The sequence below is a fragment of the Chrysemys picta genome, chromosome 8 (assembly GCF_011386835.1).
Source record: "Chrysemys picta bellii isolate R12L10 chromosome 8, ASM1138683v2, whole genome shotgun sequence".
NCBI classification, from domain to species: Eukaryota; Metazoa; Chordata; order Testudines; family Emydidae; genus Chrysemys; species Chrysemys picta.
The window spans coordinates 25,712,751-25,856,929 of NC_088798.1; the positions used below are offsets into that span (position 1 = coordinate 25,712,751).

Below are 144,179 nucleotides of genomic sequence, written 5' to 3' on the forward strand. Positions count from 1 at the left end.
AATTCAGGAGAAAGCGAGGGAGGAATAATATGAGCATGTGCACATACACACTTTCTGCCCACTGCTGTGTGAGCAGGCAGATCTAGGAAGGACTGAAGGACTGTTTTTTTTTTTAATAGAGGCTTCCAACTGCTTTAAGATGGGCTTCTTACAAAAATCAGCCAACAACTCTTTGCTAAGTGGCAAGGGACTGTAGCCAGGTGTCCTAGCCACAAAGAAAATTATCTCTCATTGATCTTCTGCCACCTATATTGAGACCTGCTTTCAGATCAGCACACCTTGTTTGTTAGCTGGAGCATGAATTTTGCTGATTGGAATTTGGATTTAAAATTCTGAGAAGGCTGTTTGCCACTAGTTGTGGGAACCTAGTGTTAGCTAGGCGAAATCCCGTGGGTAGGCATTTAAATAAATGACGTGATTCGTATCGGTAGGTGCTCAGTTCCCTTCACTCTCTGGTGACTCCTTTCAGTGCCTAAGTATAGATCTAGGTGACTCACGAGCTTGAGAATTTTGGCCTAGGTACATGGTATTGTCATAAACAGCCACTCAGCCTTAGAGGTGGCTGGCGGAGAGAAGCTTGCTGTGCTGCTGTTGCTCATTCTCTCCTTGCCCGATGGATAAACAGAGCCCTTTAGTTTCCTGCTTTGTCAGTGTATCACTTTCAGTTGAAGGGAAAAGGGAAATGTACAGTGCCTTTCAGGAATAGTGCATCTCTTTCTTGTGTGGCAGCAAAACAAATAGAAGTTGAAAGTAAACGCTTTCTACTGGCAGACCTGTCCCTCTTTCTGTGGCTGGAGTTACATTTCCCTTTAGCCAGCAGCAAGGAAAAAAGTTCTGCCAGTGAAATGAGTTATTTAAAAGCGTTCACACTTTAACTCTTTATTTGCTTTGTCCCACTACACACAAAATGCAATAGTGTGTTAAATGGTCCTGTTTTCTTCTGACTGACTTGAGTGCTGGGTTAACAGAAAATAGATTTCCCTCTTTATCCACACAACAGATTCAGTAATGACAGCAGCAGTGCATGCTTCCCCATACGGTCCTCCCAGTGTGTGCCTTGGCCCTGATCGGGAAGGGCCACCGCCAGAGGCAGCACTACACCGTTCACTTAGGACACATACTGCCATGCATATCTAGTGGAGAACACATCTGGGAATCTCAGCTCATACAGCTGGGATAAATTAGTGTAGCTCCTCTGCAGCCAAAGAAAGGAGCTACATTATTTGACTCCAGATGAGAATCAGGCTCTCAGTATGTAGATGTCAGGTTCTAAGTGCTGCAAATATTGAACAATATTGTTCAATACATTGAGCAAATTTTGTTTGACTAATTATCTGTTTCTTTTGCAGAGTCATAAGGCTAGATTCTGCTTTCATGGACACTGGAGTAACTCAAGAGTAACTCCATCAGTCCACTGACAGTGAAGCCCAAATCAAGCTAATTGAAACTGACATGTTGGAGATGTTAAAAACTTGGATTGAAAAAAGGGACAACTTTGTTTGTGAAAAGTCTTGTGAAAAACGTTTCCATTTTTCAACCGGCTTTAACATTTCCATTTGGAATGCAGACTCCTACTCTTCTTGATCAGCAGTTCACAAAGGCTTTTGATATGTTGTTATTTATATAGTACATAAAATGTGCAAGGCACGTAACAAAACCTGCTTGAAGACTGGGCCCCGGCCTGAAGACCTTACAATGAGTAGATGGGGGAAAGGATGTAACATACACTTCAAAGGGCATGTCCACACTTCGAGCTGGAGCTGCAATTCCCAGCTTGAGGAGACAAACTTGCACCAGCTCTCGTTGAGCCAGCACTCCAAAATAGAATGCAGGAGGGACTGGTCACCCATCTGAGACCCTAGGCTCGTATTTGGGGTGGCTAGCCCCGCCTGCCTCTCGTGCCTCTCGACTACACTCTAATTTTAGCGCACTACCTCCATGAGAGCTAGAGTGAGCGCGGCTCTTTGAATTGCATCCCTAGCTCGAAGTGTAAATATATCCAAAATGACCTAAGGGAAGTTAAGCACCAATCTGGTTGGTTCTGCATTGGTTTGTTTTTAAAATGAATCCATGCTCTGCAGCTCTGTCCTCTCCCCATCGGCCCCAGTGCCCTGAGCTTGTTCCTCCCCATTTCGAATGAACTCTCCCTCTTCCTTTCCTTTCTGACCAGCGTTCCCCACTGCTGGCTGTAACTTGGTGATAAAGATGCTTATATCCTCAGCCAGCTGGAACTAAGATCAGAAGACACTGGGGGCGATGTTAGAGAATTAACTGATTGGTGTAAAACAAAAAAAAAAATGTTGTCAGGAAGCTAAGAACTTTTGAACCCATTTAAACAAATAAGTGGCAAAGGAGCAGGTTTGTCACAAGAATACATTTTGCGAGATGCAAGCCAAAACATGTAGGATAGAGAACAATCAGACGGAGCCTTCTGAAACCAATGTCTGTTGGAAGACTGCATCTGTGTAAGGAATAACAGTTCCTGTCTTTCAAAGAGTAAGATAAAATAGGCCAAATTCTGCTGTTGGGTCCCCCTTTGCAAATTCACGCCAAAATCTTTAGCTTGCTCAATTTGAAACACATTCAAGGACACAAGAAGGCATCCCTGCATATTCTCTTTTTGGTCTTACCTTTACAAGTATAAATCTGGTTAAAAAAATTATATAAAAATAATTATGCATTTACTGGTTTCTATGCAGTACCTCATTTTATTTAGTAACAACTGCCTGGAATTTCCACTTTTCCATCAGCAGTAATAGAGTTAATATGTTCCTCTTGCACTAGCCTCCAGAGACTATACTCACTGTGGTTCCAGACGGATTTCAGAATTCTCTAAAGTTTTGCTGCCCTGATAAATGACAGATGTGGGAGCTATAATTTGGTGTTTAGGCCCACTACAGTAAAGTGACAGGCTTACACACAGTTAATGGGTCTGATTCTGCTCTCCCACTGATGGCTGGGTACTGCAAGATGCTGAGTATCTCCAAGTCATTGGGAGTGCAGGTCACTCAACAATTCATAGGAGATGCTCAGTATCTTGCAGAATTGGGCCCTTATATGAGTTTTACATCAGTGTAAATCCTTTTATTTCAGTGGAATTGTCCCTGATTTACTGTATACTAATGTAAGTAAAATCAGAATCAGACTCAGTGTTCTTGACCTTAACTACTCCCTCTCACTGGTCTGGAAGTTGCAGTTTCAGTTAAGAGAGTGGACTGATTTTCTCTCTCTCTCTCTGATACAACAAATTCTGGAAGCAGAGTCAAAGTGTGTTTCAGATTTACAGTCCCTTTAGCTCTTCTTTCTATGGGAAGGTGGAAATCTCAAATGTGACCAGTGTCATGGAAAGGATGTTTACTTTGGCCACCATCCAGTAGTACTGTAGTAACTGACAGGTAAAGCATCAGAGGTCAGCTTGCTGGAGTGGCACTACAAGGGCTGGAGAAGACACTGTTATGAGCTGGGTTAAACCTTGTTATGGGTTGAGTTAAAACCTCATTGAAAATGTCGTGTGAGCATACCCTTCACTTAAGATAGTTGTGAGAAAGTTAAAGGGCCACACCTAAAAGAATAGAACCGGCCGAGGAGTTCTGGATTATGTGGGCAGAAGGGCTTTTTGCTGAGTATTATTTTGTGCATGTGTGTGTAAGGGAAGGAAACTGAGGACAGACACGAACAGTAAGAAAGGCATAGGCAACAAAGCAAGAAAGCCAAGCAAGTAGCCTGCGAGCATGATTTATGACCTTGGAAAAAAAGCTAGAGAGACAGCTGTTTGGGTTCGGTATTGGCTAAAGAGGTTTGAGTTTGTAAGCTAAGAAACTGCTCCTTTTGGTCTTGGTTCTTCCTGCATTTCTTTTAAATAAACAAGACTGAATAAAAAAAAAATACCAGACTCCATCAATTTCAGTTTCCACATGGAACATCTCTAGAGCCCTGAATTCTGACTAGCAGCTTGGGTCAAAAAAGGAAACAATACTATTGCTTTGTTGTCACTGTATAAAACCCTTCGCCAGGTGCTGTTTACCTGTCATGTCAGTACAAAAAACATAGAACAACTGTCACTTGTAATACTTCCCATAAGTATTGCTTGAACTACTGGGGAGGGGGAGAAAGGAGTCTAAAATTTGCAATATGCACTCGTTCCCAAATGGCTTAGAATGTGACTTAATTACAGGCATCACTTTGCAGTGGCTCATGTATACAGTTTACAGAATCTAGATCATTGGCCTTCCAGAGATCTTACTAATTCAGAGACCACTGGCCTCTTGAAAGGCCAATTCACTTTTTAAAAGTCTTTAGGTTGCTTTTGACAGATTTTCACATTATTCATAGAGAGAAAGTACAGAGTGTGCTTCGGTTCATCCTTCTCATTGCACATTATACCATATTGAGGTCACCTCTGACTGATACATTCGGAGGGCGGTGCAGATCCAGAAGGAAGGCAAATACCCAAGCCATATGTCTCTGGTTCAGTACATACTTAATATATATAATTTATTTTAAAAGAAAGCAATATGTTTGAAAGAAAAAAGGGTGAAACCTAAGTGATAGTTCAGACCACATAGTACCATAAGCAAATGTCATAGGTGGTGCTGCTTGGGTGGTTTCATAGAAACCTAGCTGGACCCTAAGATCTTTTACTCTTCCGTTGTTATGGTAAACTTTTTCCTGCGGTGTCTGCAGAATTATTATGTCGGACTCAGTAGCCTGTAATACTGTCATCCTGCTTGGAAGCGTTGCATACAAATAATTCATTAAAAAGGCAGAATATAGGATGTCATTGAAAGCTGATTTAAGATTTGGTGGATGTCTTTTCAATTTTGTTTAGCTCCAGAGGAGACATCCTTTTCAAACTGCGATAATTTCATGTGTCTCTCATTTTCTCAATAATCCATACATTTGTTTTTTTCCCTTCTTAAACACAACCACCGCCTCATCATTTCCCTTTTCTCTTGTCATGTTCAATTTGCAGGTAAGGAACCAAGTGGTTCTTCAAGAGATGGTTTTACAGTATATCCGCTTCATCCAAGAATTGTTTATTTTACCTTTGGAAACTTTAAATTGTGGGTTTAGCAAGATTGTTTTCACAACGCACTCTGCATCACATTAGAAATGAAGAGGTTACTCACCCTGTGCATTAACAGTAGTTCTTTAAAATGCGTGTCCCTATGAGAAGATTTGGAGGACTGTGAGGATTTCTCCTTCCTAGAGAATGTTGCACCAAGGTGGAAGGGCCATTAGAAACACCCGGATACCAATGTCCAGGGGGGTACTAAACTGGTTCTGAAGCAGGGCGAAGGGAACTCTCCATCATAAGCAGTCAAAGTTTGACTTCTTGGTTCTTCCAAGCCTAGATTTCATGGCTAGAGAGAAGTTGCCCTTCTGTGAAATGTGCAGCTAATCTAAGCAGCAAATGCACTTTGGGTGTCTGTCACTGACTGGGATGGCCTCTTTACATGAGAGGCAGCATTTAAACCACAGCAAATCAGGTACGCCCCTCACAGGGAGGATTTCCCCGGAGGGAACAGAACAAGTTTCGATAATCAAAAATGTGATTTAAAAAAATGTTTTTTAAAAAATATTAAATGAAATACTACTAACAAACTAATGAACTAACTACTTAATTAAACAGAACCTCTAATTTCTGTGGTAGACAAGAAGTGGACACGCTAGCTCTGTCTTGGGCCAAAGCAGTTGAGAAGGAGCTGCCTGGGTGGTTTGCCTGGGCAGCCTGATATAGCCTTGGTGCCGGGCACGAGCATACGAATGGCGCACACACAAGCTGAACGGACACTGCTCATGAAAATCTCCAATTGTGGGCACACACGCACCAAGAGTGGAGCACCCATAGGCACTCTACTTGAAGAATAACGTTTTCTCTACAAGTGACCCAGCCATCCCCCATTTCCATCTCTTCCCATGAAGCAACATCCATACTCTCCAGCAACCAAAATGAAATGTTGGTTCCTCAAACTACGAGCCTAGGGATGCCACTCTTTGGGTTGCAGAATTTGATTGGAGCCTGGAAAGAAACTGTGAATCCTAGGTGAGAAAAGGTTGTACCAATGTTTAGTGTTATGAAAACTGCTTTGGAGCCCTCCTTTGGAATTTCAGGGATGAGCAAAATGAGTAGGGTTTTCTTGTTCTTCTGAACACTATGGGCCAAATCCTGAAGCCAATAGGAGTTATCCTGCAGAACTTTGGGAATTCAGTCTGTGAGAGAGCACAACAGAATGTGAGAAGGAAGGCTGTGCTCTGTAACAGCATGCACCATAACTTCAGTGAAGGGCAGAGCATGGTGCAGTAACCTTAGCTTTCCACTGCCTCCATAGCACTAAGAGCTAGAAAGCAGATGTATATAACCTGCCTTTACTTTACTACCATGCATGCCACATGTGCTGCAGATGCTGCTAATTTCTTTTAGCTCCTAACTCCTGGGTGACAGGAACCCTGACTTGTGAAAGAGTCACAGTGGCTGCATGATTTCTAGATCATTCTTGGGCATGATATTTTGGGGGATTTTGCAGATTATGTGTTGTAACTTGATCTTTCACCAGTAACATAAATGAGCTGATGCTAAACTACAGGGATTAAGATGAACATTTATAAGTGTGTCAAGGGGAAAAGTAGTATTAGAGGGAAAGTATGTGCATTAATTAACAAATGAAGGAAGGGATGAAATTAATGATGGCTCAAAAGTAGCTGAGATACCAAACTTTAAAAAAAAATCTCTTAAAAAAACCCCAACTGTATATAATCAGTAAATGAGGAATAACTAATGAAAAATCACTACTGATAATGAGCAGATAAGGGAATACTGTACTTGGAGATCATGAATATGTGCAGATCCATTAGTACAGATAATAGGCATCCTAAGACCCCGATCATGCAAACACTTACACACGTGCTTAACTTTATGCACATGAGTAGCTCCATTTAAGTTAATGGAACTACTCATGCATAAAGCTGAGCAAATGCATAAGTGTATGCAGGACTGGGATTTAGGTGCTAAAGGAGAGTAAACAAATTGTATCACTGATAATTATTTCTGAAACTCATGGGGAACCAAGGAGGGACCGGAAATCTGGACACTGTAGAAGCAATATTCCAAAAAAGGGAGAGAAGTGATTCAGGCAACTACTGCCTTTAAGTCAAACTTCTAGTCCCAGAAAAATAATGGAACACATATGGGGGGAGCGGATCACTATCTAGAGTATAATTAAATTATGGATATTAGCAACATGGATCTATAATGAACAAATTTTGGCAGACAAGTCTTACTCACAAATTGTTCAGATTGGCCTGGGTTTATGTGCACTGAAGGGTTTATGCAAATACTTACGATACATACAAAGGATTAAGTCAGAAGGAGATTTCTAGGGTGTTGCTGTAAGAATTAATGAGAGTAAACATCACCTCAATGAAATTCACAGACGGTACTTGAGTTTGTGAGTCTCCACCATACCCTCCAAAATATTAAGGAGTAAGTACAATAGGAGATAAGAATACTTACCTACTGGAGGAGAAGGAGATACAGGAGACAGTTGCAAAATGGCTGCTTTAGGGCAGCAGTTGCTTGTATCTGTCACATTTAAAGGGCCAGCAGCTCCTCAAAAGGTATTCTGGGAAAAAGGTCCTAGAAAAGTGCAATCACACACTGGGAGATTTGGTGGTAATCTCCAGGCATTCAGAGATGAATCAGTGTCTGTGTAATAGCCTACGGACCTGACCCAAAGCCCATTGTAGGCAATGGAAAGACTCCCACAGGCATCAGAGGCTTTTGGATGAGACTCTGTGTCACCATTCCTACTGTCTGCTAAAATTGTGTCGGACTGTAAGTCTCACAAAACATTTACAGCTATTAAAAACTACTAACAGTAGCAACCAAGGAACAGCTTGCTTGTATCGCTTTAAAGAGATAGGATTGTGTTTCACAAGGAACTAATGTGTAAAGCTTTACAATGGAGAAGTTGTCTGTACAGGGCAGATTTAAGTGCTTCCATCTCCATTGAAGTTGGAGAGTGGGTGCTAAATAAGGTCAGCACAGTTTGTATCCTTTACACATGGGGAGGTGTAGAGAGCTGCATGTATTGTGGAATGCTTTAGCAAGTTTGACATTTTTCTTTACGTGAAATAGAGTGTCAGTACACTGAAGAGGGTACGGTTTTAATCCTATATCTACCCTAACGACGTCATTTGATGTAAAAATAGCTTTTCCAGTCTGGTTTGGTGGGGTGGCATCTTCACTTGTGTGCACCAGAGCTGCCGAGTGGCACAGTGAGGGAATTATGTGTGTCTGAATACAAACCGAAAAGGAGGAGCTCAGCCAGTGACAAGACGCTGCCACCCCCCCCCACCTTCCCTGGATGGAGGAAAATTTCAGTATTTTTATGGGCTACATTTTGGCTTTTAGATCCCACTTGTAAGATTTCCCAGGAAGGGACCGGGTCTTCCTATGTTTTCATACAGCACCTAGCAGGAGGGGGACACTGCTCCTGAGTAGAGTCTTTGAGGGCTGCCACAGTACAAATAATAAACAGTATTTGATGCTAGAGTGGTACTGAAGCTGTGGCACCTGGGAAGAGGTGCCTGAAACATTCTGCTTATATAGGGGCAGCACTCATTCTGCCAGCTGCCACCAGATGCAGCAGTGCTCCTAACAGCTGGTCCAAAAACAGCACTATGTGCTACCCACATAATCTGACCTGGCCACACCACCTTGAGGCAGAGGACCACTGTTGGGCTATTCAAGCCTCTCACCTCTTCTTTAATAGACCACTAGGTTATCCATCCTGCTTTCCTTGCAGCCACACCAGAAAAGACTGAATTCAACCCCCTATGCAGTTAGCAATTTATCCTATGTACAAATGAGAAAATGGCCTATGTGAGAAGAGAAAAATTCCTTGTATGGGCAGACCCCCATACTTATGAAGAGTAGTTTGTAGCCACATGGCCCATGTAGGGAATATCTACGTGTAAAAAAGTACACAATCACTCAGAACTGAGACATTGGAGGGCTGAATATGGTAGATGTAAATACTTACTTTGCCCACCTAAGTAACATTATGTCCTATAAATAGTCATAATAATCACTATACATTAATGTTGTGCTGTAAATGCCCATGATTGCCAAGTGGGACTAAATAGCGGAATAAATGGCCACACTGGGATACTGCCGTTCATGAAAAAAATTAGAGAGTTGAAAAAAAATTGGGAAAGTTTTAAGTGTAATTTGAACAATATTTGCGGTGGTGGTGGCACATGCTTGTTTCTTCACAGCAGGCAAAGATTACAGGTGGTCTATTCTGCAGCGCTTCTCTTGCAGTCTGAAACTTCCAAAGCTGGGCTGGCTGTGAGGATAATTATCTCCTAAATGCTGCAGCTTCTTTGAAATTCACTTTCAATTCAGTGAGGAATGGAGGGGAAGTAATTATTTACAGAATGAACAGGTCTTTCTTAACCTAGATCTTATTTATAAAGTTCTGTAGCACATCTCCAACTATAACAGTGAACATAAGCTTTCATTGGTTTAGTAGAAACACTCCCTCTCTTCCAGCCAGCACAATTTCAGAGTTGAATCTTAACATTTTATTTTTATCTATCTCGTTCACTGAATTTCCCTCCCCCCCACTGAACCCACTTTGATGTGCCACACTTTCAAAAGCTCTTAATCTGTAGATCTCAAAAGAGTTTAAATCAGTCAACTGGTGATCAGCTGGCCTGACAAATAGGTCATGCAGCTTTCTCATTGGCACTGCAGTTTGTTCATGTTATACAACTCGCTGGAGTATGAGCTTTCTTAGCAAAGCCACAGATAATGTGTAGGTGGCGTTTTCCATTTGGATATTTCTGTTGGTTACATTCTATGCTTTGGTTTTGGTGGAAGCACACAGAAATGAATTTTATTGTAATTACTCTGAACCCAGAATAACATTTCTTAAATTGCATTTGAAGAGGCGGAAAGGTACATCAACAAAACACACAGACTCTGAAATATGATTTGACATGCAGAATATGTGGTACACAATTTATTGATTACACCCTGCCATATTACAGAACCGTTGCTAGTTTCATTATTATTTCATTATTGATTAAAAATGTGTTTTTTTATCATGATTTTATTTTGCTATTTAGTACACATCAAAGAATAAAGCAACATAGTTTGACTGTGTGGTTTTATACCTACTGTAGTATACAGTATTCTTCATTTGCTAAAGGTCCAGTTCTACAAAGACTTATGTATGTTCTTAAGGTTGCAGGATTGGGATCTCCATGAGAAATACAAGATCTTTATCCAGTATGGAAAAGTCTTCCAAATAGCTCAATAAAAATCAAGTCACTCTGTCAGTGACAAACTCATTGGTTACCTGAATACTCAACACTAATTACACTGCATGCCGAAACTACTCAAATGAAACACATGAATCTAAACATAATTAAACAAATTAAGCCATAGGAAAATGGTCAGTACTCAGGTAGCTTAACCTAGGGAATAGCTAATTTCCAAGAGATTTGGGGAGCAACTAGAAAGTGCTATGCCAGTATCCCATGGGAACTGAATCAGGTTCAGGACTCCTGTCTGCTCACAGTTCCACCAAGCCAGGAACCATCTCCTCTCTTCCCTACCCTGTTGGCTCATTCAATGACAGCCATCTACCACCTGTTGCTGAGTCCTTTCTCCCACTCTCAGCCCAAGAAGCAACAGTATGTACTTGCCACAGAGCCTGGTATAGACCACAGAGCAGCTGAAGAACAGACTGGCCACCAAAGCTGGTCAGGAAGTGAGAAACTGGCTGCCTCAATTTGTGGCTGAGGGCCAATTTCAAATGTTCACAGTGGTAGATGGCTAAAGGTGAGGGAAAGGCTTATTCTGGAAATAGTAGTGGAAATGAGAAACCTGTGTGGCATGGGGCATGTGTTGATGAGGTGATTGATGTGTCCAGTACAATGACATTTATCCTCAATATTTAGTGAGGACAAATATATTAAGCTCCTAAGATTTAAGAACTCTAAGAACCACATGATAGATCTTCTCTTTCAAGCATGGATCTGTGAGGAAAGTAAAGTATCAGAGTAAAGATGTGACCCATGGATCGGACAGGAGAGTTTTGCTCTAAAATATGTTCTTTAATTATAAAGTCCATTGTAATGTAAACACTTTGTGGGATATTTTCTTTCAAAGGTACTTTTTCAATCTCCCTGAGCATACTGAAGTCATTATGCAGTTAGTAGAGGTGTTTCTTTGCCCAGACAACCTTAGCACAGGTTACACATTTCTATATGAGATAACAGATGATGCGTTAATAGGTATTCCTGTGAAAACACATATGTAAGTGATATGCATCTGTATATCCCCACAGCTTAAGGAGAATATACAGCTAGCAAAACAGATGCAGCAAAACGTTCAGGCCAAGAAATATGTTAGCTATAAAACTTGTTTCTTTATTTCTTTAAACGAACTAAAGGAAACATGTTGAAAGAATCAAACAAAACAGTTCAGTTTATTAACATATTTTACATACAGGTGACCGACAGTAATTACTTCTCTCTGAAAAAAAAATGAAAAGAAGATTGCCACTTGAATTTTCCAAACATGATTTTGACAGAAACATACAATATGTTCAATGAGAAATGTACTGTAAGTAAAGACTTGTATGTAAGGAAAATAGATAAAAACCAAGCAAATTTGACCATTGCTAAAAAGCCTTCTTGGTTATAAATAAAATTATTGAGAGGTGTTCTTTATTTCCACAGAAAAAAGACAGTAGTAGAATTTTATAAACAGCTACATATTTACACAGCCCTCTACCAGTAATGGGACTGGGCCTGATTCTTTAAGGTGTGGGGCACTTCCTGAGAAGGCAGTGGGAACTGAGGGGTCTCTGCACCTCACAGGATCAGGCACTTAAAAGGATGACATGACAGCAGACCTTATAAGAGGACAACATTGGAAATGCTGAAGTAACATGTTTAGGCTGCAATCGTGCAAAATGTACATGAGTAGGCCCGTTGACATCAACAGAATTATCACACGCTTAAAGTTAAACACATGTGTAAGTGTTTGCAGTATCTGGGGCCTGGATGGAAGACTATTGCATGTAACAAAGGAAGCAAAGGAATCTGCTATATTTACAATATATTTTACACTGAAACTAAGGCACATACCCTTGCATTTACACTTGCATTGATTTGCCCATGTAACTTATGCTCCTGCATTTTAATTTGACAAATAAGGTCAAGATCCTCAAAATGAGTACCAGATGACAAACTCATAAAAACATTTCTTTTCCAAAACCTTCTCAAGTCACAATGCTGGACGTAGTAGATATCAATCTTTCAATAGTTAAATAAAATCAGCACCAAATTCTTGTGAAGATATTCACAAAAGAAATTGGACTTACAAAATGTCTAATCCAAGTTATTTTATTAGACCAGACCTCAGAGGAATTCCTTACAAGTTAAAAAAAGATTAAGATACAACTATATATTTGGGAGGGAGGAGAGAATTATATGAAACCACAAAACATTTTAAAAATCTACTTTAAATTGAACAAAAGCTTGGGCTGAAGCAGACCTATATCTATGAACACTTTAATGGAACCCGTTCCCTGTAGATGGTAATATACAACTTTATGTGAAGAATCTCATTACCACAAAAAAGGCAACAGGCATGTTTCCACTAGCAAAGTGATTAATAAAATCTGCTGTGCCAGTTGGGTTTTTTTCTCTTTCTCTTTCTCTCTCATGAACTGCAGATATTTCTAATATTAGAAATAAATCCTAAACTATGAAAAGTCTCTAGCATCTTTAGGAATTCTACTCCTTTTCTCTTCTTGTTTATGATATTTGTTTTACAATAATCCAGCTTCTCTTGTGTATGTATACCAATTGTACACAGTGTAGTATAAATACCGTGCATGAGTGCACATTTAAGTACAGTGCCTATACTGGAGAGACAGTTATTGAGTTAAGAGAGAGAACTGTTCACTAGGTCATTTCATATTTTCACAATGCTACATTTTCTGAAATAACAATAATAATGGCTGGGTTCCTCCCTTATTCCATTGTACTGCTCATACATATTTTTCTTCCATTTACCTTAAGCAGCTGAAACAGCAAGGAACATTTTTGAATAACCTATAATATTCTTCCTGGATCTGAAATGAAAAGATGGGATTAAAACATGACAAATTTATTAACAGATTAATAAAGCCAGTGTTCCATTTTACTTGGTTTTAAAGGTGTTCAGTATTGAGGTACTGATTTTAGCATTAGGACTGATTTTAGCAAAGGACACCAAATCTCAGAACTGGAAGGTGAACAGTAAGCCCCAGTTCAGATCCTAATTGAAAAGAATGAAGACCAGATTTATTCAACCTTTTAAATTATTTCATAGAGTAGTTGCATTGTAATAATTTTTGACATTGAAGTGCATTGTTTTTAAAACCCTAAACCTGGGAGAAATATCTGAGAAGATAAGAATTTGGGGTGAAATTCTGGCCCCACTGAAGTTAATGGCAAAAGACCCATGGCCTTCAGTGGGGTCAGGATTACACCACTTATGCCAGAGGGCATGATCCTGTAAACACTTATACACATGCGTAACTTCGTATATGTGAATGCCCCCCATTGACCTCAAAGAGCTAATTCAGATGCATAAAAAGTTACTCATGTGCGTAAATATTTGCAGGAATAGGTTCCTGATTATGTAGCTATATATGAATATTCACATGAAGCATTTCCCACAGGAAAGATGGTACTTACTTTTCTAGATAAAACACAAAGAAATATGAAGATGAACATCCCCTGAAACGCATTGAAAATTGTAAAAAGATACGCAGTGGCCACTGATCCCTGGACCACATGGAGCACCCCAAAGATCCAGGTAGCCCCAAGAAGGAACAGGAGAGCAAGAGCACCCCGAGCACAGGACCTAGGAAAAATAACAACATTGCAATCAACGTGGTGACTTATGTCATTTTCTTCCTCTAATCTCTCCTTTGAAAAATGAATGCTTCACAAAGGTCTGAGAACATTTAGCTTTTTGCAGTTACATGGTGTGTACTTTAGGTTGTGCTGCAGTACCATTGTAAGAATATGCTCACAGTCATTGTATAATAGGAAAAGAATAAAACTGGATGGATTTAAAACACTGGCTTTCTTAATCTTCATATAAGTTTCCTCTGGTGTACTGCAGTGCTGTATGATTTGATTTTAAATCTACTGTGAGTGTAATTCCCCAAGGTAAAACATATGTCTGTTATGAAGTATTCTCTCCCCAAAACCAGGAAAAATGTACAGTATGCTCTTAGGTCAGCACATATGCATGGCATCAAAGGGATCTTATGGCTCCCTCATCAGAAAATGGGGCCGGCAGTAAAACAATGCACTCTCTTTAAAAAAAAAAAGATTTTGCTTTTACAACACAAATAGCTTCACATAGTTCCAGGTCAGAATATTGCTGCCTTAATATTCTATACATTGATTGGCTGTGATTTATTTTTGCTAACATATTGTATAGCTCCCTCGCTCCAGCAAATTACAGTATGTTGTCTTGGAAATGAAACCACTCATTACTTCCATATTCATTCTTAGCCCAATCATTGCAGGACTTCCTTAGAGCAGAAGACATTTTTAGCATTGTTCCTCTGAAAATGAATAATTTTCAACTTCATTAAAACCAACTCACTACATGAAGCTATGAAGGATGAGGGATAAGAGAAAGTAATCAATCAAACAATTTCTAAATCCTAACTATAAATCTTGGGCAATGCATTGAAACTGCAGGAGTGTTTCTAAGCAACACAAACAGTAAGTTGTTTTCAATGTTCCCTGTAGTACACTTCAGCTTTTCCTGCACAAACGGTTTTCAAGGTCTCTATAAATCAGTTTTAAAGAGAGAGAGTTGATGGAAAAATCATAGCAGCATGCAAAGTAAAAATCCTGGGGAAGGAAAAAGAAAAGAAAGAAACACTGAGCCTCATTGTACAATTTCTTCACAGATAAAGTGACTCACTGAGAACTTGGTTTCTTTATATATTTATTATATGTCTCTTTACCCAGGGAGAAATCTTTCAGTTCTGATTCAGGTACAATTCCTGAAATCAGTTTTTGCCTGAGTAGGGGCTGCAGGATCTAGTGCTTCAAAAGGAATGGAAAATTAGTTGTTTACCCCTCACCACCAGTCTTTAACCTCTTCTTTATAAAGGGCTAGATTCTCATACTCATCTTGTTTACTCTGCAGGCTGCCCCATTCTTGTCAGTGGGGCAATTTGAAGAATAAGGCATTGCTCTGTGTGAGCAAAAGATGGCAGAATCTAACCCAAAATGAATTTAATGTGATAACAGAGAATTAGTTTTCTTTCTACAAACCATTAAAAAAATTCTCGAGTAGGCAAATTCATTATTTTTGGAATGATCACTTTAATCTCAGATTGTATTTAAAGTGATGGACAGTAGAATTTGTGTTAAAAGGGAAACTTACCTTATATTTTCGTAACAGCTAACTTCTGGCTTTAACATTGCAGTGTGTCGAAATACTTTGTAAATAATCACCCCAAAAGCCAGCAAATTAACCTGAGGGAAAAAATGCTTTTGTTTTTAGTTCAGACTAACATGCAATATCAGTTGTGTTTAAAATAAGTCAGATAAAGATTTCTGTGTACATGGAATCTAAAGAATCTGTTGTTGGGGGCAAAAAACCCTCTCTCTGATCCACTTATATTAAAAACAAAATTATGAGCCCTGTAATAAACAATGATCAAACAGGTCTGTAACTCTATCTCACCTAAACAGTATCACTGACAGTAGCCTGCAAATGTGTTTATTGATTTCATTGGGAAGTCTCTTAGCTTTCCTGCTCAAATTTTTTTCCTCTGTGGGTGTGTATACATATAAAAATAAAATCCTACAGATTTATCATTATACTCAATATTGATAAAACTTGCTTTTTGTTGCCAAATAATATTAATGGCATCATATAATCTGAGGTCTTTAGTGTGTGTAAACTTTCAAGCGGAGTAAAAAACAGAGGTTTACAGAAAGAATTTCAAAAATAACTTTGGTTGAAGGGTTTCTTGCTGGGTATTATGTGTTATATTTATGTTTGTTTGACTGAGGAATAATGTTTTAGTGATTTTTTGGACCCACTTTATGATTATGGTGCTTTATTTGTTGTTGAAACAGAAAAAAGAACTAAAAAAGAGGTTTTGCAAATGATGCTCAATTTGCTTGCTTGGCTAGGCTTCGCTGAGCTTTCATGTTTAAGTTTCTACTACATTCCTCTTACAAGATGTATGGATTTGCGGTCTTCCTTTTTTAAATTTCTTATTTTGGTTTGCAGCATTTAACATCAGCATCTATTAAAAATGTTAATAAATTAAGCAAGTTTCAGCTGGATGTCTTCCAGATTCTATTTGTAGATGCTTGTGGGATTACAGCTGTAGACTGAATAGAATTAATACCTCCCTCACTTGTTTCTCCAGAATGATTGTGTATTATTTCCCCCCTTCTCTTCCTTTAAAAAAAACATTATAAAAGTGCAGCATCACTATTAAAGTATCGGTTTAATTTTCTAACATTTGCTATGTATGGTCTCAGAACATTGTTGATTATGTTGGGGGGGTATTAGGTATGTTGTTAAATGCAGGTTCTGCTTTAATTAGCCTGCTTTAATACAGTAATAATGTATTTACAATTTGATAAGACAGGAGAGAGAGCTGATTAGTAGTTTAGGGAATTAATTCTTCATTGAATACCTTGCACTTGCATAGATCATGAGAGATTTTCTGAAGCTACTTACATTTAAAATTGTAATCTATAATATCTCCTAAACCAGCAATGTTTCAAAGTTAATTATAAGTAAGTCAGTAGTTGTGATAATTATATGCAGAGTTACTTTTTATCATATATTTGCTGGTGAATAATAGATCAAGTAACTTCGTATATACAGTGTAGTTTGCATAGCCAATCTAATGTATTTCTTAAAATACTGTCTAGAAAGTAAGGTAAAATGTGATCAAAATACTGTACACAGAGAGAATTCTCACTATAATTTCTCTATAAAGTGGCATAAGATTGGAAACCTTTGAGTCATGATACAAAGCATGTGGCCTAGTTTCCATTCTATGGGCCTGTTCCAAAACCCACCAATACCAAAGGAGAGCCTTTTCCATTGACTTCAGTGGGCTTTGTAGCAGGGCCTATGGGACAAATCCTATTATTCTTTGCCCATGGACAAAAATGTCCTGAAAGGTGAGGAATGGGGCAGCCCACAGGGAGTAACTGGGAAAGGGGTGTACCGGTGAGGGAAGATTCCATTTCTCTGGATCCCAATGGGATTCCCCTACACAGACCATTTACTCTGTCTATTGAGCAAGGTACTAGGATTTGGCTCTCTGCATTAATGTAATAACCATTAATTCTAATAATTTGATTCATCAATTAATTCTAACAGGAATAATCTGTATGTATCAAGGGGATGGGTGAGGTTAACGTTGGCTTCACTGGAGTCTGCTGTCAGAACATAGTTATTGTCTCAAGTAGCCTCATAGGAGGTTGTGTTACAGGTAATGACCGTGAACTTTACTGAAATACAGGGTATTTTGCAAGAGTTATTAAAATCCTAAGTAGGTTTTTACCCCATGTTCTAACATTTCCAAGCACTCCGTACATAAAAAATAATGAGCCAAATACATTTGCAGTGTGTATAATAAAGTGAGAATGCTCAAAACAGTGACTTGTATGCAAATTTTTCAAACCCTAGCAGGAAACTTCTTGGACTGCAGCTTTGCCTGTTAGATGACCCAACAGTAGGTGATAACAAAATATTTGCAATTGCCCCCAAGGAGCCACACTTTTCCCAAGTAAGGAAGGAAGGAATTTACAGTATGTCTTGTTATAAAGTTTGTTTTCAATATAACAAAGGCTGAACGGCTTGAGAAATCGTTGCATGTCCTGACGGGGGTTCTGTGAAGTATGTATTTGTTTTTGGTCTGCTGTGCTAACACCATATGATCTAATGGGGGAAAGGGGAACTGTAATGTCCCCAAGAGATATATCAGGTCTGGAAACTGCATTCTCCAGCAAAAAACAGGGGAAACTGCCATGTACACTCATAAAAACCAGGTGCTGCTGGGCAAGTGGCAAACTGAATTCTTATTATTCCACTTTCCTCCCTTAACATCAGGCACACAAATTAAAAGCTTCTGACGTAGAGCCCAAGCCTGCAAGGCGCTGAGCAGCCCCTCCCAATGAATTTAATGTGCACTCAGCAACTTGGAGGATTGGGTGCTTTGCAAGTACAGTTTTTGAAATTACTCTGACTTTTCAGTAGTGTCCTATGAAGTTCAATGACATAAGTGGTTGGCCAAAGAAGATAGAGGAACCGCCCCTACCATATCATCTGCAGCACATTACCTGCTTCTAAATGCATTTACAAAAGCATATTTAGCCATATTTAACCTTCTAGTAGCATTTATGTACACTGGTATATTTGTGATTCTACAGCTTTGTATGTGAACAACAAAAAAAGTGAAGGCACGTGTAAATGAAAAGCCTTCCAAAAGGAAAATTAGCTATAATGTATGTTATAGAGGGAGACAACTATATATATATGAACCAATGTAATCCCAGATTCCTCCAGCAAGAGTCAGAAATCCAAATGACATCCTGGAATGCTGGCTTTTATGTTAGGATCCATGATGGATCTGAAAATATCAGACAGCTCCTTATTGGGTACACAGCTAAGGAAACTCAAGGAACATAAGTTATTTCATCTTTTGTTGGCACCTTCCAGGCATTAGACAGCTGGCTTTGAATGCATTTTGTTGTCATACAGTAATAGAAGTGCTATATTTTGATTTGTCCAAACACACCCTTCTTTGTAGGATCCTCCATATACAGGACAGGAGGATTCAGAAATCTGAGATAAAATTCTGCCCCTAGTGAAGTCCATGGAAAAACTCCCATTGACTTTAGTGGTGCCAGGATTTTACCTAAGTGTTTTCTGGAGGAATGGTGGAGTATCAAAAGATTTGCAGGTAAGAAAGACACTACTCTGAGCCCCATCAGATGCATAACTCAGTCTACAGTTTAAATATGGCCCTCATACATGTATGTAATGGTCTGGATGATGCCCTGCTGGAGAAAAACTCATAGGATTAAAAAATATGCAAATTCCAAGAAACCCACAGAGGTCTCAACTAATCAGCCTGTCATGAGATGGGATTTGTTTGCTAATGGAATCAGCAAAGGTATGCCCCTCAAGCCACAGTTATTCCATGATCATGGAGAAATCGTCACCTCTACCCCGATATAACGCTGTCCTCGGGAGCCAAAAAATGTTAGCATGTTATAGGTGAAATCGTGTTATATCGAACTTGCTTCGATCCGCCGGAGCGCGCAGCCCCCCCCCCCCCCCGGAGCACTGCTTCACCGCGTTCTATCTGAATTCGTGTTATATCAGGTTGCGTTATATCGGGGTAGAGGTGTATTTGAAGTGGTTTCACTCTCCTTGCTTGTCTACCCCAGCCCTGTATTAGGATGGCTCCCTCAGAAGCCTGGGTGTCATTGCTTCCCTGCCTCTGCTCTCCTACTCTTCCATTGACAACATGAAGTTTTCTGGGAACTGGTGATATAGGGAAACAGTCCAACAACAGTGGTGTGTGGTGCTCCTGGGTCTGCAAGGACTCAGAAAAGTACTGAAAAATAACACTATGTTATTGTCTAAACAAATTACAAACTTCCTTGTTGATCTCTAACTGTATTTTGCAAATTGTGTAATCATATAAAGATGATAACATAGGTTTTAAAATGCTAAATGCTCCAAGCTGTTGGAGTCCTGCTAACAGCATATTGCTTAGCAACTACTAAGTTTAAAAATGATATTTAATTCCACTGTTACAATGTTAAAAATGGAGTATTTTATAATGGCAGAATAACAATGTTACATCCTGGAGTAAATATTATGTTTCTGCTTCGCATTATATGAAACACTTCTCTATTTAGCATCAAATACTAATTATTTTTTGTTGAGTGCTGAATATTACAATGTATAAAATGTATTAAAGCATGCAAAATAACTGCCTGATTCTGCTATCCATACTTATGTTGAGTAGCAGCTTACTCCATAAGTAGCCCTTACTAAATCACTCTGACTACTTGAGGAGAAAGGGTACTACTCAATGTGAGTAAGGGTGACAGAACACAGAGCTTTCTGAGCAAGGAGATTTGCCATCATTTTGCTCCATCAGTTTGTGTTACAGTTTTCAGATTTTGCAACGAAGAGAATACTTATTTTTTTGTAATGTACAGAATGTGTGGCGCAAGAGCAACTGATTGCACAAATATATACAGTAGGTTTCTGCCAGATGCTTTGTTATAAGCAAGAGCATCAGAATAACTGTTAAAATGAAATTGCCCAGGACTATCTAACCTTAACCCTTTATAAACAAACAGAGCAGTAATAGTTTAATCTGAAGCTAAGCTTTTTGAAGCTATTTCAAGTACAAATGTATTTACCGAAGAGAGAGGAATGTGTACTTTCATAAATGCTATTCTGGTTTAAGAACACTGAAGACACAGTTTAGCTTTTCACAAGATATTAAAGTCCTTTTAGTTCCAGACTCTAAAGCTCTCCATCATTACAAAGCAGAGCTAGTACAATAAAGAAGGAGCTAATTCTAAAGATTCAGACGTACTAGTTCTGATTCAGTCTGAGCACTCCACATTCAAACTTCAAAAATGAAGCCCCAAAATCATTCTTTTTTCCTTTCTCAGTCTCGGTCTCAATAATTGATGAAACCATCTATATGCTGATGTCAGATCTCACAAAAAAGAATGAGAAAATTTCTCCTGCTGCTCTCTTAGGCATATACTTGAATTTTTTACATACATCAGATTGAATTTGGCTCCTTCAAACAATGTCTGATGTTCAGCACAGTTGTATCTTATCATTTCCTTCAATGACCCTTATTATCAGTGGTGGAATTAACGAGTCTGTGATGGTCTGAATTCTGCCATGAAGAGAGAGAGAGAGAGAGAGAGAGAGAGAGAGATCTGTCTGGCTACCTGACTAATGGATGGGTAAAACGACAACAGTTAGTGGGACATTATTTCTGAAAGGGTAGAATAGAGTTAAGCTGCTAACAATATAACAGTTCAAGCTTCAAATTGAAAATGTATGCCATATTAATTGCATAAAATTGCACACAAGCTGGCAGTCAAACAGTCTGGGTTTTGTTTCCTGTCTGATTTCTCTCATTATCATCTCCCAAATGAATACAACTTCTTAAATGCTTTACTTAGACAATAGTAACCTTACGCAGCAGTGGAAAATGTAGGGAAAAAATTAAGAATTTGTTTAGAATAAAGGAAAGGTCTGCAGTGGTTCATGCTAGATTTTGTGACTCTAATTGTTTAAGTAACTTCACTTATTTAAAAGTGTGAATGTGTGCTGGTTGAGTTCATTTCAGACCCTGTCTCAATAATTATGACATCTTCTCATAAAGTTATGTAGCTATGAATATTTCATAATCTTTTTTAAACACCTCAAGCTGTGGATTTAGCAATTTGATAAGTGAATAGTTGTCAACATTTCTGAGAACACTTTTAGGGAGGCCTCAATAAATAAATAAGTAATTTTTTGCATTTCTCGGGGGACTGCCTAGCTTCTGTTCTCTGAATCATTCTAGATTCAATGCAGTTTGTCAATGGATTGCAGGGGGCTAGATCCACAAAAAGGACCTTCAGTATTGCCCTGTCTAATGCTTAGGGGCCCTGCTGCCTAGTGGAATCCGCAGCGCTGAGTTAGGCATCCAGGCTCCCTATATGATGCATGGGAAGAGTTAGGCACCTAAGAATGGGATCCACAAAAGCCAGTAAGCTGAGCAGGGAACCACCTAAGCTAGCTAATAGGAAATGCTGAGGAGGGGAGTGTGGCCTAACACCTGTCCTTCAAAGGGAGTGAGGCACGTCTTTCCACACAGGATTCACAGCTATGAACCCACTCCTGGAGTTAAGTGCCGATGCCAGGTCAGTCCTTCCACAAGGGAAATGAGAATATTGACGTGGTGGTGCTGAAGTCGCTGCTCCAAGTCAGGCAGCATGGAGATTTGAACCTGAGTCTCCCATGCAGGTGCCCTGACCACTAGACTACCACCACCTTCTCCCCTTCTGCTTTGAGTAAGGTCCATTCCAGCAGGCTCTGAAAGCACCTACTGGATGTGGTCCCACGGGTGACATAGGCAGGGAACACCCAGTCTGAGAATCCCACTGGAGCTTAGATTCTCAGCTGTGTGGAGTGCACCAGGATTTAGGCAGCTTTGCACACGCCACTGGCAGAAATTTAGACAGATTGGGAATTTTGGTACCTAAAGGGTTTGATGGCAGGTGTGGCGTTTTGAGGATCTAAATTTTGGATATAGGTGCCTAATGAGGCAGTTAGGCTCCTAAATTTCTCTGCAGCTCTAGCCCTGATTTACTAGTTAATTCTGAAATAGCTTTCTTTAATCTCGATCCTGCAGCCAAGGGCGGACTTCTGTGCCAATGCAGAGATCCATGGGACTCCATTTGGGCATAAAGGTGTCCTGCTTTTATTCTGTTGTAGGACTGTGGCCTATACTGGTCAGTATATGAGAGAAACTAATAGTTCTGATAGGTCTATATCAATAAACTATTTACTAGATTGAATCTGCCCCTTTTTCTGCAAAGACTCTGTACCCTTTGGGCCAAGTCTTAGGCTCCTCTTAAGTCCCCACACACCTTCAAAGAGGTGCAAAGAGGATTTAAATCTGCCTTAAAGCAGTGCCTGAAGATTTCCCTTGCATAAGGGCATCCTTAACTGGTGTAGCGCTGGCTACACAGGGTTTGGCCCTGCTCCAGGACCCCAGGCGGTGGGCATTTGGGGTGTGCAGGCAGCTGGGAGGTGTGGGGCAGAGTGATCAGCAGCATGACACCTGGGGATACTCGAGTCCATTGGGAGCCTACAAATACAGGGTGTGTGTGTGAATATATAGCAGACAGTCCCCTCCATCCCACAGGTGCACAGAGTGCTGCTGTGATGCACAGGGAAACTGGCTTTTTTTTAAAACCGGATTCATTCATTATTTGATGTATTATTTATCAAACACATTTTGACGTATGGATTGCTCACAAACTATTTGCTATGACCTGTCCCCTGAATATTCACTATTTCAGCTGTGTGACTGGTCACTTAAATCACATGGTATTGTTTCCGATCCCAGGTTGGGTGACTCAAATCCAAAGAGCTTTCAGGGGATGGCCATGTGACACTGCCAAGGAGAATACTCCTATGACTCTGTGGTCATGGGAGTATTTGTAACATTTTTTCTGCAATCATTTTTGTGAATAAAAATTCCCTCCTGTGAATGTTTGTGAAAGATGAATCGAAGTAGTAGAGTGGAAGCAAATTCCCATTTGAATAAAAACTTATGCTCATGAATATTTTTTATTTTTACATAGTATTCATCCATTGATGGTGGTGTCATAGAGATAATCATAGCTCATCATTAGGAAAAGTATAGAGGACATCACTCTTCTCTGTAGATTGTCTAAAGCAAACCCACGCATTCCTTTTAATGAGCACTTTAAAGAGAGACAAAATAAAGTAGCTCCAATAGCATTTTAAGGGATAGAAAAGTAAGAAGAGAAGTCGTCCAAATGTCAGTGGCTTCGGTGAAAAGCAGCATGAAGGTAGAACATACATGTGGATATGGTTTCTGTAGCTAGAAAAGAAATGGGTGCTGAGTGAAAATGTGGGGGATTGGGCTGGCTGTGGGATGTAGGGTTGCCAACTTTCTAATTGCACAAAACTGAACACCCTAGCCCTGCCCTTTCCCCAAGCCCCCGCCTCTTCCCTGAGGCCCCACCCCCACTCACTACATTCCCCCTTCCTCGGTGGCTCGCTCTCCCCCTCCCACTTCCACTGGGCTGGGGTAGGGGATTTGGGTGTGTGGGGGGGTGAGGGCTCTAACTGGGGGTGTGGGTTTTGGGATGCAGGAGGGGGCTCTAGACTGGGGGGGTGGGGCCGAGGGATTTGGAATGTGGGAGGGGGCTGTGGGTTGAGGCAGTGGGTTGGGGTGCAGGAGGGGGTATGGTCTCTGGGCTGGGGCAATGGATGACGGGTTTGGGGTGCAGGAGGGGGCTCCAGGTTTGGGGGGGCTCAGGGATGGGGCATGGTCTTACCTCAGGTGGCTCCTGGTCAGTGGCACAGTGGGGCTAAGGCAGGCTCCCTGCCTGTCCTGGCACCATGCTGCATCCCGGAAGTAGCCAGCAGGTCTGACTCTTAGGCGGGGCAGGGGTGGGGGGCAGGAGGCTCCGTGCACTGTTCTCGCCCACAGGCACCGCCCCTCCAGTCCCCATTGGCCAGCGTTCCCAGCCAATGGGGGTGCAGAGTCAGTGTTTGGGGCAGTGGCAGTGTGTGGAGACCCATGGCCCCTGCCAACTAGCTGGACCTGCTGGATGTTTCCAGGGCGCAGTGCGGTGCCAGGACAGGTAGGGACTAACCTGTCTTAGACCTGCTGCACCACCAACCAGACTTTTAATGGCCCGGTTGGCAGTGCTGATCGGAACCACCAGGGTCCCTTTTCAACCGGGCATTCCAGTAGAAAACCAGACACCTGGCAACCCTAGTGGGATGGTGTCACGTAGTCGGCAAGGGTAGCTTGCACCTGGCCTGTATTCCTCTCCTTCTTTCTTTCCTTGGTTGTTTTTCCATGATGGAGGAAATTTTAGTTTGGTCATTGGAATGTTCCTCCAGTTACCATGAGTGAGCACAGGCCTGGAGAAGGTAGCAGTGGGCCCTCCACATACTGGCAGAAACTAAAAAGGGGCTGCCAGTGGGAGTTGGGGCCTTTCTTATACCACTGCTAACAACCTGAAAGTGCTCTGCACCCATGCTAGAAAGAGCTGAGAAAGAACTTTTTAACTCTGATAAGTGAAGTTGAAGATTGGGCTTTGTGTGGCAATTGAATCATAGAATCATAGAATCATAGAATATCAGAGTTGGAAGGGACCTCAAGAGGTCATCTAGTCCAACCCCCTGCTCAAAGCAGGACCAATTCCCAGCTAAATCATCCCAGCCAGGGCTTTGTCAAGCCGGGCCTTAAAAACCTCCAAGGAAGGAGACTCCACCACCTCCCTAGGTAACGCATTCCAGTGTTTCACCACCCTCCTAGTGAAATAGTGTTTCCTAATATCCAACCTGGACCTCCCCCACTGCAACTTGAGACCATTGCTCCTTGTTCTGTCATCTGCCACCACTGAGAACAGCCGAGCTCCATCCTCTTTGGAACCCCCCTTCAGGTAGTTGAAGGCTGCTATCAAATCCCCCCTCATTCTTCTCTTCTGGAGACTAAACAATCCCAGTTCTCTCAGCCTCTCCTCATAAGTCATGTGCTCCAGACCCCTAATCATTTTTGTTGCCCTCCGCTGGACTCTTTCCAATTTTTCCACATCCTTCTTGTAGTGTGGGGACCAAAACTGGACACAGTATTCCAGATGAGGCCTCACCAATGTCGAATAAAGGGGAACGATCACGTTCCTCGATCTGCTGGCAATGCCCCTACTTATACAGCCCAAAATGCCGTTAGCCTTCTTGGCAACAAGAGCACACTGTTGACTCATATCCAGCTTCTCGTCCACTGTGACCCCTAGGTCCTTTTCAGCAGAACTGCTACCTAGCCATTCGGTCCCTAGTCTGTAGCAGTGCATGGGATTCTTCCGTCCTAAGTGCAGGACTCTGCACTTGTCCTTGTTGAACCTCATCAGGTTTTTTTCTGCCCAATCCTCTAATTTGTCTAGGTCCCTCTGTATCCGATCCCTACCCTCTAGTGTATCTACCACGCCTCCTAGTTTAGTGTCATCTGCAAACTTGCTGAGAGTGCAGTCCACACCATCCTCCAGATCATTAATAAAGATATTAAACAAAACCGGCCCCAGGACCGACCCTTGGGGCACTCCACTTGAAACCGGCTGCCAACTAGACATGGAGCCATTGATCACTACCCGTTGAGCCCGACGATCTAGCCAGCTTTCTATCCACCTTACAGTCCATTCATCCAGCCCATACTTCTTTAACTTGGTGGCAAGAATACTGTGGGAGACAGTATCAAAAGCTTTGCTAAAGTCAAGAAATAACACATCCACTGCTTTCCCCTCATCCACAGAGCCAGTTATCTCATCATAGAAGGCAATTAGGTTAGTCAGGCACGACTTCCCCTTCGTGAATCCATGCTGACTGTTCCTGATCACTTTCCTTTCCTCTAAATGTTTCATAATTGATTCCTTGAGGACCTGCTCCATAATTTTTCCAGGGACTGAGGTGAGGCTGACTGGCCTGTAGTTCCCCGGATCCTCCTTCTTCCCTTTTTTAAAGATGGGCACTACATTAGCCTTTTTCCAGTCATCTGGGACCTCCCCCGATCGCCATGAGTTTTCAAAAATAATGGCTAATGGCTCTGCAATCTCACCCGCCAACTCCTTTAGCACCCTCGGATGCAGCGCATCCGGCCCCATGGACTTGTGCACGTCCAGTTTTTCTAAATAGTCCCGAACCACTTCTTTCTCCACAGAGGGTTGGTCACCTTCTCCCCATGCTGTACTGCCCAGTGCAGCAATCTGGGAGCTGACCTTGTGCGTGAAGACAGAGGCAAAAAAATCATTGAGTACATTAGCTTTTTCCACATCCTCGGTCACTAGGTTGCCTCCCTCATTCAGTAAGGGGCCCACACTTTCCTTGATTTTCTTCTTGTTGCTAACATACCTGAAGAAACCCTTCTTGTTACTCTTAACATCTCTTGCTAACTGCAACTCCAAGTGTGATTTGGCCTTCCTGATTTCACTCCTGCATGCCTGAGCAATATTTTTATACTCCTCCCTGGTCATTTGTCCAATCTTCCACTTCTTATAAGCCTCTTTTTTGCGTTTAAGATCAGCAAGGATTTCACTGTTTAGCCAAGCTGGTCGCCTGCCATATTTACTATTCTTTCTACACATCGGGAGGGTTTGTTCCTGCAACCTCAATAAGGATTCTTTAAAATACAGCCAGCTCTCCTGGACCCCTTTGCCCTTCATGTTTTTCTCCCAGGGGATCCTGCCCATCTGTTCCCTGAGGGAGTCAAAGTCTGCTTTTCTGAAGTCCAGGGTCCATATTCTGCTGCTCTCCTTTCTTCCTTGTGTCAGGATCCTGAACTCGACCATCTCATGGTCACTGCCTCCCAGGTTCCCATCCACTTTTGCTTCCCCTACTAGTTCTTCCCTGTTTGTGAGCAGCAGGTCAAGAAAAGCTTTGCCCCTAGTTGGTTCCTCCAGCACTTGCACCAGGAAATTGTCCCCTACGCTTTCCAAAAATTTCCTGGATTGCCTGTGCACCGCTGTATTGCTCTCCCAGCAGATATCAGGGTGATTAAAGTCTCCCATGAGAACCAGGGCCTGCGATCTAGCAACTTCTGCTAGTTGCCAGAAGAAAGCCTCGTCCACCTCATCCCCCTGGTCTGGTGGTCTATAGCAGACTCCAACCACGACATCACCCTTGTTGCTCCCACTTCTCAACTTTATCCAGAGACTCTCAGGTTTTTCTGCAGTATCATACCGGAGCTCTGAGCAGTCATACTCCTCTCTTACATACAACGCAACTCCCCCACCTTTTCTGCCCTGCCTGTCCTTCCTGAACAGTTTATATCCATCCATGACAGTACTCCAGTCATGTGAGTTATCCCACCAAGTCTCTGTTATTCCAATCACATCATAGTTCCCTGACTGTGCCAGGACTTCCAGTTCTCCCTGCTTGTTTCCCAGGCTTCTTGCATTTGTGTATAGGCACTTAAGATAACTCAATGATCGTCCCTCTTTCTCAGCATGAGACAGGAGTCCTCCCCTCTTGCGCTCTCCTGCTTGCGCTTCCTCCCAGGATCCCATTTCCCCACTTACCTCAGGGCTTTGGTCTCCTTCCCCCGGTGAACCTAGTTTAAAGCCCTCCTCACTAGGTTAGCCAGCCTGCTGGCGAAGATGCTCTTCCCTCTCTTCGTTAGGTGGAGCCCGTCTCTGCCTAGCACTCCTTCTTCTTGGAACACCATCCCATGGTCGAAGAATCCAAAGCCTTCTCTCCGACACCACCTGCGTAGCCATTCGTTGACTTCCACGATTCGGCGGTCTCTACCCCGGCCTTTTCCTTGCACAGGGAGGATGGACGAGAACACCACTTGCGCCTCAAACTCCTTTATCCTTCTTCTAATTGCTTCTAAGGCCGAGCTCATTTGGATTGATTGTCCCTCACATGCTCCATCCAGGGTGAAGCTGGTCACCATATTTGGGGTTGGTAAATATATATATATATTTTTATCTGTGGCACCACCTTCCCCTTCCCTTGGAGCATCTAGCTATCAGCGTTTGATGTCTGTTCTCAATGTAACAACTTAATAGGAGGGCATTCCGTTCTGGTGGAAATTGGTGGCATGGCCTCTTTCTCCAAATTATTTGCAGGTGCTTGGGAACAGGTGTATTAAGGATGATATGGGGGAAGACATGGGTGCAAGGTTGGGTCTTCTTCTCATGCACAAGTACCAGGACCTCCATGAGAAAACAGTTACCCCTCCAATACTGGTAAGATTGGGAACTATAGTCTGGAGGCTGCATCTGATTGGTGTCCATGGCACAAGGTAGGTGTCCTCAGGTTTTGTGATTATTTAATACAGCAGGGTCTATGGATTGGTGAATAACACTGCAGTCTGAACTACTGTATTTCAATCAGGATTGCAGCCTTGAGCTTTAAATCAACTACCATTGTGTTCAGGGCCGGCTCCAGGCACCAGCTTGTCAAGCAGGTGCTTGGGGCAGCCACTCCGGAGAGGGGCGGCACGTCCAGCTATTCGACAGTAATTCAGCGGATGGTCCCTCACTCTGGCTCGGAGCGAAGGACCTCCCACCGAATTGCCACCACAGATCGTGATCGCGGCTTTTTTTTTTGGCTGCTTGGGGCGGCCAAAACCCTGGAGCCGGCCCTGATTGTGTTACAATTTTTTTCCACTTTATCCAAAGAAATGGAGTGAAAGGTGAAAAGGTGACTATTAGCACTTACTTTTGTGAAGAATAATAAAGTCCTTGAAAGAAATTAATTTCCACTAAAAGGCAGACTTAATAACAAGAGTTGATATAAAACAAGTGGTTAAAATGGCTTATGGAAGATGCACTCTAAACACTAAAGACCAAACAATGCACATCTGTGTAAAAAATGTAAATAGGTATCTACCACAATGTATTAACCTCCAGGAAAGCTAAAACTCTAAGGAGCATAAACACTAGTTGAAAAGCGTGAGCTGGTGGTAAAGTTTGTTATGGCAGATGCTGGAGGTCAAGGAACCTTTTAAATAATATATTGTAGGCTATCAAGAATACTGGCCATGAACTTCACAGTTAGAACAGAAATAATAATATAAGCATCCATATCAAAATCTGAAGAGACAATGGGCCTGATTCACCATTCCATTAGTCCAGTTGTTGTTGTTGCTTTTTAAACCAGTGGAATGCCACTGATTTCAGAGGTGTTACATGGTAAAACTGAAGTGGCAGAGTGGTAAATCTGCCTGATATCTGAGGACTGAGAAATATTTTTTCTGCTGAGCCTATTTTCAACATGAAAGATGTGATCAATCAGAACAATCCAGATTAAAGCATTAAGTGTGGGAAAGTTGTTAGTACCATGGGAACCAGTGCAGTAATAGTTTTGTCTAGAACTTCTTTTGCATTGATTACAGCAATATTACTAATCCTGAATCAGCCTCAAATGCACAGAACTAGTACGAGAACTGTTGAATACTATTTGATGAATGCACCATTCAGTTCATTTGACCATTTTTGTTGAATAAATAATTTGACAAATAACGGCAAAATTCATCAAATAAAAAAAAATATGCATCAGATAATTTAAGTAATTGACCAGTTCTAATGAATATGCAGGCAGTCCCTTAATGAAAAGCATTAATCTACTGGTAGCCTGCTTTCATCATTCACGTGTCACTCTTCTGAATTGTGCAACTGCAATCTGTATATTTTATTCATTTACCCATTAATTTATACACGTGACATTCAAAATCCTATGGTTAATCAATCATTGCAATTATTAGAATATTTCTATTGTACAATGTATGATTCACACATACTATGGTATGTAACCTATTGCTTTTCAGCCTCAGTACCAGATAACTGGCTGATAGCTAATGTAATGCTGATTTTTGAAAAAAAGACCCCAGAGGCAATCCTGGCAATTACAGATCAGTAAACCTAATTTCAGTACCAGGCAAATTGGTTGAAGGTATAGTAAAGAACAGAATTATAAGACACAAACAAACATGATAAGTTGGGAAAGAGTTCACCACAACTTTTGTAAAGGGAAATCGTGCCTCACCAATCCATTAGAAATCTTTGCGGGAGGTCAACAAACATGTGGACAATAGTGATCACGTAGACATAGTGTACTTGCACTATCAGACACCCTTTGACGTGGTCCCTCACCAAAGGAAAGTAAGGAATCATGGGATAAGAGGGAAGGTCCTCTCATGGATTGGTAACTGGTTAAAAGATAGGAAACCAAGTGTAGGAATAAATTGTCAATTGTCAAAGGGAATGAGGTAAACAGGGATGGGGAGGGTCCCCCCAAGGATCTGTATTGGGACCTATCCTGTTCAATGTATTCATAAATGATTTGGGAAAAGGGGGCAAATGGTGCAAAAATCTGCAGATGATACAAAATCACCCAAGATAGTCCAAAGCTGACTGCAGAGAGTTACAAAGGGCTGGGTGACAAAATGGCAGATGACATTCAATATTGATAAGTGCAAAATAATGCACATTGGGAAACATAATGCCAAGTATACATACAAAATAAAGGGGTCTAAATTAGCTGTTACTACTCAAAAAGGATATGGTGGCATCATTGTGGATAGTTTTCTGAAAACATCTGCTCAATGTGCAGCAGCAGTCAAAAAAGCGAACAGAATGTCATGAACCATTAGGAAAGGGATAGATAACAAGACAGAAAATATCATAATGCCTCTATATAAGTCCATTGTACACCCACACCTTGAATACTGTATGCAGTTCTGGTGGACCTATGTTATATATTGGAATTGGAAAAAAAGTACAGAGAAGGGCAACAAAAGTTATTAGGAGTATGGAAAAGCTTCCACACAATGAGAGATTAAAAAGACTGGGACTGTTCAGTTTAGAGAAGAGATCATTAAGGCGGGACAGGATAGAGGTCTATAAAATTATGAATGGTGTGAAGAAAGTGAATAAGAAAGCGTTATATTTACCCCATCACATAAACACAAGATCCAGGAGTCATCCAATGAAATTAATAGTCAGCAAGTTTAAAACAAACATAAGGAAGCACCTCTTCACACAACACACAGTCTACCAGTGGAACTAGTTGCCAGGGGATGAAGGGAAGGGCAAAAGCATAACTAGGTTCAAAAAAGAATTAGATAAGTTCCATAATGGGCAGGACCATCAATGGTTGTTAGCCAAGGTGGTCAGGGATGCAACCGCACGCTCTGAGCGTCCCTAAGCCTCTGACTACCAGAATCTGGGACTGCACGACAGGCAGGGGCGGCTCCAGGCACCAGCGCAGCAAGCGTGTGCCTGGGGCGGTAAGCTGTGGGGGGCGGCCTGCTGGTCGATGTGAGGGCAGCAGTCAGGCTGCCTTCGGCGGCATGCCTGCGGGAGGTCCACCGGTCCCACGGTTTTGGCGGCAAGTCGGCGGAGGGTACGCCGAAGCCGCAGGACTGGAAGATCACCCGCAGAAATGTCACCGAATCCGCGTGACCGCGGACTGCCCGCAGGCATGCCGCCACCAGCCCCCTGATGGCCATGCTTGGGGCGGCAAAAAACATAGAGCCGCCCCTGACGACAGGACATGGATCATCAGATAATAGCCTTGTTCTGTTAATTCCCTCTGAAGCATCTGGCATCAGCAACTGACAGAAGACAGGATACTGGGATAAATGGACCATTGGTATGACCCAGTTGGACCATTCCTATGTTCTTACAGTTGGCATTCTATTCCTGAATAGGAGCACCTGAAAAGGAACTCTGCATTTATGAGATACCTTTCCCAGGAAGTAATTTCAGCCTGTACTTTCCAGGCCCAGTTTACAAGAACAATCTAGAAATTGCAGGGATCATTTTATAAGCCATTTCTGTAGTTGCAACCACCACAATTACCAATTGTTTCAAGAAATTAGAGCCTGAATCTGATCCAAATCCCTTCAGTGTCCCTGAAAACACAGGAGGAGTAAAAATGGAAGAACACAGTAATGATGTCCTCCTTACAACACAGCACTGCAATATCTGGATGAAATGTCAGAGAGATCATTTTATAGTGTCCAGTTTTGGATATCTTCTAGTCTCCAGGCCCCATTGTCAGGGATCATGTATGTATTTTGTGATCACAGAGGATGGTCTTATAAATAGTAATGACTGCACTGATAGATACCATTGTTAAACTGAAATGCATACCTAATATGTTAATACTATTGCTTATAATACTTTCAGAACCCAGTTCTCTGCTCTGGTATGCCAGGTTCATATCAATGGAGTTACATAGGTGTAACGGGACAGTTGAGACCTTTGTATCTCTGCATGTCTTGTCGGGGTGCAAGTACTGTTACTAGGGGACATTTTGATTGAATTAATTCATTATGGCTGAAATTCAACCCTTGCTGCACCAAGCCCAGCTAAACAGGCTTTGTGTGGGAAAGATGACAGGGATGGGTGAGTAGGATATTGAAAGGGGCCCTCTGATGGCTGCTCATCCAAAAGCAATTGATTCGTCTTTGTATCATCTACTCAGTGGCTTCCAGATGCTGGATCTGCATAAGCATAGCTCTCATGGCTCCGTTCCTGGCCCATCCCTGGAAACCCCTCCTCAGCAACTTACTGGGGAGCTACTGCAGAACTCTTCTCTGCAGTGTGTGGGAGTAGAGGGCTTCATCCTGCCCCACTGAAATCAGGGGGGGCTTTGTCAGGGGCCTTTCTCCCTCTTACACAGTACTTAATGGGCAGCTTCAAATGTGTGGGAGGCTCTGCATGAGATCTCCATACAGAGGTAGACTTCATCTTATGCTAACATTATGTATTAACACTACACTGTGTGCAAAGCATGTTTTCATTTTACATTCTCTCTATTGCATAGAGATTAAAGCTATAAGAGTGCATTAAAAACACTAGAACATTTTCTCTCATTTGTATACCTTTTATCGCTGGAGCTTACTTTTGTATTTGCCTCATTCAAGCATACAGTTGTGGGTGGGTGTATATATTTTCTTCCCTTAAAGTCTGTAGTAAATTCATTTTTATATTAAAAAGTTTAAATTGTTCTTACAAAATAATTTCTTCAAGCTTGTAAGCTTTGATCTAATCTGTGGCACAGTTTTAGTTAAAATGGTTGTGGTTCTAAAAGATTACAAGTATTAGGAAGAAGAAATAAGAAGATGTGAAGTTGTGGATATTATCTTCAACTTTCAGCTTGCTTTACAAAGGTTTAAAATGCCCTTTCTTCCATAACCCAATCTAGCAAACTTCTGACCCACTCCTTTTCATGTACAGTCATCAATCTAATAAATAATAAATAATAAATAATAAATAATAATAATTAATTCTTAGATAGGATCAATAATGCCACTGGTTATACTTCAGAATTCTAATGGAAACTTAATATTAATAAGCAAATACCTTAGGCAATAGTGTTACTATTTAAGCAAACAGAGAGGAACATAGCTTGTACTCTTAATGATAAAGACCTGAGCTTCTTGCGTTTAACTATTATTACAGTAGATTTAAAGACCAAAGATCTGTTTGAAACAATGCACCCAGAGGTAGATTATCCATCGGCAAAGAACCAGTTCTGTTCTTAATCATTTACATGTTGTCTCAAAAGCATATTACATTATAATCCCAAACCACAAATCTCCTAGGGCTCCATTCATAAAAGCAGAAAGCACCATTTACAGTACATGGGTTTTCCTGTTGACTAAGAATGTAATGTTTCTGAGTAAGAATTAGAGCTACGGTGAGCTGTTCATTAGAGATTTGAACTCTGGTGTACAAATCCCTTTAGGCTTGCTTGGAAAAGCCTGTGAACTCCCTGCCATCAGTTAGTTAGGCTCAGGATTAAAGGCAAGTTTGAAAGCTGCCGGTATACATAGTTCTATATCTGAAGATTCTGTTGCTCTATCTGTTTATCTCAGAACAAAAGTAGCATTTCCTTTTCAAAGAACTTAATTGTTTTGTGTTTTTTCTCAGAGATTTCTCTACTGATTTTAAATTAATTAATCTTTCTCTGGAATAACGATCTTGGAAAGCCTTATAGTAAGAAACAGGGCTTACAAATTAAAAAGGTATTTCCAAGTACTCATTGCCTTGGAAAGAGCATATATTTGTTACATTCCCTGCACCTAGCACACTATTTGGGAAGGAGGAACAACAAGAATGGAAATAATGCCATCAGTATCTATTCCACAGAACTTAGTACTGACTTCATCTCCTAAATCAAGCATTTCATAAGATATTTTCTATTTTCTCCTTGGAGAGTTACATGGGTTGAGGTTTTCGAAGTAGAGCAGGCAAATTAGCTAATCCCCTGAAGTACTTTGAAAACATTCCTGTGTATTTCACTTCTTAATTTCCGTTACTACCCAATCAAAACTATCAAAAAGTCACACAGCAGCAACAGAGTCCACTGTGAATGGAATACATTCCCTCATGGATTTAGTAGTGTGTGCACACATGGTTATTAACAGATAATAAGCAATGTGTAAGAATATTGTTAAAATAAAGTGTCAGAAAGAAGCACTTTCATTGCACAGGCAACCACAACAAAACAATTGTTGATCTGATTTCCTGACCTGCTACAGCCATGTTGTGCTGCTCCACGGATGGAAAGGGCTTGGAAACTAGTCAGAGTGGTCTCTTCCTGGAGAGGGGAAATTACTTGGTGGTGTAGAACTGACATAGTGGGTCTAACTCAAATGTGGGCAAACTACGGGCCGCGGGCCACATCTGGCCCGTGGGCCTGTCCTGCCCGGCCCCTGAGCTCCTGGCCGGGGAGCCTAGTCCCCAGCCTCCCCCCCCCTGTGGGGAGCGCAGCTGGCTCTGGCAGGGTGTCATGGCTGCGAGCTCCTGCAGCTGGTAAGGGGGCGGGGAGCGGAGGGTCCTGAGGGGCAGTCAGGGAGGAGGGGGCGGTTGGATGGGGTGGAGGTTCTGGACGGGAGGTCAGGGGATGGGGAACAGGGAGGGTTGGGAGTGAGAGTCCCGGGGCGCCTGTCGGGGGGGCCTGTAAGGGGGCGGGAATGTGGATAGGGGTTGGAAGGGCAGACAGGGGACAGGGAGCGCGGAGGTTGGATAAGGGGGTGGGATCCTGGGGGGCAGTTAGGGGCGGGGGGTCCCGGGAAGGGGTGGTCAGGGAACGAGGAGCAGAGGGCAGTTGGATAGGAGGTGGGAGTTCCTAGGGGGCTGTCAGGGGACAGGGAGCGGGGGGGGGTTGGATGGGTTGGGGATTCTGAGGGGGGCAGTCAGGGGGTGCGAAGTGGGAGGGGGCGGATAGGGGGTGGGGGCTAGGCTGTTTGGGGAGGCACAGCCTTCCCTACCCGGCCCTCCATACAGTTGTACAACCCCGATGTTGCCCTCAGACCAAAAAGTTTGCCCACCCCTGGTCTAACCCATTCCAATCTGTGCCCCATGATCTTCTTGGTGTAGGGGGCATGGTAATCAGGTTATCATTATATATCACGTATTCTACCTACTCCTGGATGATTGGTCTGCTTCTGGGGTCACAGGTGACTAGACATAAATGAGAGTAGTTCTGATGTTACTCTAACTTACGACAAAGGCTGAGCGGGCTCCATAACTGAGGAGCCACAAAAATGGGGTCAAGCTATCTTTGCATCTTTTCTCTTAGGCCCTGCACCAAGCACAGCTCAGTTGGACCTGAGAATTGAAACTCGTATGTATATACTGTGACGATTTTTATATTTGGATCCCATAGTTTTATAGACTGGAGTTCTGGATACTAACAGTGAATTAATCTAACGCATAGCAATGACAAGAAATTAATGATAAAAGGAAAAACTGATACCCTCCCCTGGAGATATGAGGCATGGGAATGGAAAGAACAAAGAAATGTGGACCTTGTAAGTTATGCTCTCAGAAGAAGTGGATAGAGTCCATAAAGGAAGCAGGGCAAATGGCATCCTAAGCCTGTGAAGCCCTACGATCTAGAAGACAGGAGAAAACTGAGTCTTAGTGAGGAGTTGTCTCTCCTCACTGCTCTTCTTGCCCCCTTTCAGCCCTGACAACCTGCCTCCTGCAAAATCTACTTTTGCACTACTCTGATCCTGGAGTTACTCTCCACTCGTCTGCTTCCCATGGAGAAGTTAGAATGACTTGAAATTTGCCTATGGTTTCTGTGCTAGGCTTGGAAGGGATGGGTGAGTGGGGGCTATATTGTCCTGAGGGCGATTGTCCTGTATCTGGTAGAGTTGTCAGAACGATGCACAGCTAGCATGACAGAGCTCAAGATTTGGTCCCCTAACTTCAGTGGGAATTTTGGGTACACACATAATGCAAGTAGAATTGGCCCAAAATATATCTGGTATGTTATTCAGCATTAAAGAGGTTAATATTTTCATGTACGTAGTCATTGCTTAAACTCTTTTGCTTTCACTCTATTCATGTTGAGCACTGTCACTTGCTCCTTTTAAAAATCCACAAAATTTATCACCAAACACATAAAAAAATTAGCTAAGGATTGTAACTGAACTGACCATAGAGGCCACAAGGCCTCCACTATACCTTCTCCTTCTTAGAGCTCCTGCTATTGTCTGATCACTGTCAATCTTCTCACATATAGTGATGCCCGATTACAGATGGAATGGTTTGTTAAACTTCAAAAGCATTTCTAAGTGCTGTAAAGTACCAAAAGATGTCTTATTTAGAATGGAACATATAATACCTGCCAAATTTGCAGGTTTGAAACCACTTCCAATAAGAATTAAAAAGGCCCTCTTTCCATCTGAAATAGGGCTATCAATACTTGACTTGTCTGCCCACGTGAAATAGAAGGTTCTTGTCTTTGACATCGCAATTTAGTTTAAAATAGCTTTGATGATGACAGGGTACATAGGAAAGATAAAACCATAAAGATGACAGTCTAATCTTCTAAGATGACCGATCACTGATAAAAGATTAAGTAACGCAACATTTCAAATACTAGATTATCTGTCTGTTGGCATAGTGTCTGTATACACCTCCTGCTGAGCCTTGCTGAGATACCACTGACATGTGAAGATGTTGCTTCTTACAGACTAAAAATGCTGCACAGAATTCCTCAAACTATCAGGTTAAAAGGAAAAAAAAGAAGAAACAGCCCTGATCTGCCATGGAGTTTTATTAGTCAAACATTTGTTTTCCAAGCTAGCAAAGCATTTAGATGTACAGCATAGAAATAATTTAGAGACACTATAAAAATAGTTTTAAACAGTCAATCCTGCCCTATAGTTAGCACTCGCAGATAGACTGCCAATAGTTTAGTGATTATTAAACACCTTTTATTATCAGTTTTACAAACTATAATAAAAAAGGGAAATTATACTTACAAGAATTATTAGACATGCTGGTCCTATAAAACTCCATATAAAGTTATTCTTTGTGCTGAGCCAACATCTGAAAAGTAAACAGCACAGAATGTCTTGAAATGTGCCCAACTCCTACATATACTTCCTCTGCATTCTTACAGCATGTTACTAACTGAAACAGACACGTAAAACAGCAACTTACACTTCGGTAGTGCCGTAATATTTATATCCTAGCGCTGCTGAAATTCCAACCACCACTGCTGGACTCACGTAACCAAAGATATAGAAGTTCTTGTGCAAGAATCCCTTGTTGTAGATGACTCCCACAACTATAAGGTACAGGTGTATGCCTTCGATGCACATCCATGCAAAGGCAGCTAAAAGGAAATAATGGAGTAATCCAGCAGTGATTGAACAGAAGAGCTAGAAAGTCAACCAGAGAAAGCAAAGTCATAAATAGTAATTAATGTAGTACTATTACAATACATGACCGGGGGCTCTGTTTATTAATAATTATGCCAAAAGGGTATTATCACAGTCTAAATTTAACCATGACTTAGAGATACTTGGCCTAAACACAAAACTAAACCTCTTCATTATTATTTTTCTGTAGCAATCTGTAAAGCAAAGAAAATATATTTAACCTTTAAAATCAAGCTGTGGATATGTCTGTGTCCCCCTACCCAAATCCCTCTAAATGGACACTCTTGACCCCACAACTGGAGCTGACTAGTCTATATATTGTGCTGAATTAATTAAGATGCATTTTTCCTTTAGATACCAAAATTAAATTGCCTGGCAAATCATTATTTAAAGTTTTATTTTAAAGCATATGGACATGCTTTTAGTAAACAATGCTCGTAAAATTACACTCCTCAGTCAATCAATACTGGAGAGCTGTCTCAGGAATTTCAAATGATATTTTTCAATCAATTTAAATTTACTGTTCTGCAATACATGAGAAAAGAGAAGATGCTTTTTTAGTAACTGTCCATTATTAAAATGATGTCAAGCTAATTCAAAAATCATAATTATTAATATCTGACATGTACATAGCAACTTTCACCTGAGAATGTCAAGGTGCTAAAGAAGTCTTTTTACATCATTGAGGTGGATTACACAGGGATTACTTCACAACCCCCACCTCCACTGAGACTCAGACACCTCTGGTGTGTGGTACACAGCAATGCTAACCAGCAGTTTAAGGCAGGATTTGAAGAATACCATATTCACTTGAAACTACAGGATAATTTAGGTAGGCAGAATATAGCTAGGTGAACTATAATCTTCCCAGGAAGCAGGGCTCAACAGCCTTACGCCACTGAAGAGTGTCATGAGGTCTTAAGTGACAGTGAATGGTCAAGAGGGGGAAGGATAGCTCAGTGGTTTGAGCATTGGCCTCCTAAACCCAGGGTTGTGAGTTCAATACTTGAGAGGGCCATTGAGGGATCTGCGGAAGAGAAAAAAACATAACTAACTGTCAGGGAGAGTACTTGGTCCTGCTAGTGAAAGCAGGGGACTGGACTTGATGACCTTTCAAGGTCCCTTCCAGCTCTATGAGATAGGTATATCTCTATATATTCTAATCACTTTTAGATTTTCTCTGGTAGATGGCACTTCTAGCAGCATAGTGTCTTTAACACAAGGCTGAGGCTTTGGTTCAGGACTGACTCTGAGGGAAAAGTGCCATACATTGATTCACCAGCATTGCTTTGTACAGAACCTAAATGCTTAGTTGGTGGAACTGTTAAAGGTCAAAACATTAGGGTTGTGAAATAGTTGAAATACCAACCACACCGAGGCCAAGTTTTCAGATAGCGTAAACTGGCAAAGCACTATTGAATTCAATGGAGCTACATCAATTAATGTGGCTCTATTTCTTGAACTAAAGCCTGCACAATAAAAACACTTTGTATTCACCATAAGTACTGTGGAGACTAGGTTGTCAATAGCACCAGAACGTTCATATTAACATCAGAAAATATTGCATGCTATATGGAAAATGGTACTTTATACTGTATATTTACTTTGCAAATGTAAAAATCAAGGAATGACAAAGGCCACGCACCTTATTATTGTTCATATTAATTCCAACAAGAAAGATAAGTTCTGCCAGGAAAAGACTGCAGCAGAGATTTTTGTGAATTGTCGTTCTAGTGCTTTGAATTTCACTGAAGAACCAGAAGGTAAAAATGCACATGGAGAGGCAAATCAACGAAATAATTATTCCTAGCTGAGTGATTCTTGTAAGAATGTTATAATTTGTAACACCCTGGGGGAAAATTATATTATAATAGTTAAGAGAATAACTGTGTACCTTGTCAAAAAAGCATCATTCTATAATATACTCCCTTTTACCTTTTTGCAAAACATACATCAAAACTGTTTGTAGGGTTGCAGTGCAAATGCACACTTTTGATAAGCTCAAAAGTATATTTTTTTGAGGCAGATATAATGCTCAGTAAAACCAACAATAAAATATATATTTCAATGTTCTTAACACCAGTGATGTGTTATTTCCTTGCATAATATCATTTTAGTATTGATATCTGGTAATATGACTTTAAAAAAATCTAATCTATTACTAAATGACAAACATATTGGCAACAGAAAATGTATTAATACCTGACATTAAAATATGACCCCATCAGTGACTCATTCATATTTTCCTACATAGAATAAGGGCATCACTTTTCTTCAATGTAAACACGAGCAATAAAGGACTTGGAAATCACAATTGCTTAAATCAAATGCTAGTTCAAGATACATAGTATGGAAATGGTCTAAAATATTATGGGCTATTTTTAATGATTATGTGCACGTATTTTCTGTGCAGAAGGAGGACAGTTACAGTGGCTACTTGGTATTCAGCAAAAAGAACCTCTGAAATACGTGACTGCATAAGGGCAGGCTGTGGCTGGCCATAAAGTATATCTAAGTATGAATTCTAAATACAGGGGCCCAGAGATTATCCTCTTTTTAAAATAAACTATATAAGGACCCCTCAAAAGTCTTAAATTTGAACAGAAGACTTAAGATGCCATTTAGCAACTAAGAAGCACCCTCTATCAGTATGAAGTGCACAGTGTGGAAGAATTGTCTCAGCACAACGTATTCATGCTACTGCTCTTCTTATCACCAATTCTGATGCCTAAAAAAGCTGCCTCCTGAGACTAAACCTAGGCTCCTATCTCTCTCTCTCTCTCTCTCTCTATATATATATATATATCTTGTATGGATTCCAAAAACCTTAGGAGCCTTTTAATGTAAATGGGGCACAAAGTGCGGGAGCATTTTAACAATTCTGTGATGTTTGTGAGGATCCCTGTTTTAATGTTCATGAACTCAGTCCTGCCTTGCTATTCCTATGCAATTTTCTGACAATGCTATTGCAACTCAGGGGATACATTTAAAGGAGACATTCCAGATTTTTAGATACTAAGACAAATATATGACAAAAAAGCATTGTGAGCAAAATCCCAGGCCATATGGTTGCTGACCACTTCAGATACCAGTTAAATCTGAATTAGCCTTGAAGTGGGTTTTGAACTAAAGAACAACAGACTAAAGGTTTGGAACAAGATTCTTTGCTGCATCACTGTCCTGTCATACTGCAAAATGGACACAAAGAAATTCAGACAGAAATGGGAGGAATTGTGTTTGCACTGTTCACAATAAATTGTGTGTTTGCTGAATAAGGAAAAAGAGATGGAGCCAAAAAGGGAGGGGGGGGGAGATGGCAATAAATTATATTAGTGGCAATGAAAAAAACCACATTCAATGAGATCTAAGTATTTGGTAAAACACTAAGTGAAAAATAGCACTTACAACAGAGCCGCCTGAAGACATCAAAACAGCAAAATGAGTCAGATGATTACATTTGCATGAGGTATGAGTAGTGTTGGAATGTGTCAGCTCACAGCCTTCGGTAGACCAGTGGCCATTCATTGTGTCTGCTGAGTAGTTCCAAAATGCACATTTAATATCTTTATCTGCAGTCTGCAAGAGAGATAAGATGTTTTACTGATGGTGAAAGGCAGACATTTTCCATCAAGAGACTCTTCAGAACAATTCATTAAAAACTGTATTTTACTGAAGGAAGGTTCAGGAAAAAAAACAAACCAAAACAAGACTCAACCCGCCCCCCACTCCAAACCAACCTTCAGAACATAAAACAAACAAACAAACCTATCCCAAGCAATTAAAAATAGCACAACATTGAAATACCTGATTCACCTCGTTAACAGCGGACTAAACAAGCTGGACTGATCCAATTACCCAACCTTCCTGGCATTTACAAAGGTGTCAGAATCTTATATCTGGTACACAGCTATATATACATACATGCACCTATTGAATGGAACAACTTGCAACATTACAGCCACATTGCTGCCTCTATCCTACCCAATAGAACAGCTTGGTTCCATTCTTTCCTTCTCATTTCCTGCCCCAAGGCAGCATGGGTCTTTCTGTTCTGTCACACTGAATACCTTGGGCACTTGTAAAGCAACTTGGGGTGCCTCCATCTACAAGTAATGTGAACTAGAAGAGGACTTTAGGCTTAGCTCACTGCTCATAAATGATCTTGTGTTGCAATAGTCACAGCACAGGGAGAAAACAGATTTGTCCTATACATTTTATAAGTCCAGCCAGAGGGTCAGGTGGGCGGGGAGAGGAGGAGGGAGCCAGGGGTACTTAAGGCCATTTCTGGCTCAACATCAACACACTGACATCAAATGTGATACTGGCAACTGCCAAGACCCCATTATTATTATTTGTATTGTGGTAGGACCTCGGAGTGCCAGTCATGACATGCCATGGGCCAGGGCCCTGATGTGCTACACGTGCTAATGTGCACAGAACAAAAAGCTTCTGCAGTCACTTATCCTGTGCAAATCCGCTTCAATCTGATTTGAAGTGTTTCCCTTTTATGGATATAGCTCTAATCATCTGACAAACTGTTGGTGAGATTATCCTAAATACAGAAAGGTCAGAAGCCGGAAGATTCTCTGATCACACTCATAAATTTTGCTCACAATTACAGTCCAGTGACTCTGTAGTTATTACTGTTGACATACTCTAGAAACATTTTCCCATGGTAGCCAACATATCCTGTAGGTACAGTTATATCACATCAAATAATTACAGTACTGTTTTCCTTTCTTCAGATGTTGATTAAAAAAAAATCTTACCTTGATGTACTTTAAAGTAAATGTTATTTTCTCAAGCTCATAGAGTGTAGGTGGATTTGAATTAATTGCAACAGCAATAACTGATGAGCTTACTGTCTCTCTCTGCTCTGAACTATCTTTCGATGAGGAGTTTTTAGATGATGAAAGCAAAGAACCAATATTGCTATACCTCAGAAACACAACTGCAACAGTGCCTATCAATCAAACAGACTGTGTTTAGTAGTTTGTGGGTTTTTTTTTATAGTAGAACAAAATTGAAGACATTAAGGAAACAATAAACAATAGACATGATTACTGCTATTGCATAAAATATGCAAAACAGATGGAATCTTTGTGGAATACTTATAAAAATGTTTTAGAGACAATGAAATATAGCCTTATTTAAAACAACGTAATGTCCACTGGAATTAAAAATGTGTGTTTATATTGGATATTCTAATAGGATAGATGCACATTTTTTTCTGGAATAATGTATACTTGCAGCAATACTACCTCTGGCTGCAGGTCAGGTGTCAGATCTTGTAAGATAACAATGTTAATTATAGGGGATAAAATCCTGGCCCCAGTTTTAAGTTAATGGGAGTTTGGACATTGATTTTACTGCACCCAGGATTTCGTGCCTGGTCAGTAACTGAACAGGAGACATGCAAGGCACAGAAACCCACAGTAATACATAGGATGCTTCCTCCTGAGTCAGTATTGATACCAAGACCTTCTGTGGTGTTTGGGATTGAGGTTTTGATTGGCTGAAAACCCAGGTAAAGACGGAGAAAGAGCTCAAGGTTGGTTTTGCCAGATTTGGGGCACTAGTTCTGGTATTCTGGCAAAATTCTAATTTCTTATTATTATCCATATTTCAGTGATAGCATAAGGCCCCAGCTAAGATCAGGGCCCCAATATCCTAAGTGCTATCCAAACACATAGTAAGAGAGTCCCTGCCCCAATAAGCTTACAAACTAAATAGACAAGATACACAGAGCTACCGAGAGTTGTGAAGTGACTTGCCTAAGGTCACCCAGCAGATCTATGGTTGAGCCAGAGATAGAGCCCAGATCTTCTAAATCCCAGAAGCCAGTGCCCTGTGCATTACACTACACCAGTGTTTCTCAAACTTCCTTACACTGTGACCCCCTTCTGACAACAAAAATTACTACACAATTAAGGGCGGGTGGGGGTGGGGCTGTAACCTGGGCTCCACCTCCTAGGGCTTAAGCTGAAGCCTGAGCCCCACCACCCAGGGCTGAAGCCCTTGGGCTTTGGCTTCAAACCCGGGCCTCAGGGAGTCTAACCCCAGCCCTGGCAACCACATTAAAATGGGGTCGCAACCTACTTTGGGGTCCCAACCCACAGCTTGAGAAGTGCAGTACTACACTATCTCTCGCAGATCATTTAGGTACATTATGCCTGCCAAAATTCTCCACCTTGTTTCAGCTAGACATTTTTTCTTCACTGTCTGTCCTAAAGTGTTATACAGTGGTGCTATGTGCTATTACACAGCTGTTGTGTTTCAATTTAGGGGGATAGTATGAGGGGATTTCACAATAAATGGTATATTATCCCTCTAGGTTCTCAATATAGCCACCATCACTTTTGTACATCTCTGAGTGGTACTCCCGCCACTGCAATCAGGGTAACAGCTTCTTGGTTTCAAAGGACAGTTGACTGGGTATTTTTCAGGAGGGGTAACTGAGTCTGCAGGTCATTCCTTCCACTTAATCCAACTCTGACAGGTTGTAAGACTTGTCTACTGTCTTGGCTTTCTCTTTGCTGAGGAGTGGGTTGAGATGCATGGGGTAGTTGGCAATGGGAAGTTTTATTGTGCTGCTGATCAATTCATTCCTTGGGAGTTGGGGTCAGTCTGTATGGGCTAGTTATACTTGGATCTTACTTTACATATTTTTAATATATGTACACGCATCTCGGGCCTTAAGATAGCTACAGAAATATGCTTCCCTGTAAAGTGCTTTAGATGTGCCAGTATGATCATTAGTATTTTAATACATTTAAAACATATTGTAATAAAACATACAAAAATGGAGGGCGGTTTCCATATAAAAACTGGCAAAAATAAGAGGCATAATATTCCTGTGGTGCATTACACCAGTGGAAGCTGTAGATAGGACCCAGGGCTAGCCAACAAGGTGTTACAAATGCCTTTCTCTACTGCTATCAACGTCACAACTGCACAGTTAGTGAATTGTGCATCTGATTTTTGCCAGCAAGTAGGTACCAGGAGTGCTGCTTAAACCATTGTTTAATGGCTTTTTCTTACCATTAGAATTAGGTGATTCCTTTTTCTTTGGAGATATCTTTATATAATCTCCTCCCATGTGTGCATGAGGGTGAATGTGTTTCATGTGGTGCGAATCAAAAGCAAAAACCCTGAGAGCTGTAAAAAGAAAAATACTATGCAAATCACTTCCATTACAGTCTAATATAATTTACAGTTAGGTTAATAAATGTGACATCAGATTGCATAATTATTGTGAATTTTAAAAATACATCATTGTGCCAAATATTTCAAGGAGAAATGCTATTAATAGGTACATGTTTGCTTTAAACCTCTAGACTTTGTTATTCTAATGCATAGATTTTTCTCTCATACCTTTTATTCTTTCCATGAAAAATATGGTCTTTTATTTACTTTGCATTAAATTAGGCACTGGAAAGAATAATGTAGGTTACTTTAGGAAGAGCTATTGCTTTATTAAAAATTCATTTCTGAAAGGGACCACAAATCACAATTATAAAAAGCAAAGGATAAAATCCTCCATTGAATAGTAACATTCCGAAAAGCCAAGTTTTGAAAAGTGAATATCTCACAGTGATCATTCCCTGGTACGAAATGCACCATGATATAATGATGTGTGCTGTCAACAAACAAAACAAAAACAAACAAACAATCTTCACCCCTCAGGACAAAAACTACATTAGAGGACACTGAGCTCTTTACTCAGTTCAATATAGTGCAGAGTTTCAATCACCCTCAGTGGGGAAAAAAAAGTCAATCAGGCCTTAAAGAAAAAAAAAAATCTAAAACTTGACTGATGGGCTAGAATCACTAAACTAAACCATCTGCATTGCTTATAGCACAGCACACAAAAACAATATGAGCTCTTCAATAGACCAGCTGTCAGAAAATGTTTGTCAGGATGTAAGAAATAGTTCTTCGCGGCTGAAGATTTGGATAGTCTGTAGTTCAAGAAGCTGCACCATGAAATGCAATGGGGAATGAGACATTCTTGTGGGCCTGGTCTCAAAAATAAGTGTGTGGGAAACACATAGGCATTGTGGGTAAGATATTCACAGTGCTGAGTAGTAATGGGAAAACTTCAAAAGATTTAGAGTTTGGGTTCAGTTTGGATAAGCACCTATAAATTCAGATTCTCAAACAAAACTTTTCCAGAAAATGACTGAAATTTTCAAAGCTCTCCATTAGGTCTCTGTATTAGCATTTGCTCTCTTTAGGGTGTGGCCTAGTAAATTACTCCCACAGTTGGCCATACAACTGGGTCCATCTGTGCTACAAATTTCAAATGCAACAGGCACCCTGGAGCTTATGAGACAGTGGTTCATTCTGTGTTGTCTCCCTCATTTCATCTGACAACAGCAAATCTCACTAAAGTGAAAGAAGGAAAAGGATCTGTTCTTCCTTAGAAATGGAGGCAGGTTTTTTTCTCAGTATCATGGTGCATTTTGGGAAGTGATCTGTAAATGGCAAGATTGATGTGACCAGGGGAGGGAATACTGGATTTTACTACACCAGATCAGGAAACTGGGTCAATCAGAGGATATATGAGTTACTCTGGAAGAAGGAAAGCAGAATGGCTGGTCACACCAAAAAGGGGAAAGAGTATAGTCTTAGGATAGAGTCTCAAAAAGGGTACAGCACGAGCCTTACTCTGCTCCCACTGAAGCCTATAGTAACACTGTTATGTTCACTGCATGACTGCCTTCAGTGAGAGGAGATAGGCCAAAGCTGAGCACTTTTGAAAATGCTACTCTTAGTGTCTTCCTAAGACCGTAACACAGAAGACGAGCAACTTATACATGGAGGGAGATAGTGGGAAGTCAAGTTGAAATCTTCCCCAATATCCTTATCTGAACTTTCTTGAAATTCAAAACACAGCTGTGCCATCACCAACACAGGGCTGGGCCTTCAAGGCACAGACTAGTTCAATGTTTGTTTACATTGCTTTTACTGAATCAAAAATAAAACAAAATGGGGCTTGTAGAGTTCTGCTAGCAACTCTAATTTTCATTCTGTTGGCATTTTTAATGCCTCTGTTCAAGATGTACAGTGATTTGCTAAAAACAGTGTAATGACTGCCACTTTGGTCATGAGTGAAGTTTGAATTGGAAAACATTCAGAGCGGAAAGCATGACCCTCTACATCATCCCTCTAAGAACCAAGCTAGATCCTCAGCTGGTGCACCCGGTCTTACCTTCATTGAAGTCAATATAGTTAGCTGATTTACATTAGCCGAGGATCTGGCCCAAAATCTGTAGGTGTTTTTTGGTTGCTCATTCAAACTCTTAAAACCCAAAATCTGTGGGTTTTACATAACACTACTTTAATCTCAACAATTTATACTGAAAAAAATTCACAGTGTAATTCACATCTAAAGTATCACTTACATTCATTTTCTTTTTCTTACCCATTTCAGTTGCATTAATATCTAGCTGTGTTGTCTTTTTGAAGTTCTGTGACATGAGCAGCATTGCCTGTTCCGCAGCATGCATCAGCTTAGTGAGACTTGTTCTCCTGTTATCTGTAGGGAGTGCTTCCCAAACTGTAATTTTATCCTTTTGAACAAAATTGTTCACGGTGTTAACAAAAACCTGTCAGTATAAAAATATTTTTAAGCACAAAAGCCTTATGCTATTTATAAAAGAAAAAAAAATACAACAGTAATGCTCAAGCACTTACATTAATAGTCACATTAGTAAGTGCTTCCTTGTCAGAAATTGTGTTATTCATGGTACTTAGTGATGGGTAAGATACAGATAATGCTTCCACATATGAAATCATATCTACAGGTGAAAGTTGTCCCACAGTGTTCCTATTGAATTCTTGCAGGAAAGCCAAGGGTTCTTTTATAGTCCTAATCTGAAAGAAACAGGAAATCAGTATACTTAGGAGATTCCACTGGCAATTCAACCAGCAAAGCAACCACTGATGACTTTTTAGGAATATAAAAGAGTTGCACAAATGATGGGGAAATAAATTAATGATTTCTGTGAATTAGTGAATAAGGGCCGGTTTCTACACATAAACAAGGGCACAGCCAGGGGTGGCTCTATGTTTTTTGCCATCCCAAGCACGGCAGGCAGGCGGCTTTCGGCGGTGTGCCGTCACGCGGATTCGGTGGCATGCCTGTGGGAGGTCCGCCAGTGCCGCGCCCTGCCGCCGAATTGCCACCGAAGCCGCGGGACCGGCGGACCTCCCGCAGGCATGCCACCGAAAGACGCCTGCCTGCCACCCTCACAGCAACTGGCAGGCCGCCCCCCGTGGCTTGCCGCCCCAGGCACGCGCTTGCTGCGCTGTTGCCTGGAGCCACCCCTGGGCACAGCAGGTCAGTGGGTCTACTTATGGAGCTACTCCAATTGAGTAGGCAAGCCAGAATTTGACCAGGCAAATAGACATCATAAAAGTATAATACATATCCAGCATACTGTTTTAATTTATTTTGACCAGTACAACTCAGTTTTATTTAGCATAATGCTCCATTATGTTCTAGTAAACATTTTGTTGCATATTTTGTAAAAATAATTAAATCTTAGTAGTATGGCAACTTACCTACAGCCTCTTCTGTTAAATCTTTGCTGAGAGGTGGAAACAGATGGCCAGTTTTTTAAAAAATGAGGACTATAAAGCACACAGATTACCAAAATTCTATTGCAATCTTAATCTTCACTGCTAAGAGTTGAAAACTATTAAATAACTTCCCTACTGAAAATATTAATATAAAGTAATTAGATGGAAATGTTTGTACAAAAATGTTTATATTAATAATGGGCTGAGAAGATTGAGATCTGGATCTGTATTAGGTTTAGGCTAGGGTTCAGAATTCAGTGTCATGGCTGAATCAGAGAAGGGTTTCAGATTTTCTGGCATTGAAATCCAATGAGATTTCATCCCTATATAGTAGAAACATAATGAGATCATCCAATTTGGTGAGATTCCTGTGATCTCAAAGGTGAATATCCCATGAGATAGTGCTCTCATGAGATCCGGACTTTATCTTTGGTTGCATTCTAATGGAACTGGAAAATAGGCCTCTTTCTGTTTTTGATCTAACTCAGGCCTGGTCTACACTAGGCGTTTATGTCGAAGTTAGCGCCGTTACATCGAATTAACCCTGCACCCGTCCACACTGCGATGCTATTTAGTTCGACATAGAGGTCTCTTTAATTCGACTTCTGTACTCCTCCCCGACGAGGGGAGTAGCGCCAAATTCGACATGGCCATGTCGAATTAGGCTAGGTGTGGATGGAAATCGACGCTAATAGCTCCGGGAGCTATCCCACAGTGCACCACTCTGTTGACGCTCTGGACAGCAGTGCGAGCTCGTATGCTCTGACCAGCCACACAGGAAAAGCCCCGGGAAAATTTGAATTGGAATTCCTTTTCCTGTCTGGCCAGTTTGAATCTCATTTCCTGTCTGGACATCGTGGCGAGCACAGCAGCACTGGCAACGATGCAGAGCTCTCCAGCAGTGATGGCCGTGCAGTCTGTGAATAGAAAGAGGGCCCCAGCATGGACTGATCGGGAAGTCTTGGATCTCATCGCTGTGTGGGGCGATGAGTCCGTGCTTTCCGAGCTGCGATCCAAAAGACGGAATGCAAAGATCTACGAGAAGATCTCTAAAGACATGGCAGAGAGAGGATACAGCCGGGATGCAACGCAGTGCCGCGTGAAAATCAAGGAGCTGAGACAAGGCTACCAGAAGACCAAAGAGGCAAACGGACGCTCCGGATCCCATCCCCAGACATCCCGTTTCTATGAGGCACTGCATTCCATCCTCGGTGCGGCCGCCACCACTACCCCACCAGTGACCGTGGACTCTGAGGATGGGGTAGTGTCCACGGCCGGTTCCTCGGACATGTTAGGGGACGTGGAAGATGAGGAAGGAGATGAGGAGGGCGAGGCAGTCGGCAGCGCTCACAACGCTGATTTCCCCGACAGCCAGGATCTCTTCATCACCCTTACAGAGATCCCCTACGAAGCGTCCCCAGCCGTTACCCCGGACACAGAATCTGGTGAAGGATCAGCCAGTAAGTGTTGTAAACATCTAAACATTTATTTTTAACAAAACAGGAATATTAACAATTTAAAGAATGGGTTGTTCATGATTAGTGTGCCCTATGCGCTTAACGGTTTAGTCATGGGCAGTGCAAGTTTTGAAAAAAAATCTAGCAATGTCCGGTTTTCAGTGATTGTCCTGCACAAGCCGCTCTACTGTTTATTCCCTGCTACTGCAGCTACAGTAAAATGCGGTCTATATGTCCGGGGATAGAGCAGTAGTCCTCCTGGGATATCTCCACGAAGCTCTCCTGGAGGTAACTTGAAAGCCGTTCCATGAGGTTCCTGGGGAGAGCGGCCTTATTGGGTCCTCCGAAGTACGAGACGTTGCCGCGCCACGAGACTATCACGTACTCGGGAATCATTGCTCTGCATAGCAGGGCGGCATACGGCCCTGGTCTTTGGAGGCTTTCCCGGAGCATTCTCTGTCTGTCGCTCTCAGAGATCCTCATCAGGGTGATGTCGCCCATGGTGACCTGCTTTTAATTAGGTAGGGGAATGTTAGTGTTGGGACTGCTTTCCCGTTCCTTGACAGAACTGTAACCGCTGGTTTTTAGCCACGCGGTGGAGGCGGGAGAGGGGCAGCCGAAAGGGATCGTTCCCGGGGACAGCCGCGAGGGGGTGGGACAGGGGCAGAGTTCCCGCTTGCCGGATTGCTGGCTGCAGGAACTGACATAGCTTTAAATGTGAAATGAGGCCAGTGGTAATCTAAAAGTTTTAAACTGCCACAAGTGTACGGCTTACCATGTCTGCCTGCAACAGAAATTCCGTTGTGCTGCCCCGCTTCTCAAATGTGCTGTGCAAGACCCCAGGCACTGAATGCGAAGGCCGAAAATTCGACCTTGTGCTGAGTGCGCATGTGATAGGTGCTGTGCATGGTCTTGTTCACAGAGAAAGACTATGTTCTTTGTTCACAACTACATTTTTCTTTCTGAGGAATTCACTCCCTTTTTCCCATTTCCACAGCCCCATCTGCGACTGTCTCACAACCTAGCCTGGAATCACACTCCCAGAGGCTAGCGCGGATTAGGCGTAGGAAGAGGAGGACACGGGAGGACATGTTCTCTGAGCTTATGGCCTGTTCCCAAGCCCAGGCAGCACAGCAGACCCAGTGGCGGGAGAACTTGACCCGAATGCACCAAGCCAACATGGATCGGGAGGAGAGGTGGCGGCAGGAAGACCAGCAGGCGACTCAAACGCTGCTTGGACTACTGAGGGAGCAAACGGACACGCTCCGGCGCCTTGTGGATGTTCTGCAGGAACGGAGGCAGGAGGACAGAGCCCCGCTGCAGTCCATCTATAACCGCCCTCCCCTGCCACCAAGTCCCATACCCACCTCACCCAAAGTGCAAAGAAGGAGAGGCGGCAGAGTCCCTGCTAACTCTCACTCCACCCCTGCAGAGAGCTCTAGTAGCAGAAGGCTCTCATTTCCCAAAATTTGAACAGTTCTTTCCTTCCCGCCTGACACAAGCCCCCGTCCAAGTTTCACCTCCCAATGCCATGTGTAGTTGATAATAAAAAATATGTTTCTGTAAACTACTGTTTCAATCATGTTCTTTTGGAGGAGGATGGGAAAGGGGGTTGGTAATTGGACAGGACAGTCACCTTTGGCAGGGTACATAGTCGGGGGCAGGCACAGCAGCAGGGCACATACACAGTGCAGTGATGCAGTGACTAGTTACCCTGGTTAGTCTGGGAGGTTGTTTTCATGTTATGTGGTGGGGGGGTGGGTTGCTCTGTGACTTTGTGGCAGGGGAGGGCAGTTACAGATCTTAAGCGGCGGTCCTTAGGCAGGATCACAGAGCCACACAGCAGGGGATCTGTAACCGTCCTCCCCCTGCCACAAAGTCACATAGACCCCCCCATACACACAGTCCCGATCAGGAGGGGTGACAGGCTCCGTTGAAACAACCATCCCACCGCAGCGGAGCCTGTCAATCCTTGAGTTTAGAAGCTGCATTCGCGTCACTACACTACACCCGCTCCGCACCACAGTCTGCGTCCCAGTTTTAAAAAATTCCCGCGAAAACAGTATTAAAGAAAACGGTGTGCTTTAACAAAGTTGAACTATTTTTATTTCGCAACGTGTGTTGGAAGGGGGGTGAAGGGGGTATGTAACTGGATAGGATAGTCAACATTACCTGGGTAAAGAAACGGGGGCAGGTTTAGCTTCTCAGTACACAAACTTTAAAGTCACAGGTTACCCTGCTCACTGAGGAACTTTGCTTTCAAAGCCTCCCGGATGCACAGCGCTTCCCGCTGGTCTCTTCTAATCGCCCGGCTGTCTGGCTGTGAGTAATCAGCAGCCAGGCTATTTTCCTCAACCTCCCACCCCGCCATAAAGGTCTCCCCCTTGCTCTCACAGAGATTGTGGAGCACACAGCAAGCTGCTATAACAATGGGGATATTGGTTTCGCTGAGATCACAGCGAGTCAGTAAGCTTCTCCATCTCCCCTTGAGACGGCCAAAAGCACACTCCACCACCATTCTGCACTTGCTCAGACGGTAGTTGAAGAGTTCTTTTTCACTGTCCAGGGCGCCAGTATAGGGCTTCATGAGCCAGGGCATTAGCGGGTAGGCTGGGTCCCCGAGGATGACTATAGGCATCTCCACATCCCCAACAGTTATTTTGTGGTCCGGGAAGTAAATACCTTGTTGCAGCCGTCTAAACAGACCAGAGTTCCTGAAAACACGAGCGTCATGAACCTTGCCCGGCCATCCCACGTAGATGTTGGTAAAACGTCCCCTGTGGTCCACCAGTGCTTGCAGCACCATGGAAAAGTAGCCCTTTCGGTTAATGTACTGGGTGGCCTGGTGGTCTGGTGCCAGGATAGGGATGTGAGTTCCATCTATGGCCCCACCGCAGTTTGGGAATCCCATCGCTGCGAAGCCATCTATGATCGCCTCCACGTTTCCCAGGGTCACTACCTTTGGCAGCAGTACATCAACGATTGCCTTGGCTACTTGCATCACAACAACCCCCACGGTAGATTTGCCCACCCCAAACTGGTTCGCGACTGACCGGTAGCTGTCTGGCGTTGCAAGCTTCCAGAGGACTATGGCCACTCGCTTCTGTACACTCAGTGCAGCTCGCAACCGGGTGTCACTGCGCTTCAGGGCAGGGGACAGCAACTCACAAAGTTCAAGGAAAGTTCCCTTCCGCATGCGAAAGTTTCGCAGCCACTGGGATTCATCCCAGACCTGCAGCACTATGCGGTCCCACCACTCAGTGCTTGTTTCCCGTGCCCAGAATCGCCGTTCCACGGCATCAACATGACCCATTGCCACCGCGATGTCCTCGGCGCTGGGTCCCCTGCTTTCTGACAGGTCCGTGCTACTCTCAGACTTCAGGACATCACCGCGGTGCCGTAGCCTCCTCGCCTGACTTTTCTGCATCTGCCTCAGGGAAACCTGTATGATAAGCTGCGAGGCGCTGAGAGCGGCCACAACTGCAGCGATGGTCGCAGCGTGCTCCATGCTCGCAGTGCTGTGGCGTCCGCGCTGTCAATGACTGGAAAAGTGCGCGAAATGATTTCCCGCCGGCGCTTTCAGGGAGGGAGGGCAGGAGTGATGGACGGATGACGACAGTTACCCAAAAGCACCCTCGACACATTTTGTTACCCAGAAGGCATTGCCGGCTACACCCAGAATTCCAATGGGCAGAGGGGACTGCGGGAACTGTGGGATAGCTGACCACAGTGCACCGCTTCGAATGTCGACGCTTTCACCATTAGTGTGGACGCACAAAGTCGAATTACTGTCCTTAGTGTGGACACACACGTTCGAATTTGCAATATCGATTACAAAAATTCGATGCAAGTAAAATCGAACTACTCTCGTAGTGTAGACAAGGCCTCAGAATCAAAACTACACGGGTAGGTTCAGATCCAAGGGCTCAAATTTAAAGCATTCATTTTTCTTCCAAATTTAGATTCAAGGTTTTGACCCAACCCTAGTTTAAATACAGGTTTAAAAACAGACAGTCATTCGGTTTTAAGTTCAGATGTTGTACTTATCCTGTCTTCTCTACTTAATTTACAGTAAGCATGTTAATATAATGTATACCTTAAAATTGAAAAAATCAAACCTCTTATGTTAAAAGACTGGGTTCTTTTAAATCTGATCATTGAGGCAAACTGCTTGAGATAAAAAGCAAACCCACACAGTGGTGATTCACTTAGTCAAATCAGAAACCGATAGTCTTGTGGACTCACCAGTTTATTTAATTTGCTGTTTGAAATTTATGCTTCTGGGGAAAAAATCTGGTTCCCCAATTCTTTCACATGCAGCCTAACACACGATGTTTTGAAGGAGAGAAAAATATTGGTACCCAAGTGTATTATTGCTCTATTTTATATTTTGTCACTTGCCTTCACTGCCTCTATAAATTATCTTTCTAGGTTTCCTTCAGAACAAACAAATAGCTGCACATAATTAAATGTAGAAAGGTGTAATTTCAAGAACTTGCCATTCAGAAACTGTTGAGTGATTACCACACTTCTGAATTCTATGCACAACATGATTTAGTTCACTGGAGACACAAACAAAACAAAGCTTGCAGGCAAATTAACACTGCTATTCAAATACATAACCATTTCAAATAAGCTGGAAGTATTAAAAAGACTTCTATATATATGCTTACATTCAACTATATCTTCAGCCATTTGTTAAAAGTGCCTCAATAGATATTATAATCGAAATAACAGTTTTAAAAGAGAAACAATAAAAGAATTTGCAAATTAATCTATAAACCATTGCTACTTACTTCAGCTAAGGTTTGAGTAATATTTTCAGTTATACAGTCATTATGTAACTTGCACTTTGCCTTTGGATTTTCTGTAGAAATTAAAAAGAAGACTAATCAATTACAGTAACAGTTCTTGCATAAGAAAACCCAAACCTCTACAGTATTTGAAACTTGTGCCTACATATGGATCATTCACAAGCATAAACTATTAAGACTTGATTCTGACCTCACTTACTGGGTTTACACTGGTATAAAGGCACCAAACCACATTCTCTGCTGGCTTAAATGGGAACAGCTCCATTTACTTCAGTGGAGTTTTGCTACTTTACACCAGCAGAAAATTTGACCCATTGACTCACTGGGCTGGTCTACACTGGGGGGGGAGGGAGATCAATCCAAGATACGCAACTTCAGCTACGCAAATAGCGTAGCTGAAGTCGAAGTATCTTGGATCGAATTACCTGGGGTCCACATGGCACGGGATCGACGGCTGTGGCTCCCCCGTCGACTGCGCTACCGCCACTCGCTCTGGTGGAGTTCCGGAGTCGACGATGAGCGCATTCGGGGATTGATATATCACGTCTTAACGAGACGCGATATATCGATCCTGGATAAATCGATTGCTACCCGCCGATACGGCGGGTAGTGAAGACGTACCCACTGTTTACACTGGTATGAGTGAGAGAAGAAATCGGGCTTATACAGCTTAGAATACACCGCAGCACAATGTCAGGTTGGGTCTTCAGATTTCATCACATTGTTCAGTACAAATACATTTCTAAGAGCACATCTCAATGATATTCTTAGAAAATATAGGTGTGAGTGCCTTGCCTCTTTTTCATGTCTGGCTGATTAATCTAACTGAAGATAAAGAGACACTGGTGGGTTTCTCAGAAGATGTAGTTCTATAATAACACATAAACCTTTATAATATCATTTACCTTGGCAGGAAGTGCCATCATTTGGCTTAAACTGTAATTTTCCTGTGGATGGTTGATAACCTTCCTTACAGGAGCAGTTATATCCTCCATACACATTTTCACATTTCGCATGATCTCCACAGGCAATGGTTACTGCTTCACTGCACTCATCTATATCTGCAAATATCGTGAGAAATTGAATTTTTTATTAAGTATTTAAAGACTAACACCTTGCTGCCTTGTTGATAAGTTATGCATAAAGCAATTTCACATCAACATTTCACAAAATACTATTTAAAGAAAAAAATAGCAAAAAGCTAACAAAGCCAAATTTAATGGCAAACACATCTGCTAATTATATCACTTAGGGTTTGGAACAATAAAGCACAATTAAGCATCTTTTTAATATTAAAAATATTCTTCAATGAGAGACTGCTGATTTTTTGCACAGCTATAACAACTCTATGTTCATTGAAAAAGCCTACTATTTGTACATATATTTTTCATGTTTTAAAAGTGAGTTTAAACGTTAATTCAACAATATCAAAATACTAGACTATGTATGATGAAAATAATCTGAAACCTAATTTTTCTACATATTATACTAAAATAGATTGTACTACCTTAGAGGAAACTGGTATACACAGCCTTTTAATTTAAAATCAATGCTTTATTATTTTAGTATTTAAAGGATCAATTTGCCTGTCTGGTTAATCTGATATTTAAGTCAAAGGCTCTTCAAAGTGCTTGACTTGTCTATTTTATCCACATTTAAACTTAATTTCCCTAAAATTGATGATGCCTTCCTAATTAATTTGGGTAGGTAAGTTCAGTAATTCAATTGACTGAGTGAGAGTGGGTCTGAGAATTAAACTGATGAATTGTGGGAAGGAAATCTGTGAACTGATGGATTTGGAAAGGCAGGGCAAAAACTGATTTGATGGATGGAAAAGGGGGTCTTGCATTATATCGACTGACTGGGGATAGCGACCAAATAATTCAGCTGATACACTGAGTCTTGAAACTATACTGAGTAATTGTGAGCAGTGGGGTAGGGGTCTGAGAAATTATGTACTGGGGGAGGAGGGAAGAACTGAACAGGCTGGAAAGAGGAAGGACCGAAAAAAGAATTGATTAATTTGTAGAGAGAAGCCAATACATGTATAGATTTAGAAGAGGAGGGGCTGAGAATTGAACTGAAGGATTGTGGAGGTGGAAAACAGAACTGATGATCTGGGAAAGAGGCCAAAATTAAATTGGTGAATTGGGGATTACTGAATACATTGGGTAGAGGTTGGGGGAAAAACAACTGGAGATCTGCTTGCGGGAGGGTGCAAACACTTATGAATCGATGGAGGGGCTCATGCTGATAAGAGGGGCTCAGGAGAGAACAAGTTGAGAATGGATTCGGGGACTACAAAATAGTCTTTTAGTTTTGAGGAACTGATAATTGGTTTTCAGTGCTGGCACTGTTTATATTAGAGAGTGGATTTCTGGTGACAATGATTCTGTGAGGCAGAGAATGTGTGAGGCAAAAATGTGTAAGAAAAAGAAGAATGAATAGATTTGGCACAGAAAGGGGAGAGTACGGATTAGGAGGAGCGGGAATACATCTGTTGAAAGTAGATGTTAGAACATAATTTGCCAATGGCAAGCATGTCTGGTTAAAAAAAGTCAGATAAATGCTTTAAAAAAATCTTATGTGCACGGAATTGTACATGGCATTTGAACATTTAATGGAGGAGTCTAAGAACCATCTCACCCCACTTTTTTTTTATTGCTTTGTCTGCAGTCCCCCACAACCTCCGATCATCTACTGGTTTAGACTGAGGCCTTCCTAGACAATTACAGCTTGCCATAATCACACTGGAAGGCACTAAGAGGTATCTTGAAAGATCAAGGGTGAGGCTAAGTTGCTGACATCTGTATTATGTTGATAATTCGTTTTGATACTTAATTAACAAATATTGAGTCATTTGATTTCAGCATATGGGCTTTTGCGTTATTTATATCTGAATGGTTTTTATGACCTGCCTGCTGAGGTGGCAACTATGTCAAATCTCAGTGGATTGATAAAAGTGAGGAAAACAAAAAGAGAAGTACCATGTGAGATATTGCTACACAAAGGGTAAATCATAATTAAATGCTGTCATTTGAAGGCATGGGGCCAAAGACACTAGTCCTGGCATTTAAATAATCCATTCACATCAATTAATTGTATGGCTCTTTTCTGGAGCATGTAAATGTCACTCAGTGTCCCGCTATGTGACTCAGTGTAACATAGATGCACTTGGATTAAATTGAAGTGCCAAGGGTGAGAAAACAATGACACCAGTCTGCATAAGGGCTCCACAGATGAGCCTCATCTCCAGGGATTTTCTTGGCCTTCTCAGCTATGTAGAGAAGGATGTGTAAGTCCTAACAAAATCTCCAGCATGCAGCTCATTGTGAAATATCAATAAATGACAAACTTCACAACAACCCGAAATGCCTGATTTGAATCTATTAATAGTTTGATTTATAACAACACTTATAAAGTTGGTATTAAAATCAATAGATGACTAATAGCAACCTTCCTTTCCTAAAAATTATACCTCCTAGAGACGTGCATAAATAATTGAATATATTCCAGATCATCATTGCTAAGTATCAGGTTGCTAAGTCACTTACCATTACAAAAGTCTTTCCAGGTTATTATACTTGTCTTGGAACATATGCTAATTTGTTTTTCATAAAACCAAACAATTTATTTGTCATTATCAGGTATTTATACAAATTACCTTTCTTTTCATACTGTTGTCACATATTAATTGTAATGGAGACCTTAATGAGGAGGCAGGATTATCAAAACAGAAGTGGAAGTTCATGGACATGACAGGCAACAAAAATGCTAAGGACATACAAACCGACTGAGGAGTATATACAAATAGTTTATCTGCAGCTGAGTTGTCTATACAGAATTGATTTATATGAATCCTAGCTAATTCAGTGTTTGCTGGAGAAAATATTTACTGGAGTAGATAATTAAAAGGTACTGATCATCTTCCCGTTCTTTTTAAACAAATATGATTTGCAGGTGCCGTCAACAATTTTACAACCACTTCAAGGTAGATTGCATGTTACTTTTAAATAGTTTAACAGTGTCAGTTTACATTTTCTTCTGTACTTTTTGCAGGGTTTTGGGGGTCATTCTATTTTAGATGAATATGCAACTTTAGACCACACAGGAAACAACAGCTTGTCAATGCTTTTAGAAAGTGATCCATTTCCACCTGAGGTTTGTAGCTAGGAGCCCATTCAGTCTCCCATTACCTACAATAGGAGCAAGTTTGGGCCCCAAAAGCCCAGTCTTACGACTCTAACTCACATGAGTAGTCTTTAGTGAGAAGATTCATGAGTGATGGTTGAAGGACTGGGCCCTTTAATGAGAAGGCCAATTGCCACGGCTCAGCAAGGAACCCTGCCTTTCAGAAAATATTCAAAATAAACCCTGGAAGTGAGCTTTGAAGCCTTTATAATAGCTCTGATCAGAAAGAAATATTAAAGCAAAACCCCCCAAAATAACACCACCAACCCCATTTAACTAGTATGAAAAGAGATGTATAACTTTTTATTATATTTCTGCTTTTTTGTCACTGCTCATTTACTACAGCAGGCAAGATAATTCCAATTAATATAAAGGTAGTGAGAATGGTTATGTTCAGTCTTGCCAATTATGGGATCATAGCTATATTTCTTTGATTCTTCATCAGCCAGTCAAGACAGCTTGATGTCTACATTATAAATGATGCATATTAGTAGCTTGCAAGGTATTGAAACGTCCACTGCTAAAGGACCAGATGTTCCTTTTGGTTTTGCACTGTGGAGAGAAGCAATGTACACAAAGTGGATTCCAAATTGTCCTAAGAAGGGCATATGCAAAGAGATAACAGCTATGTGGCATAATAACATATCCCCACACAAACGGCACTCCAAAGTGCTATGAGGGAGAAAGGGTTAATGGCCAATCAGCTGGGGGAAAAGTCAGGACCCGAATGCAGTAGCGTATGTTTGGAAGAATGGTGCAGCTTCTTCCAGAAATTGTGATGCAGAGATGTCAAATTCATTCTGGACAGAAACAAATTCTATTTTTGACCCCTTGGGCTGGGGTTACAATTTAGGGCTCCATTCCCCTTTGACCCACAGCAGAACTAATATACAAAGATCAAGGGTGGAAAATGGCTTTTATGTAGTAAATAAGCTTCTAATTATTATTTAACTTATATTGAGCATCAGAAGCAGGAAAATATCCTCACCTGCAGGACCACCACTATTTCTACTTTGTGTTTTTTTTCATTCCCTATTCTCCTTTCTCAATTTCACTGTCCCCTGTCCTTGTGACTCTCCTCCTTTCTTCCCTGTGTTTTTCCTTCTCTACAGCAACCTCCAGTTTTTCTTCTCCCTGTGGGTGTAATCATCACCCCATTCCCTAATCTATCTGATATAATGATCAGCCATGAAAAACTTATCACTTACATGTAAAGTGTCATCATCAGATATGAGAGTTAACAGCCCAATTAGATTAATGTGGGGGAACTGCCATCTCCCAGAACCAGTGTTTTAGGCTGTCTTTAGACCCAGGAAGACAACATTGCATCGGTTATGCTTGCTTCACATTTGAAAGGTTAACATGACATCTCAGAGGGACAGAAACTTTGTGTTTGTTTGTTTAAAGAAAGCTTAGATTGTGCAAATTCAGAATGTGTCTTGGGGCCACATAAATCATCAAGTGGGCTGACAGCACTGTCCTAGTGCAAATTAAGCAGCTCTGAGTTGTACAGCATAGCCAACACTCCTATTATAATACTGATGCCCCCTCCAGACATATGGCACTGCCTGCCACCTAGGTACTCCACTAGGGTGCTATTGTCTGTGTGTAGAAGACATGTCTGAGACCTCTCCCACATGTAGATGATCCATGGGTTACAACGTAATCCTCTATGGCTTCCTTGATAAACTGCAAAACTGACTTTATTTATTTTGTACCTGTATTTAATGAGATAATATGCCACGAGGTTATTTTTTGTTTTGGAACATGTCAGCTCCATCCACACTGATTTGCACAAAAGAAGAGGAAAGCGGACAATGAAGGACCACTAGAGGATGACAGTAGAATGTCTGCACTCTGAACAGCAGGGAAAAAAGTTTATTATTAATTTATAATACCTTAGGCATGGAACAGGACCCCATTGTGTTAGATGGTATACAATCACAGAACAAAGAGATAGTCCTTGCCCCATCTAGATACTTACAATCTAGGATACGTCTGCTTTGAAATCAGGGACTTCAGCACGTGTAGGCATATCCAAGCTAGCTTGGGATCTAGCTAGCTCGAATAATAACAGTGAAGCTGCAGCAGCACAGGTGGCAGCACGGATTAGCCTCTTGAGTACATAGCTAGCTAGACCAATGCTAGCTCAGGTAGGTCTACACGTGCTTCAGTCACACCTATGGCTGCAGTGTAGACATAATCTTAGTACAAGAAAATAGACAAGGAATGGATATAGACAGACAAATGTAATAATAAAAGTAATCTCTCTCAATTGGCAAAAAAGTAAAGCAAAACTAGGAACATTCAAGTGAAACAACTTTGAAGACAAGACTTCTGAAGCTTATAGTAAAAATCAAGACATCTTCTAGAAATAGGTAATTTTTATAGCTAATTGTGCTCACAACATGAATCCCAGATTACTAAATTGCTGTGAATCTGTTCTCAAATTAAATGGAAACATGGTATCAGGATGTGAGGAACATCAATGAAAGTTTGACTAGATCACTCTCTAGCCTCATATGCCACTATTTTGCTTATATTTGGAATGGTAAGAAAAGACAGAGATTGTCAGGACTGCCCAGCTTTGGAGAGAGATATCTGGAAATAGATATAATCAGTCCAAAGATGATATACCTGTGTAAAGAGGCAACAGATTTATTGCTTGTTTTCCCATTCCCCAAAGAGTATCACAGCACACAAAGAAAATTACCAAAGGATTGAAAAAAGAGAAATAGTTACAATTCTTCCAATGAAGGGCAATCCTTAAGGACTGCACAATTGTTCAGAAATAATATTTTCACAGAGAATATTTCTGTCTTGTAATCCTAAACGTGATCCATCAAACTGCTACACAGGCAGAAACTGAAGGACTGCACAGAGGGTAGGTAGCTACTCATTCTACTCATTACCTTAAACCAGAACTGAAAAGAAGAATTAGTGAGGGATGAAGGGAATTTTGGAATATTGGCCAGAATCTGGTGCTGAGGTGTAAGCAAACTGAATGTGGCCGGGACAAACCCTAAAGGCCATTCTGCTGGTCCAGGATTAGTGGATTGCCTTGAATTCTGACCAAATCCCATCTGACCCCTGCCAGGCCCATTGTGTTGGCAGAGCCAGGAGAAGGTGGTATAAGATGGAAAGAATGTGGGCCACCATTTGGCCTTAGATCTGTATTCCTATATAAAGCTACTGCATTCGGGTTAAATCCTGAAGTTCTGTTGAGGTCAATGGAACTTTTGTTGAGTAAAGATTATAGGAAGCAGAATTTTGTTATTGAGACATAGGGGCTTGAACTGGAATACCAGGTCTGTGAATTGTGGGAAGCTCTCATCCAAATTGCACAGATCAGGGCACCTGAATTTCTTTTACTGGATTTCTCTAATTAACAGGACGTGTAAGAAATAAGTGACAAATTAAAGCTACCTGGATGACATTATAGTAACTTACCCACACAACAGGTTCCATCATTAGTTACAAACTTCTCTTGACCACTGCTCGATCTGAAACCAGTTGCACACATGCAATAATAACTCCCCACAGTATTGGTACAGTTGGCGTTCTCTCCACAAGGTTGTGTAGCATTTTCACATTCGTTATCATCTGTCAAGAGACAAATTACATAAAAATAATTTTCATTTGCCAGTTTAACAAAATAATGGTTTAATCTGGACTCCAGTATTTTTTATTTATAGATGTTGAGATTAACATGCTGATTATTTGTTTAACACTGGCCTCACCAATGCCAAGGACTTAATCATGCTCAAAGCCACATAGGTATCCAAAGTAAAACTTTCCACTACATGCATCTGACAAAGTGGGTATTTACCCACGAAAGCTTATGCTCCAATATGTCTGTTAGTCTATAAGGTGCCACAGGACTCTGTCGCTTTTTACAAAGGAAAACCAGCTCTGTATTAGAAGAGAACAGAAATGCATGTACTAAACTGATGTTCTACCAGGAATCCCCACTTCCAAATCACATATCAGGTCAGATACGCTCATGTTTGTCTGATTACCAAATAGAGACCTGGTGTGATGTCATGGGTCTCAAACCCAGGCCTGAGAGTGCCCAGACAACTGTCGCATTTTCATCTCCACCCAAAGTCTGCTGAAGCCTGGTGGGTTGAGGAGCTAATATAACTACAGCCTCAGCCGAGGCACCACCCACAGGAGCCTGGATTGGAGGGTCGCCAAACTCCACGTAAGCCAGAAGGAGGCATAGGAAGTTGTCTGAGCAACTAGGTAATTCCCTGTTGCTGCTGCGTTGGATCCTGCTTGTGCCTGCTTCCTTCATTCTGCACCCAACCCTGTTCCTGATTCCTTCTTTGCTCCTGGCTTCTCCCTGCCTTTGTTCCTGCTCACCGCTGTGCTCCTGCTCTGTGCCTGATCCCTGCCTCTCTTCCAGTTCCTGTCATTTTGCCTCACTTCAGTTACCAGTCCCAGCGCTGACCCTGGGCTCTGGCAATTGGCAGTTGGCTCTGGTGCTGACCCTTGACTTTATCTGCTGACCTGGACACCTGCTGTACCCACTAGACCTGACTTCTGCTCTGACCTTCAGACAATTGTCCCAGTCCTTAACATGTGGATGGTGTCCTGAGATCCACACGTGGAGGATGGGCCATGGGCAGGTGCACAGATATACAGTATATTGTTCTCCACTTCCATCCTTCTAGAGATTTTTTGGAAAAGAATGCATTATTTTTGCTATGGAGCCTCCTCTCCTTAGGGTCCCTGGGACAGCTAATGCCAAAGAGAAGAGGGCTTCTGCCAAGGGCAAGAAAACGGACCTAGATAACCTTAATCTCCCACAAATTTTGGGGGATTCACCAACTATAAAGGCAGGCCCAGTGGTATATTTCAGAAGGGGGCCAACCCATGCTCTCATTGGAACAACAGGAACATAACTTCATAAGGGTATCTTTCTGAAGATTACCTCTCTAGACACCTTTCCTGTGGGTTTTATCATGGGGGAGAGGGAGGAGAAGAGGAATGATCCAAGTGATTTGGCAAAACATACTAAGAAGCCATAGACTAGCACATTAGTCAAGTGAATCTATACACACAATACAACTATTTCTTCTATTTTCTTCCATGCACATTGCATTCTGAGTGCTCTATCCAATTAAATAATTGTCTGACCAACTTTAGGGAACACTGCAAAACCTTCATCTTCAGTAAAGTCTATTCATTATAGCAAGAATGACACAACACTGATACCTCCATCCACTCAAATGTTCTCCCCCAAAAAATCCTGAAGCAAAAGAAATAAATTAACCTACCAAGAGCTCCCAGGAATCAAAAAATACCCCAAGCAGAGTTTTTAATCCTAAGAGAGGGAGGCTCTGGCTATTCCCATGAAGTCCACTAGGGACTTTGCTCTTACTTTTATATGGAAGATGCTCAGTGATGGGGAGCAGTATAAAACCCTAAGATATAACTATTAATTGCAGAAGGATATTTATATTAAGAGGCATGGTAGCAGGGGAGAAAAAATGATGGCAAGTGTCGCAAATAAGGTGTTTTCAGACACAGGAGCAAGCCTGTGCGAGCAGATAAAGATAATACCAGTGTGCCAAATTTGTTGAGAGAATGGCAACATTTGTAAAGATATAGCAGGAACAAATTTCTGCCTTGTAACTTATTCTGGACCCGTGGAATAGCCCAGGCACAGGGACCTTTTCAGATGTAAAGTTAATAGGAAGCCCTTTCACTACATGTGATTTAACACACCTTTCAGTTAATTCCCAGTGCAAATGCCAACTCGGGAACATCAAATGGATTTACAACATTCTCCAGAGGACTTTGGGTCAATGCTAATGAATGGATTACACTCATTATAATTAATATTGTAATTTAATTTAATAAGGAATCCAAGTGTAAAAGCAATTTGCTAATGTACGTTAACAATATTTATTTTATGGCTTTAGCAGCTGCACTTCTTAGAAAACAATAGAGAAGGGTGTGTGATTTGGCTCTCACTTACAGAACACTGGTGTACCCCCGCATTAACTTCGGTGAAGTAATGGAATTGCATCAGGGAAAAAGTGGTGTAAATGAAATCAGAATCAGAGCCAGGAACTAACAGTTTAAGATATGAATACTTCATGATCAGTGTCCTGCGTCTCACTCCAATGACAAGCATGCTAGAGTACATGCCATAGAAAACTTTAACCTTCAAGCTGTTTTCCTTTAGAACTCACCCTCTTGGGGACAGGGAGTGTGATGATGGAATTGCATGGTGTGCGTGTGTGTTTGGTGATCTTGCTCAGAATGACCCATTATTGTGATGCATACTATCCATTAGAACCCTAGCCTTTCAGCCGAAAAAATCAGTGTGGCTATGAGTGTGCCATACAAGTTCTACTATTAAGATAGAAAAAATTGGTGTTGGGGCAGGCAATGCCATGATTTCTAGAAAATAAGACACACTGGTTTTGGAAAATGTGGGGTGGAAGCCTTAGAAGAACAGAAGTGGGTAAGAAAACTGACTATATGGAGATTTATTCAAGGCCAGGGGGAAATAAAGCTGACTAGACAGAGGTCATAGAATTTTGTGAGTGGAAAAAACAAACTCCTGCCTGTATTTTCTAGTGTCTCGGACATAAGAGCTGCAGTCCTGAAAGCCTGGCTGTATTATAGCTCTCAAGTGGCCCAAAGAACACTCTCAAGCAGTATAAACTGACTCATACAGTGGACACCATTAAAATCTTTACAGTTTTGCCTAATTAACTTTCCCGTGGTATTGGCGGCATTCCATATATTTAGGGAGCTCATAAATATTTTAATGGTAATCATTGTATATTAGAAGGATCTCCTGTTCTGGGAACCTTTTCAGATAAGCGCTCCTGCTGCCCCCCACTTTCCTCAGAGGAAACAAGTCTCTTTTTTAATCACCCTACAAGCCTGGCTTGTTTTCATTCATCTGGCCTGATTAGCTAATGAGCACAGAATTTTAGGCTGCTTACACAAAGGCATCACAGGAACTCCTTACAAGGAAGATTATGAAAGCTAACTTCCCAGATCACTTAACGTCATGTTTACATGGATGCAACTCCATATACATCAATGGTTCTAATCCTGATTTGCTCCCGTGTCACAGACAGCAGAATCAGGCCTGATCTATGTATAATTTGGTTCCACAATGTCTAGGAGGGTCCTAATAACTGTGTACAAACATTTGAAGTATCTCAGTACCAAGGAAAGAGAGAAACTATTTAGTATTGAACCTACAAGTGCTGACGTGATGCACAGCAGGAAGCAAATGGCTATCTGTAAATGCAGGCTATAACTATGTACAAGTGTGCACAGAAGTAAGTCTCAAGTCTCTTGTATGGTTCCTCTTTTACTCTGCAGTAACGGTGCAGGTAAAATAAAGAGTAGGACATAGCAAGACAGAAAATGTGTGTGTCTAATGACATATAGGAGTAAGTGTGAGCCGTAGCATCCTTGAAGACAATGGACTATGCACATACTGTTAAGTGGTTTACTGGACTGGAGCCAGAGTCCTGAGCTCCTTGCAGGATAGAGCTCCTAGACCAGAGGAACTTGGTGGTCACACTGCATTGTTTTCATTAATGCCTGATAAAATTCACCAATTGTTCCCGGTCATGATCATTACCTTTCCCTCATGCTTGCACTGTGCAAGATAAACTTTTCTGATGTGGGACAAGGTATTAGAAATAGGAGTAATAGGAAAAACTATGAGATCTGTTTTGACTGAGGAATAGCCTTTGAAGAGAAATGGTGGATATTCCATCACCTGAGACAATTAAAATAATTGGACAATGCACTAGAAAATGCACATTGCTGATGCAGGCTCTTCTCTAGAGAGGTGGAGAGATGCCCTGCAGTTGGGGTGGTCATTTAGACTTGTGCAGAGTGGGTGCAAAATGCTACCAAACTCAGAATGGCAGCATTTTACACCATTTTGCATAGCTGTCAACAGTGACACAGGGAGTGCAATAGAGAATTAGGCCAAACGTGACCTTGCCATCTCTAACGTGACCACCAACTCTGCTTTCAGAAACAACAAGGCTTGTCATAATCTAGATTGGAATGCAAGAAACCTCAAAGTCATCTGAGATGAAACCTAGCAATTTACATGTCAAACACAAGCAAAGTGAGCATCTGAAGTGCTAATATGATATCAATGAAGACTTGACAGTAAACTTTCATTTAGCTTTCCCTACATGCTCAGATTTCATATATATATATGACATTTTGAGTAGACCGTGCCAGGGATCTAATTTAGTGGACCAGGTCCTACTCCCATTGAAATTAATGGCAAAAGTATCATTGACATCTGTGGGACAAAGGGGATGCTCACTATGGAAAAAAATTACTGAGTTCCCGCAAGGGACAGAAAGGGGATGTGTTTTCATGAAAAAAGAAATTTCACATAAATGGAAAGTTTGCAGTACTGTCCAGATGGAATTTCTGCTATGCCGTTGATGGAAGGTTGCATCCCATATATCAATGAACAGCAGCAAGGGTGGCCGTTGTCGTATTTAAGTATTCTGCTTGACTTCATAAAAAATATTTAAAAACCATTAACAAAACATATTTTTCAATTCTTTTTATAGTCAAGATATTGAGCTACTGTATAAAAAAATCCAGTGTGAAGCCTATGAGTTTAAAGATGTTTTTCCAATTTTTACATAATTTATAATGCTATCAGATTTGTGGTTTACAGGGAATCAGACAAAATCAGGATTTATAGATTAGAAAATCTCTAACCCCTTCTTAAACAAACTTGTTTAGCAATATGGACAGAAAGGAGGATACCCTAAATGACGAACAGGCATATGAGCCATTTGCTTTGTTGCTGTATAATCTAATTATGACGTGCATGCACAGTAAAGCAACTGCTGGCAAAAGAAACTCATTAAGCATTGCAGGCAATATTTCAGGAATGCAAACTGAAAATCAAGGGAAAGAAATGACACAAGTGAAACAGGTATTTTTTAAAGATTTTTTTTTAAATAACTGATGAAAAATATGAATGACTTTTAGAAACAAGTGTGGTCAAATGACAAGGGTAATTCTTGTGCCTAAATGGAAATGTGGCATTCCAATCTATTTGATGTACAAGAGGTTCACAGAATGGCTGATCAGTCTTGAATTCATTTTTTTTAAGCACAGAGTTTTATAATATTTGGAATGCACTCAAATTGTTATAATTAAATATCACAATGGGCGGAAACCATGAATAATTTGTGACTTAGTTACAGGAAATTAGTTTTAAGTAGCCCAAAGACCAAAAAGGACTGTACGTGGGGGTGTGTACGAGTAGGGTGTTTTTTTGTTATAAGTGTAAAATAAAAGTGATTATTCATGCTGGTCTCAAAAATATAAGGATAATGGACTTCTGTTTTCAGAGAACACTTTAAACTTTTTGATGCATGGACATATTTATAGTCAAACAAAAATCAAGTCAGTTATTGGCCAAACTCAATTTCTCTGCTAGTTTCCAGGCTACATATAAAGTTGTTCTAAAAGAATAAGTCTGAGAGACTGATGTGCTTTTACTTGCCCACTGTATTCTGAATTGGGGTGATGTTATTTCTGTATAAACAGTGCATGACATTAGTTCATGAATTACTTATAGGGGCTAATCCAAAAACCACTGATGCCAAATGTATGTCTTTCCATTGACTTCAGCAGGCTGTTTATTGGACCTCCCCACCCCCAACCTTGTAGCTTGTACAGCTACTGGTAAAGAAAATCTATAACTATTTCTTTCAATGTAGTTACAAGAAAGTTTTACATATGGAACATTTCTTATGCATGAACTCTAAATTGTGGGTGAAATACAACTTTTGGCTTAAAATATTCATTTGTGTCTTGATGCCGCCATGTTACTGAAAAATGCATCATTGTGCTATTCAGCACGACTTTAACAATCTCCATCCCCATCCCACTCAACATTTCAGTTTCTCTGGCAATTACCCAATTTTAATGCATGATGGAAATAGGGTGACCAGATGTCCCAATTTTATAGGGACAGTTCCGATTTTGGGGTCTTTTTCTTATGTAGGCTTCTATTACTGCCTACCCCCTGTCCCGATTTTTCACATTTGCTGTCTGGTCACCCTAGATGGAAACTAAATTACAATCTCCAATATAGATGTGTTGGAACTATTACAGTTACAAAACGATATCACTGGTCCCTGAAGTGCCAACGGTAGTTTAAACGTATGGTTTGATCTGAAATAGCTTTTTCATTTTTTTCTTGAGAGAAAGCACAAACTTTCCTGGCAGTTAGCTGAGCAAAACAACTGCCTTAAAGGATTTCCATTACAAATTAGTGAATCTCCACGATAAACTTTGTTTCAGTGAGAACAATTTGTTAGCCAAGTAGTCTCAGGTTCAGACCTGCCATACTAGATCTTAGCCAGGTAGCAATAGCATTATTTTTCTTATTAGAAATTTTGAAATCAACCACTTTCATTTAAAAAGAGAGAGAGAGAGTTTAACACTTTTGTTCTCCCCCAACTACAAAATATTTCTACAACAAATTCAGCCCTCTTGGACCCACACATAGCAAGCGGCTTGCTAAAATGATGCACTGAGTTTTAAAAAGCAACAACTGAACAAGCACAGTAGCTACTTTCCATAAAGGTAGTTACACATTTGATATTATTATGGTTAATAAGATACTCAGCTCATACTGATGCTAATGTTTGTTCACAGCTTTATTGTCAGATTTTCCTCCCTCCCCATATCACCCTAAAAGAAGCAATTAAAACAAAGAATCAGATTGAGCCCCGATTCAGGCCAGCATAAACCAGGTCCCTGGTGGTAAAAAATCTGTCAGGGTGGTTGTGACAGCACAAGCCTGGGGACTAGCGTGAAAACCATCACAGTCTGAAAAATGGACAGCACTGGCTGGGAAGGGAATGTAGCCAAGGTGGCTGGGGAATACACTGATTCATTGCATTCTGCTGTTCTCCTTTGACAGCAGCCTCTACTGCTAGAGCTCCTGAAAAGCCTCTGGGGGAAACTTAAAGCTGACCTTCCCCAACATAACCCCCAAGAGAGAGCAGTGGTTGAAGTGCCTCACTTAACCCCTCAAAAGCAAGGAAATGAAGGCTTCCTGTAAAACAAATTCCAGTGCTACTCACCCTGCTGTGCTTAGCCTGTCTAGAGGTCTCAGAACAGTGGGCGATCTTACATACATTACTCATGTGCTGCAGTACAGTATCTCTACAGTTATAAGAGACTGACCTGAGAATAGCAATGCCATTAACAATCTGGCTTTCCTTTCTGCAATATGTTACCATTAATGTTAATTTAGCACAATTTATTTATGATTCTTAAAATATTCAGCATTTAGGTTTGGTCCAAATCAGCAGGAAAGAGCAGATGCCTAGATGAACCATTTGAGACTGCAAAACTGGGCTGGAAATCTCATTAGGATTAATTATTTTCATAATGGGACTGATTCATCCTTGACCTCCGGTGCCTTTGTGCCAGCTATGCTGGCATGAAGGGAATACACAGCAGCCACACAGCTGCATGGGAAATACCCAGGCCTCTTTCCCGCTGTGCTTTCATGGCTGTACACCTCCTTGCAAGAATTTGTGGCACTGGAGATGCCCCGGCATTCTAATAGCATGCTGAGGTCTTGTAGGCATGTGGGTATAATGGTTCCACACCAGTTCCAAACTAACTCTGGGAACCCCTGGAATCAGTGAGGCACAAGTCTGCCTTCTCAGTCCCTGCAACAAGCTCTGCATTGATGCATGGGCAAATTGAGGCCAGTATTTCTTGTGCTTCTAGCTGAACAATGGGACTGCATAGTCCATGTAAACAGACTCTGAGGTCCCCGTTTGAACCCTGAAGTGCAAAGCAGCCCCACAAAATGAAAGACAGTGGGGAGGAAAAGGGTTACACTTTTTTGAAACCAAAAAAGCATTCAGCATTGGGTTTATTCAGAGCTTGGGCAAACTTTGGAGAGGTTCTTATGTTACCCAAAAAGCTTTCCTCATTATTGTTTGTAAAATCAGACATTACAAATTAAATGTGAAATGCATTTATTGTTGGGATAAATGCTAGTGATGAGAAGTGTCATTTGCTTAGCTGCACAGAACAATGCACTTCTCCAATGCTTGTGGAGTATCATGAAAAGAAAATCTATAATTTGTGATCATTCATATGTGGAGAACAGAATAAAAGAAAAAACATCATTAAAATGCTACTCCTTGACTGGAAAGAAAACATTTACCCTGCAAAGCATCAGCTGGGACTCAAGAAGAAGCAGCAGGTGCTCAGATTAGGCAGGTTAGAGAAGGGAAAGTGAGCATGGGTGTGGGGGGCAGGGAATTCAATCATTTAGGATCCGTGTGAAGTCTGGAACAACTGCGTACAATCTCACTGTTCCCATACAGAGAGGGATGTGTTTATTTAGTAGCGTCCTTGGCACTGTCACTCCTCTTCCCTCAGAAAGTCCCGTGAATGTGTGTGTGGGGAGGAGACGTGTCGCACCCTCCCCACCTTGGTAAGATTCACCAAAAATGTGCATAGGTCTGCAGCACTGCACTGTTGAGGGCGGGGGTATCTCAGGAGCAGCAGTGGACAGGAGAAGACTCGGTAGCCCATCTTCTTTACAGCTGTGCTGCTTGGAAGCTTATGGGTGGTTCCAGAATTCATGTGAAGAAACAGAGTCAATTGCTTGTTTCACTTAGGTAACTCCTACCCCTCTCCTTGTTTAGAACAATTTGAGGAAAACTTCACAAGCTGATGTCACAGAGACTTCCTCCCTCCGCAGTGAATTTTCCCATAGGAGGTGGCACTCCCCACACCCGTCAGGAACCCAATAGCACTGGCTGTTCTATGAATTCATCACAAAGCAAGTAGAAATTTGACTTCAATGGCATTATGTCAATTTACACCAGCAGAGATCTGGTCTGGTGAGATTGTTAAGGCACAGACTGAAAGAAGAAAAGTGAGTGACCTGTTTGTAATAGCCTAGTTATAACAGAAAATGATGAGTCACAAACAAAATTGAAATGTTGGCAGTCCAGGTTAGGAGTGAGTTGTCTGACTTCTCAGTCTGTGACTGTGAGGAATGGATTAGTTCTCTGGAAAATGGGCTGATGGAGACTTGACAAGAGGAGATAAACAATTATCCAATTTCTATTGAGAAGTCACATGCAGCATCTATTCCTGAGTAATTACAAATACAGCGAACTTATTGGAGAGGATGTGAGCGAGACACCGTCATGCGTGTCTAAACATTTTGGTCCCACACCAAAGATTACAGAAAAGAACACATCAGCAAGCAGTTTGATTAAAAAAAAGAAGAAGAAGAAAAGTTTATGTTCTGGGCAACACTCTCCCAAATTTCCAGACAACAGACCCTGATCACCACCAGCCAGGAAATGCATCACAACAGTCTGGCTTACAAACCCTGTCATTGCAGTGTGGATAAACAAGACTACAGCTTGAATTAGGCAGACACACCTAGGGCTTTATCTAACGAGCTACTCATAACATAAAACAGACAACAAAGGGCTTGGATAAACAACACTACATTAGACTAAGGTATATGCCCACATTTTGTTTATATAGGGTCAAATCCTGGAGTCCTCAGCCTGTCGACTTTAGGCCCAAATGGCAGCAGAAACTGCCCATTTCCAATTTGCAGGTGGGTGCTGGGGTGAGAAGCACTGAGGAGAATTTTCACAACTCCTTGCCTGCTAGGAAGCCTTCCTCAGGAGCACGGAGGGGAGTTTTGAGCGGGGCTGGAGTTAGGCTGAGACTTAACTATACTCTGACCATGCGGTATGTGCTCACTGGCTATAATGATCTATATGGGACTACTCACATGCACAAAGTTAGGCACATGCTTACATACACTGCTGAACTGGGGTCTACTGGATGCAAGGGAAAACCACATTCTGTTCTGGTTTGGTCCATTATAGAGTTAGGGGCCAGACATGAAATTTCGATCCAGATTCAGGTGGGGATTCTGAACTCCCTCAAAGGATGAGGATGGCAGATGAGTGTTTGGATTTAGGGTTTGGCTCAGGCTCATCTCCACTGAACTCTGATAAAAGAGCATTTTCTTTCATGAACTGCACTATCATTCCCCCCTAGTGATATGATGTGAAATGGCAGTACAGCCTCCACATTGACCTGGAGCAAGTGGACCCACAATTTATTCATATATAATTATATTTTAAGTGTGGGAAGAGTCTGGTACCGAAGTGGGGCCAGATCTATAACTCACTGAAATTAATGGAAAGACTCCCATTGACTTCAGTTATTTTTTGTCAGGCTGGTGGAGACAAAAATGGCACAGAAACAGAAGGAAGAATGAAAAACATATGGCCCATATTCTTCTCACCATAAATGGATCAAGTTTCCAAGTTCCTTCCTCAGGGAAATACAATCTGGCATGCACCCTGTGTCAAACATCCCACTTGGGTATCGGACACAACGTGCTTGAGACATTATGGCAAGAGAAACCACCACTGGATGCCTGGATTTCCTCCATTGAAAAAACTGAATTAAAACAAGGTGATGTATTCTTGAATTGGAGTATATCAGATGTGGCTTGCCAGCCATATACAGGTGTGAATGTTTTTCTGAACACTACCAATAAGGGTTTTGGAAATTTTCATGCTTATTACATTAAGTCATTCTCAATTTGTGTTATGTTTTTTTGTTGCTAACCGACCTATTTTCATTAAATCACATCTTCTAACCAAGAAGTAAAGAAGCATATGTACATTAAGAAAATTTTTTCTTTTAAAAGGAAAGTGAGAAGTGAAGCAGTGTCACGAATTGAGAAAGATTCTTTGGTTGATAACAATGCCCAGTGCAGCATTAAATATGCAGTCCAAATGAATGCTTCATTTCAGCAGGTTAACTAGAACAGTATTTGTTTTTAAAACTAAAAACAGACAACAACATCTCCACTGTAATTTCTTGTGGATGTCCCATTGTATTTTCAATTTGCCATCGTGCAGATATTACGCCAGCATTACAGAATTAGAAGGACCAGAACCTGTAATGCTCAATTCTAAGTGCACAATCTCAAATTAACTCTTTTTCAGCATTTGGGAATACAATAGTTTCTCCTAAGAAATGAATACCAGAATCCACTCTACAAAAGCATTCAGGCAAGTCAGAGCTAAGGCTACCATTCAGCCCTTAATTCACTCTGCTGTAGCTATTGCACAAGATAGATCACCCAGGGCCGGCTCCAGGCACCAGCCCTCCAAGCAAGTGCATGGGGCAGCACCTGGAGGGGGGCGGCGCTCACCCAGGGAGAGCAGGGCCCCGGCTGGGCTCGCCGCCCTGCCCCCGATGCTCCAGCCGCCAGGGAGAGCGGAACCGCGGCGGGCTCGCCACTCCCCCCCCGGCACTCGGCCAGCCAGGGAGAACGGGGCCGCAGCGGGCTCAGTGCCCTCCCCTGCCGCGCTCCCCGCCACGGGGCGCGGGGCGGCGGGAGGCTTTTTTGCCTGGGGCGGCAAAAAAGCCAGAGCCGGCCCTGAGATCACCCATTTCTGAATCTTCCAGATGCAGAACCAGAACGATTTATATGATCTTCTGAAATACATAAGCTCAGTAGAGATGGAACATCAGCCTACATCTGAATTTACTTTCTTTTGCATGTTTAAAGCAGAATCTTTAAAATGGTTTCACATCTAACTACTAAGTGCCATTTTATGTATAGCACAAGTTGTGTGCATCTTTCTGCAAAGGTAATATCGTTGTCTCTCTCTGTGTGTGTGTGTGTTCGTGTACCCTCAGCATAGGTTAGTGGATCTCTCAGGCTGTTTTAACTCATGTCAATTGCTAGCAGCTACAAAGGGCCTGCAAATGCAGTCAGAGGCCAGAAAGGCACACATAAGTATTGACCACAGCCCCTTTTCTCGAGCAATGCCCCATCTACTGGCAGCATGAATGGGGAGGGGTAAAAGAGTCCTATGCAGGCTTCAGGGTGTCATCTGTAACCCAAGGTGATACTCCAAGATTGCCTATGCCAGTGCTACACAGCTTAACTAATTAACAATATTTTGAGGAGGAAAAAAAAATTCCATCTCTGCTGAAAACTTATTTGCCAAGTCATGATATCAGATGAATTTAAAAGTCATTATAGGAAATCTCAGCTCCAAGAAACAATGGCATATATAATATGAGCCATTTAGTACCATCAGTGTGGAAACAGAACTCCTGTTTTACTTCACTGGGTCTTCCACGTAAAACCTGGTGCCACATTATGGCACTATGTATGATATATATGTAATAGTGTGTTACCTTTCCCTTCAGAAATGCCAAGCTTTTTAAAAAAGAATTTGCTTTAAAGTATCTAAAATAAAGTATTTATTAATTTTCTTGCTTGCTTTTAGATTGAGGTCTGTTATAATAATGCCCTGAACTGTGACAGAGGGTAACTCCACCTGTATTCCACCCTCTATGGTCTACCAAGGGTACCCACCTTCAGGCTTCCTCCTCCTAGCTGTTGCTGTCTTGGGTGGAGATTCACATCTCACTCCCTCCTGTCCAGGTGTATTTACAGGTAGCACATTGCCTGCCTACATTGTGAAGCCCCTAGCAAGTCAGACCTACTTTTCTTTTCTCCTCAAAGGCTATAAACAGCGCAATTTCCCTCAGTTATAAGTTACCACCCATCTTTCCCTATGCAAGCACATTAATTCTTATGATGAAATCATTACAGAGAAAACATATCAAAACAATGGAAGAACGGACACACATACTAATAAACTTACCAGAGATCACCCCAACTCCCACAAGGGCTCTGGTCGGAAGTCAATCCTTCAAACCCCACTAAGGGGTTTTCGGATACAAGTTCATAAATGCTTTGGCTCAAAACAAGCACACCATGAATCTCAGAGTCACTCCTGTGTACTTGTTGTGCCTCTGATCTTGTCCTCATGCAACAGTGACCAGCAGACAGAGGTCCCCTCCTCAGGGTGAAGTTTCAAAAGGCTGAGTTTTTGCATTACCCACAGGGATACCTTTGTGTACATCTCCCCTTAAAGATTTCCTGGGAAAACACTTAACTTAAAAAGTTCATTCTTGTCTTGCCTGTTGTTTCAAATGGTCCTTTGAAGCTAACAGCACTTCCCAGGGTTTACATTAGTCACGGCTCCCCCCTTGAGATGTTACCCACAATTACACAAACATGTGCAGTTTAATATAATTAACTCCTAAAATACTTCAACTTAATTCAATAAGGTTTGTCCTGGATATTGCAGGAAATTGCATATCTGTCGCACCCTGTCATAATAAAATAGACCAAAAGATGTGGTAAAAATTGCTTTGACAGAAGTAATGGTTCAAATACAACAGAAACCCTTAAAGAAGGGCCTTCTGAAGAAGATATTTGCTCTGTGTGGAGCATCATTCACTGATTTCTAAAACCAGGAGCTAATTATCCTCTACATGGAGAAAGTCCTTTTCAGAGATCTGTCCGGGTATCAGAGATTGAGACTGTGATATGCTTTAGTCAAACACAGCTTATGGGGCTCACTGCAGAGGTAACTGGATGAAATTCTATGGAGGTCAGAGTAGATGATCTAATGGTCCATTCTGGTCTTAATCTGTGACTTGATGAGAGACACTGAGCTATGTCGCTGTGTCTCCTTTGTTATTAAGGCTGAGTTATTAAAGGAAAAACAAACCCAGTAAATAAACCACTTGATGTTAGCATGGAGTGGACATTTTTTTTCTTTAATTGCCTCTGCTTCATTCTTCTTTTATGACTACACGTGAACCATAAAGCTACCATGTCACCAAATAGCTACACGATGACTCCCCTAGTATTAATGTGACTTGGTGATAAACAAAATGCCTTCTATATTATTTGTAAGCCATTCAGTTAAATGCTCAGGAATTCAGTAGCTTCACTATTCAACAACAGACTAACTCACAAAAGGAAACCATTTCAATCTATAATTGAGAAAAGCCATTACTTTTTGGAAAAGTTCCAGTCTCCAAAACGGAAGATATCATGTACGGTCTGGCAAGCTGAGATCTAGGAGGAGACACCCAGACTGAGGTATTCCGCCCAGAGGGAAAACATCCCAGCCATACTGCAGCTAGACTAATTACTTCAACTATAATAACTACTGTAAGTATTTCTAGCTACTGTAAATGCTATAAGTATTCAATCCCTTGGTGAAAATCCTCTTCAGATAAGGAGTGTGTATATTACTGACAGTTATGTTCTTAGACCTGAACCCTAAAATTACATTTCTGGTAACAGGGGTCACCATCAAAAAGATAGGGCCTGATTGTCCTGTCCCCAGGGCCTGATCTTCCATTTAAGCAACCTAGGCAGTTGCCTAGGGCGCCAGGATTTGGGGGGGCGGCATTATGCCGCCCTCGGCAGCAATTCGGTGGCGGGTCCTTCACTTGCTCTGGGACCCGCCGCCGAAGTGCCCCGAAGACCGGGAGCGCAGAAGGACCCCCCACCGCAGAATTGCCGACGACAACCGGGAGCGCAGAAGGACCCCCACCTAGGGCGCCAAAAACCCTGGCGCCGCTCCTGCCTATCCCTTACTTTGTTGTGAATTAGAACTAAATCCACTGATATCAATGGAGTCACATAGAATAAGATGGGGAGAATCAGGCTCCCCTGCCAAGGAGTAGCAGATTTTTGGGTTTTCATAAGTTAGTTTCCTCTTTGGAGCAGAAATCGGTGATTTGGAGCCAGGTATTTGCTTAGTGCAATTTGTTTATTTACAAAATAAACACCTGCTTGGTTTTCTGGAGCAGAAGAAGAAACAAATAGTACATAGACAACCCTTTCTGGCAGAAGCCTCAGGCCGGACACCTCTGCCCTGCCCAAGAAACAGCTCTCTTGCCTCTGTCTCAGGACTCACAGTATATCTACACTGTTAAGCAGGTTAGCTGAGCCAAGTTAAAATAACAGCCAAGACATGGCAACTCAGCTATTAACTTGGGTTAGCAGCTTGGAGTTCAACTTGAGCTGCTAAAGTGAGTTAAAAGCTGTGACTTCACTGCTATTTTAACCCAAGTTAAGAACACACTTTTCCCCCCGTGTAGACATATCCACAGTCTTTGCCAAAACTGATGACTTCACAGAACAGTTTTCCTCTTACAAACCCAGCTTATGAGCTTTACAGTTGTGTAATGCTGGCAGCCCCAAGCTGCCTTCAGACCACATGGTTTGGTGCGCTGGGTTTCAGCTCTCCTTTTGTGCCTGTTTACAATACAGAAGATTCTCAAAGCTTGAACTCCAAGGGGAGAGTGAGTTAACCCACTCATCGACTCCTGTGTGTGTAGTTAGCGTATGAGAGAGACAAGGTGAGTGACTGCAAACATAGTTTATGGCATCTTAACTCTTTCCATGGGGAGCTTTGCCTTGATGGGTATATCAGTGTCCCCTAATGGCAAACCATTAAGGTATTTGTCAATAGTTATTGCACAGTGATTTCAAATACCACTAATGTACCTGAACAACTTATGTAAATAACCTTCTTAGTTATTACTGAGAATGTTTGTGCATGCACACACACACACACAAATAAATGCTTGGCACTGAGATGTGACACTCCCATTTTATACTGGTCGGATTATGAACAGGAGGCTGCCAGGCAACTCTCCAAGACCACATTCTACAGGCCACTATCCTCTGATCCCACTGAGGAATACCAAAAGAAACTACACCATCTGCTCAAGAAATTCCCAGCTACAGTACGGGAATAAATCTACATCAACACACCCCCAGAACCCCGACCAGGGGTATTCTATCTCTTACCCAAGATCCATAAACCCGGAAACCCTGGACGCCCCATCATCTCAGGCATTGGCACTCTTACAGCAGGATTATCTGGCTATTTGGACTCTCTCCTCAGACCCTACGCTACCAGCACTCCCAGCTATCTTCGAGACACCACCGACTTCCTGAGGAAACTACAATGCATTGGTGTTCTTCCTGAAAACACCATCCTGGCCACCATGGATGTAGAAGCACTTTACACCAATATTCCACATGAGGATGGACTACAAGCTGTCAGGAACAGTATCCCTGATAAGGCCACAGCAAGCCTGGTGGCTGAGCTTTGTCCTCACCCACAACCACTTCAGATTTGGGGACAACTTATACCTTCAAGTCAGTGGCACTGCTATGGGTACCCGCATGGCCCCACAGTATGCCAACATTTTTATGGCTGACTTAGAACAACGCTTCCTCAGCTCTTGTCCCCTAGTGCCCCTCCTCTACTTGCGCTACATTGATGACCTTTTCATCATATGGACCCATGGAAAAGAGGCCCTTGAAGAATTCCACCTGGACTTCAACAATTTCCACCCCACCATCAACCTCAGCCTGGACCAGTCCACACAAGAGATCCACTTCCTGGACACTACAGTGCAAATAAGTGATGGTCACATAAACACCACCCTATACCGGAAACCTACTGATCGCAATACGTACATACATGCCTCCAGCTTCCATCCAAGACACATCACACGATCCATTGTCTACAACCAAGCCCTAAGATACAACCGAATTTGCTCCAACCCCTCAGACAGAGACAAACACCTACAAGATCTTTATCAAGCATTCGTAAAACTACAATACCCACCTGAGGAAGTGAGGAAACAGATTGACAGAGCAAGACGGGTACCCAGAAATCACCTACTACAGGACATGCCCAACAAGGACAATAACAGAACACCACTGGCCATCACATACAACCCCCAGCTAAAACCTCTCCAGCGCATTATCCATGATCTACAACCTATCCTGGAAAATGATCCCTCACTCTCACAGACCTTGGGAGGCAGGCCAGTCCTCGCTTACAGACAACCCCCCAACCTGAAGCAAATACTCACCAGCAACTACACACCACATCACAGAAACACCAACCCAGGAACCAAACTCTGTAGCAAACCTCGTTGCCTACTCTGTCCCCATGTCTACTCTGGCGACATCATCAGAGGAACCAACCACATCAGCCACACCATCAAGGGCTCATTCACCTTCACATCCACTAATATTATATATGCCATCATGTGCCAGCAATGCCCCTCTGCCATTTACATTGGCCAAACCGGACAGTCCCTCTGCAAAAGAATAAATGGACATAAATCGGACATCAGGAATGGTAACATACATAAGCCAGTAAGTGAACACTTCAATCTCCCTGGTCATTCTATTACAGATTTAAAAGTCATTATCATTGAACAAAAAAACTTCAGAAACAGACTTCAAAGAGAAACAGCAGAACTAAAATTCATTTGCAAATTTAACACCATTAATCTGGGCATGAATAGGGTCTGGGAGTGGCTGGCTCATTAGAGAAGCAGCTTTTCCTCTCCTGGAATTGACACCTCCTCATCTATTCTTGGGAGTGGACTACATTCACCCTGATTGAATTGGCCCTGTCAACACTGGTTCTCCACTTGTGAAGTAACTCCCTGCTCTCCATGTGTCAGTATATAATGCCTGCATCTGTAACTTTCACTCTATGCATCCGAAGAAGTGAGGTTTTTACCCACGAAAGCTTATGCCCAAATAAATCTGTTAGTCTTTAAGATGCCACCAGACTCCTTCCAGTTTATACAGTGGGCAAACTTGAAATGTTTTCATTTTCAAAAAAACGATTATAGATTTAGAAAAAAAATTACCTACGAGGAAAGACTGGTTTGTTTGAGGAAGGTGATACATTGTTCTCCTTAACCACTAATGTCAGGACAAGAAGTAATAGGCTTGTGGAATCTCCATTGTTGGAAAATTTTGAGAATAGGATAGACAAACACCTGTTAGGGATGGCCTAGATTAGACCTCAGTGGTTCAGGAGTCAAATTAGTGATCAACATTACCCACAAGAGCCGCAGTAGTGTGAATTCATTGTTTCATTTACTCTCTCTATATATAATTCTCACAGCAAAATGACTAACCAAGTATTCTAAAATTTGTTAATAACATAGTAAAAGTATCCTGATTGGTTAATAACTTAGACTGGTTAATAATTAAATCACGCAGTGTTTTAATGTCATGTGCTGCCAAGAGCCGCAGGAGACACACTGAAGAGCCACTTGCAGCTCCCGAGACTCAGTCTGAGTATCCCTGGTTGAGATAATACTTATCGTCCTGCCTCAATTCAGGGGACTGGACTAGATGATGTATCGAGGTCCCTTCCAGTCCTACATTCAAATGATTTTGACAGATTCTACTGGCTTGAGAGATAACTTATATACATATAACAAGGAATACTGCTGAAACTCATAGTGACACTTCAGGGTTGCGTCACTGCCTGCTCTGCAACACTGAGTGCCTTCAGTGCTACGCTGCTGTGGCTCACAGCCCTGATACCAACAGCCAGTCTACAAGCATGCAGGACTCACCCTGTTTATACAGTGGGCAAACTTGAATTCCACCACCCAGTTACTTTTTGCAGAGTGACCGCAACACCCTCCCAGGCCTGAATTTTCCCCAAACTGTTTGCCAGTGTAACAATCTGCTGAGGTTCAGAGAACTGTGAGTTACTGGGTTATCCTCCTCAGCCTCAGCAAGTAAGAGTTTTGCTACTGCTAAGATTAGTGGCAGCTCCCTGCCATAATAGCTTGCCTGCAAACTCTTCAGGACTCTGTCAGTGTTGCCTGGCAGGTAACAAACAGCACACTGCAACTACTGAGTTCCCAGAGATGTCTCCCTGCAGCTTCCAGCCCCATTCTTACTGAATACTTACAGAAGTTATTTAGTTTGTTGCTCCTTTAAAAAGTCAAGACACTGCAAGTCATTAACTTAACTGGGGTTTGACAAACACTTATTTCAGTCATAGCACTGAATAGGTTTATAGCTCCTGAAAATATAGTTCAATCTTAATTTAGGACTTAACTTCACCAAAATTAAAAATGGAATTTGATTACATTTTATCCAGTTTGGGTGACTTCACCTTAGGATAGACAGAGATTAAAAAGGTGCGAAACAATAAAATGGGTAAGCGGTACAGGAAGACACGTATGAAAAAATGTTGCAAAAATTAGGAAAGGTTGGAAAGTAGTGAATGAAGGGATTCAAAATTATGAAGATTATAGCCAAAACGAATAACAACATCTCTCCCATAATCTGAAAGCAAAGGGGGAAACAATGAATTTAAGTGGCTATACATTCAGAAGAAATAAAAGAAAAATACACAGAATATACTTAATATAGGGAACTCACTTCCACAAGAGGCCATCAAGGAGTTGTAAAGCATTCTCTCCCATGTTGATTGGCTACTTGCTCCAACCCTCTCCCATTCCTTCCCTCAGTCTCCTCACCTCAGCCTCACTCCACACCTGCTCCTCCTCCCCTCCCCCTCCTCACCTGCTCTGTCCTTTCCACTCTCCCTCCCCTAGTCTTTTTATTTAGCTCATCTCTGCTTAATTCAACCCCTATCCCTCCTGCCAACCCCTCAAAATGTCTTGGAACTGCATGTTTGTTGTCATCACATTGATTTCTCTGCTCAGATGTTATGTCCCTTTCCTAAGGTTGCCAAGTTTGGCTGGACGTATTCCTGGGGGTTTTATCACATGACATAATCTTTAATTAAAGATTAATCTTTAATTCCTGGAGACTCCAGGGCAATCCTGGAGGGTTGGCAGCCCTATCCTTTCCACTACCCTTTAGAAGGTAAGCACTTCAGGGCAGGGACTGTCTATTTCAGTACCTAGTAGAACCAGGCCTCATTCTGTGTTATTACAGGACATGGTTATTACAGTAAACTATCATAATCATACCATTTTATCTCTACCAGCTAAAATAGAAAGAATAACCAAATCTCATGCTTTGTGATCTTTTGTGGGGTTTCCACAGCACCATTCCCAGCACTGCACGAACACCTGGGTGTGTTGGTCAGTTTCCTCTCTGATGTATTGGTCACTGGCAGAGTTAGAACACCAAATTAAATGAACCAATGGCCTGGTATGTCATGCTAAAATTTTAGGGCAAGATTCTTAGCTACGTTCCAACTCCTTTGTGCCTCATAAAAGATCCAGAATGGCATAAAGGGGCTCTGGAAGGTCAGGGAAACTGCCTTCCAAAGACCCTGCTGCAAGCCCTGGCGTAGAGACTGAGCCAGAGCTGGGGTCAGGAGGGGAACATTAGGGATGAGACCACAGCATATCACACTGTTGAGAGTCCAGGCAGCATTATGACTCAGGGAAGTTGCTGTAATTTAGAAAGGCCCCAAGGACTGTGTACGTTATACAGGGGGCCTCTCCAGTCCCCAAAGCAGCTCAGGATCAAACAGTTGCACGGGTAGTTTAAAGTCACCCCTCCTCCCAGCCTGCGAGTTCTGTGCTGTGCCTAAGAGACAAGGCACAGAATCGTACTGTTATTTCCTATGTTAAGACACAGGAAAGAACAAAGAAAAACAGTTCAAAATTAGGCCAGTTTTAGGTCATCTTCAAGGTGCAAGATAATCATGATTCTCTTGAGGAGCTGCACATTTCTTTCGTGCCTGTTTTAGCCAAAGGCTGTATCATTGTGTTGTTTTATGTTTAAACACAGCCAGTTGTGACAAGCCACCGAAGTCTTGAAAGTGTCTCATCTTTATTTCAGACACTACTTTGATCCAAGTGGTAAAAAAGGTCAATACAAGAACCTTAGAATTTAAGTTGTTTACATCCCACATATGAAGTGAATAAGGGAATGTGGCAAGGACATGCAAGGGAGATTAAATGAGGCCATTTTTTCCAGTTGTACTTTAAATGTTTCTGTTTCTGACTACTGTGGCGTTAACTATGTCATTGTGAAATCCAGTGAAATTCCCTTATTTAAGTCCTTCTTACAAAATGCTTAATCAATCAAAGCATAGAAGTGCTCCATCATAGGATAATTGCAAACTGGCATGCCAACAAAGGGCATCCACAGGTCCTTGGTTTCCTTATCTATACAGTGGGCAGAATGACAGCCATTTTATTAGCTGAGATACTGTTACCCTCACTAGATAAAATGCGGTGCTTTTCCGCTCTGATGTTTTCTGTCAGCGGAACAGAGCTGACTGTTTCAACTGCATATTTAAAGGATGGGTTCAGTGGCAGCATATGTTGCTTAACAATAATGTTGTACGGAAACATCTCGTGAAAAGAGGTAAGCAATGTACTAATTGCACTTCATAAGAGAAAAGAAAAACTAAACAATTTCTGCTGCAGTTACTTCCAGTCAAGACATAATTGCAGAGCCATCTTTCTTGTCTACAATCATTCCCCTGAGGGAAGAAGATAGCCAGAGAGAAAATTTGTTCTGAGAGGAAAGCTAATTGGGCAATACACCCCAAAAAAGTAAACCACTCATAAACCCATAAAATATGTAATAGATTAAAACAACAATTTTGGAAAACAGGATAAAGGGAACCATTGCTTATATTTCATAGTTCTCCACAATAAAAAACAAACATTACAGCACTCAGAAACATGTATCTTACTTCTACATGCTTGGTTAGATCATGCAGACTTGAAGGCTAACAGAAAAATCTGTCATGCAGAGCAATATGCAAACCCATTTAATTTTCTATTGAAATCCTTCCTGACAGAGTGGACTTCTCTTGAATTTCAAAACAGTCAGCCTGTTAACTAAACTCTGAAGGTGGATAAGTCTGCTTGTCAATGTTATGCTTATCTCACTACACTATCACCTTGGCAATAATTATATGAAGTGCTGTAGACACAATTTTAAAATTCAGCATTTGCCAACTGCTACCAATAGTCACCCTGATACCTTCTACTCCAAGTATAGAGTGAGAACTGCAGCACCTCCAACAGCACTGTGTGATAACTGCTGGGAAATGCTGACTTTTGAAGGGTGACTACGGTAATGTGGAAGGTGTGATATTCTTGCGGATACCAATTGGATAGTTTGGAATGATGTTCAACACAATACACTGGGCCTCATCATCTTCTCCACTGGCAACACTCAGACAAAGGAGGTTGTCCAGGGTGGAAGAAAGGAAAAATGATCTTGTGGTTAAGCACCAGACTGAGACTCAGGAGATCCGTGCTCTGTTCCTGTCTTTGCCACAGACTTTTAGTGTGATGTTGAGCAAATCACTTAATCTGTCTGTGCCTCAATTCCCCATCAGCAAAATTCTGTCTTCGACCTTGTCTATTTATTTATAATCCCTTTCAGGCAAGTACTGTCTCTTACTATGTGTATATATAGCATCTAGCACAATGGGGCCTTGATCTCATTTGGGACTTCTTGCTGCTATGGTAAAACAAGTAATTAGTAATAACTATAGTAACAAAATATTGCAAAGTCTCCCTTCAAATTCCTATGTTGTTGGGTGAAGGATAGTAAAAGAGTAGGGTGTGACTTTAAAACAGGCTAGCTTGGAGTCCACTCACATTAAAAACTAAGGGTGGAACTCCCAAACCTCTGGAACCCATGAAATCTGTGCAGAACTTGGAACATCCTTTGAGGCCCAAGAGAATTTATAGCCCTCTGCCTCTGCATTAGCTTCGGAGCGCCTTGTTGCTGTCCCAGTGGTGCAGTTCCACTGGAGCTGAAACAAGGTTTCCACAGCCAGTGCCTGCTCCTTCGGGTTTTATTAATTTGTTAGAAGGATTTATTGATGAGTGGATGATGCACAATCCTGAGACATGACCTTAACCTATAGAACACTGATCAGGATGTCTCCACTAAGACATTCCCTCCATAATGAAACACAGAACTTCAGGTAGTGGTGGATTTGAGAGATAAATTGTAGCAAGAAAAAAAAGCAGATGCTGAACATAATTTTGGGCAGAATTCCCGGTGCTATTTTACTGTGAACAACACCAAGATGCTATGAGGATCAGTTGCTTTAGAAATGTTTAGATTGCACAAGATTAATAGTCTCATGATATTTAGTATTTTTCTAAAGCCTTAGCTCCTGGAATCATGTGACAATTTTAGTTTACATGAGGAGAGAAAACCATCTCTCTCCCCCCCCCTCCAAATATATTCTAACCCCCTTGGCTGCAGCGAAAAGGCTCAAAACCCAAATTAAAAAAAAAAAAACAAATTATGCCAGCCTCATGACTTTTTGGTACCTGACTCATGATTTTTTGAATGCTTGATCAAGAGTTGTTGCTACTTCCAGTGTGAAATTCTCAATACCATCCAGGATATCCTGTAATTCTTTAAAATTAATAAAAGAGAAGTATGCCATTATTCTCTCTCTCTCATTCTATTACGGCCTCAAGAACTAATGTCTGGGAAAGTTATGGGCAGAGAATTATTTACTTTATCATCTCTAACCAGCCCTTCAAACAATAACCACTGCAGCATTCTTGATCAGGCCAGACTAACTAATGCCTATTGACTGACCACCTAGCTAGGATGACCAAGTTTTGGACCAGAACACCTGGTCAAAAAGGGATCATGGCAGCTCTGGTCCACACCACTGACCGGGCCATTAACTGTCTGGTTGGGGCACCATCACGCTGTGCAGTGGGGCTGGCAGGCTCCCTGCTAGCCGCTGTGCCACACAGCTCCCAGGTCAGCAAGCAGCCAGCATGTCTGGCTCCTAGCCTAGGGGCGGCCAGGGGAGTCCGCGTGCTGTCCCGCCCCCTGGCACAGCTTCCATTAGCTGGGTCAGGGCAGGGAAGGAACTAGTGTGACTCACGAGCACTCAGCTGTTGAGGGGTCACATGGCGTGCGCCTCTCCCACTGCTGCCCAGCCCTCTTCTTCTCACACTTCTTGTGGGGCAGGGCTTGAGCTGCAGCATGTGCCCTGTGGCAATCCATGGTGTCTGTCTGTCGCCCCATCGCTGGCACTCAGGAGTTCGAGGTATGTGTATCCCCATCTCCGAGTGCTGGGAATGGGGCTGCGCCCCCATCCCCCGTCCCACCCCCTCATCCTCCTCTCTGCATCCGGCCCCATCCCATCCTGTCCTGCCCCTCACACCTACCCATCCCAGCCCTGTATCCCTTACAGCGCTCTCCCACCCATCCTCTCCACCTCCCAGAGCTGCCACCCCCATGTCCCTCACCCCCCACACCTTTGCACCCCATTCACCTCCATACACTGCTGCACTTCCATTATGTCCTTATACATCCCTGTGCCCCCCACAACCTCATGCACCTGTAGCTTTCTGCCTCCCCCTGCATCCCAATCCAACCCACATACCCCCCATTCCCCCTCCTCTCGCCTTCACTGCCCCCTCTCACCCCCACCCTGATCTCATCCTTTGCCTTTTCCCCTCCCCATCCTCTCTCCTCCACCGCCCGTCCCCCCAATCTTTTCTCCTCTAGCCCAGCCTCCTCCCTTCCCAGCTGGGTGATTTAGGTAGCTCCTGGAAAAGAGTATGAAAAAGTATCTCTGTGTAGACAAATGTGTGCATGCATTCAGTGTGTGTATGTGTGTGTAAGAGACTGTGTCTTTGTGTAGGGAAGTGTGTGTATTGCCGCACGTGTGTATACCTGTGTGAATAAAATGTGCAGCCTAACTCTTTGAATTTTATTCCTTTTCCTGGCTTGCGCACAAAAAAATTGATGACATAAAATGTGTGTGTATTCATTTCATAGCAAGTTTTTAAAAGAGAAGGGAACTCTAAAAGAATGTATTATTTCTTAAAAAGTGAATGTTGTCGACTAGTAATTGCAAAAGAGCCAATGGATCATAAATTTCTCCTCACCTTTGTCTAGCTACATTATAAACTCTTTGTTGCAGACGCTCTCTTTTTGTGTGTACGGCCAGCACCTACCACCCTGGAGCCCTGATCTTAGTTCGGGTCTCTAGGCACTAAACAACAATTGTAATATTATGTGTGCTATACACATGAATACATGTGTGTATCTGCAAGTAGGTGTGGGAGCCAGTTTCTACAGATTTATTTATAGAGGTATCTGGACAGGTGTACATTTCTGTGGTTGTGCTGTATGGTTTTTTATTTGGGCTTCAGGGGTGGGCCTTTAATAGACCCATTGCAGCTGTGATAATGTGTGGTCCTAATTCCACATATAAAGTTACAATAACTTTAGTGAACAAAAAACATGAAGCTGATTATGAAAAATGGGAAGACGGGAGGGAAAGAATCATTAAAATCTTTGTGAAATTTCATTTTTTTTTTTAAATTACCCTTTTTGACTACTTTGCTGCCAGCTCTAGGGTCTTGTAATAAGTAAAACCGGAACTTAGCATAATACATCTGTCAAAACAATAAATATGCCTGTTTGGGCCTTTCAGTGAAAATGAGCATGTGAGAGAGGATGGGGGAGAGCAAGCGACAGAGGGAGGAGGGATGGAATGAGTGGGGGCAGGGCCTCAAGAAGGGGTGGGGCAGGGCCTCAGGGCAGGGGTGGGACAGTGGGCAGGGCAAGGGAGTTTGGTTTTCTGGAATTAGAAAGTTGGCAACCCTAGCTCACACTTGTCTACTTGTTTTACAAATAAATTAAGTATCTATGATTACCACTTGCCTGGCTTTATTTAAAATATGGAAAAGGTTTTCTTTGTCTTGTTTCTGTCTGCTGCTCGGCACCTGGCTTCAAGCAGGGTAGCAGTGACAATCCCACTCCTCTTCCTGTCTCTGCACTTACTAGAAAAAAGGACACGAGTTGGTATCTGGAGCATAATGGTACAACAAGCAAATTTAATTGGCATTGGGAACAGATGTGTGGCAGGTACGAAGGGTTCTGTGTAAATCATAAACCTCCATAATGAATTGTAACACAACCACAATGCGGGGTGGAAAGGATCCTTAGATGGAGAGGAGGCCTAGCATTTGTACATGTGGTATAGTAAAGGATTATTCAATTATCTAATAATCAACCGTTTAGACAATGTACTGTATGTGAAAAGAAAATCAGCCACCAGGATTTTACAACAACAGATGCAAAACAGACACATCTGCCTCCCTCCATACTGGCAAATTGGTTGCTTTAGTATGTTCCATTTGTTCTCCTGCCAATTGCTGATCTCTTGTCAATTCAGTCTCAAACTTGGAAGAAAATTAAATGGTTTAATGACATATTGGTTTCTGTATTTCATCTTTGAAATGCAAAATATATATTTCAATGTTCTTAGTAAGAAACTTCCCACCCACTCCCACCCAAAAATTGCAGCAGGAAGATATTGAACTAATTGGAGCTTTGCCAATTTACACCATCTGGGAACTGGCCCATTGTTTTTCTGCATATTAACATAGAAAGTGGTATTTATGTAGTTAGATCTTGACACCTTACAAATGGTGTACCCTTGTAAATACATACCCCAGTGTTTTCTTTTAACATACTGTATATGGATTGCCCAAAGAAATGTTCCTTAGAGTAGCCTTCAATAGCCAGACTAAAGACAGCACAGACACCATGCCCACGAAATCAGAGGAGAAACGAAAAATGATAGCAGCATCTACTACCATAAAAACTTGCACCAATGAATATTAAAATGATGAAACCAGTAAGTTAGCTACTCCTTAAAAATGTAGGCCAAAATACCAGGCAGGTCCAATATCTCATTTTACAAGTGACAATAGTTATACACCATTTATCAAAATACATCATAGAAAGAGTCTTTGTATATTGTCACACAACCCTGGTTGAGTTCCTCCAGCTGGAACTCACTAGGCGGCTGTGTTTGGGTCCTACCATACAAAAACCATGTGCGTCCTTAGGCCAGAGTAGGCAATAACACTGTTTCCTTGGCTGCTCTAGGATAATTCCTAGGCACTAGCTGTCTGTTACCCCTTCACGGAAATGAGGGTCTGCAGCCCAACTGCCCTAGATCCCAGGACCAGGGCTGATTCCCCATAAGATTAAGCATACCCTTTCCCAGAGCACCAGTCTTGTGGCCGCTTTGGGTTTACAGTTCAGTTCTTCAGAGATGCCTGATGGTGAAAGCAAACTGACACAACTGACAGGCTTTGTAAGCATCCCAAAACACCAATCACTCTTCACTTTAGCTGGCCCAAGAAATATGAAGATCTAGACAAAATAATAAATGCCTATATGCATTTCCCTGCCTCAGTTTCCTCACCACTTTTGAGCATTCTTTGTGCTCAGGTCAGAGTTCTGTAGTAGTCCATGATCCCCACTACTGCACACAGCTTCTCCTCTGAATCTCACAGTCTCTTTCTCGCCTCTGGGGCCAGTTTCCTGCTTCTTCACCTAGTCCTGCAATTAAATAGGTCCCCTGTGCTATGAAAGCTTTCCCCTCTCTCTTGTTCACGCTTCTTTTGTCTCACTCTCAGACCCACCCAGTCTCTGAGGCTTTAAAAGCTAGAATCAACACCTTGGTTCTCTGTCCTGCCCTGGAGAAATTCCACTACTCCAATCCCAGGCTCTCTCCAAACACTCTGGGCAGAACTGGTTTCAGTCAGGTTTCAACAACCCCATTATTCTATTATGGGCTAGATCAATTCAGGTGGTGGTAATCTTTTATGATTAGCCTATTCAAGGCAATACACACCTGATGCCCTTCCCTCATCCTGGACACAAGGAGTACGATTTAGGAACACAGTAAATGACAGGCATAAGATATAAGGATACACACAGTTCATAAAATCAAACTGGAATTCCTAACCTGTACAGAGACTGATTCCCCCAAACTGTCACAGCTATAACTGGGCAGGATTGGAGTGCTAGCCTAGGACTCAGTAGGCTGGGGCTTCCTGTGTGACTTTGGGCAAGGCACTTGGTCTCTCTTGTTTCAGTTCATCATCAGAGAAATGGGGATAATTGTACTTTCCTATCTCCAAAGGTGTTGTGAGGGTAAATGATTAAAGACCGTGAGCTGCTCATATAATGTGGTCCATATGAGTACCTACAATAGATTATTTACATAAAAAGGAGGGTCTGATTCTCCTCTCACAGTCACTAGTGTAAGACTACTTATGAAAATGATGACAGAACCAGCCCCACAGTCTGTCTCCTTATCATATTTATTGTTTTCTCTTAGAACTAATCAGCAAAAATTGGAATAGGAATAAAATACACAACCTTCCTCATATCAGAATAAAACTATAGTTTGGGGGCAAAATTTCCTACTTGGGTGTACAAATGCAGGTATCTAAATTCATAGGCCTTTGATCTGCCACCAGATCATCACCAGATTTTCATCTACTGTTTGGAAAGGAGCTTTTGCTGGCTCACTGGCTTGGTCCCCAATTCTCTGCAACTGTGGGGTCCACACTAAGGTAGTAGGTAGCAACTGTGTGGGTTGGTGGCAGGGCAGGGGACTGCTCAGTGCTGCATTATCTTTTCCACAGAGCATCCCTCCCCTCCAAGGATCCTGGGGGTGACTACAACCAAGTGTCAAGTATCAGAGGGGTAGCTGTGTTAGTCTGGATGTGTAAAAAGCAACAGAGAGTCTTGTAGCACCTTTAAGACTAACAGATGTATTGGAGCATAAGCTTTCGTGGGTGAACACATGGGTGAAGACTTTCTGTTGCTTCCTACAACCAAGTGGAGTCCTTGGTTCCACAGCTCTATTGGAGAGGTGCTGCTGTAGGTCCTATCAAGGTAGGTAGCAAGTGTGAAAGCTCTGCCCACATGAACCAAGATCTGCCACACGAACTGTTTGTGTGCTGGCCCTGCACCTTTCTCCATGGGGGGTGGGTCCTCATGAGGGGATCTTCCCAACTCTCTCCCATGGGTTTTGCAATAGTAATGAATGGATTGGAATGTATCTAGGCACTTAAATACTTTGGAGATGAAATTCAGAGCTGCTGAGCATCTGCCACTCTCATTGAAACCCAACAGCTGACTAGAGCAGACAAGGTCCCTTTTTGACCAGGCATTCGGGTCGAAAACTGTGCGCCTGGCAACCCTAACCAGATAACAGAGCGAAACTCTCAAAGTTACACTATCACCACCAGCTTCCTCCTGAGTTGTTTGAATAGGCAGAGGATATTAACTAAACTGGCAGCCAAATTCCAGTGGGTGGAAGTGACAACATCTGCCTTTCTGCTTGTCAACAGAGGAAGTATGCTTTTCTGCTGCTCTATCAACCATATGGCTTGCAGGTCTGCAAGAAACAAAAATCTGCTGTGTGAGCTAATGTTGTTTTCTTCCAGGAACTAGATCAAGATTTTTGTAGCATGGACAAAGTGTCCACGCTGTCCTTTCAAGTCAGACCTTACATGTTTTCAACACCATTGTTTTCACAAGGAAATCCTTGATGCTGTTCAAAATGAAACTCATTATCCTTTTGAGGAATGTGGTTTGGCGAGAGAGAGAATAAAGATTGGGGAATGAGATACAGAGAAAAAAGAGAAGAGAGTTGGAGAAAGATGATAAGAGATGCCAGCAAAGGAAAATAATGTTTGAAAATAAACAAGCATGTTGGGACCCCTTGATACAAAAGATTAGGGAACCCATCAGAGTTGGTGGCAATTAGCATCAGCAGCAATAAGTTAGCATTTTCCTAATTTGGCACAGTGGGATACATTAGTTTGCACTGCAGCTCAATTAGGCATCAATTTGAAAGTTAATCTGGGGTGGGTAGACTCCTACACTCATGCAGAGTCCCACTAAGTCCACACAGAGTTGTTTGCTAGATCAGAGCCCGAGAGAGCGCTTTCCCATGATCCCTGTTGATGTTGAGCCACTATTAGAGTTTCTATCCTGTCATAGCCAATTTTCTCTATTTGATTTTCTTCCCGCTTCTCGTTCCCCCCCAATAGGTTCTTACAACTGAACCATATCACTGATTTGCTGCCAGACAGTGGTACAATGTATAATTCCCATACAAAAATATTCCACCGAGGGTATGACCCAGCAGTCCTCAGGCAAGTACAACTCCCACTGAAGGCAGTGAGAGTGCCTCTGTACTGCAGGCTTAAACCACAGGATTGGCCCCCAAAGGGGGATCACAGGTACAAAGGTTATCCTCCTCAACACAGCAAAAGGCACAGATGGCACAAGAAAAGAATCACAGATTAAAGGTATATACTAGAAACAAATGCATTACATTTCACAAACAGAAACTGGACATTAGCCTTATGATCAGCTTCTAAAATCACCAGTGCAATGCCCTGAATAAAGCAGTAACATGAGCATTACCAGAAAAATGAAAAGCGAAGACCCCTTCATAAAAAATAGCAACTTTAGGAACTACTGAAATGAATGAAAAATTATGGGCCCTCCACTGTAGTTCTCATCTCCACCAGTTATTAGAGAATACTGAATACAATTCTGGTGTGCACAATTTAAAAGGTTTCAGAGTAACAGCCGTGTTAGTCTGTATCCGCAAAAAGAAGAACAGGAGTACTTGTGGCACCTTAGAGACTAACAAATTTATTAGAGCATAAGCTTTCGTGGACTACAGCCCACTTCTTCGGATGCATATAGAATGGAACATATATTGAGGAGATATATATACACACATACAGAGAGCATAAACAGGTGGGAGTTGTCTTACCAACTCTGAGAGGCCAATTAATTAATTAATCTTCTTTTCACAATTTAAAAGGATGTTGAAAAAATGGAGTGGATACAGAAAACAGCCACAAAATGATTTGATGGCTGTAGAAAATACCTTACAGTGAGAGACTTAAAGAGCTCAGTCTGTTTAGTTTATGAAAAAGAAGACTGAGTGGTAACTTGATTACAGTGTATAAGTATCTTCACAGGGAAAAAAATACTGGGGTACTAAAGGGCTCTTTCATCTAGCAGAGAAAGGCACAATGTGAACCAATAGCTGTAAGCTGAAGTCAGATATATTCAAGTTAGCAATAAGGCACAGGTTTTTAACAGCGAGGGTGATTAACCATTGGAGGAAACTGTCAAGGGAAGTGGTGGATTGTCCATATATATGGACAGAGTTTCATACCAACACAGAGAGCCTGATCCAGCCCATAATCTATTTTGGTTTTGCATGCTGCATGGGCTACAAAGTAGAGACATCCATCTCCATCTCTTGATGTTTTCAAGACTGAATGCCTTCCTGGAAGATGTGTTTTAGTTAAGCACACATTATTGGACTCAACACAAAGGTAATGGTAAAAATTAATGGCCTATGACATACAAGAGATCAGACGAGATGATCTAATGGACCCCTTTGGCTTTAAAATTTATGAATCTTTGAGCCTCAAAATGTGTTAGCAATCTCCAAAGTGAAAGGAGAAGGAAAGGAAGAACAAGTCTGGCAGTTATCTAACAAGTCTGGCAGTTATCAAGGCTACATTCAGTCCCATGTAAAATAATGGAACAATTATTAAAGGGTGAAAACATTGGGAAGAGGGTAATAGAATTATGACCAATAAGCAGGATCATGCCAGGAAAATGTAATTGCTTTTTTGACCATTATCAGTTAGTGGATGGAGGGAACACAGTTGCTGGAACATATCTGGATTTTAGTACAGCATTTGATAAGGAGGCTTTCATAATCTTACTAGATTCATATTCTTGGGTAGGCGTGCTGTCATGTGGATTGAAAAGTGGTCGAAGGAATGTAAACAAAAGATAAGGATGAGTCGTGACAAATGGTACTGTACTGAGTTGTGAAGAGGTGGCCAGTTGGGTTGCCACAGGGATCAGTGGTAAGCCCAGTTTTATTTTACATATTTATTAATATTCTGGAAGAAGATATGAACAGCCTGTGAATTAAATTCACAGATGATACTAACTCAGGAGGTGTTGTTAACACCAGTCAGGCCAGAAAAATAATACAAAGGCAGGCAAAAAGATTAGGATCTGCAAGAGTCAATGACAATATTTATATGTACTAAATATGAGCATCTGTATGTCCTATGGGAATATTTGGGCACAATTAAGGAGGCCCATTGACAATTTGTCCATGCCTAATCAACAACTGGGGCAGCTGTGACAGCCATACCGTGACACAAAGTCCTCAGTACAAAATCTCAACCTAGGGATTTCATTTCTATAGTCCCAAAAGTTTTTGGAGGTGCCTGGATTTTTTTTTGGTAGTACTGTCTAGAATCAGTTTAGAAAGCTATTGCAATGAGGCCTCTTGGGAGCAGATGTCAGAGCCTTGCATGTTGATTTCCTGTTGAAAAAGAAATCAGTGACACAGAGTGTTGATGTTTCCTTAGTGTTACTCATGAGAAGATTAAGGGTGACTTGACTACAGTCTATAAATATCTACACAGGGAACAAATATTAATAATGGGCTCATCAGTCTAGCACAGAAGGGTATAATATGATCCAATGGTTGGAAGTTGAAGCTAGACATATTTAGACTGGAAATAGGTTGTAAGTTTTTAACGGCAAGAGTAATTAACCTTTGGAACAATTTACCAAGGGTCATGATGGATCCCTGACCATTTTTAAATCAAGATTGGATTTTTTCTAAAAGATCTGCTCTAGAAATTATTTTGGGGAGGTGCTATGGCCTTGTGCTACAGGAGGTCAGACAATGTGATCACAATGGTGCCTTCCAGCCTTGGAATCTATGAATCTACTTGTTTTATTTGCACTATATGCACCAGTCCTTGAAAAGAAGTGGTCCAACAGGCACAAAAGCAATCTGCTCTTTCAGGGATCTCAGCACCAACACAATGCCCAGTTCCCTGCAAGCAACTCTACCCCAACAATTGATTGGTTACACAGATTACGGCAGAGAGCAACCTCCCTTGCTATTTGCAAGAGCTTCTCCAAACACAATCTGACTCACAAAACTAACCATGTACCATTCTTCAAAGACTGCTTATACGAGAAGAAAAAAAACTTGTTAGACTGTATGTAATAGTGCCATCTGGTGACTCCATCTATAATAGTAAGTTTAGCTCATTAGTGGGTTCCCATTTGAAATTTGTCAAATTTTAGTTGGAAATAGGTAGTACTGGAGTTGGGTACTTCACATTTAATTGTTATTTTTGAGATTTCACTATCATTTTCTGTACTGCGGCTTTCATCTCGAATGAATGAGGTTTCCGTAAAAGGCAAGTCACTATGCTTTGCAATTTGTCCATTTATATGGATTCCTGATCCTTGCTGATCAATTTCCAGAATAAGAACATGAATGGAACATCTTGTTATAGGGTGAAATACACTCAATTGAGGAGAGTCTATACAAAAAACTTGGTGCCATTTCAGCTACATGGAAGACCAGCCACCATATCCCATATGCACCAGGGAGGGGAGGCTTCAAAGTGTGTCAGAGAGGGGAAGTTCCAAATGGGTTGATGTAGCTGGCCAGGAGAGGGGCCAATGGAGCAGAACATAGCATCTGAGAGATTATCCTTTGATTTTCATGGGGTCTGGATTAGATTATTGCAATGGCCAGGAATTACAGTATAGGGGCTGTGCCTCCAGAGGGGTTCTGTTGTGTCCCAGTAGCCTGTCTGTAGGTTGGGATGTGTGAATTTCTTCTCCAGCATCTCTTGCTTATATCCCTGTCCAAAGCCATTTTAGTCAGCTTTGTGCAGGGCAGAGGATATTTCAGCCACAGGGAATCTGATTTTTTAATATATTTATGGAAGTCAAGTACCTCATAAATCAAATACTGATCCAAATTTTCTACCAGAAGGTTTTGATCTCTGATGTTTTTCAGCAGATTTCAAGAAATGTAGCTATCATTTATAATTTTTATTGTATTTGCACATGCATATAGAAAGAGATAAGATGTATTTACCAAGAGAAAATACAGGAATCTCTCTCGCCTCTACTTTGTAGCCCACACAGCATGCAAAACCAAAACAGATTATGGGCTGAATTAGACCCCCTGGGTTTGTATGAAACTCTGCATGTTAGGATAATCATGATGTTTATCACATTTATCAAATTGTAGCAAAGCAAAACAGTGATGTATACTGCATGTATAAACACTCCTACATATGTTCATTATTCAGTATTAGTATAGCATGGAAAGAAAAATAAAGCAACCTTTTAAGGATTGCAATTGCCTTCTCAGAAACAGTGTCTAACCTGGCCATTAACAAAATACAGATTAATTATGAAAAAAAATGTATAAGACAAATGGTATCCCTAGTGGGGCCCTGCAAGCCAGTGCAAATTTAGAGTAGCTTTAAGGATTTTCTAAGTTACACCATGGATCGGGGACAGAAAGAGGGTGAAAAGCCACCATTGCCCCCCTCTTTTAGGTGCCTTGAGCACTGCTCCTGCATACCCGAGGATCTGGATCAGAACACCTAACAGGGTGTAGGACTAAATCAATGACTTTAAAAGAGATTTAATTTTTCAGTCTTTCAGATCTGCATCATTGCTAGTGTCCAGTATTACTTGCAGAGATTACTTAGGGGCCAAAATTATTTGCAGAAGACGTTTAACTGTAACAGCATCTGAGGAAACATAGGTTTTGTTTTCAAGCAATATTATCAGTTTCACCAGATAAAGCTGTTGCTTGAATGTTTCATTCTGAAAACGAGTGTTAAATTTCAATTAATTCTTTCTCACTTTTTTTTTTTTTTTTTGGTTTTGTTTCTTACACTGAAGCGTGGGAAGATCATTGGACCAGATCCTCAGCTGGTGTAAACAGCCATAGCTCCACTGAAATCAATAAAGCGATGTTATTGTACATGGTGCTGAGGAGTTCTCAAGTGGAGTTCTGCACAGAGTGGCCACACATTATTTTGCACCCTGAGGATGGGTCTCTGTGCTGGCTATGAACAGGCTGGAATGGAAGGCTCTTGCTGGAAGCAGACTGGCTGAGGTGATTACGCGGATCCAGTGCCCTAACATTCCATGCAAGTGGTGCCGAGGGATTGAAGCTGGAACTCCAGTCCACAGCCTGGGATAGCAGCCATTGGAGGCAAAAGGGCAGTACTGTTGTCTTGTGCATTGGAGTTTGCCGTTCCTTTCAGCCACTTCCACTCTTCGCCCGCAGCAAGCCAATTACTCTGTTTTTCTGCAGGCTCCCTGAATTCCACAGCTAAAAGGGTACCGAAGATAAACACAGGTTTATAGTGGGGATCTGATAAAGTGTCTAAAGAAAAAAATCACCAATGAGGGGAAGTGGATCCAAATTAAGTGAGGAAGATACATCTGGTTACATTGACTATATCGAGCACAATAGATGAATCACAATGTGATGGTACTAATGGAAAGGATGTTATTGATGGAGCTGTCAGCAAGTATTCTAATAGCAAGCCTTCAATTTCAGGTTTATGGGGGGTTTAACCACCAAAAAAGTAAACATATGTAACAAGGAGGGATGTAGGAAATGTTCGGTGTTGTGCTGTTCAAAAGGAAGAAAAATGTCCCTCTACGAGCATTGCAGCTGATAAACATTGCCAGAATGTTTTTTCTCCATTTACTGATGTTAAACATTGTACTGTAATAGTATAATGTCCTTATGATTTTCTAAATCTCATCAATAAGGAGGAGATTATCTGCTTATCTAATTATTGAATCTCTCGTGGCAGAGGAGCCATTACCACTAGCAGATCTAACTCATCCATATAGTTCCCTCCCTAATTAAAGCGTCTCTGAAATTTCAAAATAAGTGAATCAAAAGTAAAAACTGCTAGCACACAACGGCATAAAATGAAGGGCCAGATTTGTCACGGGATAAGAGGGAAGATCCTTTCATGGATTGAGAACTGGTTAAAAGACAGGGAACAAAGGGTAGGAATAAATGGTAAATTTTCAGAATGGAGAGGGGTAAATAGTGGTGTTCCCTAAGGGTCAGTCCTAGGACCAATCCTATTCAACTTATTCATAAATGATCTGGAGAAAGGGGTAAACAGTGAGGTGGCAAAGTTTGCAGGTGATACTAAACTGCTCAAGATAGTTAAGACCAGAGCAGATTGTGAAGAACTTCAAAAAGATCTCACAAAACTGAGTGACTGGGCAACAAAATGGCAAATGAAATGTAATGTGGATAAATGTAAAGTAATGCACATTGGAAAAAATAACCCCAACTATACATACAATATGATGGGGGCTAATTTAGCTACAACTAATCAGGAAAGAGATCTTGGAGTCATCGTGGATAGTTCTCTGAAGACGTCCATGCAGTGTGCAGCGGCAGTCAAAAAAGCAAACAGGATGTTAGGAATCATTAAAAAAGGGATAGAGAATACAATGGAGAATATCTTATTGCCCTTATATAAATTCATGGTACGTCCACATCTTGAATATTGCGTACAGATGTGGTCTCCTCATCTCAAAAAAGATATACTGGAATTAGAAAAGGTTCAGAGAAGGGCAACTAAAAGGATTAGGGGTTTGGAACAGGTCCCATATGAGGAGAGATTAAAGAGGCTAGGACTTTTCAGCTTAGAAGAGAGGAGACTAAGGAGGGATATGATAGAGGTATATAAAATCATGAGTGGTGTGGAGAAAGTGAATAAGGAAAAGTTATTTACTTGTTCCCATAATATAAGAACTAGGGGACACCAAATGAAATTAATGGGCAGCAGGTTTAAAACAAATAAAAGGAAGTTCTTCTTCACACAGCGCACAGTCAACCTGTGGAACTCCTTGCCTGAGGAGGTTGTGAAGGCTAGGACTATAACAGGGTTTAAAAGCGAACTAGATAAATTCATGGAGGTTAAGTCCATTAATGGCTATTAGCCAGGATGGGTAAGGAATGGTGTCCCTAGCCTCTGTTTGTAAGAGGGTGGAGATGGATGGCAGGAGAGAGATCACTTGATCATTACCTGTTAGGTTCACTCCCTCTGGGACACCTGACATTGCTCACTGTTCGTAGACAGGATACTGGGCTGGATGGACTTTTAGTCTGACCCAGTATGGCCATTCTTATGTTCTTATTTTCAATTGCTCAGCACCCACAACCAGGACCATATTTTCGAAACAGCTCAACTCCCATTTGGGCACCTAAATAAGAGCTAGATTTCAACAGTGCTCCACTCTCAACTTTTTGGAAACTCTGCCCCAACCTATAGGTACATGTTCTATGGCTGTTGTGGCTTGTAAAAGTCATCTACAAGTCACTGCCCCATTACATTATAGTCAGCATCAGCACCCCCTCAATGGACTTATGATGGAAGTTTGGCATACAGTATCATCATAGTGATCATGACTGTTATTGATTCAGTAGTTCCTATCACTAAAGGGAGAGTATAATTTACGTGGAAACCAAGTAAATCAAAGGGGATTTTTCTTATCATAGTGGCACAGAATACAGCTAAAAGCTGACCCAAGAGCTACTATCTGAGTTCCCTCACTGCAGGTCAGGTGTCTGCTCTGCTAGCCAGAAAATGCAAAAGGGGGACTTAGTTGTTTCTAAACAAAATGAAGGGGGAATCCTAAAATCCTGTCCGGACAAGCCATAGCATGTATCCACACAGCAGAGTGGCTCTGTTAATAGCTGTCAACAGCACTCGAGTTTCAGCCTGTACCTGCTGACAGGCCAGCTAGCTTGGGTATAAAACACCACCACATTTGAGCTAGAGGCTTTTGTGGAAGATGAAAGGCAGGCTAGGGACAACACTCGAGAGCCCAGTGTGTGAGAACAAAGAATCCAGCCCAGATGCCAGTTGGAGCACCCCCACAGCAAGCAGCATTTGGCAGTGCATGCAAACCAAGAGGATGTACAAAAAGTTCAGCTAATGAATGTTTTCTTTGCAGAACACAGCTGTGTAAATATTACCTCAATATCTCCTTGCCACATCCCTCTCACTCTTAGACATTGTGTGTATAGTGATACAAATGAACTTAGCATTTTTGTAGCCTACTGTCGTATCCTGACACACCTAGGCCATAACACGTTTGAGCTCTTAGCCCTGCCTGTGAAAATAACAATGCCACGTGATGCATGTTTAAAAGCAGACTATGATCTCATTTGTCTAAAGATGGCTTTACTAAAACGTTCCAGGATCCTAATCATGGAACTAGGTCTAATCAAATCTTAATCATATTTACAATTACTGCACCAAGATTTGCATGACACCCACTTATTATACTGTGGTAGATGAAAAGGGGCTGAGCCAGGGCCGCACACCATTTACAGCTGCAACCCAAGTTCATTTCTATTCAGATTAACCTACATGAGAAGCTGTGTTAAGTTACAGAAACTTTCCCCAAATCTGCTTTTAAGTCAATATTCATTTGAAGCTATTTGCCTTTCCTATTTTCTCTGTGGTTGTTATGGAGATAAAATTCTCTCTGTATGCATGATGTATCCTTTATACAATAGGACAGTGAAACTGACATTTTTGCATCACTCACCGTTTCGAGACAGATGCTTGCACCACCGTGGATATAAATGATTAAATACTTTACTGTGCTTTTTGACTGGACACAAGGGGCCTGATCCTGTTCGTTATTGAGCAGTCTCAACTTCCACTCACTTCCCCTCTACACTATGTGCTAATTTGGGGCCAGTGGAGCGGCATAAGTACAGATCCAGTCACCCCTCCACAGGCTCTGCACTCTCTCCCGTATTCCTCTCCATGATGATTTATTTAAGTGAAGGGAAGCTTCTGTTGTAATGTGACCTCTCCATACAAAGGTGGGCTGTGGGAAGAAGGGCACAGCCACCAGCTATGCTAGCTCTGCAACTGTTTGGGGACTCTCTCCCGTGCTATGGACTCCTCAACTGGGGAGATGCTGGTGGTTTCTGCCCCCTTTATGCTGTGGTGTAAAGGAGTGGAATGGAGGCAGCAGAATGGTGTTTCTCTGCTCAGATGGGACAGGAATGAATTTTCAGAATTCATCCTTTATTTGGCCTCTTGCAATTTGGCTATTCATTGGCCTTTGCAGAGCAGCTTCTTAGGGATGAGAAACAATCTGTTACACTTTCAAAATACTACAAACTAGCCCCAAATCCTTTACAGACACTGTTTGCAACAAATAAATATTAACTATATAAACATGCTAGTCACCATCTATACTTATGCCCTCCCTCAAGGTAACTTATTTAGATAGCTGTGTATGTGAATAGCTTTCATTATGAATAAAGCATAAAAGGCAATGCATATCCGAAAGAACTATTTTTCTATATTGAACACCTCTAACATAAATAAAGATTGGATTTGACTGTTTTTGAACAAATAACCATTTATTATGGAGGATTTTCAGCCAGTTTAATTTTCTATTTTGAAGAAACAAGATCCTGGTGTCAAGGTAACAAATGAGTTACATTAAATCATAACTAAAATAATGAGACTATCTGCCACATTGGTTTACAGGGACAAGGTGGGTGAGGTAATATCTTTTATTGGACCAACTTCTATTGGTGAAACAGACAAGTTTTTGAGCTTACGAAGAGCTCTGTGTAAGCTCGAAAGCTTGTCTCTCTCACCATCAGAAATTGGCCCAATAAAAGATATTACCTCACTCACCTTCTCTCTCTAATATCCTGGGACTAACATGGCCACTACAACTGTGTAAACAGCATTGGTTTACCAACAACTTCAGATTGTCACACTTGCCTGAACCTAAACAGGGCCAAAAATTCACTCCCAACATCAAACAAACATAACATTGAAAAGCCACCAGAAAAATACTCTGGGCAGGTTTCTGCCATGCAGGCTTGCTGCTACATACCATACAATGGGTGCACTTTGCCCCTACGCTGGGCTGCAGAGATCTTCTCTTCACAAGGCAATCCACTGACACAGAAGTTCTTACGCCAGTGCCAATCCACCTCTCTATTGCTGGCACGGTATAGAAGAATGTGAGTGGTCAGGATGCCCTTTCACTACATCAGTTTTCTGGTGTTGGGAGGGCGGGAGGCTAGCAGAGAGTGTAAATTAGAAGAGCCTCAGCCAAAGGTGTCTAGTTCTGTATACAAAGGCAGCAGGATCATAATGTTGCTCAACTGAGCCTTAAACTTCTGTTTCCTTCCTTTGTACTGTGTCCAGCACAATTGTAGCTGTGGTTTGTCCCTCCATGTTTATTCAATGTTAATTCACCCCAAATCTCCATTTTTAAAATTATCATGAATCTCTCAACCTTAGCTCTAAATCCCAAAGTATTCACATAAGACTCTACCCATTAGACAATGAACAGAGATTATTCAGTTTCCTTGTACCACATCAAAATAGCAGCTTCCTTCCACCCAGTGATTACAGTTGTGATTAACTGCAGAGTTCAAGGTGAAAAAATAATATGGTTCCAAGCATATATGGCTTCCTCTAACCGCCACAAAACCCAGTGCCAGATATTTCAGTTAGAATATACCAAGGTCACAAAATCAATTTCTTATCAGCCAAAAACACACATACTATAAATTTTATTTTCAAAGCATAATCTCCAAATTAAATCTGTGTACCTAAAAAAATATACAGGGCAAAAAACTAGTTCTTGGGTTCCCTCACCCACTCAATAGCATTTTCACAAATGGCACCTGGCTTTGTGCTCTGTATTTAGAATACAATGTTTGGTTAGATTCTGATCTTCTTGGAGAATGTCATTATCTCTTTCTACGGCAAATAGAGGCCCAAAGTGTCAATTTACTTCTTAAAGTCTTTTATCCATACAAGATTTATACAGGGTTAGACGTCCTGTCTGCCAGTAGCTCAGTTGGCAATTTTTCACAGTCATACACAGAAAAATTGTGCACCGGCATATCATCCCGGATAAATTACACATTTCAAATGAGGTTGTATGCACAACACCACCACCTCTGCCCAGTTCATACCAGGGAAAAACTAAGAGCAAGTCCTCTAATGTTAAACTAGATAAGTTATACAATGGGGACACAATAAATTGAACAGACCAGACCAGCCACACATAGAGAAATAATTTACATACCGGTACTTTATAGAAAACAGCAAGGTACCTGCACAAAAATGATATCATTCTCTTTCACATGTATAATTCTATGGGATCCTAGGTTAGCTAACACATTTTTTTCTCAGCTCTCTGCTTAACCACAAATACAACTGCGGTGACTAACAGTTGGCAAACTTTACTACTGTCTAAGTCTAGGTACTGGATCTAAACATCTAAAGGTAATGGAAATTATGCAAGCAATTCCTTCCCATTAAACCCCAGTATACATTTGATCTTTTAAGAAAGTGTTAAGTCTTACAACATAAGTAAAACAATAGCAATTTTATATTTCTTTACATTTTCTTGTTAGAAAGATAACTTCATATTTTTGTTCCAAATATTTTTCTAGGGAATATATTGCATGTAAATTCAATTTCATACATATCTGTATACGCACAAACATAGGTGTATACTCAAATATACACACATTAATACATACACACATATTGGAAATACATACCTTCACTTTATTTCAGACAAACAAGCTAGTTATATGTATTTGTTACTTCTGGACCTTGGGACCGCTTTACTTTTGATACTAGAGATACCGATATAAAATCATATCTTTGGTAGACACAAAGTAGAGCAGACTCTAAGATAATACATTTACAGCTTCTTAAATGAATTTTCCCACATCCTCTAAACATGTAATATGTTGATTGATTTTAGAGCCACAAAGCAGGATGAAAAGGATCTTTCTTAGAGAAAGGAAGTCAGCAACACTTGGCGAATGTTAAAGCACATTTTTAATTAAATAAACAAGTATTCATCCATATTTGGATAATCAACTTGAAGGTTTAGGAACATTTCTGAGAAGGGGAAACTAACACTTTTCTATCACACCAGCTACCCACCTTTTTTTTAGCTCTATTCAGAGGCTATCAGAAGCAATTTAGAAGAGTGTAGGGATATGATTAAAGATGTGAAAAGAGGAAGTTTTGTTCCTTCTGGCCCATTCAGAAAATTCATTTACTGAACTTTACTCATGTTCAAAGCATGATTTCAAATGAAATAAAATACAAACAAAACAAACAAAAAAGGATTTTTTTCTGTCATCTGAGAGATACATAACTTGTAGAACATGTAAAATCTCACCATTTCTTCACAGTAGCCTGTTCCATAGGACCTATTCCCATTTTAAATATGCACCCTAGCCAAGAAACAACATGCCAAATTATTTTCAATTTGTTCACATCCATCTGTCTACTGTTGTTTTGTGTGAAGATGAAATAATGACAAATACAACTGTTTAGGCCCCAATAATAATGTATGTAATAATAAATATTACTTAGTGCGTGTATAGTGCTTTTCATCCATAGATCTCAAAGTGCTTTTTCAAAAGTGTTTAATTGTGACCCTGGGAGCTCCTTAAAGCCAACTGGCAGAGTACCCAACATACTGTAACTCATATCAGGCCTGACACTGTCCCCAGCACACTGTTGTCATAGTATGTATCAAAAAGATGTCTTGTTAGCAATCATACCTAAACTGGTGACATGCTGGTCCCGAAAATCACTGTGCAATGTATGTATGGGTTGCATACAGGGGGGGGGGGGGGGTAGAAAGGATAGCTCAGTGATTTGAGCATTGGCCTGCTAAACCCAAGGTTGTGAGTTCAATCCTTGAGGAGGTCACTTGGGGTCTTGGGCAAAATCAGTACTTGCCCCTGCTAGTGAAGGAAGGGAGCTGGACTTGATGACCTTTCAAGGTCCCTTCCAGTTCTAGGAGATAGGATATCTCCATTTATTTATACAGGGAGTTATATATTTGTGCTAGTAATATGTCCTTCAAATGTGGTTGAGAGGCAGTGCATTCATTAAGCCTATCCTAGACAAGGAATATGGTTTCCCCTTTCTGACTGGCCTGATAACAGGCAGAGGACAAAGTACATTTACATATAGGGTAAACAACCCCATCAAGCTAACAAGCAGGGAGAAAAGACAGTTTAATGATCATGCCAGGGACAGAATCTGCATCCCAGGAAGCCCTGCTAGCCCTAGCGTCAGAGACAATGGACTTTGGGTAATATTAGCAAAAGATGTTTTAGGAATCCATCACTTAGCGAACATGGGGAACAGCATCCTCTGAACCTGTGAAAGCTGGAGCTCCTGGCCAGGAGGGTTAGGGCTGCTGGTAAATTGATGCAAGTAAGAAGATTGCTTAGACAAAGATTGTAACTTGCTAAACTTAAGTTTTAGTCTCTAGAAAATGTGTTTTGTTTTGTTTGTAACCATGACTATCTCTTTTTTCTCTTGCTTCGTATCATTTATATCTCTGTTCTTTGTTAATAAACGTATTCGTAGTTTGACCATAAACTATCTCAGTGCTGTTATATTGAATTACCGTATGAGTTCTCAGCTAAGATAACAGGCTGGTGTGCACTCTGCTCTTTGGAGGCAGTGAACTTAATCATTTCTAAGTATCTAGTGAGAGGGGACTGGGCACTGCACAGAGATGTCTCTGGGGACCTAGGGTTCATTGATCATTGCCACGAAGGCAAGGTTTGACTGGCAGAGTCTTGAGGAGTATGCTGGTAAAGCAGACAGGCCAGTGTGGCAGGGAGCTGACACAGTCTAATCTTCAGCAAAGCTCACTTTTGCTGACACGGGGGGATAACACAGTGGCTGACAGTTCTGGGTGTCCTCAGCAGAACATCACAGAGAGGTGAAGTGATTTGTCAAAGGTTAACCTGCAAGTCAGTGGCAGAACCAAGAATAGAACCAGGTCCAGTGACTGACTCCATGCCCTATTCACTATACCACTCTGCCTTTTGGTATGAGGACAGATATATGCACTTGGTTCTTTTTCAGATAATCTGTCATCTGGATCCTTGCAGATATGTGGCTTATCCTGAAAGAATGAACCATAATCAGATTTTTAAAAAAACCCTCATCCAATGAGTTGGATGACATACACTGAACAAAATTTTAAGATCCAGGCCGGCATCTTTGTTGGAATCCCACACGAGGGTCTTGCATTCCAACGTCCCTTTGCTTCACTGCCAGCTCTGTTCCTGTCAGATAGCACAGATTAAAACTAACATGAATTCTTAGTTACCTCATCCTGTTGGCTCCCAAGAACAGGGCCAGCAAAGATGTGGAGGTACGATGTAGTGAGCTCGCTCACACCACATGCACATCCATATCCACAATGAACATAGCATATCTTGGGTTTTCTTCTGATGTCTCCAGTCAGCCACCGAAGATGTTAAGATTGGGTTGGCTGCTTGGGAGAGCTGATAACATGAGTGCAGTGTTTTTTATTTTTGTTTTTTGTGTAGGCAGAAATACAAATAAATAAATACATTTGAAAAATCAAGTTTATGCAGACGGTCAAACTTTGAACATCTCAGCCCTGACAGCATCACTTTAAATAAGACACAACGAGATAATTTGTCTTTTAAAGTGTTGGCCTTTTAGATAGGTAAATATAGCATCCTCCATCAAAGGATCTCATGTTACAATTATTAATAAACAAAACCTCACATAGCACCTTGGGAAAGGAAATATGATCATTCCCATGTCACAGCTGGGAAAATGAAACTATGTTGGATAACACGCCCAAGATCAGAGGCATGAAACATTTCAACAAATATATTTTTTTCTATCCTGGATTTTCTTCTTCAGATTTTATATTGCTCATCCGGAATCACATATTTTCTTTAGAGAGGAGCCAATAATATAGGACCCGCTCCTGAACAAAACGGAAGCCTCTGTGATGGCTCATATACAGAACTCTTCAGGAGAAGTTGTGGCTACCTAAATCAGCACCATGTCTACGTCTGCCCTTTTTCCGGGGGGCAGAAATAGACTCGGCCCAGGCATCCTGGCATGCTTTGAAAATGCTCTGAGCATGTGTAACCCACGCACCTGCTGGGTGTGTTGTTCTGTCCCATCTAGTGGCACCGAGACCATGTAGAGAGAAGCAACAGAGGGTCCTGTGGCACCTTTGAGACTAACAGAAGTATTGGGAGCATAAACTTTCGTGGGTAAGAACCTCACTTCTTCAGATGTATCTTACCCACGAAAGCTTATGCTCTCTATACTTCTGTTAGTCTCAAAGGTGCCACAGGATCCTCTGTTGCTTTTTACAGATTCAGACTAACACGGCTACCCCTCTGATACCATTTAGAGAGAGAGATTAATGAGTCTGCCCTACAGCCTTAGCTAAGAGCCAGTTGGCTTTTAGCTCAGGCGGTGGAGGCTCATGCACTAAACTCCAGAGATCCCCGGTTTGATCCTGCCCGCTGACGACTGGGGTCTGTCGGCATTACAAGTGGGGGCTCATCTGGGATTTCAACTGGGAAGAGTCTGAAACTCAGGACGCGCTTCCTCAGCTAAGGGAAGTATGTAACCCCCACACCTCCTGGGTGTGGTGTTTTGTCCCATCTAGTGGCACCAAGACCATGTTTAGAGAGAGAGATTAAGGAGTCTGCTCTACAGCCTTAGCTAAGAGCCATCTGGCTTTTAGCTCATGCGGTGGAGGCTCATGCACTAAGCTCCAGAGAGCCCCTGTTCAAACCCGGCCGCTGACAACTAGGGACAGTCGGCATTACACATGCTCAGTATGCCTCCAGTTTGCTAATTAAACCAATGTTAGCCCATGTGGAGGAGAGGACTGGACACATCACCCCTTGGGACTCCTTCACAACTCCATGTTGCAGAGCTGTGCTTCGGGTCAGCCTTTCTAGCCTCCTGATCTGCAAGAAGGATTGACCTTCCTAGGTCAGCAAATTCCAGAAGATCCCTTACATTCTTTACTACATAAAAGTACGGAATTTTAATAGAAGCACAAAGAAAACTTGAACCACATCCGTGTGCTGTATACCAAAGCCAGGCACCTTATTCACAAGACTATTCACACACTTCACTCAGCTAGCCCCTTCTCCCAGAATGATGATCAGTCTCCCAGGAGGACCCTACCTAATAATATGAATGTCAAAGTCAGCCAATATTAATGCAAAGAAAAAAATAAAATTGCTTTCAATAGAAGCTAGGGTTGGAGTACAATGTGTCGGTACCAAGCTTTTCATGGCTTCAGATCTTCATGAACAACGGACTGAGGACTTGATACTGCAAACTCCTAATCAAGTGAGCAGTCCTTGCCCATTGACCTCAGCATAACTATTCGTGTGAGGAACAGTTTGCAGTGAGCTGCTGTGACAATGATGAGGAAGTGCAGTACCCAAATGGTGGCCTACAGAGGGCAGCACATGGGCTTACAGAGGGCAGGAGTACACACAATGCTGCTGGGGACCCAGGGTGAGTACACTCAGTGACAGCCCCTATTACATTTGTACAATTTCCTTCTTCACAGACCCACAGCCTCTGGCCAGTGCACAGGAAGTGTAGAATACTCTGAGTTGCGTGCATGGATGTCAGCAATGGTGCCTCCTACCTTTGCACTACTAGGACATGATCAATCACATGGCTGTATCCTGAGCAGGTGCATTGCAGGATGATGGAGCAAAAGGGTTTAATAGATTTCAAGGCCAGGAGAGACCATTAGATGATCTAGTCTGATCTTATGCATAACACTGGCAAAATAATTTTGCCCCATTACCCCCATATTGAGCCTAATAACATGTGTCTGACTAATGCATATCATCTCCCAACAACTCTGCACTATGCTAAAGCTGCTGTAATTTGGCTTTTATGGTTTCTGGTTACTGATACCAGTGACATGGATTTAGAAGTGGGTGGACTGGATCCTTTACGTCAGTGGTTTCAGACTTTTTGGTAAACATAGAAGTAAAAGCTTTGTGACATTTAATGATGCATATCTGCTGCTAACAACAAAAATTATCCTTTGCTGGGCCAGCATTTAGACTAGACTGTTTGCTGCTAAAGACCATCTTTTTATAGAATAAAATGACTAGAGACAGTGGTTTTATAGGGCCATGTTACTTTATAAGGAAATAATCTCTCTGGAAACCATACACCTATAGTATACTATTTAATGACCATAGGGACACTGATGAATCAAAACGAATTCAGTGACTGTCATGAAGGCTGGATGGTGGAATATGACAACATCACATTATGGTGATAACCTGGTGTCTTGCAGGAGTGATCATCTTCAAAGTTGGCTAAAGGCATAAAGCCAGCACCGTGCTTCTCAATAAAACAAGTCACATTAATAATACATCTACATTTGGATTTCCAGTAGGCTTTCAATTTGATTTAGCTGAATTTAGGTAAATTACCAACAATCTAACAAGGTTTCTGTATTTTGGCATAAAATATTACTTTACACAGGCTGTGATTCTAGAAAACTGATAAATATTACTCTATTGCATATTGAACAGAGACATGATTGCTTTTCAGAGCCCTGTGTCCTACTAAAGTTTAAAGTGGTCTTGATGGCATCATTCCCTTCTCACTATGTCTGAAAAAATTGCATCTATTTTACAAATAAGATTGATTCATCTTTTAGAAGGCTAATTTTCAATGGACATTTAAAAGGAAATCTGGGGGGGATACTGTGTTCCTATTTTTCCTGCCTGCCTGCTTGGAACAAACAGCACTGCTTCATTTTCCTGCCATATTTTAGAAAGTTAAAGTAAACACGGTGATCACACTGTTTACTTAAATTTTCTGCAGTGTGCCAACAAAGCCGCAAATTGGCAGTCAGCATGCAAGAGGCAGCCAGTGTTGAAATGATAGAGCTGCTTGAGAAAGCTTAAACGGTGCCAGCCCATTTTTCTCTCTGTTTTAAAAATAAAAGATTGACTTCCATTAAGCTTCACTTCCGCACCCTGCTTTTCTCTAAAGGTCTGAAAGTTTTTTGGAATGGAGGAAGTCAGGATTACAAGCAACATGTAATTTACATGGCCAATTCTGTTCTCTTTAGCTTGTAAGGATGTTTTGTGTACAAAAGAAAAAGGTCACCCTTTTTATATAAAGGAAAGGATTTATGAAAGTGGCAGATATATTCTATTTGTTTGTACAAAATCCACAGAAATCTTGCATGAAAGGAAGTTAATTCTCTGATAAATCAGTCCTATTTGGTTATATTTTTACTGTAATGCTAGCTTCATGCTTTACCTTAATGTTAGCTGTGCAAGTTCAATTACAGATGGAAGGAAATATGCAGCTAAAGCCACATGCATTATATTCAAAATATACTACTATATTTGCCCCTAAAGCGAGCCCTAGAAGGAAAACTGTTACATTTTTGTAAGGTCATTCTCTCTGCGTCATATTATAAATTGAGAGTTAGAGACACAGATCTTTTACAAGAAACAAGAGAAATGTAAGGTGCATTTGCAGCAATGTAGTGTAAAGTTTGAAAAAGTGACTCATCTGTAGCTTTCTGAAGGATTATATTCAGACAGAATTTATCACTGTGTAAATTGTAATGCTAATATATAGAAGATGCCAGATCCAGCAAACAGTCATTCCCATAGCTATGCTCACTCCTACACATATTCCCACTGAAGACAATGGGACTAGCCATGGAAGTAACTGTTTGCAAGATTGGATGAAACCGTGCTTCCTGAAGATCCAAAACATGACCTAATTGAAAACGCCTGATATCTGGTGGGAAAAAATCCACACGGTTCTAAATGGATAATTACTTTAAAATCCATGATTTTGACACCAGGAAATTAAATTCATATATATGTGTATCTTTATCTAGACACAGTGAGTCCAATAATTTTGTGTGCTCTGCAGTCACTTAGCCAGCTGGCAAAGAGAGGACAAGTTAACTAACAAACCCCATTCCCTAAGGTATGCTGACATCAGTGATTCATGATTGATCAATGATAGTGCTAGGAAATAAGTAACAGGACTATATTGCCTTGTGCTCCACAATAAACTCAGAGGGAAATGTCTAAGTGTATCACACTGAAAAGACAGACTTGGCAGGAAAATAATTTTTACAAGTACTTAAAAGGTGTTACAAGCAACTGAGTGTAAAGAGACAAATTAAAACCACTTAGAAATAATTGAGTATGTCCCTTTAAATAAAGAGGGACAGTTTTATATAAACTGACTTGGAATTAAACTGACAACGGGTGTGTTTTGATGTTAAAAGCATTTTACAGAGAGAAAATCATATCATGAAGACAAAAATGGAGCTTGAACTTCTTTTTCAAAAGAAACAGCTACTGTGGTTTGGTTGGTTATCAACGGAAAGATGCAATACAGAGGAGAAGATAGGCTTACGCAGTGCAACATTATTCATGTTAATGACAGTAATTATGACTGTTACAACCTTCCTAAATAACAAAAAGGGCTAAAATTCTTACAAAATGGCATTATATGCACTATTTAGAAAAAATGCTTATGTTAACGCATGATTGATGGTCTGCTTTGAAGGTGACTGAATTATCATCATAAAAGCCTAAACTTATTAATTGAAGAGAAATGTGTAGCTTTCTCTGGAACAGTAGAAACTTGTGCTGCGTGCTTTATCTAGAACAATAAGATCTAATACATCATTAAACAACTGCAGCTTTGCTCTACATTTTTTAGCTTTAACCTAATTATGATGAGGTGTAGCTTGACTATATTTTTAATCCTTTTTAGAGCCTATCCAATTAAAATGGAGTGAACTTGTTTATGCTATTATAAGAATACATACATTGTTAACAATGTGATGCATAACACAGCCTCTCTTTCAGGAAGAATACCCACATATGAACTGCCCTATTAAGCTGGAGGGTAAGTGACTTTGGTGGTTTTAGAGGTAGTTTGTTATGGAAACTGTTAGTCTCACCTAACTGAGGCTTCTAAGGGTATGTCTACACAGCAAAGAAAAACCCATGGCTGGCCCATGCCAGCCGACTCAGGCTCAGGCTGTGGGGCTGTTTCATAGCCGTGTAGACGTCCGGGCTTGGGCTGGAGCCTGGGCTGTAGGACCATGCAATGGGAGGATCCCAGCACTCAGGCTCCAGCAAGAGACTGAAAGTCTCCATAGGAATGAAGCAGCCCTTCAGCCTGAGGCCCACAAGCCTGGCTGGCACAGGCCAGTCGCGGGCTTTTCTTTGCTGTGTAGACATACCCAAACAGTCTTGATTTCACTGTGATGCACCATGAATCTGCCTGGAAGCTGCCTTAATTGAACGCTTGTAGGAATTTATTTTGAAGGATTCAGCTTCCTGACACTTAGGGCTTATCTACACTACCCGCCGGATTGGCGGGCAGCGATCGATCCAGTGGGGTTTGATTTATCGCGTCTATGCTGAGCACTCTCCCATCAACTCCGGTACTCCACCAGAACGAGGAGCGCAAGCGGAGTCAACAGGAGAGCATCAGCTGTCGACTTACTGCAGTGAAGACACAGCGGTAAGTAGATCTAAGTATGTCGACTTCAGCTATGCGATTCACGTAGCTGAAGTTGCGTATCTTAGATCGACCCCGCGCAGTAGTGTAGACAAGCCTTTAGCATAACTCTATACAGCTAAACAATCCCGAGGCTTTGAGAATGATTGAACTTATTGGTTACCATTTACACCAGCTGCAGTTTAAGACAAAAGTATCTCTATGTCTTTGGAGGAGGGATTTTTTTAAAGTAAACAAAATATAAACATTCAAAATACCTCAGACCTTGGGGAGGAAGGATAGTGAAAGAGGAGATAAGGATCTTTGCTGTGAATTTAATTGCTGACTCATAATTGCTCCTCACTGAAAAAAATATCAAAGTGACACGATAATGGGGCAGAAGGAAATGTGAGCTGCAAATAATATTAATTTAAATTATTGGATTTTTTTCATTGAATAATTATTCACAAATACAGGTCTTGATTCTGCAAACATGTATTGAGCATTGCAATCAATTAGATTAACTGATCTAGTGGATAGATCATTGGACTGGGATTCAGGTGACCTGGGTTTTTTGTCACTACAATTTTTCATTAATTGATCAGTTATATTTACCCCTAAATGTTCCCTAGACACATGCAGGGAAGGCAGCTTTCCCTGGCAAGCACCTTCAAGTTCTATGCTTTCATAAAAAGAAAGTAAATTTCTAGCCTTTAGGCTTATGAACCTGAATCAAGGGCTCCCAAGTGCAGAGATTTTTCTTTACTCTGCTCACAGCTAGCTCCAGTGCCTTTGTTTCTGCTCAGAGCTTTGCCAAGGTGCACTAGGGGAAGCTCTGACCAGAGTCTGGTTACTGTTCATGACTGCTATTAAAGACATAGTGAGCAGCAGTGAAAACTGATAAGAATCAGGTCACAGTGCTGCAGCTGGGCATAGCTTGACGAGCAGCAGAGGCGGGCACTACAACTCTTCATTGCAAAGGGCAACTCACAAATGAAGGTTGGGGGCAGGGCCAGCTCCAGGCACCAGCCGATCAAGCTCATGCTTGGGGCGGCAGATTCTAAGGGGTGGCTTCCCTCCAACCTTTTTTTTCCCCCCTTTTTTCTTGGTTTGCTGCTCCGGCCGCCCTGTAGGGGGCGGCAGCACTGAGGAGGGGAGCGCCCTGCTGGGAGCGGGCTGCGCGCTCTGTCTGCCCCAGACAGTGCCAGGTCTGTAGCAAGCCCAGCAGGGCAGCCCGTGTCCTTCCCTGCCCGCCAACCGGAGCGGCGCTGAGCCCTCCTGGCAGGTGGTATGGTGGGATGGGCCGCGTGGCGAGCGCCCCGCTGAAGGAAGCCCTGGCCGCCCCCTTCTCTCTCTTCCCCTCCCCCCCCCACTAGCCGGGGCGCGCACTCTGCTGCCCAGGGCACATCTGCAGCTCTGGGAGTCCCTCTGCACCCGCGCTCCAGCTGCCCTGCATGGTTTGTTTGTTTTTGCTTGGGGCGGCAAAACAGCCAGAGCCGGCCCTGGCTGGGGGAGAGGAAGAGTATAGAGACCTCACTTGCAGCAGCCTGAAAGCAGAGAGAGGGATAGAGTAGCAGGACCTCCCTTCCTCTCCACATATGTTGCAACAGCCCAGAATGCTGAGTAGAGATTGGGATGGGAGAGGGGAACAGAGAGAAAGAGAAATTCCTTAGCCCTTCCAGCAGCCAGAGGGATATGGCCAGAGGTGAGGGAAGCTTCAAAGTAATCAGATACCTATGAAAGATGGAGTCCACAAGGGATAGATTCCTGTTAGGCATCCCAGCATACTTCCCTTTCCAGCAGCTGGGGCGAAAGGGGGAACATTGGCTCATCAGTTATTAATATTAGGTGTCTAGAAAAGTTGCAAAGCCTTATGTGCAAGTGGATCGGTGTGAAGGAGTGTGGAAGTGGCAGTATTGTCTATCTAAGCTTCAAAAATACTGAGTCAGGCCCCTCCAAAGTCATGTCATGGGCTTAAAATCCATGAGATTGGCTTAAAATATTGTATTTAGGACTCTTTTATTTGTCTTCTGTTTTATTAGTCTTTAGAGTTCACTTTTTCAAGCTTTTCTCCACAGAAAGTTTTTTTTTATTAAAGTTGAGATTCTCACATAATCACGGGGCTCCAGGATCTGGGGCTTTAGGAAAAAAACATCAGATATCATGAGAGTTGGTAGCACTGAGGTGGGCAGCAGTGGAAAAAGGCAGAAAATCAATGTAGATGATCTATATAACCATTCTTTCCATAAATTGTGTACTTCTATTTTTGTAATCTTTCCAGAGCAGTGCGGGGAGAGGAGGACAGAAGGAAAAACAGCTGAAAGTAACTTGGGGAAAATATATAATTATCTATCATAGGAAAGAAAAGACAAAGTGGAATGAAGTCCAACTTGGTAATATGGTAAATGACATTAAAATATTAGATAGAAAGTTGATTGACAAGTTGCAATGAAATACAGTACCCACTATTACTTTAAATTACCAGGGATGGTACTTCAGTTTTTTAGCCTTGGTGGCATGTCAACATAGGTATTATTCTGGTTATAAATGTAGTCCTCAAACTAATAGGTACTGGGTATATTTTTCATGCCCTGTAGCAATGTACATAGGTAAAATATGTTTACCGTGACAGGAAAGTATGCCATTTCCTGTGAATCCTGGGAAGCAATAGCAACCTTGTATTCCACCCTTAACTTCACACGCCGCATCTTTATGGCACGTCATGTTGCAGTTCGGAGAAGTGTAGCCATAGTCCAGCAGACTGGACACAAACACTGAAACAAATGTAAACCATGTTTGTTTGTTTCTAAAATGTATACTGAATTCTAAACTCAGATATGGGCAGGACATACCCAGCCAACTGGGGGCGTTCCAGCAATCAGACACATAGATGAACACAGTATGTTAGGGAAGAGTCAGCACAGCTTTTATAAAGGGAAATCATGTCTCACCAATCTACTAGAATTCTTAGAGAGAATTCTAAACCCAAACACGTGGACAAGGGTAATCCAGCGGATATAGCGTACCCTGGACTTTCAGAAAGCCTTTGACAAGGTCCCTCAAAGGCTCTTTAGCAAAATAGGCAGTAATGGGATAAGAGGGAAGGTCCTCTCATGGATCAGTAACTGGTTAAAAGATAGGAAACAAAGGGTAGGAATAAATGGTCAGTTTTCACATTGAAGAGAGGTAAATAGCAGGGTCCCCAAAGAATCTATACCGGGACTAGTGCTGTTCAACAAATTCCTAAACGATCTGGAAAACGAGGTAAACAGTGAGGTTGCTAAGTTTGAAGATGATACAAAATTACTGAAGATATTTAAGTTCAAAGCTGACTGTGAGGAGTTCCAAAGGGATGGTACAAAACTGGGTGACTGGGTAACAAAATAGCAGCTGACATTCAGTATTGATAAATGCAAAGTAATGCACATTGGAAAACATAATCCCAACTATACATATAAAATGATGGGGTCTAAATTTGCAGCTCCCATTCAAGAAAGTGGTCTTGGAGTCATCGTGGATCGTTCTCTGAAAACATCCGCTCAATGTGAAGAAGCAGTCAAAAAAGCTAACAACGATAGGAACCATTAGGAAAGGGATAGATAATAAAACAGAAAAAATCATAATGCCACTATATAAATCCATGGTACGCCCACACCTGGAATACTATGTGCAGTTCTGGTTGCCCCATCTCAAAAAAGATATATTAGAAATGGAAAAGGTACAGAGAAGGGAAAAATTATTAGGGTTTTGAACAGCTCCCATAAGAGGAGAGATTAAAAGGACTAGGACCTGTTCAGCATAGAAAAGAGATGATTTAGGTATGGTAGAGTTCTATAAAATCATGAGTGGTATGGAGAAAGTGAATAAGGAAGTGTTATTTACCCCTTCATATAACACAAAAACCAGGGATCACCCAATGAAATTAATAGACAGCAGGTTTAAAACAAACATAAGGAAGTACTTCTTCTCTCAATGAACAGTCAACCCGTGGAACTCATTGCCAGGGGATATTGTGAAGGCCAAAAGTATAACTGGGTTCAAAAAAGAATTAAGTAATTCCAAGGAGGATAGGTCCATCAATGGCTATTATTCAAGATGGTCAGGAACACAATCCCATGCTCTGGATGTTCCTAAATCTCTGACTACCAGAAGCTGGAACTGGAAAACAGTGTATGTATCACTCAATAAATTGCCCTGTTCTGTTCATTCCCTCTGAAGCACTTTGCACAAGCCACTGTCAGAAGACAGGACATGGGATTAGATAGAGCTGCAAAACTTACTCCATAAGACTACTTACATGCTCAAAATTCAGTATGCATTTAAGCCTTTGGAGGACTGGAACCTGTGTTCAACAAGCTTAAAATGATGATCAACATAAAAGGTACATAGTGGCGTGGGAAAAATCTTTGAAAGATTTTCAAAACTTTCTACTCCTTCCTATTGAAGATGCAGATACTTGCCTTTGTATCCAGGATTATGCATGGAGTGTAATCCAAACTACCCAACAATAACCAGGTGAAAAATACCAGTGAGAGTTCCCCAGATCAATTTTTAAACCATGTCTACCCATATCTAGTTAACACAGAACATAGTAACAATCTGAAAGAAGATTAAATTCCCCTGGAACAACATTTGTAGCATTATCATTTTAAAATTATTTTAAAGGAAGTCTTTTTAAATATCATGTCTGTGTTCAAAAAGGCTACCTTCTATTTTCTCCCATTAAATGATTCCTGAATTAAGAAGCTGTATAGTTTTCAACACAAAGAAAGACAGAGGAACTGCTGACTTTGAGGAAACTAACAGTTCACAAAAAATTATACATGCCCACTGACATAAATATATATAATTAAGAAAACCAGGCAGCTAACACTGGAGGGAAAAAACATTTCCGACTTTGTACTTTACAACTCATTAGAAAGACATAAGGAAAGTTACAAAACATAAAGCCCTTTCTTGGTACTCTCTTCCCCTGCAATTCTGCTTCTCTCTACCAAAATATCATGCTGAATACTTGCTAGCCTAGTATTACAATTACAACTTTCACTGCCCCTGAAGAGTTCATTGAAAATTTGCTTTGCTGGACAAATAAAAATTTCATGAAAAACTCAAAAAATTAAAAATTACATATTTGTTTAAAAACTATATACAAACCAAATCAATTCATTTCCTACCAAGTTTCATCTTCTTGCTCATTTATTTTTACTGTTCAGAGCATCTTTCAGATATCAGAAGCAAAAAAGCTAGAGGAGAAGTGAAGTCCAAGAACATCCCTAACCAAGACAATCAATCGCATTGGTTTTACAGAAGAGATTACAGAATGAAATAAATGCAAGCACTTGAGGGATTCAGAGAGTTAATACTTATGGCCTTTAAGATGTTGGGGTTACCCTGATGAGATGGGATAGTCAAATGCAGCAGCAGCACTAACCAGAGTTCTGGGAAACTTTTAATCACTGTTACCCATGAGTTTTCCCCTCAGCTGCCACTGACTCCATCCCATACCTAGCCCCTGCAAAGTTGTCCCTCAGTTTCATCTTTCCAACCCCCACCCCTTCTTCCACCTGCCCCTCACTTATTTGTGAAGCAAAATCACCTACCTAGGAGAGGGAGTAGTTTCATTGGTGGTGCTGCTATGCAGTGCTTGGTGTTGAGTCCCTGTGTAATAGAAGAACCTGCCCTGCCTTAGAATGTCTGAGCATGTGCAAAGTGTCTGCACACGCCCATTAGGAATGTGAAACCCCAGTGAAGTTGCTGGCCTTACCCTGCCCTTTACCCCGAGCCTCATTTCCCCCCCCCCCAAAAAAAACCCCTTTAGTGACTCAGGAGCTGGAGAGGGAGGGTAGAGAAGGAGAGGAACCGATCTGCAGGGGAAGATAAGGAGCAGATGAGAGAGCACAGGGGAATAAGCAGGCAGTAGGGGTAGGTATGGAGGGGATGCTGGAGTAGATCAGGGGGTGAGTAGGCTAGAGGGGTAGTTTGAGGGGCTCAGAGGGCAGTGGAGGGATGGAGAAGCAGATTGTCACTGTGAGGCGGTGGTGCAACAGATGGTGGGGGTGGAGGGTGGCAGGCCAGATGCGGAACAGACCACTGGCAGGGAGGGTGGAGGCAGTTTAGGTAGTGGAGGGGGGCGGGGTGGAGCAGACCAGGGACTGGAAGGGTAGCAGTCGCAGAGTGTAGAGAGGCACGAGCAGTGGCACAGATTGGAGCAGGGGAATACTGGACAAATCATAGAGGATGGGAGGAACAGACAGACAGAGGGGTGCACGGGGTTGATAAGCAGCTCAGAAGCTGCTGCATGCCTCCCCTGGCTGTTCCCTGTCAGAGTCCTAACACCTATCTCTGAGAGAAGACCCCCACTGTCTGTAGTTGTTCTTGTCCCTATTGCTTTCCTCATTTTGAGGGAGGTCCTAATTGCTGCCAGGCTCTGTCACTTTAAGGGTAACAGCCTGAGAAAAAGTACAGGAAATCCACTGAACTCTGCTTTGTGAGGAAAACAAAGACATGGAGACAGGGAGGAAGGAGGCAGGAAGGCAAATACATGGCTGGGAATGTCAGGAGTAGAAGGAGCCAGCATTTCTAAGGATTTATGTGACTGAAGCAGAAAGTTATGCAGCAAGGCATATTCAGGAAGGTTGATTCACCAAAGCACTTAGACACATGTTTACTGCTGATTGTCATAATCCCATCCCTGGTCAGCAAAGCAAGTGAATCAACAGGATTTAAGCCTGTGCTTAAAATTAAACGTGTGCTTAAATCCTTTGCTGAATCAAGGCCTAAGCACGCAAGGAAGGATGGATTATTCTGACTAGGAAGATCGTTATACAGCAGGCATCCTTTTTCTCCCTGGAAATTCATGATATCTTGTACTGAAATGGTCACTGGTCTCTTGTCTCCAGCTTCTAGTTAAAAAAGGCAGGCCAACACAGGAAATGTACCAGGCAGGCTAGGATACTGTCATCATCCCAGCTCAGACAGTATTGCTGAGCTACCTTGGACTAGGGTGACCAGATGTCCCGATTTTATAGGGACAGTTCTGATAGTCAGGACTTTTTCTTGCATAGGCGCCTAATACCCCTCACTCCCGTCCTGATTTTGCACACTTTCTATCTGATCACCCTACCTTGGACCCAGGCATAGAGATTAGAATCAAAGAAGGTTGGACCATAGGTTGGAATGGTAACTTCTGATGAATGGCATTGGATGTGCAGAGAGCATAAGGGAGATAGATGCTAAAAGCAGAACAGAAGGTATAGGTTGTGAGGGAACTGAAAATGATATGAGGAACTCAGATCAGATTGAGTAGGCAATAGGGAGCCAGGGATTTAGGAATGTCTGAATGTGATCTTAATACTGGGAGATGTGGATTATTTTTGCAACAGAGAACTGGAAAAACTGCATGATGTGTCAATTGGATTCTGAAGAGAATAAGATTGCAATAATCAAGGATGATGGAAGGATTTCTGTGGTGAGAATGAAAAGGAAAGGAAAGATTTCAGAGACATTTTGGAGATTAAACCAGCTGGATTTACTGATAGTGTCTACCAGTATATGGGATAAGGAGTAGATTGTCACATAAGAAGAGAAAAGTAGGTGAAACACATGAGAATATAGACACTTGCAAAATCTTCACTGTCATAGTTTTCAAAATCTGTTGAGGAAAAAATTGGTGAGATGTCAAAAATATTAAATCGATATATGCATGATCATGTCTATAGACAGAGAGGGGCAGGGGCGTGTGTACACATACATACACATCCCTGTGCATTTGAAAAGGACATTCAAATAAATGATGTGAGAAGGTGACATGGAGTGTCAGTGCTGAAAAATCTCTTCCACTTCCCAACAAATAAAGAAACAAACATAAATGATTCATGACAACATGGTAAAGAAAACATATACCTTCGTTTTTATAATCCACATGAAGCTCAATGCGGCTCTAGTTCTTGCCCTGCTCCTGGGACAGTGTAGTTTACTCAGGCTGGATTTCCCATGCTGATCTTGTTGGTAGGCTTAAGGACCTCCCCCCAGCCTAAGGGGAGGATCCACATGTCTGGGATTCCAAATAATTGCGGGGGACAACCTAACGGGGACACCGAGCAGAGAACCCTGGATAGCGCCCACTGCTCCTCCAAGGTGTCAAGGGAGCCAGCGGATGCCGCCCAGAGGATGCGTGAATGGATTGAGGAACGGAAATAGGTCCCACAGTCTCAGGAAACCCCGTCGGCCAACCTCCTCTCCCTGGTTTTGTAGATGGCCATTTTGGCCAGGGCTAGGAGGAGGTTGACAAAGAGGTCACGCGACTTTGTGGGGCCACGGATGGGGAGTGTGTAGATGACAGGTGATGGGAAAAGTGCAACCAAAAATGCAATAGTATATCCAAGAGGAGCCGGAATAGGGGCTGCAACCTCACACACTCCAGGTATACGTGCGCCAGGGTCTCCCTCACGCTGCAAAAGGGACAGGTGTCCGGGAGGGGAGTGAACCGTGCCAAGTACACGCCTGTGCCCACGGCTCCATGAAGAAGCCGCCAGCTGACATCCCGGTGGGGCTCAGGACCAGGGTGGAATATAGACTGGTCCACTGGGGCTCCTCACCCTCCAGAGGTGGCAGGAGGTCCCACCACTTCGTGCTGGGGTGAAACACGAGGGTGAGGACATGAAGGGTGTGGAGCACGAGCGTGTACAGATGTTTTCGTGGCATGGTCCGGAACCGAACTGTCTGCAACTCGTGCAGCCGGCTTACGGTAACGGGGCGGGATGGCTGGGAAGATCTACGGGGTAGGGGACTGATGAAAAGGTCCAGAGGGCCTGGGGTGGAGGGTGGGCGGGGTGTGCCCTCTCATAGGACCAGGTAGAGGAAAACATGAGCAGTGGGCGGTAAAGCGCCTCTCACCTCCTGAAATATGCGCCGGGGAGTACGAGGCCTGGAGAGCCCCATGTGCCAAGCGAGCATCAGGGCATCCAGCCAGTCTCCCTGGTCGTAGTCCAGGAGGTCTCCGACTGGTGACTTCCACCAGGAACAACCTCTGGCACATCGAGGGGGACTCCGCCACCTGCACATGGAGCTGGGGGTTGTGTAGCAGGGGCTTTGCAGGGAGAGCCATCCCCTCGGTGGCTGCCACGGACCTGGTCACCAAGAGCAGTTTCCAGGTCCGGAGAAGGCCCTGGTAGAAGTCTAGCAGCCCAGAGAGGTCTCCTGGAAGACCTCTCAGATGGAGATAAAGGAGCCGCCAGTCGTATCAAAGCCCTCGGAAGCGGCGCAAGAAGGCATGTGGCAGTATGCTTCATGCCGGACTACCTGCACCATAAAGGAGCCTCTGCAGGGTCTGGCGGTGGAAGACGTGGACCTGAGTGTACAGGCACCTCAGGCCCTGTCCTCCCTCCTCCAGGGGCAGGTGGAGGACCCCTGCAGATACCCAGTGCAATCCTGGCCAGAAGAACTCCAGTATTGAAGTCCGGAGGTTGGCCAGGAAGCCTGGGGACCAGGACCAGGGTGTTGAGCTGGTGCCAGAACATGGACAGGACTAATTGATTGAGCACCAGTGCCCTCCCTCGGAGGGAGAGGCACCAGAGTAGTCCTGTCCATTTCCAGAGCCGCTCTACCACCCTGCCCTCTAACCCTTGCCAGTTCTTCGGCGGAGACGGATGTGTGACAGAAAGGTAAACGCTGAGATAGAGCAGCAGACCCGTGCTCCACCAAATGGCTTGAAGTGTGGGTGGGAGGGAGCTCGCCTGCCACCCGTCCCCGACCACCAGGCCAGAGCTCTTGACCCAGTTGACCTGGGCGGAGGAAGCCGCCGAGTAGATGGCTTGGCAAGCCTCCACCCGTACCAAGTCGCCCCAGGACCACAAGGAGCACATCGTCAGCGTACGCCAACAGGACCAGCTGCAGCTCTTGCTCTCGCCTGATATGCTGATGCTGATATAGCATGTATGTTCTCTTCTTGCAAATGTTAACAAACTTACCTTCACATGCAGCACGCTCACGATACCTGTAAATAAAGGAACCTCTCGTAAAGCACAGACTTAATAGTCAACTCATTGTCCCACTAAACTAGCTATAGGCAAATAGCTCGATAGTCTTTTTTTACCAGAGATGTATATTTGCATATACCCGATTAGCAGGTTTTCACTGAATATTTTAAAAAATAAGGCCCTAGTCCTACAAAGATTTATGCATATGATTAACTTTACACATGGGGAATAGTCCCATTTGTGTATTCAGGATCAGGGTCTTAGTTAGGCATGAGCATATGTATATGTACAGATGAGGGTTCCTAAATTTTAAATTCTGATTTTTGATCACTAATCACAGAGATTAAAGTTATCCTGTGTCAAACTGTAAAGTTCTCAAATAAATAGGTGTTTGTTTGATGGGAAGACACCGGTCTGCTCTTAGAAATCATTGGATATGTTCCAGCCTTTGCATTATGAAGTTTATTTACCTACAAAGTTTTTGAAAGGTAATTAAGATGTTGATTATGTAGACAATGTTATAAAGTTAACACCCCATTGATGATGAATGGGGGTAGTTCTCACTTCCTAGGACTGTGTCTTAGTCAGCTTGCATAACAGATAAAAACAGAGCAATTGTTTCATTCCAAAGACCACCTACAACATCAGAAAAAATTAGAAATCAACTGAATGAAGACAATTAGGGTGTCCAATACCCTTCAAAAAGAACCTTGCAACAGACCTAGGATTCCAACAGGTCAATGACTACAGGCAGTCTAGCTGTGGTTTTGCAGATTATATAAAAATTTAAACAGACCTACCCCTTCAAATGCTCCCATTTATAGATCAGACATTAAAATTGGAAGTTGAACATTTTCCAAGGGGTGTTCCACGCCCCACAGAATATATTAGTGTATTGTACATTTTGAGGCAAGGTCTATCACCTTGGGTTTTAAGCATGCATGTGTGTCAGGGACTCAGAGGTCCTACCAAGTCCAATTAAGGTCCTTGCATCCCCAGCCTACCTGCTGCTCAACTCCAATATACTTTTACACGTCCCATCTTCTCACATTCTCACACACACAGAGCTCTGCTCCAGCACATGCAATGCTAGCACTGTCAGAAACTTTCATCTATATATGCAAAGAACTCAGCATGCAACCAACGACACACACACACACTCTGTTTCCATTACGGAAATAACTAAAAAGAGCTGGTGACTATTTGATGTCAATAGTTAAGAGTTATCCTAGTTGTTCTTTTTTATTTTCCCTGTTTTTTCCCCTGACAAATGCAAACTTGCTCAAACCATAAAGATTTCTGCCAAAAAGAAATGGATTCAAATACAACAGTCTGAGGAAGCTTTGGGGAAATGTTTTGGGACTGAGATGTTTTGGGGAAAGCCTTTGTTCTTCTTATTCGGTTTTTGTAAATATCAAACTAATTCAACTGTTCTAAAACAAATCCTTTCCATACTATAGGAATTCAGATAGTCTCTCTGCCACTTAGGAAATGTTTCATTTATCTAGTCACTGAAAAGGGCAGTTATGCCATTTTTTCCCCAGGCAACACAAATCTGAATACAATTGAAAATGTAGCTAGTGTCACATCAAAATAAAGAGTTTCCTGGGTTTCCAGAAGTTATTTTCACGAAAAATATTCAGAAGAAAATTTCCCAGAACACACAGGTCTATCACAGAAGCAGTCTTTGCAGCTTCTCCTGCTTCCCCTCACTCCTTATCTTAATGCCTTATGAATCCTTTTCATTTTATGTGCAAACATCATATTCCACTGGGACAAATAGGACGGAATATACCCATTGGGATGATGTACCTAGCCAATCCTCCAGCAATGAACACACACATCCTACCTAAACCTATATGGCTGACTCCAACTATAGGAGACTGCAAATTTGAATGGATGAAGCCAATTTCTCTCTACTCATTCTTGCTTTGCTCCAGTAAAATACATGACAATATGAGGCTTTATATTCGAATTTAATGCTTGTGAAAACCAGATTAAGAGCCCTGCAATTGCAGTCCTCTATTTTCATTCACAGACCAGGTGCAGGATGGGAAGCATTAATACAAGGATCCTCACAAGCAAACTCTTCCAGGGATAAAGTAATTTAGTTCCCATGACCATTTACCTTCTACTGGGACTGGCAACAAAGGTGCCAACCTTAGGTTCAGTGGTGGCGGTTTTTGTGATACAGACAGCTGTGCAGAAGGATCAGGACTGAAACCACAAACTCATTTTACACAGAACACTGAACTGACTTCAGACGGTAACGACTTTTAGTCACTGCTGAAGTGAACTCATTTTGAACTGTAGAATGAGAGGTGAAAGGCTCATTTATTATGGTATCATGAACAGTTTCAGGGAGGTCATGATCGCTTCCTCTTTCTTTATGGCTAGTTGAAAGGAAAATCCCTAAACTATGGAATAGGAGTCTTGACAATTTCTTCTGTTGGGATATATGGTCACTGTATGGAAAAAGGTGAGAATCTCTGCCTTAGCCCATCTAGACCATTCTCTCCCAACATCCCATCCCAAATTGCCACAGTTATTCCATATTGGCTTTTTACTATCATTTTCTTTATTTAGAACCTTGGCTCTCAAACAAGGTCAAACTAGGCAGCATATCTTGAAGTCCTTACTCAGTTAAATTCCAATTGGCTTGAGGAATGAATAAACACTGAACAAGGATCTCAGGATTTAGCCCTATTTTTTTCACACGATGACATGCAAGTCTTATAGACTGTAGAATACAATCATGCACTCAGAAAGAGATCGACTAGAGACCCAAATAGTTCTTTTCCATCTCTGAGGTCTAGGATAGACTGAACTGTTAGTAACGCTAAAAGTTAAAATGGTAAGGTTATAAGGTGATTGATTTTTTAAAATAACCTATGGCCATTGTGCTGCAGAATATTCTCTGATGTGTGGATGCAGGAACAGATAGATAATTTGGACAGGACTATCTGCTCATGTAGGCAAGCTGTTTCTGTATGACATCCTCTCTTTCAATGCTTCAGGACACAGCTGTGCATTGGGAATCTCTACAGGGGAAGTTGGGAGGAATTTCGGCCCCAGTCCATAAAGCATGAGTACACTCCACGAAGGTTACTCCATGGCATTAGCAACCACTTCATAAGGAAGAGAACCAGAGGATTTGTGTAGGGGTGAATCCTCCAGCCCCACCTCCATCTGCACTGTATTACCAGTTCAAACTTCAGTACCTCTTGAATTTCAAACCACGCCCCTGAGTGGCGAGCTAGCTTGAGTTTAAAGTACCACCTAACTCAAGTTAGAGACTTGTGTGTATGCTCAAACAAGTTGGGTTAGGGGCAACACTTGTGTTATATCTCAAGCTAATATTACAGTGAAACAAGCCCTGAGACGACATGAGGAGTAAGGTAGTATTCAGTGTAAGTGTGGCAGCAGAATCTAGCCCTTTGTTAATTATTATTCTGCTTATATTACTGTTCGGGAAGTGCCCTGAAAGGTTTGGTGGAGTGTGCGTGTGTGTGGGGACTTTGTAAATATATTTTTTACATCTAAAATGATGATTAATGTATAGAACCAGTGTGGTGATTTATTAGTAATAAGCCCTTCCACAGGGCTCAACACATGTAGTTGTTTGGTTCCTCCCTGCTTTATTGCCACTGTCCCATATAAAAGACTTCCCTGAAAAATTATTGCTTTTCTTTGCTATTTGGTTTTAAATCATCATTTATCTCCTCCCTTCTTTGGTAGTTTAGAGCAATACCTGAAACTAATATTTATTTCTGGCCCTATTATTGTTTAACTCTGACCTTTCAAACAGTGGGATAATTAACCATGCTCTATGACAGCTTAAAGTCTGCCATTCTTTCCAGAATAAACCCCAATTTTCAAGGGATTTATAACTCCGCTATAAAAATGTCCTGGTGTAAAGCTTGACAGACAAGATCTGTTTTTAGTTCCGTTTAGATGTGTTAAAAAAAAATGTCATAGTGATTTTAGATTTTATTCTTTAGTGTGTTGCCATAGTTTCCAGCACTGGAACATAGGAAATGTCAAACAGACCTTCAGAACTCAGTGAAAAGGCAATTACGTGTTACTATAACTTATGGGTTAAAAAGTATCTTCTCTGACCCAGCTACTGGATCCTGTTATGGCCTGAAGAATCTTTTATGATCAGAGATAGTAAATAGGAGCATCTGATTGGCTTCTGTTGTATTATAAGTTATCACATAGGCCCTTATTACTTTTCTGATTTTCAAACTAACTAAGAACGCTTTTAAATCTCTCCTGCATGCCTTAAGCCGCTAAGCATCTCCATTGCTCTTCTCTTCACCTTCTCTATTCTGACTATATACTTTTTGAGTTGACTTTCTCAAATTTTGAAAGCACTAATCAAAATAAGAATGCAACTATATCACTTACTACAAGGTGTAAATCAGTGTAGAATCTAGCCAAATGTCAGTGATATTTTTTCCCATTTATTCTCTGTGTTAAAATTGATCCCTGTGCAGAGGCCTATGCACCAACTAAGTCCTTTTTCAATAGGGCTTAAGTGGGATCTAAGTGGTGCATAGGACGTGTGTTGGCTTTCTGCACAGGGGTGAATTTCAGCCTTTTTGCTTTCTGACTGCTGCTATTCACTATACCCACCCTAACTCCTAGATCTGTTCCAGAGAGGTTACATCTAAATCAGGGCCCATCAATATGTGCAAGTAGTTCCAATGATTTTTTCCCAGTGTTCATTACCTTGCTTGTGTCTGCACTGAACTTCATCTGATATCTTGTTACTCAGTCACCTATGTTTTATTGGCTCCTTCTGCAATTCCTTGCTTTGCCCCTTGGTTTATATCAACTGAAATCATTTTGCCTTGTCAGCAAATTTCAGCTCTTTGCTCTTCATCCCATCTCCCAGATCATTAAATATGAGAGGTGAGCAAATAGTGGAGGAAATTATTCATGAATATTCATTTCAAGTCAAAAGCAAATTTCATTTGATGGTATATGTGACCATTCCTTCTTCATTTCCTACAAATACTTAAGTGATTTACTAGTGCAAATACATGCCAAAAATTCAAGTTAAGCTCACAGATAGTCACCTAGAGCAAAATTCTAATTGTACGTACGCATGTAAAAGTCATGCTGTACAGGGTAGAAGTGTTCCAGCTCTTTTCTCCTCCCTCCCAATACCACTATGCTGTGGGGGGCCACTTCCAGGAGCTATGTGCCACACGGAGAACCCCAAATACAGGAGGAATTTGAGACCAACTTTACATTACAGCTGATGTGTGCCACCAAAGAAGTGCAAATCAGTCATAGTGAAGCCAGGAACGCCACTCCAAGTCCAGAGGCCCCAAGTTTAGGGCTTGATTACACAAACTCGTCAATCTAAATGGACATGACAGACAAAGGGTGGGAGGGAAAACAGAGAAGTGAAGTGAACTGTTGAAGGTCAGTGGCAGAACGGGAAATAGAATTCAGGCTCCTAACTCCTAGTCAAGGCCTATCCACTAGGCCATGCTGCCTCCAGTTTTCCCAGGCATTTATCGCCCACTTGCCACACAGGTGTCTGAGTGCCTTGCCCTGGGACTTAGGTGTACAATTAATACAGCATATATTGTAAATGTTTACAATTAATCAATGCTATGCACACTAAGGGCTTGATTTGCTACTCGCCTCAGCCGAGCTTGGATGGAGTGAGGAGGTGAGGAATGCACGGAGCTGGTTGTGACACCCTGATTCCCAGGGGCCCGGCCTTGGCACAAGTTTGGGCTGCACCGGGGCAACCCTAATTTATTCCATGTCAGTGGAGGGTTGGGCACAGAGGAGCTCTGCTATGCCCCACTTCCCTGTCCCGCTCACACCATGCCTTGGGACATTCTTAACATGTTCCCGCCTTCCCCTGGCACCAGGTTGGAAGGGCAGCTGACACAGGAGGTAGTGGAGCCATCATCACCACATCTGTGCCAGCAGAGAGCTCCCCTTCATGAGGGGAATTCTCCACTGGCATGCTTTAAGGATTCTTTGGCCCCCTTACCCTGTGCAAAGTGGCCATAGCAGTCAAGAGAACCCAGCTCTCAGTTATTCACTGAAGAAATTCACAGACCATGAATACATTCAGCAATTCAAAAAGCTGCTTATAAACGGAAAAAATGGGCGAACTTCATCAGTTACAAATCATCCCTGAATACACTGAGAAATACTGAGCTTAGCACTCGTCCCTTTGAGCCCATTACTATCTTCTTATACTCCTGAGAACTGGCTGTTTATTCCTAATTTCTCTATCTCTGACCTATTTTATGATCAGTGACTAAATGATCACAAATTCTCTTTAAAACCCCTTGTAAGGGTGTGACCTGGGTACTAGGGGAGCCAACTGAGGTCACTCAATTACGGTGAACTGCAAAGAGTGGGGCAGACGATCCCCAAACCTGGTGGATATTCCAATACTTAGATTTACCAAGCTAGCACAAAACAGCTTCTATAATATCTCACTGGTTACCCAGAAGCCAACAACACAGTTTCATTAAAGTAACCCCACCTTAGGCCTCCACCCAGATACCCAAGTCAAATATGATGAGGATTACTGAAAATCTTGTTCATCATATAAAAAAGTTCTATGAATCCCAAAGGATCAGACACATTACCTCCCAGATTAACGAATAGTGCGATGTGGCAACTCACCCCTGCGGCACCTCCTGCTGGTCATCCTGTGAATTAGCTCTTCCAGCTCAGAGCGCCCTCTTCAGGCCAGTGTCTCGTCTGCCACTGGCCCCAGTGTCCCTCCCAACCCCCCCATACCCCTTTACCTTGGGTGCTGCCCCCTGGCAGTACCCCCACTCTCTTGATCTCCCCACCCAGGGGAACCCCCAACCCTCTACCTCCATCTCGCCTCAGTGGCTACTGCCAGTCACCATCTAGCCCCTGCTCACTGGAGCAGACTTCAGTCTATACCACTCATTATCGGCAAGGGGGGTTTGGACCTGCTGCCCTTGCCTGCCCTGGGCTGCACCTCTGCAGCCCCAGTACCCTTCCCAGCCTTTACCAAGGCCAGCAGCCTGGGGGGTTTCCAGGCTGGAGCTCCCCAGCTCCTCTGGCCCCCAGCCCTACTCCACTCTAGGTACCCTGTTCAGCTCCCAGGCAGCCAGGCCCTTTCCTCCCCAGCAAAAGAGACTCTGTCAGCTCCTGGCTCACTGGCCTTTTATAGGATCAGCTGTGGCCTGACTGGGGCGTGGCCCCAGCTGTGGCTGCTTCCCCAATCAGCCTAACCTATTGGCTCCCAGGGGCAGCCCTTTCCCAGGGCTGTTTTAACCCCTCCCAGGTCAGGGTGGGGTAACCGCCCCGCTACATTACCTAAATACATGCTTACAGACAATTCTTAACTAAACTAAAATCTGTTAAAAAGAAAAGAGAGACAGTATTGGTTAAAAGATCAGTATACATACAGATATGAGCACAATTCTTGAGATTCAGATTCATAGCAGAGATGGTGAGCTTTGCAGCTGCAAAGAGTTCTTTCAGAATTAGTTCATAAGTTATTGTCCAATGTTTATAGTCAGAGAGAGACAGTCAAGACTGGAGATCTCAATCTTGGGCAGTACCAACAAGGTACTCTCCAGACAACTCCGAAGAGTAATAATTTGTATTACAGGAAGGTCTAAAGACCTGTCGTATTTATTTGAATGGAATATATAGGTCGAAACATGACCTTGTTACTATCCAACATTAAATACTGTTAAACAACATTTGGGGTTTCATATACAGAGACCTGTGCCTACCTAGCACCACGGCAAACACATTAGGAATTTCATACTAAAGGTTAGAAATTTATTGATTGAAACACACAAAAGGGAAACAAAATAAAAGACGATAAAAAGCATTGATGCGCAAATTGAGTGTTTATGCAAAACAATCAAAACTTATTAAAATCTCTTTCTAAAGGGGATGAATATTGGGTAAAGTCTTTCATTCTGTCAAACAGTCCCTCTTATTGGGAAAGAAAGGTTTAGTTCTGTTGTTCAATTTTCTGTTGGTAATAATGATAATCACTTTCCTGTCCAGACAGACGCTGAAGGGAGAGAAGAGATAGGATAGGAAAGATGTTGGAAATGCAGATTTTGCTGATTTTTTCAGGATACAGGGTGGTTGGTGATTGCTTTAGTCTGGCAGGTCAGCCATAACAGCAGTTGTTCTGGATACCGGCTTGCTTCCCTGGTCAGGGACATTTGGTCTGGTCAGGTTCCTCCCCTGCCAAGCAGAACTGGATGGACTATCTCATCTTGCTGCACTGATGCCATGCACTACAGTTGATTTCAGATCAGGTGAAAAGTAGGGGGGGGGCGGAACGGGGGAAAATTAGTGCGGGACAGAAAGAGACACAGGACCCCAAAAGGTGTGATCACTGGAACAGTCCATCCTCTCATTTTTCTGCCCACCATTTAGGCCTAATTTCTGAAGCATCAGTTTTGGTCCAGTGATTTCTAGTTCCCTATTCCTTTTGTATTCCAATTATGATTTAACACAGTCATTGAGTGGTATTAATAGTACCTCTCTATTTAAATTAATTCAGTCTGTCTCCTTAAATCTCTTCTTATTAACATTTGTTGTTATAGATTATTGTGTCATTTTTATGAACTTCCATTCACTTTTCACAGTTGAACTCACACTGAAGGTAAATTTGTAGGCCCAATTATTATAACAGGCCCCAACAAAGATTGTGCTAGGTGCTGTACAAACACAGTAAGAGGCACTCTCTGTCCTGAAGAGTTTATAATCTCAATAGACAAGGCAGACAAAGGGTGGGAGGGCTTGAAGTGACTTGCCCACAATCACACAGTGGGTCACATAGCTGGGATTAGAACCCTGGTCTCCTGATTCGCAGGCCTGTGCAGTGCATTTATTCATTAGCCATGTTACGCATCACTCTTTACAAAAAATACTGTGAAATGGTTTTCCCAGCACAAAGGTGAGCCACAACAATCTTTAATGCCCAATATTACCCCGTGCTTCTTTTTAAAGTGCTCTGTGTTCAGCATCCACTGGTCCCCTGATATAATTACTGTTCTTAAAGCACACCATATCTTTTAATAGTAGCTCAGATACTTAATTCTTTGACTCCTTCAGAAGCTTCAGATAAATTGCCTGAACTTTTGGGTCATCAGTCTATGTGATTTTCAAGTCAGCTGTAGAAATCAGTAGAAGTATGATTACCAAAGTCAGGATGAAAAATATTGTCTGGTGCTTTGTAGTATCATGATGAAAAGCAACAAGAAATACGTATTTATGACAGTCTCACATTAGTGCCGTGCATGAGGTTCCTGGAGAGCCAAGCCACCTAATAAATCACGGAGTAATCCTTACACAAGCCAAAGACAATGGAAGTTTTGCTTGTGTGGAGCTGCAGGTTTGGTCCTTCAAAAGAACTGCATAATAATGAAACTGTTCAAGTTCTGGTTGAGCTGTCTCCACTGAAATGTTCACTGATTAATGCAAAAGCTCTCAGCTGAACTATTTTAAAATAACTATTTCCAGTAAATATTGCTGTTGAATTTTTAGCTCTCAGTGGCTTGTCTGTGGGGTGGTAAGGAAGCAATTTGCAGATGTGCAGCGATTCATATGCAACTTCCTTCATAGAAATTTCTGTAGTCAAAATGAAAAGGAAATTAAATTGGGATTGCATCGTTTGGATATGAAAGTGCAAAGGTTCAGGACTAAATTAAAATAACACTAATTTTGACCCACAGACAAAGTGCTTAAGAGCTTTCCAATAAAGATATCACCTTTATTTCGTATTTATTTCTTAGTTTGCATTGTTTTAATTATTTAATAAGTAAAACAATTACAGATTTACAGTACATTTGTAGCCATATTTATGATAATCTGGATAACCTTTGTTTCACCCCGATGCAGTTGCTTGAATTTCAATTATGTTTTTCTAGCCTGTGGGACTTCAAACTATTATTCTCCCCCCCACCCCCCACCCCCCACCCCCAGAGTACTATGGCCCCAATCCCGCACTTATGCACAAGAGTAAATGTATGCATGTGAGAAATTCCACTTAGTTCAGGGAAACCACTCAGGCATATAGGATGGGGGCTTATATTTGATTTTTATATTTCACATTGTTTGCCAAACCTCATTCTTTAAAATCCTTTCCTAACTGTCTTATGTCATCTTTGTTTTAGTATTTTCAAAGCCTCCTTATCATGTAGATGGTTTTCTTAGAGATTTAAGGACAGATCCTGAGGTCACTGAAATCAACGGTTTATGCCAGCTGAGCATATAACCTCAAAGTCTCATCTTTGTGAATATGCAGTACGATGGATTTATTCAAACTTGTGAAAAAGAGGTCAGATATTGTTGTGGTACTGTATATCCCCTCTTAGTTTAGAAGGCTGAAATTAATTTTTATTCACTACTTATGCTTTCCACACTGAGACTGGAAAGGTCGATGGGTACAATATAGTTTTAAATGATGTATCTTTTTTATGCTGTTTCCTTCTTGTCCATTACTATAGGATTTGAGTGGAACCATATGATTATAGTCTTAGGTTGTCATGCAAATAGACTAATTTTGTTCCATTTTCCATTCTCCTTACTGTCCTTGTCAATACGATGGATGCATCTTGTGCTGTTTTCTGTTTCTGATAGCCTTGTAAGGCTGTCATCAGTGTGGATTAATCTTGTGCCTGTGTTACCACAAAATTCTGTGTCCTAACAGAGAGTTATTGAATTTGAAGCCCAATATACTTTACACTAAGTCTGTAGTGTCAGTCCTGCAACAAAAATTGTAATGAGAGCTAAAAATGGCACAAAAGAAATCCATTATCAGGATCTTTAAATTGTAATTTCATGGTCTTCCTTGAATGCTGTATTTACTGAATAATATCGAGGAAGAATATGGCAAAATAACTGATTGGAAAATTCAACTTTAAAATGTCACTTTAAGTAAACTTCCAGATTGTTTAATCAAGTGACTATAACCATAGTCCTGACTATGTCTAGCATACAAGCAATTCCTTCAATAAAAGCCATTATTCAGACAGGATATTAGTCTTCAGCACATAAAAGTAATATTAAAAATAATGGTAATGGCTGGACTTAAACCTAGAAAAACAAAATTTTCAGGATTACTGCTTCCCCATTTAATCCCTTAACTCTCCTTTTTGTGCCTAGTTATTACATAGGTTTGAAATCAGAGTGTGATGTTGTATGTCATGTAATTTAATTCCTTTTAGCGTTGAGACTCACTAGTCTACGCTATGGGAAAATGCACTTCAAATATTGCTTTTAAAATATTTTTATGTTATGTATGTAAGAGATTCAGTGAAACCACAATTTTTAATGTTCCTTGCACTCCTATACAATATATAAAGGGCCTACGTGACATGATTTAAACCAGATTTGCTTTAAAAATTCCTCTGTGCTAAGGGCTTGCATATTAAATTCTAAACTAGCTTGACTTTTTATTAGTGTATTACGGTTTGTCTACATGGGGATGTTACATTGGATTAGTTTGTTTGCTCTAAGGGCAGTAAATTAACTATATTGAACTGAAGTGTGTGCACTACTTTGTCACGTCAGTTTAAGGTACTTTCCTTGCTAATCATTGCATCTACATAGGTCTGTGTTTGATTGAATTAACTACAACATTCTGGGCAGATATCTCATGGTGTAGTATACCACTGCTCAACTCTATGCAGTGCATTGTAGGAATGCTCACTGGAACCTAAAGGAAATCTGGGACTTTAAGTCAAATTTTCAAACTCCCATGATTCTCTCTTGGCATCTCATAATTCATCTATATTTTGTCAGGAGGCATGTGAATTTCTGCAGGCTGTCTTTACATTGGGGGATGTTGGCAGGGTCTTGTTCAGAAACGCAGTGGGCAAACCAGGGATATGCAGCACTGCTGTTTACCAGGATGGTGTCCCCAGCTGGTGCAGAAGTGGAAGGAAACACTAGCTATATGGGCAGTCTTGAGAAAGTTGCAATGTCCAAGCCAAAATAAAGTACTATCTTTGCCTTAAGTTCTCTTTGATGCTATCCACAGATCAGCATAAAGTAAAATGACAAATAAGTAGAATTCTGCAGGAATTGTTTTGAACCCAGAGGGTTCCAATACCCTTGACTGTCTTATGATTGCTTAAAATCCCCATGTATCTTGAAATGTCCGTGAAGCATGATTTGGGCTATTTACCCTCATAAAATCTCAAGTTAGCTAAAAACTGAGGAGAGTAATGAAATTGCAAGACAAAGAATTTTTTCGATTGATTTTTCTCTTTCTGTATCTGGTACAATAAACATGCCTGCCATGCAATGCATTTGATTTTTTAACCTCCATGGTGCAGACATCTTGAGTAGAGTAGGGTGGAAAGTTTGAAAGGTCACAGTGGAAGGGGGGTAGGGAAGGAGAACAAGCAGGGAGCTACTCAGGAAGCTGGGGTTGGAGGTAGCAAATATGGCTGATGGTTACGGGATTTGATGCTGGGAAATGATGTTTTTAAGCTTTAAGTCTCTGGTATAGATGCCAGTATGAGCACACAGGGAAGGGAGGGGATTAAAAATTGAGCATGCACAGAGATGCTCCTAGTTCCACCCCCATGGTGGTGAACAGCCAGTACCCAGAAAAAAAGTTGTTTTGTAATACAGCACATCATGCTTACTGGTACAGCTCCCCTCTGCAGAATTTTCAGGCTGGCTGCTGGTAGAGCTGTCCTCCAAGGCAGTTTCAGTATGGCTGCTCACATGGGGGTTTTGTGTAATCTCTGAATCTGCTAGGTCACATCCTCTGGGTCGAACCCCATGAGTCAAGGAGCTTTCCATGGGGTCCTGGATGCTTGCTGTGCTGTCTGGGATGCTTTGGGGAAAACTGTCCACCACATCATTCTTGGGTGTGGTGGTGGCATTGCTTGCAAAATGGAAATACAGTTCTTCATAGTATTGGCAGGTAGTGGGAGCATTACCAGAGGTCCTGTCCTTATCCCTTGCCATAGGTACTTCTGTTGCATCTCCTTTGCTTTGTCTCAGCACTGGGAGTAGGTCTGGGAGTTCCCCCTTCAACTTTATTTGCTCTGAAGCAGATTAGTTAGGAATATGTCCATACAAACCTTAAAGTGAAAAAAAACTCTCTGTGAAATGGAGTTTCTTCTGTTTCAAGCAGGAATATTTACTGCAACATAAGATGGCAAATAATTTGCTTTAAAAACAGGTTGTGTGCAGATTCAAGGCACTCTACGTTGAAAAAACTAAAGTTACTCTGATGTAACATCCCTATGTAGACAAGCCCTTCATAGAAGTACCAAGATGATAGGCACTTTTTGTAACACATTGATAGATGCCTTAGAAACACCTGAGGTGGAAAGGTAGTTACTAAACTCTGTACCTAGGAATTTTATAATAGAAATGGACCTTTGCTACAAGTAGATGGTATTATTAAACAGGGCCAAATCCTGTAGTTCTTGCATATGTAGAACACCCATTAGTTTCAATGGTAATTTTACTTGAGTAAATATTGAAAAAGGTTGGTCCCAAAATTCTGATAAAATACTGTTTATTTCTCAGTTTAGGATGACAAGATTTGTTCATGCTAAGAAAATAATGTCTCAAATGAAAAGCCCTCAAGATTTCAAAGACAGTCTAAGAGAGCTTTGTTCAATCAGAAGGTAACGAAGATGCTCATACTGACACATCACAGTAGTCTCAATAGAATAAGAAAGACACTCAGGGGAAAAGAAGAATGTACTATTAATCAGCCTAACATGAAAGCATTCTCTCTAAGTGCTAATGGAAATCTTCTTTATTAGTTTATAACTGGAATCCAGTCTTTGTGCCACAAACACTGGTCTTTGAATGAAGCATTGCGGTTTAATTGATGAAATCTTTTGGTTTCTAACAAAGTAGTTGATACACTCCATGAAATAGTTGACTGCCTGACAGCTTTATTAATAGATATATGGGGCTTTGGCTTTCCTTACTGATGCAGTCGTAATATGCCATATTTATTTCTGTACAGAAATGGATTTCATAGGAAGGGCACATGGGAAAGCTATTGATCCATAAAGTGAGTTGGTATGTGTATGTGACTAATAATGTGATGGCATGGCAGCTATCACCTAATGGTTCAGGGAGGGCAAGGACATATAGCAGCAGAAGATTGGCTGCTCTGGCAACAACTGAACATCACTGCAGCACAGAAGTTCAATATTACTACATGGAATAGGATGGTGCAGTCAGACCTCCTGTGGATGGAGAGAAATATGAAGAAAAACCTGAACTTTAAGTTAATTTACATTACAACCTTACCCCCAACTTAATGGGGGACTTTTGGCATTATTGTTATATATGTTCCCAAACTTGTATTAAGCTAAAGTTATGAAGCCTAAATCATTTACTGGCCCTTGGAGTGTTTATCTCTGTGTGTAGGAGACAGTACTGGACAATCTGTATCCAACTTACTGGTATAACATTAGTCACATGATGACTGTCCCTCACAGCTGTTTCTCATTTTATCAGAAAGTGGACAACTTTCACTTAGAGTGCCTAATGAGTTACTCCACAGCTGCTCACTTTCACCGGAGGATTTCTCTCTCTCTCTCTCTCTCTCTCTCTCTCTCTCTCTCAACAAGGTGAATCGTCTGGATTTCTAATCTCAGCCCAGAGGTTAGAATACAAATCACTTTTTCAAAACTACTGTATCTGATGGAAAGCCTGTAAGACCATTAGCAACTCAGGGCCAATAACACGGGTATTGTTAAGAAATGACACACATGCACTCAGATCAGGGATTACATGGAATGTAAGTGGTGCATTGGCATACTATTCCAGGTTTCCAATGACCTCAACTGGGTGAAGCCTAGGGACAAAGTCCCCATTGTGGAAAGTCCATTTAGTGGAGGAGTGACAGAAAGCAGCCAGAAACTACCCTTTCTTGGGGGGCAGCAAGTGGTCATTGCTGGCAAGGGAGACTTCGTAGCCTGGGCATCCATGGGGAATGCACTCATTCAGCACAACCAGTAATCAGTTTTTACTGATGAAATCCTCCTATTGAGGCCCAGGGGCAATTAAAACTGCCCCATCACCCCTATAGAAACTCTGAGGGATGGAAGGTGGCAGCAAACCTACCTCCTTTCCCACTTCCACCCCCACCCCCCAGAGATGAATCTCCCTTAGGTACTGCTGGATTAGTTAGCCATAGGAAGTGTAAACTACTCTTCTGTGTCAGTTTAGGTGAAACTGCACCACAAATTGTATTACAGGAATTTGCTCAAAATGTCATAACAGTTCATTTCAAGGCTCAGAACATTTCAATAAAAGAGCAGAGAGTATAAATATTGAAAATATTGCCATTTAATTAACATTATACAATAGGTTTCTTATACAAGCTACCACAACTCTCTCTATTTCAAGTGATAGGTTTATATGGCAACAGTTTGAAACTAGTGGATTTACTGCAAATACTACCATAAATAAACCTTCACAACCCAATATAGGTAACACAAACAAACATTTATGTCTGTTGTCTGAAGTGCAGCATATAGAGTTATGGCAGGTGTGACACCTGATAGCTAAATTGAAATTTATAGAATGCATATGGCAAAATTTCATTTTTCTTTTTCATTTAACGATCAAAAACTCCATGACAGACAGTGTAAAATGAAAACAGATGAAATGAATTTCCACATGGGTCCTGCCAAGTTTCATTTTCTCTGTAAGTTCTTGGAAAGCCCAGAATCTATTCCCTCATGTATGGCTGGAATCTGCAGATTCTGCAACTTACCTCTTCATTCTTGCATCTGACAGTCTGCCAAGTGCTGTATGTTACAGAGTGATTGAAAAGACAAGTCTGTTTATTATGGTACCAAGATCTTTCCGATTGACTTGATAGGCTAAAATATAAATAAATAATAAAAAAAAGTTGTAAAAATCTCCAAAGCCACAGTCATTATAAGACTTATACTGGTGAAAGCTGTGTGACTGGATAATAGATGAAGTGTACTGGAAACCTGATATGGGGTTTTAACTGTGTGCTGAGGTAAAAGGTGAACCTAGTTAACTAGTCAACAGATCCTTTTACTCACTCTGATATGAAACAAGATTCTCTGTGGAATAAGTTTCAGACAGGCATGGAGAATTTATTTTTAATCAGTTTTAAAATACAGTCTATAATAAGCATGCCCTAAGCTAGTTCTACAGTGCCTGTCATCATAAAAAAAGGTGGGGTGTGGGGAGTGGAGAACAAAAAACAACCAAGCAAAAAAAACCCTGACCACACACCAAAACAGCAACCAACAACCCCCATTTCCCCCCACACCCTCAAAATCCCAACAAACACAAAAAGACTTTATAATGGGGTTTAAGAAAAATGGCAAACAGGATCTCTGCCCTTGTTCAGAATTCCCGCCTCATCTTTTCATCAGAAATTGCTGGGCAGGCCACTCAGAACCATATGTTTGTACTTGCTGAAATCTATAGAGTATAAACGAAAGGCAATTTTTTAAGGGCTAATGTGTGAAACATTAAAAATCCATACTGTACAAACCATAAATAATCTTCCCAACCACAATTCAAGTTATATCAAACACAGCACAGATCATGGTATATTATACAGTAACATGAAATAATTTGAAGATTGATGATTGACTCTCTGGGAAGCATTTTGTGATATGGTATATTAAGGACTCCATAAAAAATGCTCTGTCATAAAAGGGAAATAAATTCAATCTGCTTTTTGAAAGAAAACAATTGTCTGGTGATATTATGGGCTCATTTAAGGAAATTAAATTTACTGGGAAGAAAGTTCGAATTTTATGCATTTATTGCACAATTCAATGAAACTGACAAGATTTTTTTAAATTTCAGATAATAAAGTTATTTAGCTCTAACTTTGTAACTGTGATGTACCATTTAAAATTAAACAGGACCATGCCAAAAATCTTGTGAATCAGAGTTCACTTTACATACTATTAAATTTATTAATTTGAGTTAAAGATGCAACAGAAGAAAACCCCCAAAAAACAAAAAAGCCCACATGTACAGTTGATGAGTTTACAATCTAAGACTCCAACACAGGAATGATTTATACTGTACATGCTTTATACACTGTGAGTAGTCCCATTGGGTAGTAGTCAATGGGACTACTCACAGTGAGTCAAAATAAGCACGAGTAAATCCTTGCAGGATCAGGGCCTAAACAGACAAAGAGCGAGTGAAAGGAAGTTCCATCATTTCCATTTGGCAGACAGGGAGCTGAGGCACCAAGAGATGAAAGGACGTGCCCAAGGTCACACAGGAAATCGGCAAAGCCAGGATTTGAATGCAGATTTCTTTAGCCCCAGTCCTGTGCCTTAACCACAAGACCATAATTTCCTCTCATTTTGTAACTAAATATTTACTGTTTTCCACTTCAGTGCAAATTTACAAAAGAGTCATATAACTGTAGCATGATGACAATAGCCTTAAAAAGTTACCACATATTGGTACTGTGTTGTAGAGATCCTAGCTCAAATATCCTGATGATGCACTATCATAATGCCAATAATAGATAATATTCTACTAAATAAAGCAAACAACATTATCTTGGACAACATTCAATGGGACAACCTAGTGAAACACCATGAAACACTGTGTTAAGCATCATCTGGGGTCTAGTGGGCTACATTCTACCCTTATTCATACCAGAGAAACTGCATTCAGTGAAATTACTCCTGATTTACACTAACATGAGAGGAGAATCAGACTGTATAAATCCACTCACCCCACATCAGTGTCTCCCTCTCTGTAGGAGAGAAAGCGCATGCACGTGTTCACACACACACACACACACACACACACACACACACACACACTCACAGCCTCATGATAGAAATTCTCTGTAAACTTACCAAAAGAATAATTCATTTTATTTCACATTTACTTTCTTAATTGTTTCTTTGAGACCTATGGAGTCCCCTGTCAAAATCCACGCTCTGATGTAAAGAGTAGCTAGCACTGTTTGTTATTTATCATTTTACTTTATGTGGATTTTGTATCTGTAGAATTTCAAATAAAACATTAAACCCTCCTTCTTCAAAAAGGAAGTTTAATAAGTACAGAAGAGATTTACATAAAGCTTTTAAAAGGGAAAGATTAAAAAAACTGCAATTACATGATAGCAGTTGAGAACTGTAGGAAAAAAACCAAGAAGCTTAAAAATATAATCAACTCCTGCTAGCTGTAGTTGTAAAGGGAAATAAGAAGAGAGAAGGAAAATATATTTAGGGGAAAAGAAAATCAAAGGATAAAGCAAGACCTCTGAATAATAGAATAGGAAGAACAATCCTCAATAACTTAGACATGGCAAAACTCCTAAGTAAATAGTTCTCAGCTTTTAATAGGAAGGAATAAGGACCAAGCATGTACTGGGAGCAAAATTCAAGAAACCAAAGGGAAAATGTAAAGCTAATCTGCAGAAAGGAGAGTGCAAACACATATTTAACGAAAGTTAACAAAAAGAGGCTATAGGATCAGAATGCATGCATCATTGGGGCATGAAGGAATGGGCTGAAGAACTAGCAGAACCATTAGCAATAATACTTCACAAATCTTGGAAGTCATGCTGCAGCTCCCATGAGCGGGAGAAAATGTAGTGTGGCTCCAATCTTAAAAAAAGGAATGATGGACACTTATCAAACTTTTAACCTGATCTCTTGTTCAGGTGAAGAACTTGAAAGCATACCAAAAGAGTTAATTTATGGACAACTGATAGAGTGGAAAGCATTTCATACGAGAGTTAACCTAGGTTTGCAGAGCACTGACTCACCAGTTAGAGTGGAAAGCATTTCATACGAGAGTTAACCTAGGTTTGCAGAGCACTGACTCACCAGTTAGAGTGGAAAGCATTTCATACGAGAGTTAACCTAGGTTTGCAGAGCACTGACTCACCAGCTTTTTCCCCATAACAGACTAGGCAGATAAAGAAAAGATGGTAGGCAAAATTAATCTGGAGTTTAGCACTTGTGGCATGCAGAAGAGTTATAAAAACACAAGTCACTGAGATAATGGAGATGGATTGCTGGGTTAAAATGATGATATGGTAGATAAGTGATAAAAGTGAGTCGTTTTCGGACAGTGTTTTATCAAGGATGAGTCATGTTCAGTTCAGCCAGCATTGCTCAATATAACCTCCAGGGACTCTAAGGAGTTGATTAATTTATCATTGATCAAATCTGCAGTTAGAATTGGGAGCTACAATAAATAATTCTATTGTTTGTTAAGCACTGATGCTAAATACATTAAAAGGGCTCTGGACTGGACTCTGGATGTTGGTTGGACCACAGTTTGATAAACTTTTAAGTCAAGAAATGAAATTTCCACACTGGCAGAAGAGTAAGTTCTAGCTTATAAATACATTTTGTGAGTTTTATTTAGAAAATAATTATCAGGACAGTGAAATGGGGAAAATAGTGGCTAAAATAGGCCTCATGTTCTAATGCCATTAAGAAAAAAGGCCAATTCTGTGCTGGGATGGTGTGACGGTGTGAACAGGGAAGGGTTAAGTTCTCACTGTGGGCAGAGGAAGCCCTGCCTCACATCCCTACCGGGCATGCTCCAGGTGTAGCAGCAGTATAAGAGGGAGCAGCCAGGCTCAGTTCAGGTGGACTGCTGGAGAGGAAGGATGCTCCTTGCCGGCTCCTGCCCAAGAACCACTTGAGCCCTGGACCACGGAAGTCATAGGCACTGAGACCCACACAGATGCCCTGCTTCCTGTGGACACCCAAGGGAGGTCAGAGCTACAGGGAGTTGCACCGGCCAAAGAACCCAGAGACCCTGAAAATGCTCAGATCACTGACTGAAGTGACAAGGTAGGAAGTAGCCCAGGGGGATAAGCCATTGTCCTGAGGCCGGTCTGTGTGTTGCGGATGGATCCCTGCTGACCCAGTGGTGGACACACTTGCCACTGCAAGGACTCTGGGCAGAGATCTGGTGGAGCAGGGAGGGCCTGGCGAACCCAGAGTATCATTAATGACTTTGGCCACTAGGCCTTACTGCCATGTAGACCCAGGTTTCTCTATTGACTTTGGCCTTCGGGCCTTACTGGATGCAAACCCTGGGGTACCCCTATGGACTCTGGCCACTAGGCCTTACTGCCCAGCAGAGCAGGGCTATCCCGGATGTTAGTTACGTGATCCTATTGCCCTGTAGAGCAAGGCGATTCCATAGACTCTGGCCATTGGGCCTTAAAGCCTTGTGGATCCTTGCTGGCTCCTGCCCAGGAACCACTGGCACCCTGGACCGCAGAAGCCAGAGGTGCCGAGACCCACACAGATGCCCAACTACCTGTGGACACCCCAGGGAGGTCAGATCTACAGGGAGTTGCACCGGCCAAAGAACCCGGAGACCCTGAAGATGCACAGATCGCTGACTGGAGTGACAAGGTAGGAAGGAGCCCGGGGGGGAACAAGCCATCGTGCCGAGGCCGGTCAGTGTGTTGCGGATGGATCCCCGCCGATATAGGGCATCTCTATGAACTCTTGCCCTTAGGTCTCATGGCCTGGAGATAGAGGGCAGATTGAAGGATGGGGTGAACTCACTCTGCACTGGACGGGGTCTTCCCACCCTGTCATAGATGGATAAATGGGAACTAATTCTCCACTGTTTTGCATCTTCTGTAGTCAAACCCGTGTAAAATGTTGTGGGTGTAAAATGCTAGCAAATGAGAATGGTTCAATTTTAGTACCACTTTGCATGGGTGCAAGTAATGACACAAAATGGAGGGAGGTGGAGACTTAGGCCAATAGAATGTTTCTGGGAAAACAAGAGGCCTTAAAGCTACAGTACACTAGATTTTTGAGGTTGCATCTAGAATACTGTGCTTGGTTCTGGTGCCATTATTTTTCAAATGACACCATGAAAAGAGAAATGTTTCAAAGAAAGGCAACCAAACTTCCTAAGGGACATCAGAATACAACTTTCCAGAGGCTGGATGGAACTTATTGGCTTCTGCCCCGTATCAGCTCTCTGGTAGCACAGCTGTCTGCCACTGCTCCCCCAAACACTTTAGTCAGCATTAATTTGCACTGGCTTGGATGGGGGTGGGGGAATGACACTGCAAAAGTGAATAACCAGCCTGTGTACCTAGGCTTTTGTGGGGGGAAGGAAAGGCTCCCTCACAATACTACGTGGCTGTTACTGCTGTCTCAGGGCTGCAATAGCCAGGGCCGGCTCCAGGCACCAGCCCACCAAGCATCTGCTTGGGGCGGCGCCTGGAGG

General features: G+C 41.8%; 2 protein-coding genes across 11 annotated transcripts; one reads left to right on the forward strand and one right to left on the reverse strand.

Moving 5' to 3' along the window:
- Positions 1 to 9,996: 9,996 nt before the first annotated feature.
- On the reverse strand, positions 9,997 to 118,724 carry ADGRL4 (adhesion G protein-coupled receptor L4). 10 transcript variants are annotated; one of them, XM_065554071.1, is made up of 18 exons: positions 118,569 to 118,635; positions 115,593 to 115,742; positions 69,786 to 69,849; positions 62,569 to 62,721; positions 55,833 to 55,988; positions 54,910 to 54,980; positions 47,769 to 47,948; positions 47,497 to 47,680; positions 45,111 to 45,227; positions 42,839 to 43,032; positions 41,475 to 41,645; positions 39,715 to 39,918; positions 37,849 to 38,069; positions 37,668 to 37,734; positions 15,485 to 15,576; positions 13,765 to 13,933; positions 13,099 to 13,157; positions 9,997 to 11,548 (listed from the first exon to the last, which is right to left on the reverse strand). In XM_065554071.1, the coding sequence occupies exons 3-18, from the start codon at positions 69,787 to 69,789 to the stop codon at positions 11,539 to 11,541; spliced, it is 2,052 nt and encodes a 683-aa protein (XP_065410143.1). In that variant the 5' UTR covers positions 69,790 to 69,849; positions 115,593 to 115,742; positions 118,569 to 118,635; the 3' UTR covers positions 9,997 to 11,538. The 10 variants fall into 10 exon arrangements, 9 of the variants coding, with proteins under 9 accessions (XP_065410143.1, XP_065410146.1, XP_065410145.1 ...); XM_065554074.1 differs by lacking the exon at positions 69,786 to 69,849 and adding an exon at positions 88,514 to 88,632 and having other exon boundaries at positions 47,497 to 47,644; positions 118,569 to 118,628; XM_065554073.1 differs by lacking the exon at positions 69,786 to 69,849 and adding an exon at positions 88,514 to 88,632 and having other exon boundaries at positions 118,569 to 118,628.
- LOC135972996 (uncharacterized) lies at positions 49,392 to 51,680 on the forward strand. Its single transcript, XM_065554075.1, has 2 exons — positions 49,392 to 50,116; positions 51,111 to 51,680. Exons 1-2 carry the CDS (start codon positions 49,540 to 49,542, stop codon positions 51,584 to 51,586), a joined length of 1,053 nt encoding a protein of 350 aa, XP_065410147.1. The 5' UTR covers positions 49,392 to 49,539; the 3' UTR covers positions 51,587 to 51,680.
- Positions 118,725 to 144,179: the final 25,455 nt, after the last annotated feature.

Excerpts from the sequence above, each read along its gene's own strand:
- LOC135972996 (XM_065554075.1), top strand. The coding sequence starts at position 49,540 with ATGCAGAGCTCTCCAGCAGTGATGGCCGTGCAGTCTGTGAATAGAAAG. Across the intron at positions 50,117-51,110 it reads ATCTGGTGAAGGATCAGCCA|CCCCATCTGCGACTGTCTCA; the intron begins GTAAGTGTTGTA and ends CCATTTCCACAG.
- ADGRL4 (XM_005302364.4), bottom strand. The coding sequence starts at position 118,590 with ATGAAACTACTCCCTCTCCTAG. Across the intron at positions 55,989-62,568 it reads TGATGGAACCTGTTGTGTGG|ATATAGATGAGTGCAGTGAA; the intron begins GTAAGTTACTAT and ends CGATATTTGCAG. Across the intron at positions 54,981-55,832 it reads TGATGGCACTTCCTGCCAAG|AAAATCCAAAGGCAAAGTGC; the intron begins GTAAATGATATT and ends TAATTTCTACAG.